The 144,179-nt window shown below is 39.3% G+C and overlaps 4 protein-coding genes across 23 annotated transcripts; 1 reads left to right on the top strand and 3 right to left on the bottom strand.

Annotated features, from left to right (window-relative positions):
• The first annotated feature begins 2,778 nt into the window (after positions 1-2,778).
• aldh18a1 (aldehyde dehydrogenase 18 family, member A1) lies at positions 2,779-14,811 on the top strand. The gene is made up of 18 exons (XM_056772079.1): positions 2,779-2,899; positions 3,399-3,513; positions 4,926-5,074; positions 5,452-5,601; positions 6,319-6,423; positions 6,503-6,661; positions 6,976-7,066; positions 7,258-7,382; positions 7,475-7,619; positions 8,440-8,513; positions 9,735-9,834; positions 9,943-10,163; positions 10,264-10,401; positions 10,514-10,709; positions 11,656-11,777; positions 11,906-12,092; positions 13,514-13,609; positions 13,690-14,811. Exons 2-18 carry the CDS (start codon positions 3,423-3,425, stop codon positions 13,884-13,886), a joined length of 2,346 nt encoding a protein of 781 aa, XP_056628057.1. The 5' UTR covers positions 2,779-2,899; positions 3,399-3,422; the 3' UTR covers positions 13,887-14,811.
• A 1,991-nt stretch (positions 14,812-16,802) lies between these two features.
• Positions 16,803-18,440, bottom strand: crygmx (crystallin, gamma MX). The gene is made up of 3 exons (XM_056772011.1): positions 18,402-18,440; positions 17,694-17,951; positions 16,803-17,078 (listed from the first exon to the last, which is right to left on the bottom strand). Exons 1-3 carry the CDS (start codon positions 18,438-18,440, stop codon positions 16,803-16,805), a joined length of 573 nt encoding a protein of 190 aa, XP_056627989.1.
• A 512-nt stretch (positions 18,441-18,952) lies between these two features.
• crygmxl2 (crystallin, gamma MX, like 2) lies at positions 18,953-20,660 on the bottom strand. Its single transcript, XM_056771035.1, has 3 exons — positions 20,652-20,660; positions 19,695-19,937; positions 18,953-19,231 (listed from the first exon to the last, which is right to left on the bottom strand). Exons 1-3 carry the CDS (start codon positions 20,658-20,660, stop codon positions 18,953-18,955), a joined length of 531 nt encoding a protein of 176 aa, XP_056627013.1.
• A 41,615-nt stretch (positions 20,661-62,275) lies between these two features.
• On the bottom strand, positions 62,276-143,342 carry tcf7l2 (transcription factor 7 like 2). Of its 20 annotated transcripts, none has more exons than XM_056770748.1 (16): positions 142,468-143,341; positions 142,243-142,309; positions 141,961-142,085; positions 116,787-116,888; positions 112,009-112,068; positions 80,965-81,097; positions 78,948-79,050; positions 77,195-77,281; positions 72,005-72,145; positions 71,708-71,870; positions 70,960-71,067; positions 69,527-69,575; positions 68,877-68,927; positions 67,865-67,937; positions 66,781-66,841; positions 64,442-64,580 (listed from the first exon to the last, which is right to left on the bottom strand). In XM_056770748.1, exons 1-15 carry the CDS (start codon positions 142,654-142,656, stop codon positions 66,799-66,801), a joined length of 1,494 nt encoding a protein of 497 aa, XP_056626726.1. In that variant the 5' UTR covers positions 142,657-143,341; the 3' UTR covers positions 64,442-64,580; positions 66,781-66,798. The 20 variants fall into 20 exon arrangements, 18 of the variants coding, with proteins under 18 accessions (XP_056626716.1, XP_056626715.1, XP_056626717.1 ...); XM_056770750.1 differs by having other exon boundaries at positions 66,781-66,805; XR_008909364.1 differs by lacking the exon at positions 66,781-66,841 and adding an exon at positions 67,295-67,367 and having other exon boundaries at positions 64,444-64,580; positions 142,468-143,342.
• Between the last annotated feature and the right edge of the window lie 837 nt (positions 143,343-144,179).

Below are 144,179 nucleotides of genomic sequence, written 5' to 3'. Positions count from 1 at the left end.
AAAGATATGAGGCACATAGGCTATGCAGTGACATCACGTCTGTCCATTACCAGACACTTTGATTGAATAGAAAAAAACAGTTGAATTCAGTATAAAACGTCAATTTAGAGTAGTATTTTTAATTGGGATGTACCGTATTATGCAATTTACACAGGCTTAGACTACTTTTTGTAAAAACGCCTTGGAGCTTTTTAAACTATATTTCACCTGCATGCTAATGCACTTTTTTCTGTTTTCAATAGAACTGGTTTTTTGACATGACTGAGAAAACGTGCACAGAACTTTCACTTCCTCAACCGAACTGTACAGACTGATTCTAAGATGGTTTGTGAGCAAGAGAGCGATTATCTTGCAATTTACCGTAATGGGGAATGACGCAGATTCTGCCAGCACGTCCTTTTGGAATTCTATGAAGAGCACATCTTCCCTCGGATCATTTAATGTAGTTTAGATTGCAGTTATCCTGAGTGCTAAACTTAGTCCCATGGAGACATGACATCAAACATAAGATTGAAAGCACATATTAAGTTGAAACTTGCAGTTTCACATTATTGTTAGAAGCTAGTGAGAGATGTTTTGAAAATGCGCATAACAATAAAAGCTTTGAGGTTACTGGAAACACTTTGGAGCATGGGTCAATCCAAATGGAAGCTAGTTGCCCTTTTAAATTTAGAACACAAAAGCGACTTCTGTGATACCCAATGCATAATACATAACTTATTAAAGTGAGTTTCTTGAAATAAAAGGCATAGTCTGCATGACTTCCCAGGGCCCGGAAACAGTCTTAAATAGCATACTTTTTCAATTAAATCTTCACAAAGCTGTTTATATCCCTTGTATTTGGATTGAAAAAACAAAATCAAGTGTCCCATCTTGTGTCCATGTGTTTTTTCATTTGGCAATGGAAAAATAATTTGACTGAAATATCTGATCTGAAATTAGGAACTGACTTTTTTTGGTTTAAACCTTTTTCAAGTCACCTACATCCCAGCAAAGACTGAAACGTTTAAAGTTGAAGAAGGCCACACATATTGTAAACCTTTGTGTTACTCTCTCTGTGACCTTACCATAAATGCTCCCTCTTTTGATCTCAGTTATTTCAGCCCAAAGTGTGTGATATGTATCGTGGGAGCCTGGCCAGTAAATACTGGAGTTTCTCACCAAACGCTGTCAGCAACTGTAACCTACCGGGATTTAATTAAAATTGATTCTTCTAATGGTTATGTAATTGATTCCAAGGTAGACAAACTGTACTGAAATCAACGTTAAAAATGATGATTCCAGGCCAGCAGCTGGGCAATCATGGATGTCTGGCACAGATGTCAACCATCTGCTATCCAGTTGGACTTTATTTTCCCCCCAAAAAACATTTCCTGCTACACATATGGCAACATCACAGTCATGTGCCTAGCTATAGTATTAAAAATGCCATGAGGACATTGTATAAAACACCTACTTAAATGTATTGAATGTGTTGCAGAATAGTTGGGTGTTGAATGCTTTGGGGAGTTTGTTAATTGCCATTTTTAATAACACTGTACATGCTGTCCAAACTTGAATAAACAAATCAAAAACTATGTTGAGTAGGTACCCCAGAGCAACATTATTGAAATGTTTGTGGTCCATGCTGGTTGAGAATTCTGTCAAGGGGTGAAAATTTGTTTTATGATTCCAGTATGATGGATGGTAATTAATGTGGGTTTGGATATGATGTGGGTTTTGGGGTTGGCATGTTCAAGTGTTCAAGAAATCATACAGGCCTTTCGCAATGTAACTTTTAAATCCTTCTGCTGTGCCCCTGAAAAATAGGAAACAAAACTATTTTTCATTTTCATAGTAGCTACATTATCGTAGTTTCGTTTTTTGTTACTTCACATTTCTGCAAATTCATTTTCTCAACACATCTAGTCTAAATAAAGAATGCATTCGGCACAGATCATTGCAATTTGATTTGCAGACATAGGAGTTTATGATGGGATGAATCAGCTGTGTGAAAAAGATATGCTGCATTCAGAAGTCTCTATTGGCGCCTTCTGAAATAGCTTTGAAACCTATTTAATAAAACATTCATAAGCTGTTAAGTGCTAAATCACACCCCCATGATCTCATTCACCCCAAATCCATACATGCAGCATGCTTGCACTTTAAAAACATCATTATAAAAACATTGAAAACAATACAAAATTATTCGAAATCAAGCCTAGGGATAGTGTGTTCTCTCTACGCAGAAAAACATAAATTGTGAGGCGTTCCTCACTATCAGTGCCAAAAGCACTTTCCGACTTGTCTTGACTTTGCTGTAAGTTCAAAGCCATCATGTGAGAGTTTGTGGAATGTACCCTTAGAATTTCCTTGGAAGTTATAGAGCTAATAGAGCTCATATTACATTTCAGATGCAATATATATGTGATTTACCCACACCATGTACTGTTACCCCCATGAAGAAAAAACAACGAAAACCCCACATGTGTTATCCTTGCTTGAAAAGTGGTTTGATTTCAGCAGGGAAATGAGATGACTGACGCCAGAACTTGGTCACTACTTCACTAAAGCAGTAAGACAAGGCAACTATGCAACATATCACCATTACAAGTCCATTGTCATATGTCTGGGCCAAGAATGTAGGTGACATCACAATAAGATGACTGTTTCCCGATGTTTATACGTCCCCCCTCTAGTGGTTGAGATGCGTATGTACACCACGTATTGCTTCAGGCGTGAAATCCGTACTTCCTTTGCGAATGGCAAGCAAGCGTACGCTCGTTACGTAGTTACGTGGATGAACGTCAACATGGCTGAATCGATGAGAGCTGCCGCGAAGAGTTGATGTGGCACAACAGAGCGAAACATTGACAGTGAATTTGAGGTGGATTAGGGATATTTATTTAAACAGATTAAGGTATGTAAAATGAGACGCACATTATATACACTTATCGGCATTATACTTTGAATTTAAACGAGAAACGCCACGCTGGCCCATTTAATCATTCATCGTTGCATCAGCCAACGTGTTGTAAAGTTGCATCAAATCAAGAAAGTTAAGAAGGCTTGTTCTTTATTTAGCCTGTTGTCTATGATTTGGAATGTTTTTGATTCACTTGTTTGTCTATTGTTGTCTATTATCTCATTCAAACTGATAAAACTTCACAGTCTTGATCTCTTGTAGCTATTCTCTGGTACGTGTATATTGAAATGAATATGTGAGTTGGGTTTAGATAAAGTTTTTGTTTAAATTCACGTTTAAATAAATACGCGTGGCTTTGGTAAGTTATTGGGCATTTGTCGAACAATGATAACTAGTGTAAATGATGACTTTCATGCTTAACTTGCTTATGATTGAAACCAGCATCTGAATTGAGTTGCATTAATTAAACCAATTGTGTTTTCCTGATTTACAGTTCAGTAAAACAGACTAGGTCACCATGTATCTTCACAGACTGTTGAAATGCGCTCAGCTTTTGACAAGACCAAATGCTCTGCACATCACCAGAAGAGCTGCTTCACAAGGAAAGAGTAAGTGTTTATGTTTTGTGCATAGGTTGCCACATGAATCCAAGTTAGCAGATGACTGATTTCTAAAATTCAGGCCGTAATTGAGAAGGAATAAAATGAGTTATATTATTTTCCCATTCAAAAGATTAAAGTCACTCCTGATCAGTGTTGGGTGTAACTAGTTACTAAGTGATTAGTTACTGTAATTGAATTACTTTTCCCTTGAAAAAGTAAAGTAAGGGATTACTCATATGTTTTCTGTAATTTAATTACGGTTACTTTTGATGTAATTAAACTAAATACTTTGTGAAATATATGCGTGTGCAATAGTGTAATTGACATCAAAATTCAAAGTCTTACTTTAAAATCTGTGCTTTAATGTATAATTCTCACATTTGTAATACTTTGGTCAGTTAATAATATTATTTGAATGAATTCAATAAGCAGTTTCATGTCTATCCTTGAATCACAAGGTTGATGTAGGATATAGAAAGTAATTAGTAATGAGTAACTAAATACTTTTTGGACAGAGTAATTTGGACAGTAATCTAATGAGTAACTTACCCAACAATGCTCCTGATTTACTGCATGTTCATCTCTTTCATTCCATGTCTGAATGATTTGCTCCTTGCTTTGTGCTGTCAGTGTCTGGGTGTGTTGTCTGGCTTTTGCTGATGTGGCATCCTTAACTGTGTCATTTATCTGGTGGGGATTTGGTGTGTGCTGTACTTTGTGAGTGGCTTGTACCAGATTTCTGGCTCGATTGCTTTAAAGGGATAGCTCACCCAAAAAATGAAAATTCTTTCATCATTTATTCATCACGGAAGACTTCCAGAAAACTTTCTTCTGCAAAACACAAAATATATTTTAAAGAACGATGGTAACCAAACAACACTGGCCTCCGTTAACTTTCATTGTATGGGCGCTCTGACATTTCTCAAAATATCTTGTCTGTGTCCCTCAAAACAAAAAGTGTTGTATAGGTTTAAATAATGAAGGATGAATATACATTGACAGAATTTAAGCATGAACCAAGAATCTTGTCTCTGTGGAACTTTCGCAACACTGTGCAGTCATCTGTACACTCCACCCCAAAAATAAACAATTTCTGAAATTATTATTGTGATGTTTTGAGCTCGCTTTTTTCTCGTGTTGCTATGGCCTTAAAAGGCTAGTGTACTAATCTAAAATGTGGTGATGATGCACACTGTACATTTTTTTTTGCCAGTTTGTGTGTTTAACCTGTTCTGCACAACCCATTAGTGACTCAACTCCTAACTGCACTTTAACAAACTCATCATTCACTCTATCCATCATTCCCGGCATGGCTTGGCTCCTCATTAATTGCTTTCTCCCTGCAGATCTCTATTCCTCACCATCTCTAATACTCCATTCTATGCATCAGTGGAGTAATGTACCTTTCTTTTTTACAGTGCCCCTGGCAAGGGCTCACGGTAAGTCGTTTGCCCACCGGGGTGATCTGCGACTGGCTAAGAGAATTGTCGTCAAGCTTGGGAGTGCTGTCGTGACCCGTGATGAGTGCGGCCTTGCTTTGGGGAGGCTTGCTTCAATCGTAGAACAGGTAAAGATGAAGGTCATGAGGTGAGGCCTAGCATTGCACAGTTTGAATTCTTTCATGTGAATACCATAAATGTGCAGTTCATAAGGGGTTGGGCGGATACAAAAGCATAATTGAGATATTTTAAATGAAGTCTCCTCTTAAAATAGTCTGCGACAGTAAAATACTAAATTCTAAGACAATCCTGCAGGTCATTTAAATTAAAAAGTCTTGATGGCACTAAAAATATATTTTTAATTGTCTTGGAGATTGTGGCCATAAGGATATTACAATATTTGTATGACCCATTAAATGTTGATGTTCTATAACAGGTCTGTTTATGATGTGTAGTTGTTGCAACATTATTACCCCTTATTGATGGATTTTGGTTATTTTTTAAGGTGGCGATGCTTCAGTCTCAAGGTAGAGAGATGATGATCGTGACCAGTGGCGCTGTAGCGTTCGGAAAACAGAGACTGAGGCATGAAATTCTCCTCTCGCAAAGTGTCAGACAAGCTTTGCATTCAGGCCAGAATCAACTAAAAGACATGGTGAGAGTGCTTTTATTGAATGCATTAATTCATTTATTGCTTTGTATCAATGCTGAGGTCTATTTTTGGAAGGCATTACAAATTAAGTATTTTTCAACTTGATTAAAGAAATATGGAAAAAGAAAGATCTAGATTTTTGATCCTTGTCAAATCTATTCTGTTCAAAAACTAAAAAGACATTCATCAAAATTGTAATTATCTCTCTATGCACAAAATGTATTCACCCTGAAAAAGGTTGAAGACAAGTGCATTGATATATTCCTTGCTAAATCCTAACATGCAGAGTGCAGGAACCCCTTAAAAGTCCAGTGTATGAAATTAAGTGACATCTAGCGGTGAGGTTATGGATTGCAACCAACGGCTCACTACATTGCTTCCCCCTCCCTTTTGAAGCATTACGGTTGCTGACACCAAACAAAGATGTCGTCTTGTTTCGCTTCTTTGTCTGTTTAGAGCTACTCCAGAAAAAACACAGTAAATTCCATGTAAGGGGACCTGTGGTGTATGTAGATAGAAATAGCTCATTCTAAGGTAATAAAAACATAACGCTTCATTATGTAAGGTACACTATATGTACCTTACATAATGGTACATATGTAAGGTGAAGACATTTCCATAAATAGTTCCTGCAAAAATTACACACTGGACTTTTAAGATTACCATTGCAGAATGTATTGCATCATATTATGTCAACACTCACAAGTTTGTTTTTGTCAGGCACTTCCAGTTCTGGAGGCGAGAGCCTGCGCTGCTGCCGGTCAGAGCGGTCTTATGGCTCTGTATGAAGCTATGTTCACTCAGTACAGCACTTGCACAGCACAGGTACACAATGCACACTCATATTCAAAATGAACCTTGAAAGCATACTTACTTTATCTTATGGGTCGTGTTGGTGTTTCAGATCCTGGTGACAAACTTGGACTTCCATGACGACCAGAAGAGACGGAACCTAAACAGCACTCTCCATGAGCTCCTACGGATGAATATCGTGCCCATCATCAACACCAACGATGCTGTGGTGCCTCCCCCAGAACCCAACAGTGACCTTCAGGGGGTAAATGTGAGTACAAATGTGGGTAAAAATAACAGGAAACCGCAGTATTGTCACCTGACCTCTATCCTTACTGGAACCGCATGCTGTAAAGTGCTTTCAGAGATACATGCTGGGAACAATGCAGAGGCTTAATTTTTGTCTTCTGCACTGTTTCAACCTGAGGGGTTTTTCCGTTCCTGTTGAATATGGGGAATGAACGTGCGCTTTAGTTCGGTCGCTTACGTTCTTTGCTTTCGTTATCACACACTGGTTGGGGTTTCCAATTTTTTTTAGTGTAGAATAAAATCTATATCTCTGTATGTTATATTTCTATATTCTAGGTTATCAGTATCAAGGACAACGACAGCCTCGCGGCACGGCTTGCGGTGGAGATGAGAGCAGATCTTCTCATTGCTCTCTCTGATGTGGAGGGTGAGATTCCTCATTGACAGTTTTTACTTCTGGTCTTAAGTTTATGTTGTTCCTGTAGCTGGGAGTCATGGATTTCAAAACAAACTGATATCTTTGAAGCAGTGGATGCTTGAGATAAAAGTGTCTGCTAAATACATCAATGTCACCTAAAAAGAAGCTATTCAATAAATAAATTTTGTCACCCTCTGCAGGACTTTATGATAGCCCACCAGGGTCCGACGACGCCAAGCTCTTAGATACATTTTACCCCGGGGACCAGCATTCCATTACCTATGGCACAAAGTCAAGAGTCGGGATTGGAGGAATGGAAGCTAAAGTGCGATTGCAGAGAATATGTGCAGAATTGAGTAGATTACGTGATTGTTTGACTTTTTTTTCTTAACAAAGATATTCATCAATAACTCGTAGGTGAAAGCAGCTCTCTGGGCTCTTCAGGGCGGGACGTCCGTCGTCATTGCTAGCGGTACGAACCCCAAGGTCACAGGTCATGTGATCACTGACATTGTCGAGGGCAAGAAAGTTGGAACTTTCTTCTCAGAGGTCAAGCCAGCTGGTGAGTGTCTCCCATTTCAGTGATCGTTTGCTTTATAGCAGTTTTATTTGTCCTTGTGACCTTAATGACCTCAAACAGGGATGCCTCAGTGCTGGGTCCGTTGCTCCTTGCCATATAAATGACATCCCTAGGTCCAGAAATTCAGAAACATGGCTTTTCTGATCACTGCTATGCGGATGATACACAACTCCATTTGGCATTTCAGCCTGACGATCCAACTGATTCTTCACACATTTTAGCATGCCTGCATGACATTTCTCTCTGGATGAAGGATCACCTGCAGCTGAACCTTGCAAAACAGAACTGCTTGTAAACCCGGCCGACCCAAAGACTCATCACAACCTCTCCATCCAACTATGCTCATCAACCGTCAAACCTTCCAGAATGCCCAGAAACCTGGGTGTGGTAATCGATGATCAGCTAAACATCACGGATCATGTTGCCAGGACCACCCGGTCCTGTAGATTCATCCTTTGCCACATTAGGAAAATTAGATATTTCCTGTCCGAGCATGCTTGTACAACCAAACCTCAACAGATGATGCAGAATGCATCGGCAAGAGTAGTCTTCAATAAACCGAAGAGAGCACACGTCACTCCTCTCTTCTGTCAACACCTGACTGATTAGTTCTGACTTTAATTCTTTCCATCCTTAAAAGAAAAAAATATATATATACTCTGGTAGGCTATATGAGACCAGTTTGTTGTCCTTATGTTGTTCCAATTGCTTCTATTGTTTACCTCATTTGTAAGTCGTATCAAAAAAGGTGTCTGCTAAATGACTTAATGTAAATGTAAATTCCACGTCATTTCATCCCCAGGCCCCACAGTAGAGCAGCAGACAGAAATGGCCCGAGCGGCTGGCAGGGTTCTTTCTTCCCTGGAGCCGGAACAGGTTAGATATGAACTTCTAAAGCTGGAAGCATTCGTTTATTTTTCTGCTAGAAGTTTTCATGTGATTTTAATATATTAATTCTGGTGCAACATTTGTTATTGTGACAGACCTACAAGGTTTTGTAAATAGAAGATAATCACTTCATTTTATTTAACCATTTAGAAATTACTCCTTTTTGGTTTTAAAAATAAGGGTGTGTGGTTGAAGTTAGCAAAATGGAAGCTGTTACCAAACTGCTGAAATCTTTTGAAGTACTTTTTATTGTCTATGGACAGCATCCACAACATGCCATCTACTCTTTTATTAAAGGTGTGATGACCTGGGCTTTATTAATGTTTTATACTGTTGTATGAGGTCTACTTATGACGTTCGTGTGGTTTTTACATTCAAAAACATCAAAATCAATAAGTAATAGGCTTTTTCGACCCCAGTTTTGAGGCCGTCTCGACAAATGATCGGTTTGAATAGGAGTTCCGCCATGAAGGCTTGGAAGTAAACGTAACTTAGTTGGAGCCTTCTGTGAATTTGGTTTGAGATGTAATGTTAGGTTACGCTTTTGCCCTATTCGCACAGGATTAGTATTATATGGGGAACTTGTGTGATTTATAATTCACCTCCCCACATCTGTATTTTATGTGGCGCATTCGCAAGAGATAAATGAAGCCTGTGATTTTACTCAAATTTACGGACTTATTTCCTGGATGTGATGGCAAGGCTTTGCATATAGTTTGTATGTCCTATAGTTGTGTTTCATGATATCTGTACCTGTCAACATTCAAAGCAGCCTCCATTTTTTTGCATACACTGGATAAAACCTTGAAAAATTATATATGAGCCCTCCAAATCACAGACATTGCCGATTCGCAAGGGATCAAGATCACAGACAATCTCGTGCTAATAGTGCTCATGGCATATCGAGCTCTCTAACAAAGCAATAGTGACGCATAGTACAAAATTGTTGTACTCGCATAAGATTGCTGCGCCATTCCTATCGGATCCAATATTGATGGCAATATTTAATTTTAGTCTCTCCGCAAATCCATCGTCGACAATGCGTTGTTCACAAAGGAATCCACGGCAATGTTTTATCCACGTGAGCTGGAACCTTCATAAATAAACTTCAACCATGTTACTAATGTCGGAGTCCGAAGGAAGGTTATGCAGCGACTGTGTTCTTCCACAACCAGGCACTGACTCCAAAATAATTATATTTGCCCACAGAGGAGTGAGATCATCTGCATGTTTGCCGACCTCCTGACTGAGAGGAAAGAGGACATTTTAGCCGCCAACAAAAAGGACATGGAGATAGCGATCAACTCTGGTAACTTGTTTTGCAGTGAATACTATTTTTTTAATACATAAATTCATAATACATATAGCATAATACAGCCATCACAATTGTTTTGTCTCTCATCTGGTGAAATAACAGGACGCATGTCTCCAGCCATGATAAAGCGACTAAGTTTGTCCTCATCCAAGCTTAACAGTCTGTCCATCGGTCTGCGTCAGATCGCCGTATCCTCTCAGGATAGTGTGGGCAGGGTTCTGCGCAGGACCCGCGTGGCAAACAATCTGGAACTGGAGCAGATCACCGTGCCCATAGGAGTACTCCTGGTCATCTTTGAGTCCAGACCAGACTGCCTGCCTCAGGTTGACCATTTAAAACAAATATTAATCGAGACATTAAGTCCGTGCATGGATTGAAGTTGCTTTGGGGACAAGAATTGCTCAAATTGTTTTGCTTACACAGGTTTCCACTCTAGCCATCGCCAGTGGCAATGCTCTTTTGCTTAAAGGTGGCAAAGAGGCTGCCAACACAAATCACATCCTGCACGAGCTCGCCCAAGAGGCCCTGTCCATTCATGGAGTCAAAGATGCCATTCAGCTGGTAACTTTTAAACGCTTGTGTGTGCTGAAGTGGAAGTCACATGTCATTTTCTGTCTTCGCTTACCCTCTGTATTTATAGATCATGACACGGATATTTCCTTGTGTGTTGCAGGTGAGTACGCGTGAAGAAGTGGAAGATCTGTGTCGTCTGGAGAAGATGATCGATCTGATCATTCCCCGTGGCTCTTCTCAGCTGGTCAGAGATATTCAGCGTGCAGCTAAGGGCATCCCTGTTCTTGGTCACAGTGAGGGGATCTGCCATGTTTATGTGGACCATGAGGCCAGTATTGAGAAAGCCCTCAAAATCAGTAAGAGTGCATCCTAACGTTCACATATAATAGTGAGGTTTAAAGTTGGGCTATTTTAAATATTTGAAAGAATATGCATCCACGGAAAAGAAGAGACTATTGTGGTTTTGTGCCATTTTAGTCCAGTATCTGTTGAATTTCAACAAAATCAACAGCAACAGCAGAGTCATCCAACAGCAATGTTTTTTTCGATAGTGTATCGATAGTGAAACCTCTACTATCGATAATTTTTTTTAAATCGTGTCATATACATATGGCCAAAAGTAAGTGGAAGTGAGCATGCCGAAAAATATAACAACGCTTTCCAGCTTCCAGAGCTAATGTGTGAGTGTGCTTTGGTCTCAAAAATAAGTCATGGAGTAATGAGTTATATCAAATAAATGTTGTTTGTAACCATAAGGCTGTAAGTCACTTGGCTACTGCAGTGCATTAGACTACAAGTTTATTTAAGTCACAATGACATTTGTTGTGCTTTAACAGATATGACACCGGCGCATTTTCAGCACAGATGACCCGGGGGTTTAAACTACCGATGTTCATTGTTTTAACTGTAATGCACCACAACAGCCATGTGACTTACGAGACCCACCTTATTCCCCTGTGCTACCCACTTGAGGGGCGCAATCCACAGTTTGGGAACCTAAACCTCTGTTTTTAAGGTCCATACATAGCACATAATGGCCACTCTGCTTAGGTAAGGGATGTTTTTAGACTTATCCCCAGGTGGTGCACAGGATGTTGTATTTCTAGCTCTACTTTTTACATTTTCTATTTAAAGTATTGCAATATTTCGCAAATGTGTATCGTATCGAAGTACATAGCAATATATTGTATTGTGACCCATCTATCGTGATATGTATCGTATCGGGAGGCACTTGCCAATACACAGCCCTAATTCATATATAGCTGTCAGATGTTGTGAGTTTATTATTATCAATTTTTCCAGTTCGAGATTCCAAATGCGACTACCCTGCAGCCTGTAATGCAATGGAAACCCTTCTGGTGCATCGGGACATTCTCAGAACTCCGTTGTTTGATCAGATCATCGAAATGTTGAGAACAGAACAAGTGAGAGCTATATTTATATATACAGTGTACTCTTAATACTTTGACGCAACTTTTACATATATCTGTGCTCAGGCATCACTTTCCACCTGTTGTTCAAATTGATACTACTGATGTCTTCAATCATGTAGGTGAAGATCCACGCTGGTCCTAAGTTTGCGTCCTACCTGACCTTTAGCCCGTCAGAAGTTAAGTCTCTGCGCACAGAGTATGGGGATCTGGAGTGCTGTATTGAAGTGGTGGACAGTATGCAGGAGGCTGTGGATCACATCCATAAATATGGCAGCTCACACACTGATGTTATAGTCACAGAGAACGGCAAGTTTCAATGCACGGCTGCCCTGAAGCGTGATAATGCATTCCACATGCTGATGTTAATTATACATCTAATCAGTTTACACAAGATGTTGAAGTGGTTATTTTAGGAGCTCTGTTATAAACTTAAAGCATTTTAAATGCTACACTGCCATCTGGTGGCAAGATTGTTTTTGCATCTAAACACTGTATCAGCATTTACTCACCCTCAGGTTGTTTCAAACCTGTATACATTTCTGTGTTTCAATTAACACAGTGTAAGATATTTGGAAGAATTTTCAGTTCTGGGACATCATCCACTACCGTAGTAGGAAAAAGAGCTGTTGTCTTCCATTTAATTCTTCCTACTATGGTAGTCAATGATTTCGTGGAGCAGAAAATTACTATCTTTAAAATATCTTTAAAATATCTTTCTTTGTGTTCATTGAAAGAATGAAATTTATACAGGTTTGCAACAAGGGTGAGTAAATGATGACAGAATTTTTTAACATTAATAGGGATGCAAGGAATTTCAAATAATTAATATTTTATACAATGTTATTAAATAATATAATAACATTTATATCTTGATTTCCTTGGCAGTTAAAGGAACAGTTCATTTTCATAATCATTTTTTATGATAATTTACTCACCCCCATGTCATCCAAGATGTTTATGTATTTGTTTTAGTCGATAGGAAATTAAGATTTTTGATGAAAACATTCCAGGATTTTTCTGAACATAGTGGACTTCAATGGACTTCAAACGGTTGAAGGTCAAAATTACAGTTTCAGTGCAGCTTCAGAGGGCTTTAAAAGATTCCAGACGATGAATAAGGGTCTTATCTAGGGAATAATCGTTCATTTTCAAAGAAGAAATAAAATGTATATGCTTTATAAACACAAAAGCTCGCCTTGTTCTGTTCTGCTATGCATAATTACGGTGAAAATGTAAAACTGTAATTTTTACCGTTTGGAGTCCATTGAAGTCAACTTTATGGAGAAAAATCCTGGAATGTTTTCACTTCATTTCTTTTTGACTAAAGAAACAATTACATAAACATCTTGGATGACATGGGGGTGAGTAAATTATCATTCAAATGTATCTCCTTTTATAAATTCAGATACTTTTTTAAAGAAAGAAAACTTAATACATTTAACCTATCTGTGTGGGTGACACACTTTGTTCATAAAACGCCTAACACACCATAAACTCATTGTATTTTTCAAACTGCAAAGAAAGAAAAAAATGCTGATTTGAAATAATTTAAGAAACTTATTTCTCACTTATAATGGAAGTAATATTGCCTAATAATGCACTTAGATTTTTTTTACTTTTGTCAAAGTCATTCATCCTAAACTTGTGGAGCTATATTATGTACAGTATAATATGATTTTAATATAGATTAAGTAATCCGGGAAATCATCTTTGTCTTATCTCTGTAGAGGACACAGCAGAGCTGTTTTTGCAACAGTTGGACAGCGCCTGTGTGTTCTGGAACGCAAGCACACGATTTGCGGATGGATATCGCTTTGGTCTTGGTAAAGTGCCTTTTATGTTACTTTCTTTAATGTTTAAATGCCTTCTTCCAATACCATATTAAGCCTGTGGTGCTTTGCAGGTGCGGAGGTTGGCATCAGCACGGCCCGTATTCACGCCCGTGGACCTGTGGGATTAGAGGGGCTCCTCACTACCAAGTGGGTCTTACGGGGAGACGGCCACACGGCTGCGGACTTCTCCGAGCAGGGCAGCATGAAGTTCCTTCACGAGAACATCCCGGTCGCACAGCTACTTCCCGGCCGCAGAACCACCAGCTAGAAACGTTTAGTAAAAGCATAAACAGGCAAATACCTTACAACTCCTTGTCGTTTCCATCAAATTTTCTTAAAAACAACATCTCTCCCACTTCAGGAAGTGTGTTTGGAATGAGCCAGACAGAAAACAATTCAGTGAACGCATACTTATCAGAGTTTTCAGTGTTTGCATCACACAGTCTTTCTCAAGGGCAACTATGAAGGGCCATGCCAAATGACAGTGATGATGAGACATTTATTTAGAGATTCATTCAACGTGTGTTGGAATCAGACAGTTTAATGGACAGTTGCATTTTTCCATACATCGCATTTGTTTTCATTTTCAAATTTTGCATTTATAATGTTCTTGGCTTCTTTTGCGCATTGATCATGTGTACTGTAGAAATGTACCTGTCATCTGTGTAAAATTGATCCTGGGGTGGACGGCCTTCGTCCTGAATCGCTGCTCTGGGCCTTGTTGGCTTTATGTAAATGTGCTTTAATGCTCTACAAAATAGATACAATTGTGGTGCAAATACTCTGTGATGTTCACAAATTTTCTTTGTTGAATAAACTTTTTTTTGTATTTTTAAAAAAAGATTTTTGTACATTAAGAAGCATAAGGACATCACTTGAAATGTTAATGATGTTAGGAGAAAGATTAGGTCAGCCTATCCGAATGCAGGAAAAATAAGGAAGGCAACAAGACATTATGAACTTGATTATGATTTTTTTGTGCATGACAGTGTAAGAAACATCAAGAGGTTTTTCAGTAGGGAGTAAGTCTCGACAAGTACTAAGTGGGACATGGAAAACAATACTACAGAGGATTAATTATGTTGTTATTAAGAATGAAGAGGAGGCGACTGAAGACTGAAGCTTGTCACTGCCTTTTGACTCGTGAATCTTTTTTAATCTCCAGAAATGCGCTGTTTACACTCAATGAGACTTCATTACAAAAACAAAAGATCTAGAGATAAAGAGAAATAGAGACTTATTGATGTGTTCTTGTGCTCCGATGTGTGTTCGGGATGAAAGAAGTACTTTCAGTAAAAAAATTTACTGACCAAAATGGAGAAAGATATACTAAAGCTAAATTGCAACTAAAATCATGATTATTGGAGTTAACAGAGTAAGAAATGTTCTCTCTCTAATGTTGTTCCAAACCTTCATGCCGTGTTTTTATGTGAGACACAAATGAAAAGAAATCCTAAAGATATAATGGTTGCATATCACTATAGAAGGATAATGGGAAAATGAACTTTCAAGCTTCAAAAGGAGCCAGCCAGAAGCCCATTTATTTTAATTGTAAAAACCAATATGCTTACAAATTGTACATTTTGTTCCTAACAGATGAAAGTCATAATTGCTTGAAATTATGTAGTTTAGGAAAAAATAACTAGTTATAATATAACAACATGTAACAAACTTTGTTGCATTGAACCTTCCCATGTTTAATTTAGTAATGCTTCGACTTTATATTATGAATTTTCATTTTGGGGTCATCTACTTTGCTCTCTAGCCATCTGTAGTATATGAATTTCTTCAAATACACACAACTATCCTAAGTTGAAAACGTCAAATTTAATTTGGTTCTTGCGAGTCTCCTGATGAAATCAAGTTTTTGCTGTGCCTTCATAATATGTTTTAGTTTTGAACTTATTATTTTGAAATAATTTACATTTTCTCTCACACGCCTATTGTTTCATATGGATTACTTATTAATGAATGTACAGTATGTGCTTTTTTTTGGAGCTTAGACTTGTTTTATCTGGACATAATGTGTACGTTCAGCCCAAGAAAGGTGTCAGATACATCTTGCATGAGAGTAAGTCAATTATGAGAAGATTTCTATCCGAGCTATATCTTTGTAGTTTGTCAAGGTTTTTGTATTATGTTCAGGAGAAATTACATCTGTTATAAAATGTTTGATTTGATATTTGAGTCAATTGGGTATATGGATGAGATATCTTGTAAAGGCTCACTTTGAAGGCTTTGGGCACTGGAATATGAAAATGAAAAAAGAACCGGTTTCAAGACGGTCTCATGGCCATTGGACTTTCACAGCGAGTCAGTACAGCTTTAATTGAACATTACTCGGGGGCCAAAATTCATATTTCTTGTTTTTCCTTGATCTTTCGAGAGTCAAACGCGTTCCCTAGAGATTCTTTTTTCAAATCAATAATTAATGGTCAATGTTATTTATTCATTTGTATCTTTGCCTATTACAGGCTTCTAATTAACAATTTCAATAATTGATATTTATCTCTAAAAGGCCTCTGTATCCACGCCTTATGAAATATACATGAACTGAGATATGGACTTGGTTTTGTGTTCTGAGAGTGCTGCCTGCTCGGGGCTAAGACCAGGCCACTTTGACTTTTCCTTCTTTGAGTCTGCACTACGCTTGGATGTGGTGCTAATACGGGCCTTTTTTATGGGCCCAAAGCGCCCGGTTCACACCATGTGATCATTTAAAGACTTCTGCTCTCCCGTCCATGGATTCCCCTTTTTTTTTTGTTCTTTAATAACTCGGTTCAAAAAACAAGTCTGTTTCTTTAATAATGTTCTTTTGTCTCTTGGCGCAAGATGACATCAAGCAAAACTTGGCAGATATAATGTAACTGGACCTATTACACAAAATAAGAAACTGCATAGTTAAACTACCTAGTGTTGGTTTGCATTCAGAGTGCACAAAAGACATTTGATTTCAATCAAATTTATTTCAGTTGTTGTTGGGAAGGGAGCTGTTCAAACACACGCCTTACTCAACAATGTTGAAGGTGACAAATATCCCTCTAATGCAAAGCTAAATATCACAAACACATTTAACAGATTCACAGACCCTATCACCCTGAGGTGAATGTAGGTCATACATAATCGTGGAAATAGACAGGGTGCTATAGACACATTAGGAAAGGGATTGCCATATTTGGGATCTTCATTTGAGGTCAGTGACACGTCGCAGGGAGCCGATGCCAGGGCTTGGACTGCCCCACTCGACGTGCCTCCTGTATTCTCCGGGGCGCAGGAAGAACTGCCGGCCAGTGTAATTGGGGTGCTCGTGGAGCATCCAGTAGCCTTCCATCACATTGGCTGAGGAGATGTTTCCATTGTGGAATCTCTTACGTAGATCTGGGCAGTCTTCATTAAACTCCATCGTCTGACCACCGAAATCAGAGCGCTCGAAGACCTTCATCCTATAGTTTCCATTGTACTGGGTACGACACAATCAGAAATACAGAAAATCTTTACATATTGCTAAAACTTCAGCTGTTGCAGTGCAAATAATATTTATACATTTTTAAAAATTTTAATATTTTATAAAATATTAATATTTTTTATCTGAACAGCCCTTTACAGGAACGATGGCTGCGCGAGTTTGTTTGGCCAATAGATACCCGTTCATTATTTCAGTTAAAACTTCACTATTTTGCTATGATTTTGGATAGTTCACCACATTTTTTTAATTATTTTATCATTTGCTCAGCACAGACCTGTATAACTTTCTTTCTTTAAAACAAAAGAAGATATTTTAAAGAACATTGGGAACCATACAACATTGGCCTCCATTGACTTCCATAATATTTACAGAGAACCACAATGACATTTCTCAAAATATCTTCTTTTGTGTACTACAAATCATAAGTCAATACATAAACGTAGTATAAAGCTATTTACAGGTTTTAAACGACACGAGGGTGAATAAACGTTGACAGAATTTATTTTTGGATGAACTCTCTTTAAATTGTTCATGATACAATACTGTCCATAACCCTATGATACCTTATCGTAATGCGCACTCTTTGAATGGACAGATTTGGAGACTCACTGGAGGAACCATGCGGCAGGAACGGATGCAGTCGTTGAATCCAGCCCAGCGGTGGAAATCAGGATATTCGCCTTTGGACAGCATGTACTGGTATCCCGCGTAGTTGGGCTTCTCGTAGGCCACCCAGCAGCCGCTCTCTACACGGATGGAGTTGCAGCGAGAAAAGTAGGACTGCATGTCTGCACAGTCTCCAGTGCACTCATACTGACGGCCCTGGAAGTTCTTGTCTTCAAAATAGGTAATCTGTGCGGATGGTTTTAATTATTGGATTACAGTCGGTAGTTTTAACATTTATGCATTTGGCAGAATGTATAAACGCTAAGTGCATTTAAGCACAAGTTTTGGGTTTCTTTAAACAAGTCTCAGAAAATATCTGACTATTAATATCCACAGCTGTTCAAGGGTATTTAGAAAGGTTAATTTGTTCTGTTGAATGTTACTGTTTTAAGAATGAATGTTGGTATTGTAGCAATGCAACTAACACAAAACCCAGATTTTATCCCAACACACAGTACAAAATGAACTCAGTATATCTGAAAACAATTTTTGATCAATTATTCAAATCCTTAAAAATATTTCCCTTATGGCTTTGCTACTACAAACTCTCTTCAATATTCTCTCTCTAGTGTTAATTATTTAAAAGATAATTGTAGTTAGGTAATATGGCCTTTTATCCTTACTCAGTCTCCACCACATATGTTATCTTACCTTGGCCATTGTGTCTGTTTTCTGAGTGGACACAACCATTTCTGTGGCCAGGACCTCTTTATAGACCCGGCATGGATCAGGGCTTTGTGTGTGATTTACCAAACTGTCTTGTCAGCACAAGGTGCTCTATAGAGTTCACATAACTGTAGATCTGGCAGCATGTGTTCTCCTTTGTCAGCTCTCTCACCAAAGGCACCAGACAGCATCACTGCACTTTTTAGTACGGGACAAAAAAGTTGCAAACTGTGCTTTGTTAGTGTCAGGGCTTTACGTGTATATGCTGTGCACTTGCATTTGGCAAATTAATTTATAAAATGAATATATTTTAAGTTGCTGAGATGTGCGTGAATTTATATCAAGTTTTTATGTTTTGGAATGAGACAAAAATGAATTCTTTACTCAGATTTGCATTTGACTTTGTATTGGGCTGTGGATCAGAGGAAACAACTGGCAGAATGTTATAAACATACAATTTTTAAATGAAATAAAGAAATTAATACTGCTTTAAACAGTTTTAAAGTCTTTATTGGGTATTAAAAAAGAGACTCTGTTTACATGAAACTGCTTCTCATCCTTCTGAATGAACCGATCATGGGATTCATGCAACCCCAGTCACCGCAGGCTCTGTACTCGCCGGGTCGCAGGAAATACTGACGGCCTCTGTAGTTGGGGTGCTCATAAAAGATCCAATAACCCTCCATAATGTTACAAGAGTAGATGCCGTGGTTGCCAAAGCGGTCGTAGACGTTGGGGCAGTCGTCGGGGAACTCCATCATATGTCCGTACATTTCAGGTCTGTTGTAGATTCTCATGCGGTAACCTCCTCTGTACTGTTTTTTGGGGAGAAAAAGCAACAGTATAAGAGATTTTGAGAAATAGTCGTGGCATAATTCAGAGGACTTAAAGGGCACCAGAGCAACCAGTTGTCAGAACATTAGGAAGGCAAAACCGAAGCTCTGCCTTCTTGATGTTTCTGCTGACACTAAATCCTTTGAACATGACTTCTTGCTGTAAATGTGCAACTTTCAAAGATTTCAAGTAGATGTTTAGTCATTTTTTCGAACCAGCTCTAGCGACAGTGTAATGATTCCTCCATTGCCAAAAAACAGAGATGAATGGAATGATGATGAGCATCGGAGCGTGTCTTGCTCCATTTCAAATAACCAAATCTCCAGGTGGACCTGTGAACCTGTTTTTTTCCTGCATATATAAATTACTTCAAAGGCCTCATTGATTGACGTTTGCTTTTTTTAAGACTGTGTGGAATAGAACCCATCAGTTTGATTGACTTACAGGGGGGAACATCTGACAAGATCTGATACAATTGTTGAAGCCCATCCAGTTGTGGAAGTGAGGATACTCCCCACGGCCCAGGACGTACTGATAACCCATGTAGTTGGGCTTCTCATAGCCCACCCAGTGACCTCCCATGACCCGGATGGAGTTGCAGCAGTTAAAGTGCCTGAAGGTGTCAAAGCAGTCTTCGGAGCACTCATAAGAGCGTCCCTGGAAGTTGTAGCCTTCGTAAAAGATGATCTGTAAGAATAAGAAAGAATTAGACACAATCAGCTGTCCATGATAATGCATAAAATAAAATTTACATAACATAAAATATACATGTTTTTAATGTTATTTTACACCCGAAATGTAAATTTGCAGTCTATTTTTCTGTAAATTGACTTTTTATCTCATTTAAAAAATCTGTGAACATTTTGTAAGAAAAAAATGGCATATAATGAAATTCTAACAGTTAAAAAAAAATATATATATATATATATATTTACAGATTTTTAACAGATTTTTGAAATATGGTAAAAACCGTCAAATTACATTTAAAGTGCAGTTTCGAAATTTACATTTTTCTATAGTTTTTTTACACTGTACGTTTTTCTTGGTTAGCTAAGGAAAAGTAAGAAATATTAAAAGCTGAATCTTGGACAAAGCGATGGTTCCAAGGAAGGTTTCCTTAGCTTCCGTAGTCTTGTTTAGTCTAATATTAGCACAGTTCTGAATTCAATGAACCAAAAAATTTGTAAATCTTTATTCACAGCCTGTTTATTATGCCAGCTGATGGGCATGTGGATGCACATTATTCACCCGGACACTTTAAATTTAGTTCACTCCAGACACACGTATCTTATGTCCAGCATACACGTATGTATATTTGAAATGGCAAACAACCTCTATGTTTTACAAACAGCAATTTTATACGGCTCGCTTAGCTCCGGTGTGACAGCGAGTCGTTCTTACCTTCCCCATGGTTGCAGTTCAGGAAGTCCTGGCCGTTCTGCCGTACTTCCATAGAGGTCCCGGTCGACCTTTTATACTCATTTGCAAATGTATAGGCACTGCTGGCAGAGTCACGTCACAGAGACTGGAGTTTACCTATGAAAACGTCACCTATTATTCACTTCTCTAAAGACAACTAATGCTACTCTCTCATTGTTGCAGAATTCTAGAGTTTACCCTTACAAACTCACCTCATCTCATGAGCCTTACAAGCCCACCGTCAACAAAAGGATCAGGCGGCATTATAACAGGCATTTTTGTGTACTGTATATGTAAAACGGCACGTAAACAATTTGAACAAAAATGCATAAGTGTTGTTTGATTCAATCTCAAAGAATCGTGAGTTTTCCGTTTGCACATGTTTGGTTTTAAACATATGTATAAATCCTAACTTCATAGCTTCAGCTTAATTTAATCATACCTTCATAACTTCATCACAGGACTTTTAAAAATCCCTATATGTCAAAAATTGTTCTCTAGCTTTGTTTTTTGATGTCATCTTCAATCATGCTTTGACTTGGAGACACAACTATCACATGCTGTTTAGATTAAGGTGCTCCAAACCGTTTGAATTGTTTGTTTTTTAATCGCCGGAATCAGGACATTTGGGTGTGATTTCATCACAGTATACAATCTACTACATCTGGTCTCTCTTTTCCCTGCCATGTGCATTTTTTAGGCACGCCTTAGTGAATCTGACAATATTCCATGTTCTGGAAGGTGTTGACATTACCTTCCACAATATGTTCCTGCCTTTTCACTTCCATAACCTGAAGACCGGCACGGATGCAAGGCCTTTATAAAACTGCGTTGAGATGGCTCATGTGTGTTTGCGTTTCTGCGTGATGGTTGTTTCAACTCTAGGACAGTACACTGTAAGCAAACCCTCAGCTGACAGCCCATAGGCCAAAGAGGGCTGCCCCTGTGTTTGTATTCCTTTCAAAGCTGAGCTGAGCTCTCTGCATCTCTCTTTCATCGAGATGAGGAGCAGCATTCTTTTTTGTGTATTGTTTTGTGCTCTGCGCTCTTTTTTTACTCTGGAGAAAGACAGCGTTTGTATAACAATAGCAACACTGTTCTTTGATGACCGCCCTGATATTGTATTAAAACACAACTCAGCTCTCCGAGTGGCAAAAGTTGAAGATACGGCTTTGTTTAATGTAAACTGCAAAAAATGACTTTTTTACTTAGTCTTTTTTTCTTGTTTTCCAGTAAAAATGTCTACAAATTTTTGAATCAAATTGCATTTTCTTGATGAGCAAAATGACCTAAGAAAATAAGTCTTATTTTAAGTAAAAAAACATGAAATTTCAGTGAATTTGTGCTTAAAACAAGCAAAAATATATGCCAATGGGGTAAGAAAAAGAATCTTGAATTGAGTCCTTAATTCAAGATTATTTTTCTTACCTGATTGGCAGATATTTTTGCTTGTTTTAAGCACAAATTCACTGAAATTTCATTTTTTTTTACTAAAAATAAGACTTATTTTAAGTCAATTTACTTAACATTCTTAAATCAAGATGCATTTTCTTGATAAGACATTTTTACTGGAAAACAAGAAAAAAGTCTAATTAAGAAAGTCGTTTTTGCAGTGTAGCCTATCTGTTAATGGCTTGAGCTGATGGTCACAAGCGATTAGGCAGAAGTCTTACAGTATGCATTTATATTTATATATACTGTAAATAATTGTTTCTGCATTATTGTTACCGTATGGTGAGAAATCTTACTTTACCCTCCGCCTTTTACTTTTTTATATCCTGGCTTAGTTGGCGATTACTGTACATGTACTCCGCGCTACAGGAATGGTTCTCGCACATCACAGGCTTGCAAATAGTAATCTTGAAAGCACTACAAGACATTTCCTCCCCACACGGGGCGGAATACTTCAAATAAGCCCAAGCTTTCTCTCTTGGTTCCCCCTGGAGAACAAAAAGCCAACACTTAAGATCTTTTGCTTCCTCTATGGTTGAGAGAGAGGGAGAAATGGACGAGTTGCTTTGGACACGTGCGGAGAGCAACAGCATAGACTGTTTTACATAAGACCTGTTTAATTTTGAGGTGATAAGGATGCAAAATATATCAGTATGTCTTATTTACGTCTGTATGATTTGGAAGCAATTTCCATGGATTTTACATGATCGTCGCTGTCCTTCCTACACCTAGGATGTCCAAATAAGCTGTTTTTTTAGGAAATGGAAAAATCACTGTACTTTTTAAATCATTAAATACTGCGTTGCCAAAGTTTTTAATACTTTTTATAGATATTTGCAAAACCCAGTGACAAACATAAAGGGTGACTAATATAATGATTTATAGCAAAAAATACAAATACTGAAATAAGGAGATAAAAGGATTCAGAAGGACAGAAGCGATATGAAATGGATTACAATAGGCAGTCTCAGAACATTTAGAAAACCACCCTATGCTTACATTCTATTTTAAATACTGTTCACTATAGATCAAGGACAAAAGCTTCGGCCCGCTGAATGACAGCTGCCGCCGAGCACCGGATCTCTCCAATTAGCCTTGGGTTTGTACGAACAAGCCTTAATCTGCTGTCGAAGTCAGGATGATGTAGCCTGGCGAGCCAAAGCGAAGGCGAAGACGAGGACCCCTTTAGCTGGGAGATCATCCTCCTGTTGTTTCATGAAGCTGTAGGCGGCCCGTGTCTGTCCCTGCCAGCGCACGAGCTGCGCTATCGGCATCGCCAGACGGTGCCTGCGCTTGCTGCCAGCTCTGAGCGCTTGCCAGGCATGCGTCTGATGTGCTCCATCTTTTTCTTTGGAGGACAATTAAAAGAGAAAATAGTGGTGGAATATACACTGAAGCATGGTCGGATTGGGGATGGTTCTGAAGCCATTCAAATAAAACATGCAGTTATTATTTCTTTAAAGTTTGTTTGTGTGGGGTTTTTCTTTAACCTTCACTATTCTCACTATTCTCTCTCGGGCGTTTTCTAAAACATTTTTTGTAGAGAAGAGGCTTTCAGTGTTTACAGGCCCAGAGACCCCCAAATAACTTGCATGATATAATGTTTAACAGTTAGAAACAGATATTTACAAAAACAGATATTTAGAAATGTTTTGACAATAGAGGAAATTTCATACGTCTTGAAATTTGGCAGTTTTTAAAGGTCCAGAGTATTAAATGTAGCGGCATCTAGTGGTGAGGTTGCAAATTGCAACCAACGGCTCACTCCACTCGTCCCTTTTGATGCAGTACGGTGGCTGACACAGGACTAAAATGTTGTTATGTTTTTGCTTCTTTGCCGAAGGAGAAAACGTTTACGTTTGGCGACTGTAGAAACATGTAAGGGGACCCGCAGTGTATGTAGATAGAAACGAAATGACACAGAGCACCTTTAAGTATTTTTATTTTCATTTTATATTTTATCACAATGTTTTTACTTTGCAAATGTTCTAAACTACATTATATAGCATATACAGTATTATACCCTTTTCTAAACTAAAATTCATTCATACTGTCAATTTGTTTACCTGATACTTTCTAATTAAAAATCTATTATTTTCTTATCTACCCAAGTATTTTTGCTCAAACATTTTACTTGAGTAAAAGTAAGAAAGTATTTGATTTTAACATAAATATGTATTAAAGCTAAAAACACATACAAATGTATTTATAAGAATGTAGTGTAAAAGGTAAAAAGTATGATTTTTGCTTTATAATGTGGTAAAGTAAAAACACTGATTAAGTACAGATATGTTTTTTTTGGAGTAGAGTCAAAAGTAATGTCCACCTCTGAAAATAACTGATGATTGATCAGTTTTTTTTGTGGAAGTAAATTTTTTTAGATTTCTTTTCACATTTTTTTAGCTTAATTCAGGTAGCCCTTGTTTTTTAGATTTTTATCACAGGTTTCAAAACTTGTAAACAAAATTCACGCTTTGACATCCAAACCCAAACATGAGTATGCATTATCTCTTCCACATTTTAAGTTTCTTTCAGGTAAGCCAGAGAGGTTCGTTCATCTGATGTTATGTATCCCACACTGTCCCATAGCTCACACTTTAAAGAGAAGATTTCTTGATCCACCGTCCTTAAAAAACAAAAATACGTATTTTCTGACACATGACAAAACAGATCTTTTCATCTCCTCTTTTAGAAGGTAAAATCTCCTTTCAATGCCTCTCTGTGTTTAAGGCAGGGGCTGGGAACAACACACTCAACTTCAATAAAGCCCCTGAACGCATTGGGAAAAGGGCAGCGGAACTGCAGATCTACCCCAACCTTTCTACAGCCTTAAATATATAATCACATACGATGCCAGTTTTTGCTTCTTCAAATTTGCCATCAAACCAAATGTGTTCTGACAACAGTTAGTGACAAGGGTTCCAAAGGAAAAGAGGAAAGTCGGCTGCATCACCCTGTATCAATTATTGATTGTGCGGCTCGACCAGAGAGAGAAAGAGAGAGAGTCTTGTCATAATATGAAATATGTGATTTAAAAAAAAAAAGATAAAGGTCGTTCTCATTGTTGAGAAGACGTATGAGTTTGATTGACAGCCTGCAAATTCTCTTCGTTCACTCGTAAAGGAGATCAAAAGGCAGCTCTTCTCTTTGCCCAAGGCCACTTGCAATTTATTTAGAAGCACTGTGCTTGTGTCCCAGCAGGTATCAGAGCTAAGCCGAGCCACTCAGGATAATCACAACTTTAAGGTGTCTGTCCTGCAACACAACTGTGTGCTCCTGTGTGTGTGTCTGGTTTTATCAAAAATGTACACAAAAAAGTAAAACAAAGAAAAGTCATTTGTCAAATTAGCCAATTTGTAACATTCTCCATATTATCTTTGTACAAAAGGTTGGATTTCCTTGTCTCGATTGGAGTACACAAGAAGATAACTGGGATCACCAGGTTTTCCACAAAACAAATATTAACAAATTCTGAATATTGTTTTCCTTAATTCAGCTTTTAACTTGTAACGCAGTAATTATAAACGGAACCGTTTTCTTGTCTCATGGTCTTAGACTTTTGGACCCCAGGTACATCCTTTACATGTACTTGTCTAGTTTTTCTGTGCATTTTGCATACCATTGTAATGGATGGATGGGTGCTAATGTTGGTTATTACAGACTGATATGTTTTTGAGTTTATAGGTGTAGCTCCACACAAATTCATAAAAATGCAATTGATGGTAGTGGAGGACGCCACACGGTAGTAATAAATAAGACTGTTTATTTCAAAGTGATGCAGCAGTTCTCATGAGCGGTTGAGGCTTTAAGAAAAACAGAAGCATTCATATGGGAGCACGTGAAGGCATGAGGAAATAAAAGAAACTAGACAGCAGTGTGAAATTTCTTTTGAGTGGTTTGAAATGAAGTGGCTTTTGAAATAAATTGTTTTGTTCACCTTCATACCAGTGCAGCGTATCTCTTAAAGGGAGTTTGAAAGCCGTACATACCGCATTAATAATACACAGGAGGATGCTTAATGGTGCGCCTGACTCGTCCTCATATCGATAATGATGAAACTGTACTGATGAAACTGTTTACCCCTTTTCAACGCTCAAACGCGCTGCAATTTTCAACATAGCTGTATCCTGTAAATGCCTTCAGTCTTGTTAAATTAAAGTGGAATGTTAGGTTAAAATAAAAGCAATAAAAGTAATGTAGAATATATTTCAAAACAACAACAAATAATGAGAAAGTCTGAAAAGGTTGGAAGCATATGTAATGTGGTAATATACTTAACTAAGTATTATGTATGTACACGTACATAATTTTTTCTTTTTTAGTTATGAGGAATATCGTAAAAGGCAATATATGTAGGCAATATATGTAACAAAACATATTGGGAAATAAAGCCACGTAAAGTTAATTGATAATGCAAATGAAATAATAAGTTACAGATTAATTGGTGGAGTATTGTTTTATTTTTGTTGTAATGGTTGCATAAACTCATTAGGATGTCAGCTTAACAACTCAAAATGAGAAATTAAATTTTGATCAAATATTTCAAACGGTGCAAACAGTGTGGGACTCTTTTATTTTTCAATAGTTTAATATTGTTTCCTTAAATACCACTAGAGTGCAGTAGAGCTTTAAATGTGCAACCATCCATTCTCCTCAAGCCTTTCTCTCTCTCTCATTTGTAAAATAATTCCTGGAGGAAGTGTTCAGACAGATATGTATTTACTGGCCTGTGTCATCTCAGTGCTCTAAATCCTATCAGCTGCAGCAGGTGCTGTGCTAGGCTCAGACGGAGACTCGGGTCATTATAAACAGCTGCTGACACGGAGCACAGGCCACACACACAAAAATAAACACACTCTCTCTTATACAAACAAAGGGATGTGTGTGCACATGCACATATGTAAAAGCTTTTTGTTTTGGTGTCGCAACATTCTAGCATGTTGTACAGTATGTGGGGATGTTTGCATGTTTTTTGTGTTTGCAAGTACATTAGTAAATACGTAGTGCATGCAAAAAGATAATACTCTATTTGAGAAAAAAGATCTCAACCGCAGAAAAAATTTGATTTAAAAATAAAAGCCATATTCAAAATAAACCAATTTAGCACTTAGAGAAAACTGAGCAGTACTGTATGTATTGTATACACTGCAACTTGTTATTTAAAAAAAGTTTGTGCAACGATACACAATTCAAACAAAAATGGTTAAATTACAATGAGCGAAAAATAAATCAATGTTTATGTATTCCTTTTATTCATTGTTTTATTAATTATTATCATTATAATTGATTCTATAATTCAGCTTTTCTTTTAAAATCTCAACTTACCCAGTCTGAACAAACAGAAATCCGATATTTCTAGAAGAACATTAGATCACATAACAAAAATCACACATAATTTTGCTACCTGTTCAATTGTCCAACTTGAAATTGGAGTTGCGATGAATTGCTTTGTTTCGCACTGCACATTTTGGAAAATGTTAAAGCTCATTCCAAAACATTACAAACTGTACAACATACTGTAAAAGAATTCAAATTTGTGCAGTAAAATACCATTCAAAACCGTTTTGGATGTAATTGGCTTGGCTATTCTCTTTAAATCTTGCTTATAAAGACTTATTTGATGTCACCAATGTTATGGAATCCCATCACATCCTTTCGCTCAGATCCCAGTCATACTAATAAATGCATATGTTTGAATTTGATTCAGAGTTGAATATCCTGCAGATCATTTGAAAAGACCGACACCAGTCTGGGTCACAACTACCTGTGTATCTTAAGGCCGTTTCTCAGCAGGTACAATGTGTAGATGGTTTGAACATTCGCGAGACCCCCGAATATTCAAGAGTGACTTAAAGCAGCATCCCTTGAAACGCCTGCAGGTCCTCGGAGGAGATCACCAAATTAATAAAGGCAGGGAAATAATCCCAATTCCCACCATCAAAACCCCGCTTCTTATTCTTCTGCCTTTTAACTTTTGTTTTTCTCTTATTCTTGCTCTTTCTCTATTCCCTCCCATCAGACTGTTGTTTTCTTAGTATGTTTTTCTCTCGTTCCTCTCTTTCTGTCGCTGAGCACTGCAGCCACTTTCAAAGGCTCGGCTGTCACGCGCAGGCTTTGAGAGCTAGTTTAATTTTTAACGTACATGTTGTCAGGGTGCCGTCAGACGTGATTGACAGGTTCGTCCCAGAGCAGCCCTGCTTGGCAGGCTGGTGTCTTTTGTCAGAGACAGCGTGGAGAAGCTACAAAGAAAGCAGAAGAGCAGGAAAAAACAGACATAAATAAAACACAACCCCCCACTTACATTTTTCAATAGAGATTCAATTAAATGAAACTTAACGCCGAGCTTTTGCATAGAGGAAAATGGACTTGATATTTTCTTTTGTTCTAAAATTGAGATCCAGTTCAGAGCAACGGCGCTCGACGCAGAGAACGTAGGTGGTGAGAGCAAAGATACGAGGTTTTTGTGATTTTATTGAAATATGAATAACCAAAAGGAAGGAAACTCTCGCAATATATTGCTTATACCTGAAAGTAAAGGGACACATTGTGATATTGCTTGTATGGGAAGGGAGTGAGGTTGCAATGGCTGCTATGTGATGTTCTCCATGCGTCACATTCAAGATATCGCTGTGCTGGCATTATTTGATTCTAGATTGAATAGCAACCATAGTATCACTTAAGGTAACTTTGAACCTCAACCAGCCCAGAACAAATACAAGCAGCGATACCAAACCCATACCGAATATCATTCCCTTACATAAGCAGTTGTGCGCATTGCCCTAGATGATCTTTCCAAGCAAACTGAAAGATGCAGTGTATTTACAGATACATTTCTCTTTCGTGTATCTCCCAGTCCGGCGAGATGAAGACGTGAGGCTTCTCTAGTGTAAACACTGAGCAGGACACTCTTTGGAGTGTCAGAGTTTTGACAGGACTGCCGCGAGCCAGTTCATCTCTGTGCATGTATCCACACTAGTTACAACTGTTTGAGAATGAAAAGAGCAGGGCATGAAGTTCCCAACTGCACTCAGAACAGCAGAGCACAGATCTTGGACATCTCGCACATGGGATTAGCATCATTTAACATTTCGTTTTAATAAGAACTAGTGGCGATGCAACACAGATTCCATCTCCTTTACAGCTTCATTTTGGAGGAGTTTTGGAGTTAAAATGTAAAACCATTAGTTTGGAATAATTTAGTTTAAATTGTTCCTGAAACGTAAAATGTGGTCAACACACACAGTGTATTTGATATCACTGTAGTGTAACAACGATTCCAAACAGGGTTATTTATGTTTTGTGGGTACTTGAAAGAGTTCGATTTCGCTTTGCTAAACCTTTGCTTTCCTTATGATCATGACTCCTGACATATTCAATAACCAACCCCTGCACCTCTTTGGAAAACATTTGGTAGATGTTATTTTTAATGCATGTATTCTTCAAGGGGGCCTCGTGCCAGTTTTGGGGAGCCACACATGATCCCTAGCACCCTGTTTCTGGGTAGGTGTACATTTTTTTCTTCTGCCAGCATCTTTTAAATAAAAACACATCTCGCATTTGATAACGGCTTGACATTTGACAGTATGTTCAGACCAATCAAATGAAGCAGACTTTTTTTTCCCGGAGCCGTCTAGCAAAGCAGCAACGGGGAAAAATACTCCTGTCACTCCTCAGAAGCTTATCAAAGAAGCCTTAGCAGAGCGATCAACATCTGATAGGGCAGCCGCCGCCCCTTTTTTATTTATTTATTTTATTTATTTATTTTTGTAAACCAGCCTGTTGAGATATCACAGCTAACATCAGAGCTCAGCCGTGATGGGATGAAGTGCCCCTCTTTCCTCGCGTTTGGCTGTCTTTGTCTCCGAGATAGAGGAAAGCAATTGCAACTTTCTGTCACTCATCGCAGAGCCCCAGTGTTGGGTAAACCGGAGCTAACCGTTCCTGGTCATCACCGTACAACCTGTTTTATTAAAGTACAGCAAGGATCAGATTATGCATGTAAGTTCCTCCAGTGGGGTTACTCTTAAAAGAAGCAACAAAGCCTCCGGTCTCCATGGTTACATAATTTATAGCACCCAAATTCAAACAAAATTTAACACATTGCTATTCATCTAAGGCCACGTGCATTTGAACGCAGTTAACTCCAAAGTGATAAATTAATAACACCACACTAGAGGATTATGTGAATGAGCGTGTTTAATGATTCTGTTTGACAACAAAAGGAAAGTATCTAAATCCCAGAGAGTTACCAGCATTTCTTTTCTTTCGCTACACTATAAGCCTACATGAACTGTATGTACAGCTTTTAGATGATATGATACTCTTTTAAAATGGACAGTTCAAGTCGTAAATGTTGATTGGTCAATATAGCATTCCAGCTGAACTAAAATACAAGATATACTAAGAGTTTTGATATACTATCTTCTTGTGAATATGATATCACATAACTAGAATAGCTTTACTTTTCACTTGTATGTAATGGTTATAATGAGGGTATGATGCATTATAATTCTTTATTATGTGTGATGTAATACATTAAATGTTCTTGTAAAGAATTATAACCAGATTAAAAATGCAAAGTGTAACAATCAATTGATTAGTGTAACAATGTATTACCTGTAGTTACAATTATCCATAAAATATTACCATGCATTATAAGGTGCATTACAAGGCAAATGAATACATTAAAACTACTTTTATAATCTATTATACATATATGCTTTGAATAAGTGTTAGCAAATGAACTATTTTTATTAAGGTTTAAAATGTTATTGTTATCATGTATTATACAGCAATGTTTTTCTTAAATAAATAGAATAGAATAGAATTGCTAAGAAATAAAAATATTTTTAGATTTTATATCTTAACAAAAATTGACCATTAATTAAAATAGATTTTAAATGACATAAAATAGTCAAATAAAGACCCTCGAAAATTTGTATGACATTTGAATTGAAATTTGTTTTTTTTCTAGAGATTGTATAGGCAATTGTGACTCCATAATAGTCCATAAATCACCACGAAGTGGATGTTTGTGTTTCATGAGCAAAGGTAAATAAATGTAATATTTAATGTGGTAACAGTTATATTCAATAATCAGCAGCAAAACTTGTATCATTAATATGTCATTTGTATTTTATCAACTGTCCCTTCTCTCTTCATAAAAACAGACTTAGTGTATGTTGAAAAAACACCCGGACCTCCTCTTATTACAGATCCTCAGACATAAGGCAGGTGTCGAGTGTTTTGAGAAATTACCTGAATGTGTGTGTTTGTGAAAGACAGGTTTAAACTCGTGCGCACTGCAGAAGATAAACAAACCTTCACATTTCAAACGAAAGATTTTTTCATCACCACTGTTCTGACTTATCATGAAAGGCAGTTTTCAGTGTCAGTTCCATAACAGACAGCCTATCTCCATATGTACTTAAATACTGCAGAGCAGCAGAACGGACGCCTCTTTGAGGAACGACGTGAGCCGTTTCTTCCTTTCTCTTTCTGCTTTTTTTCTCTGGGTGATTTGACCTCTTCTTTGCACCAGGTGTGGGTTTCCTTGATCCTTCTTCCTCTGTTTGCGGTTCCCCCACCCTCGGCACCCCCGGTATGAATGATTCACTTGGAGAACAAGCGGTTTGTCTCCCCAAGAGTGTGAGATGCGGTAAAAAACCCATGCAGCCGAGCCAAAGCTCCACTCTGATCTCGCCATGTTGTGTAACTCTTTAGAAACCCAGTGTTCCTATCTCTTACCCTGTCTTTTTTTCTAACTGTAACACTTGGTATTGACTGTTTATGCTTTTTAATGTTTGTGGAGAGGGCCCGGGGCTTGCGATTGGGGGAACCGTTCTTCTTGACACACTTAACGCCCCCATAGTGAACTCTAGCTCCCAGCGTTCCTGGAAGTACAGAGACCCCATCATCAACTGGGAGTGGGTATGAAAGCCAGCACCCGCCGTGCCGCTCAAGAGAGATCACCCAACGCATGATTAAGACGCTCAAAAGGCGTTCTTTCACAAAATATTTACACAACAACCCCCCTCCCCATCAAAGCTGCAAAGACTCTTTCTGTTGTGCTTTCTTTGGGGAAGTTTGAGGGCACTGGAGATAGAACGCGAACAGGAGAGAGATCTAGAGAGTTTGAGGGAGAGAGCACGCACAACATCGCAGAGGGCACACTTCTGTCGTATTAAGCAAGGACCGACTCAGCCTCGTTCTTTTCGTCTGTCCAACTCTTTTACGCTCTCTACGGTTCCCATGAGTATGACTGCATGAACATATTCTTGGATCGAAGCTGCCAATAAATGTATGCGGGCCAGGGTCGCCACGGTGCTATCTTAGAAAACTATTCCAGCTGGAGAGTTTACAAATATTGTATTTTAATAGACTAGTCAACATTTATTAGTTGAAGCTGACATAAAGGAATGACTGTGTATGTTGTCTCGAAATGTGAGAAATAGTGAATATGTGAAGTAGTTACCTTCTAGTCTGTGTGTCAAAAGCTGTTTTACTCAAATTTAAAGAACTTTTTCATCCATCTGGAATCGGGATAGTGAAAAGTGGGTCTTATGTACCAAAAAAAAACTGACATAACTTGGAGCCAGTTAAAAAAATTTATTAAAAAATTGTTAACAACATACACTTAAATAGTAAACCATGCCCTGAAAGGTAAGAAATATGAATTAATTATAATTTATTGTTGCTTTTGAGCAATTTCTACCTGATGTGAACAAATAACATCAAATGATTCAGTGATACTAAACAATAGTTTACACTAAAATAAAACCTTTTTGTGACTTCATTTTTAAGATTAGTCAAACTTTAGGGTAACTAATATCACAGCCTTTGTCTGACATCACTGCATTATTAAAAAACTCTTTTTTAATAAAACATGTATGAGCATCTTTTCTCATTGGCTTTCTTTGTATGTGATACGTGAGTTGTTTCTTCACAATGAAAGTCTTTTTTACGTGCTTTAATATCTACCCAAGATATTACCCCAAAATAAAAATAAAATCATAAATTATTCACCCTCATGTCATTCCAAACCTGTATGACACTCTTTCTTCTGGGAAGCACAAAAGAAGATATTTTAAATGGTAACCAAACAACAGTGGACCTCATTTACTTCTGTTAAATGCAAGACCACAGAAACATTTCTCAGAATATCTTCTTTTTTTTTGTGCGACTTAAAGTGGAATTAATCATGTTTCTCTTGTTTCTCTTGTGTTATCCTTTAAATGTCACATTTTGGATATTAAATTACAAAGCAGACAGGCTTTTTCTGCTATCTTCTCAACTAGTTGAGGAACAGACATATTCTACTTTAGAGGTGACTTCTATATATTACTTTTTTACTCTTTTTTTTATTTCACTACATTTCAGCCGTGTGTCCTCACATGGTCCCAAATGGCAAGTTATTTAAGACTGTTGCATAATTGGGTACCACTGGCATCCAAGCCCACCCCCTCCCCTTTTCCAAAAGACAAAGATGTCATAATGTGCTAATGAGAGAAGATGGCTAAGACCTCCTACCTTTCTATCCCCCGCCTCTTTGAGCTCATGGCCGCAGGTTGTCTCCAGGCGGGCAAGGCCTGCTCGTCAAAGCGACCGGCTCTCGCACCATATTGATCGCAGACTCGATGAAAGGTCAGCGGACCCCCGCTTCCGCTCATCACCATAGCTGCTGAGTTTCTGTGCTTGCCTCCCCGCAGACCGAGACCACCATAGTTGTCCCTCTTCCACCTCGATCCCACCCCTCCCACAACTAACCGGCACCTGGGGGAAAGGAAGAGCTCGCAAATGAGCTAATCTTAACATACAATGAGCACTTCTTGACTGTCGGACAAATGTCAGGGTGACTTGTACAGGATTTAAAAAAATAAATAAATAAGAAATGATTTAATTGCACTGGTTAATTAGGTCCCTGAGGCATGAGAGCTAATTGCATGCCACATAGCTGGCGAGCCTAGAAAGCCGAACAAAAGACACGGCGTTCAAACAAATAGGCGAGCCTACCAGAGATACACACACGTATGAGTTTTTTCCTCCCGCTTTCGCAAGCTTCCCCTCTCCTCGTGTAACTCCGTGACCTGCCAAATGGTTTTGGTGTCTTGATGTACAATGAAATGAGAAATACATTCGCTCACAGAAATCTGCCACATTCCACAAAGCATCTGTCGGCACCACCCGCATTCATTAAGTTTGTATCAATTAGCTGTTATGACTTAGCAAACCTCTATGTGTGCTTTCCACTTTGAAAATCTTCCTAAAGTGACTGTGTCCCTCAGTGTACCCTCGTGTCGTCCAACTTTAGCTTGGCGGAGTGTCTAATTAGACAGAAAAAAATGAAAGAAAGAAAAACAAAACTCTATGTATTCATCATCCTCTCAGCGACACTTTCTTTTCTTTTTGTTGCGTTTCCCACTGAAGTGAGAAGTCGAGAGATTGTGTGTTTTGTCAAGGTTGTTTGAAAGGCGGGGAACAATAAGGAATGGGGAAAATGAGGCTGTGGAGCCGTCACACTTCACTGTTGTACCGCTCGTTCCTACTGTTTCCACAATTATCTGGTACTCTGATACTCTTTTTCAGGCAACTCTTGTTTTTAGATCTTAATTGAATCACGCGTTCTCCCTGTCTTCTGCTTCCTCTCAAAATTTGGAGCTCAGAAGCTCGTCTGGGTGTTATTGTATGAGGCGCAAGTGAAACTGTGTATCTCCGAGTGCATGCTTAATATTTATCCAGGTATGAGACGTTTGTGCCTGGCTGTGGGTGTGAGTATGTATTTTGTCCTGGTGCTGGAGGAAGTTTTTAAACTCTGAGAATGAATGCATGTGGAAAACATCACGACACACAACTCTGGATGCTCTGGCTGCTATTATAACAGTTCTGCTCATAAATCAATTAGCAATGTCTTTTACAGTTTCTTTGGGAGTCGTAAACCTTTTTTTTTTGTTTTTTTATGTTATGTTTATGGTACACAGGGTGCTCATTTTTTACTGAGCTTAATATGTGTTTTCAGAATGTTAAGAGGACTGTGCAATGGTAAGAACAAGAAAGGTAGCCTATAATGTTTCGAAAATAATAACGTTGGCCTTTCAGAAAAGTTTAAAGTTTTGAAAATCAAGTTGTGTTATCAATACAAAATAAATACAAATAGAAAAATTTCAATGTTACAGTATAATATGATGCATTGTAAACAATGTTTTCATAAGTATAGTTAGAAATATGAATACAAATAATTCTAAATATTATAAAACAATGTTATGAGACTAATATTTAATATTCTGAGATTATATTGTTCACATATACAGAAAAAATTAAGGAACCATTTCAAAACTAATTTCAGTATTTCAGAATTTACTGTGTTTAGATAAAATTGAAAATTTTGTTTCATTCTGTGAACTTATGATAGTAGGAATAAAAATTCCTATGGAAAATCAATGGGGGCTTATTTTAAAGTGAACTACTTTAACCATTGTATTCCCAGCAAACATGTTGTATACTATTTTAGGGGTTAAACACAGCCCTCCAGTCCATAGCCCCATATCATACCATTAACATTCAGAAACATCTCTGACCTCGGATGGGGTCTTGTCACATTCTGATTGGTTGCTATACAACAGTGTATTTGTTAATGCTAACTGCAACATTATCATCCTCTTGACTTTGCCCCTGACCCACAATTCTTTGCTCTTTAGGGATTACTTACACATTAGCACAGGCAGAGAAAATAATGCCTTTGGGTCAAAGGTCACGCACAGGAGAAGAATGAATGCATCATAAAACAGACTAACAAATGACTTGAATGAAAAGCTTCAAGCATTTTGGGAGATAGTAGGCGGTTAAAAGAAATTAGTTTTAGACATTGGAGTGTTATAATTAAATGCTGTATCAGCCAACGAATATGCATGCTGCTGAAGTCTTGCAATTTTTTCCCAACACATTTACTTCTGAATCATTATCTATAATTTGTGTGTGCTGCGTTTAGACTCCAAAGGCCAATATGATGCGACTTGGAATTTGTGATGTGTCTTCACAGACTAAATACTCTTTAGAGACCCGCCTGTCCCAGCCCCCCATGACTGGACCCTATCGATCTTTTTGTTATTGACATGACACCTGCAGAGGGGGGCTTTCGCTATTGATAACCGATGGTATTTCTGCCTCAGATCAAAAGCCAACTGCCAGCTTTCATCTTTGTAAACAGTATTGATTTGCATAATAACCTCAGAAATGAGTACTAGGATTAGGCAAGGACAAATGCATTTCAGCATGCATTATGATGTGTACCGCAAGAAGCTAATTAACGTAAAAATGTGTGAGCGCATTGTGATCGGCTGCACGGTGCAACACATCTAAAGTGACTTTCTTTGAAAAAAAACATGGTTTTAATAAAGTTGAAACAAAAAAACATGATTTGGCCTACTGTGGTAAAATCATGGTCAGAACGAAATTACCACGTTAAAACATGGTTAGTATAGTAAAACCATTTTTCTAATAATAATAAATGAACCAAAAAAACATGGTTCCTACACTATTACCACAAAAAAATTGATGGTTAATTTCAGAGCCGGCCCTCACTATAAGCTAACTAAACGGCTGCTTATGGCCGAGCCGGCACTAGGGGGCCTCCAAGAGCACATGAACACAATCACAAGTAATTACAATTAACACATGACATGCTGTAAGTGACTTGTAGGTTGTGGTTAAAATAAAATAAAAATGCAAATAGGTAAATGTATTGAACAATAAATTCCACAACCTTTGAATGGTCTGTGCACAAAATTTTAAAGGGACAGATCCCCTAAAATTGGAAGTAATGAAATGATCAAATGTTTTGACAATCACAAAACACTTGTAATGCAAGGTGTATGTGTTTTTGTTTTTATGACATTCCTACATCCCAAGCATCTACAACTAATAGATTTGTGTGGGTTGGGTTTAAAGAGTGCCCCCAAATAAAATTCTGCTTAGGGCCCCGTAACGGCTTGGGCTGGCCTTGGTTGTTTTTTTTAAAGGGATTTCATGCAAAATCACAGCCAAATTATAAATCCCTATTTTATTTGTTTAAGTTTATTAGTTTTCTAGGTAGCCTACTTGCTCAATTACTGATTTATATTTATCTGTAACCCAAAGAAGTTCTGAAATAGGCTAGAAAAATGTTACACATAATAAATAAATACAAGCATAAAAAAGCGCCGATGTGCCACTTTTTCCTCAAAGATGCAAATTAACACGAGCGTCACATTTATTAATTCATGAGCTGCCCGAACGCTGGCGCTTTCACCTGTTCGCAGCGTCCGCTGAAAGAGACGTCAGGGGAGCGGATGAGGAGAGGGATGATGCGGCAGACGCAAGCGTATCTTTCCCTCTCACCGCTGTTCATCTAAGTACACTAAGCTGCCTTAAAACCACTGAATTATGCATGTGTCTCTGTCACTTCTTTCTTAGGCACAGCCGCTGTCATTAGGGGTGACGCGCATTATTTGGCTATGAGCTCTTCCCAGCGGACAACATGTTCAAACTGGGAAGCCGAGTTCATAGGAAAGTAATTGCTTATTATGGTTTTATGCATGACAGCCTTTGTGGGGTAGATGCGCATTAGCAAATATCTAATTAAAGTTTATTTGAAATTGATTTTTAGAATATATTTTAAATGATTAGCTTGTTAATTCGTGATGAGAAGTACTGTTTTTAATAAAATAATTGAACATTTATTAAGGTTAATTTATGTGCTCAGTGGTAGCGCATTGCGTTAGCTGTGTAAAAGGTTGTGGGTTCAATTCCCCGTCAACACACACTGTTACGATGTATAATTTGAAAGCTCTGTAACTCACTTTGGATAAAAGTGTCTGTTAAAAAGGTAAATGTAATGCAAAATTATGTATCAGATGGCTAACGTAATGCACTTATAATAGGCGGCAAGATATTTGAGCTTTTACATGGCAGGACAAGATTACAGTATATGAAAGCAGATCTGAAGTTCTAATATAGTTTGTGCAATTCTACAGTTTTTTTTAAGATCTGAGTCTTGACTTGGAGTTAACTAAGCCTTTCTACGTTCACCGACCATCCTGACACACCCTTTGTCCACCTACCGAAGGCCCTTACAACATCATTGATTTAGTATTTGCACTACAGCATCGTTGAGCTTTTCAGATCAGAGCCAAGCCCGGTCTCTTCACTCCAGGTGAAATACTGTGCTCTGCACCCGAGCCATGACATGAAACATTACAACCGAGTAATGTTTTGACTGGTGTAATATGCAGCTACAGTCTTCAGAAAAGGTTGACCGTGGATAGACAGAACACAGAGACAGGAATAGAGAGAAAACTATGAGTCTGCTTCTCCCCTTTTAAACCGTGTGTAGCTTACAGCGGTAGAAGAGAGATAGTTCTCCCAGACTTATCCTGAAAAAAGAATCTCACATATTCCTGAGCGAAGAACCCATCCAGCGCACTTGCGGTTATTTACGAAGTGCTGACATCGGGGCCTGAAAGAATTAGTATTCTGTTAGGTAAATGTTTTCCTCTGGGTTGCTTCCCGGCCACAGTTTGCAGATGTTTGTGCGATACGTAGAGAGAAAGCGTGTTCCCACTGCAGAGTGAATGAAAAAGCATGTCAAAAAAGTTCTTCTCGGCCGAGTTCTGACAGTGATCTATGACTTTTTACTGCCTACTCACTGCCTTACCATCCCTAACTTCAGGGATGTGTTTTGGCTGCCAGAGACCACTGGCAGCTCTGTAACGCTGGCTCTGTAAACCCAAAGCAGATTTTTTTCCTCTTACACATTTATTCTTTTGCTTGTAAGTATTGGACGCACCTGGCTGAAGTCCAACAGCAGATGTGTTGGCAGCGCCGCAGCCAAGTAGCAGATTTCACACCATACGGGCCTGTAGAGACCAAACCCTAAAATCTAGGGTGACAAAGGTTGTGATGTTTGGATTTGTTTATCCAACTAAAGATGTGAAGGTGTGCCCTTGCTCTGGCTTAGCTAATGTAATCTTTTAGCATTTCTCTCTGGAGAGAAGATTTATATGTGCGGAATGGAATGGTGCATAGTTTTATGAACTGACAATGTTTTGTTATTTTGTGGCCAAATTGTGTATAAATCAGATGTCCTTTTAAAAAGCTGTGAAATTAAGTCAAGCTAATAAATTTTTTCAATTAAAAATCTTTTGTTGAAAATCTTGTAACTGCTGTATATGATATATGTATCAAATAAAGCACAATAAGTACCACAGTGGTAAAGTGGTATTTAAAGGGATAGTTCACCCAAAAAAACTAAACTCCCTTTATTCATTTTTAGTCGCCATTCATTCACCCTCAGGTCATTCGAAACTGTATGACTTTCTTATTGTGTTCCACACAAAAAAAATATTTGAGAAATGTCAAAGTTGTTTTGTGTCCATACAATGGAAGTAAATGCGGGCCAATATTTCTTAGAAATATCATCTTTTGAGTCATTCAGCTTAAAATGACACGACGGTGAGTAAATGATGAAAGAATTTTTACTTTTGCGTGAGCTATCTCTTTAATGGCACCCCTCATCACATTTTTTAATTTAATTTGTATTCCACCTTATAAACTGACAAATTGACAAAAACTGAATTATGCATATGTCCACAACATCTTACTGATACATTCGTATATATATATACAGAGATATGAAATGACCCAGACCTGTTGATAAGCGCAAATGTCTGTTCCTGTTGGCTGGTGGTGCAACTAGACTGCATTCCAATCATTAAAACAGGTGTCAATTTGAACTGTGGAGGAGAAAACATCCTTATCAGCACGCAGGACAAAGCTCTTCCAGGACGAATGGCCCGCCGCTGGCCAGATGGAGAGATTTTATCAGAGCAACAGATTGCCACAGTCAGGGATGGAAAACGATCTGTTTAAATGCCAGTTAAAGTGAACACAGTCTGCGCTGAAGAGGGTTGGTTTAAAATTACTCTAAGTCTTTGTTTGTACATACAGGAATTGCTTGTAAACATGTGAATTTCAAAGAGTAGCAGTTTAATAAACAGGTGTGGGAATATAGTGGACAAAAAGACCATTATCGATTATTATTTATTCCAAAAGTAATAAAACAACATTTGTTGATTATAATATTTAGAATTAAGATATTTTAAATATAAAGGGTTAATTCAGAGCATTAACAAATCAACCCTCAAAAATGTTTGCAAACAGTTTTCCAAATTCTCTCCATCTTCTATTGTTCATAAAACAGATGATTCTGCACAAACTCACATCATTGATTATCAAATCAAGCAGAATTTCCTTAAGGTCACAAAGACTTTTTTACACTTCAGCCTATGGATAAGATATATATGTAACCCTGGATAACAAAACCAGTCTTATGAGTCAATTTTTCGAAATCGATATTTTTACATCATTTGAAAGCTGAATAATTAAGCTTTCTATTTATGTATGAGTGTTAGGATATGATTATATCTGGTGGAGGTATACTTGTTTAAATTTCTGGAATCTGAGGGTGCAAAGGAATCAAAATATTGAGAAAATTGCCTTTGAAGTTGGTAATAAGAGCCCCTGTTACTGGTCATCCACTCACAAAAATAAAGTTTTGATAAATTCCAAAAAAGTAAATTTACAAAATATCTTCATGGAACATGATCTTTACTTAATAACTTAATGATTTTGGGCATAATAGAAAAATCTATAATTTTGACCCTTACAATGTATTTTTGGCTTTTACTACAAATGTTCCCTTGCTACTTAAGACCGGTTTTGTGATCAATGTTCACATTTAGACTTTTACATAAAAACGATTTCACATAAAACTTAAGTACAAAATAATGCTGCTTTAAATAAAAAGTCATGCTAATCTGAGTTCACGTTGAGATCATTCATTCATCAGATGGATGGGACATTAAAGTGGCCGGAATTTGCGAAAGTTTTTGCTTCCGTATTCTATTTCAGAGTGAAAAGGAAATTCAAAAGACAAAATCAGTGGGCGTGCCACGCGTTTTTCACTGCGAAATTGATTTTGAAATGAACAGTTGAAGGGGAAGAGTTAATGGATGCTCCGGCCAAGCCGTCTAGCTTGCGTCATTTGAGATGGATAGCCATTTCAGGGCAAAAGTGCATTTTTCTGATTTTAACTGAAGATTATGTTGGTAGGTGAATTTAAAAAAGAAAAGAAAATGACCCACATTGATAAGCTATTAACTTTAAATGCTGCAATATCTCACGAAAAATTAAGAATACTCATTTTTAATTTCAGTGGGACTTTAAGTCTAGTAACTCACAAGATGGTGCTTTTCTTTTATAGCGACAAGTCAACTTATGCTGTTTAATGGATCTGATTTTTTTTTGATGTTGGGAACGTTTGGATTGCTGGAACAGGCCAAGTTTGTCCGTTTTGAGTATCACTTCATTGATACAGATGCATTGTTGATGGTTTATAGATCTGACTCCAGCCTACCATCCGCCTGTTTCTGCAATTGGAAGCGGCGTTTAGTGTTTAATCTCCCATTCGGTTTACACATTCACTTCCACACATCTCCTCTTGTGTCTTTTCTTCCTTTTCCTGTGTGTTTTACTTGTTTTTTTCTGTGTTGTCTCATTCTTTCTCAACCCCCATACATTCAGACGCATGTTCCCAGAGTAGCTGTAGGTGTGTGAGTGCCAGAGGCATGAAAAGCAAGAGGATTTTTTTGCTCTCACAAAGAATGGGCTTCATTTGCTGTATTGCGTCGAGGGACAGTGTCTCTGTGCACATACTCAATGAGGACGCGACCATACTTATGTAAAACTGCGTCTGATGCTCACACATCCTTATCAGAGGGATTCATTATTTTTGTGAGGCCAATGTTGACGTGATGGACAGAGAGCGCGAGATGGACAGGGGGCGGGAGAGAGAGGAAGTGTTACACCTGTCAAGGGCAATCAACATAGACCACAATAGACTGCTATAAAGAAAGAATACTGGACAGCACACACCCACACGGACACTCACATGTGCACACAAATCCAAGAAACAAACACAAGCCACAAATGCGAAGCACTGGCAATAACAGATGCTGGCAGGGAATTGGGCGGGAAAGGAACACTTTCATTTTTTTCTGCGTTTCTTTTGGCTTTCATGGTGCGGATGGTAAGAGGAAAAGACGGGCCTGCCTATCTCACGGCACGCTCAGTCGTAGTATCTGTTGCTTGCTTTGCCTTCTGTTGGTTTATCATCAAATGTAAACGGAAGCGTTTATGCCAAACTAGATTAGAGAAATGAGACATGGAAAGACAGCGTTAATATGTTTGTCAGTAATCAGATGTTTGTATTGGTTTGAGGAGCTATACTTGTGTTTGTAAAAGTGAGCATTTGTTTTGATAATGCAAAGACAATCGATAGATGTATAACTGAGAGATTTTGCTTTCATTTTCCTCTCTCTGTATACAAGCTATATGCCAACTATTTTAAATGCTGTTTGTATGCAGTTTGCAATCCTCTCTCAGACAAGACTGGTGAATTTAGAGAGCATCAAACAGCTCCCTTTTTTCAGCAGGTGTGTTCTATCTTTTGGCCACCTGGTGGCGGTAAAGTACAAGACAAACGCGCTTTACTCTATATCGTAACTGTTACTGTGCTTTACAGCAACTGATGGACAAGACGACGTTCTGAAACATCACAAGGAAATCATGCGAGGCGAAATTGATTTCAAAGATAAATTTATAAATGCATGTTTAGTTTTAAAATACAGAAATCAGAAGAAGGGAAGTTTTTTTTTGTCTTTTTTCATTTTTAAAAAAATATTTGCTATATGAATTAATGCAGCATAAGGTGATAAGCGAGTGCAGATGAAACAGAGATCACCATGCTTTCCAACTTGACCAAAAAATGACCTCTCCAAAAATAAGAATAAAAACATGCACGAAAATTTTTCAGTTTTTACCAATTGCCTCTGAATTTGAATCAATATTTTTTATACATTTATGCCTTTGCCTGTTTTTTTTTCAAAATGCATCCTAGAAACATTTAAAAATATATTGTGTTTATTTTTATTGTTTATTTTTTTATTGCTCATGCTTCAGCTGTGATAGGCATTTTTCATCAAAGTGTAAAGTTCATCTAGTGTTATACACATACATTTAATGAAGATCCAACAATGTTTTTAATCCATTCTACTGTCTAAAAATCAAACAGTTGTGGATTCGAGAAGACAAATAATGTTTTACTGTATCTATCAGTTTGTTTATTTAATCATATTTTGTAAAGAGAATAGAAGATTGTGAAAAGGTTTTATCAAAGTAATGAAAAAGCAAGTTATACAGTCTACTTTTTTTAGCATACATTTAAAACAAATCGTCATTTACATGATCTTCCCGTTGTGTCTACAACATCTTATACAGTAATTTCATCTGTTTTGTCATTATATATTAAGTATTTCCTGAGCTCCTGGCTGTCCACTGTCACCATGGAGACTGTGAGGCTCTTTAGCTCATATAAGGGAGATTAGATGGGGTCTGGGTTTACCTGCCCGCAGATAACAGAAAAACACATGCATTTGATAAAAAAGTGAGCTGTTTGTTTTTGTGTTTGTATGTCACACAGTTTGTGTGTGTGTGTGGTGTATGTTGTCACAAAGTCAAATGCATGTGATGTGATGTGATGAGGTGAGCTTGTCTTCATTCAATCCCAGTTTTGTGTGCTCACCAGGAGATGTGTCTCACACACGCACGTCTTGCACCATCAGCCCCTGTTTCTGCAAAGCTGCCATTCTAATCATTTAAACACCACAATCAAAGCAAATAGGATGTTTCACATGGAGACAAGAAAGCTGGAGAAAAACGGATGATCAGTGTTTGTGAGGTGAAGGGAATGTGATGGAACTGAAGGCGGACTTTGATTTTGATATTTTCTCCAGTTAGCGGTGACTCTTGGTTCAACCATTCCTGCAAATAACACAAAGAAAAAACAGCTACTGTTGCATAAACAAAAGTTTATTTGACATTTTAGAAAAAGAAAAAAGAGAGGGCACAAAAACTGCATAGTTTCATCCAGTCTATAGTGCTTTAATATTTTACAGTTTTCAATAAAAAAAGCATGGTGTTTTATGTAATAATCCATCTAAATTAATGGTGTTGCCAAACCTGTAATTTTGAAAATAATATCCTACAATATGTCATCCCTCTGGCTCTGGTAAAACATAATGAAATGAACTAAATAAATTATAAGTGCCTAATATATGTGCCACATGCATCTTGCATTATAACTCTTCTGAGACAGCCACGAGACAGCTTTGTGAGAGGAACAAACATAGTTGTTTATATAAAAATGCTATAAATATTCACATAAAATCTGACATCTATAGCTCAGTGCCCTGTGTCAACCATGAAACAAATGATATTTTCAAACGATCTTTTAATACTTTACGGAAAATTCAAGATTTGTATACATAATATATTATACAAAGAAGTGACATGTAAATGAAATGGAAGATTAGCAGTTAAAATAAACTTGGAATATGTTTTGATCGGACAAAACAAATAGGACCAATTGTATTATGCTTTTGGGTGTCATTTTATAGTTTAAAACTTCAGTCTGCCTAGACGTCTCATAATAGTGACCAAGACAATCTCTTAAAAATCCACCTTTTGTTCCACAAAAAAAAGAATTGGAAAAAGATGCATTCGAGTAAACATTTTTCCCCACAGAAGTTTCACTTTTTGTTGAACTTTTTCTTTGATTTGTGTATTTTAGGGCAGTGATTCTCAACCGGGGGGGGGGGGGGGCGCTCCCCTAGGGGGGCACAGAGGTACTGTTCTGTCTGAAGCTGCGCGCTTGAGCGTCCATGCAAACTTGTAGGTCATGCGCAGAGTAATTTTAGCCTTCACAATAGCTTAATATCTACAAAGTAGGCTTGGATGTCCTCTCAGGAAGCAGCAGCAATTACCTCTACATCATCTTAAGAAACAGGTAGATCATATAAGTTAAGTATGTTTATAGATATATTATGTTTTTAAAAATTCCCCAAACACAGAGGATGCCTTCCTGACGAACCCATTGAAGCCTCGGAAGCCTGCTTCTATGTCACGATTAAAGTGTAAGAAATGTCTTATTGTGCAATTAAACTGTGATGAAATATTGGGATTATAACACCTAGTCCTACTAAACGAATCTGTCTTCCAAACTGTAATTTCATAATAGGAGCAAGTCTCTCTCTCTCTCTGCCGATGAGTTCAGAGTGCATGTGAAGGGATTGGCGTGTAAATAACGTGCCGTTTCATATATTTCTGAACATGGATGGATGTTTAAAGCGAAGGTGTAAAGCATTATTTTTTCACAGTGCTTGTATTAAAAACTGAGAAAAAACTCTCGCTCGTGTTAAAATCAATGAAACACGGACCAATCTCGTGATCTGGCAGATCCATCCTTTTTTTGGACAATTTTGTGATGGTTTTATGCAAAAAGCTAATAATGGTATTTCTATGGAAGTCATTCATTTCTCTGATGGTTTCTTTTGGGTTTCTTTAGTTTTTATCAGGAGGGTCCTTACATTTATAATCTGATGTCTTGATCAATCTGTCATATACAGGTATTTTCTGCTTCTTTATATATAGAATCTATATCTAAAATATTTTACACGTTATCTTATCTATCTTCAATGTAGCTGCAGTTTGGGGGGCCAGTTCTCTAAACGGGTTTACAGGGGGGCACGACCATGAAAAGGTTGAGAACCACTGTTTTAGGGAATTCAAAAAGATATGAAATACTATAAGATTTCCACAATCGCATATTGAGGTGAAAATAAAAACAAAATACAATAGCATCTTAGAATATGATAGAAGGTAAAAAATAGCACATGGAAATCTGCAGTTGCCGTTTAATAATTCTGTTGGGTAAACGTAAGATTTGAAGACTTTTGTGAAGCTGAATTGTTTAATCGTACACTCTCTGCCCGATCCTGTTGAGGTTAGCTAATAGAAGCATTTGATGTGAGCGACACTCGTATTGAAGTAGCATCACTTGTGTTGAAAGAATTCGTGTGAACGTTGGTATCGCACCATGTGTGAGAGAAACTACTTAAAACAATAAATAGCGAGCTGCATTCTCAGACAAAGCTAGCTCTAAACTGATCTCTTTAATGTCAAACACCTAGGTTTTTATTTAACGTCGCCATCCACCAACTGCTTTATTGACTACAAAAAAGGCAGCTGTTTGGAAGAATAAACTGTTTTCAGCCTGAACGGTGCAAACAAGCTACGTCTCTCCCAAGTGTACTCCGATATCAGACACTTCTGTGAATAAATGATTTGTGTAATGAGTGTATTTACTTACAATGCTTGGCACCTTAAAGTTTTACTTTTTACGGTAAACCTTCAGTAGAAAAAGTCTGAGGTACCCCACTAACCACACCTAGAAAGTTCTCAACTTTACGGCCTCATTGTACATGTGATTTGCCAGAAAGGCTGTGTTTAGCATCTCAGTGGTGTGTCTCTGGTCCTGACGTGTTTTAGAGAAGACATCACTGCGATCAGACTGCAGATTTCCACAGTTCACTGTTCTAAAACTGGAATCAAGAAAAAAAACTTTCTTGACGCTCCCTTAGTACCATGCTGTACCTTCGGTCAGCCCGCTGGCTTTCTAAGTTGGTGTTTTCAAAGAATTGGCAGGGGAAAGTATATCAAAAAAATGGTTGAAATTGTTAGTTTCGTTGACATATTTATTTCAAGTATTTCCTCCCCTGGATAAAATAGCTCTTTTAAAATAATCCATCAGGTTGCATGTAGAATGAATATATACTCAGCTAAATATAGTGGGGGTTGAGTCTGTGTAATGTATACAAACACATTAAGAGATTATGATGGAAGTTTACAGAATCATTAATAAACTGTTTTTTTGTTCTTCAGTAATATTTTGCCTTTATTTTTATATGCATGCAATAGTACATCTGTGTGTGCTTCATCATATTTAGTCCATGTAGCCTCAGAAATATGTGATTCAGATCAGAGAAATCACTGACAGGAGAATGTTCCTGTAAGAGGCGGTCAGTCAAAGTCCTGTTTGTTTGCCTAAATGTAACTAGTAATTATGGCTCTGAATTGTACAGAGCTTTAGCCTAAATTCTGCACCATCTCTCAACCATTCATTTCATGTCCATGATTATGTTGTCACTGCTGGGCATCAAAATGGCAGCGCCATGCCAAGGGTAAATCTGCACAGCCTATACTGCAGAAGTTTGTACACCGTTGACCAGACGGGAAAGATGGTGCCAAACTTAATTGATCGAGTCGGCTGTTTGTCATATTGCACAATATCACTTCAGACAACCAAACAGTAGGACATCCTTTTGGTCTTTCGAAACCTCATTTGATTCCCTCTCTTCACCACCCTGCTGAAAAACAACAACAAAAAAACCTGCCCAAAATCCAATCGAAAATGAAATGCTTATATTGGGAATTGTATTTGAGTTAACGGATATAATGGTCTGTTACGTGATGGATTCTATTGGTGGGATATTATCTGGCAGATGGGAACCAATAGAACACCATTAAATCCTGTTGTAATATTTCACAAAACACACATCAAAAGGGAATTTTAAAATGGTAAGCTAATGGTTCATAATGATATTTTATGGGAAACCATTAGAATATCTGTGATGGTTTCTAACGTTTTCTGGGAATAAAAAAGCGTTATTCAAAATGAACAATTTTGTTGGACAGCATGGCCCGGTTTAACAGATAAGGCTCAACCCTAGTTCCAGACTAAAATGAATGTGTGACGTGCCATAACTAAATATAACTTGCTCAGAAATGTCTTAAGATATATCAGCGCCATGGTTTTGTTTCGAGATGCAGTAATGTTTTCTTGCGAGGTATTTTTAATAAAACCGACATAAATATCTCGATTCAACTAAAGCACAGTCCTGTCCTAAACTAAACTGTGTCTATGAAACCACGCCAATTCCAGGCCATACAAATATTTTGACATAAACTCTCTATTTCATTGCAAACGGCCATGTATCTATGCTTTCTCTTAACAATTTATGCGGTGTATTTCGTTTCTGATTTTCGTTTAGCACTCATTTATGTTCTGCAGAATACTAACAACCAAACTCAAGCGGTAAAAAGTTCTGTGTTTCTCTGAGCCCTACTGATGACCTCATCAAGAAATCGCCCATTCCTGGAGTGTCTTCCCTTCAATCGTCAGCCAAGTCGCCAAGGTAGAGAAACGCGCGAGCACAGATCTCCAAATTGAACGTGTCTCTTATGTGCGAACCCAGCACGGACCCGTACTTTCTTCCCTTTGCCTTTCATCCGCTCTCACACTTCTCAAATTCTTTCTTTCGCTCTGCCTCGCTGGATGGTTGAAAGTTGTCCTGCCTTTTATTTTCAGCAGTATTAATTTGGTGGAGTTTGCCGGCTCGGCAGTGGCGCGCTCTTCTCACTTGACGTTTTGCTGAAGTTTGTATGCCACTTGCGTTTGCCGTCTCCCTCGCTAATGATAGCGGCGCGGGCTCTCAGGGGAACGCGGGCCGCCTCGCGCAGCTCCCGTGCTGGATATTTTGGGAGGCAGGAGGGAGCCTGTGAGGCACATCATCGCCTGCTCAACCTCTTTCCCTTTTCTCTTTCTCTGCCTCTCTTGCTCTGCTCTCCCTCTCTTTTTTGTTGTTGTTGTATGTCTGTGCACGCGTACATTCTCGGGCGTGCGTTTTTTTCTACATATTTTTGATGAGAGGAGAAAAAAGTGAAGCGTGTTTGGATTTTTTTTTTATTAACTTATTCATTGTATAAGAAATCAAGAGATTTTTCTTCTCTTCTTGCTTAAGCCAAATGAATGTTTAAAGAGGCAATTTACAGGGCCCTGATAGGATCCACATTGCGCATCACATAAACACAAGGAATAAAAGGAAATTCCAATCTAGACAGTAGCAGGACTGAACTGAGATATCTCAGCGGGACGTCCAGATAAATTATACAACAATCTGTGTTCTTCCTTGTTTAATTGAATGCTGTTTTCAAGGCCATTGCTAGGTTCAACATCACAGAAAATGGCATTCCCATAGAGCTAAGCTCATATTAACGGACGAGAAAAGAAACAGAAGAGGTAAATAAAACTGAACATGATATAAACAGACAAAGCATCAAGAGTGTAGGTACACAATGTGCAATAGCTTAAAATAAACATGGATTTGTATTTAGCATTAATGCTATGTTTTTGTCTGGATTTATTGTAAGGAACAATAGCAGTTAGCACATTTTTACTGCAAAAACCATCACGATAGTGACCAACATTGTTTTGTTTATTACATTATAAACAAGTTACCAACATGAAATAAATAGCTGACCACCGAATGTCTTGACTGACGGCAAGTATTCCTAAAAAATATAAAAATTATATTTTGCAGCGCAATGTTCTTAATAATCAACATATTGTTGCAAAGCACCTGAAGCGAAACAATCTCATGACAAAATCGTAACTGTTTACGATGTGGCAAATTTTTTGCTAATCCTTATAAATGTGGACGATCTCATTCGTACATGTTAGTATGATTTACTTTCGCACCGTCTGGAGCTTTTTTTGTAGAAATGTTACTTTTTTGTACGATTTACGTACAAATTCATACGAATAAGCCATCTTGTAAAACAGTTACAAAACACCTAGTGAAACAAACAGACAATAAATATAGTAATAATAATACATAGATAAAGGGGAAAGTGGTGATACTTAGAATAAAAGATGAAATAGCTGTTCATTCATCACTCCTTTCTTTCAACACATATTTTTATTATTGTTAGTCAATGTATTTTAGTCTTTACGTTTTTTAAATATGAATTCTGTTCGTGTCATTGTGAAAGCCAAAATCTCATTTCACTTTAATCCAACCTAATGCTTCAATACAATGTTTCTTTATTTTCTTTTGCTAAAATTCATGTTTTGTTGAGTCTTTTTTTCATGATCAGACAAAAGCTGATGTCAGGTCTAACAAAAATCAACACCAGTGATAAACATCGTAGATCACCCAATCTCCATTCTCTCATTCTGCTGTTCTCCTCCAACTGAAGTCGTCCTGTTTCCTTTCCCAACATGCTCTCTGACACTCCGTCTCTCAATCGCTCCTTCCTCTTGTGTACATCTCCTTTCAGTGTCATTGTGTCAGGTACTGACAGAAAGACTCACCCACCCTGAATCTCCTCATGTCTGCTCACAGTTCCTCACAGTTCATCGCCCTCACGCTGTCACACCAGTCCCTCCAAAACCCCCGTCACCCCACCGCCGCAATTCACCAGAGCTGATCATACCTCACCCAATCAACAGGCCACGGCTTCTGATCTAACCTGTTCCCCCGAGCCTGTTTTCACCTGACGGGAAGACGTTGACCTTTGACCCCCAGCAGAAGGGAGCTCAATTGCTCTTTTTTTGTGCTGTGGAGGTAAAGAAAGACAGAAGTTCACAGAGGTGTGACATGGATTGCAGAGTGATGACATCCTTGTTGTCCCTCTGTGTTGCCTTGGCTTCTTATGGTTAAATGGTGCTGCTTGGTTCACACTGACAGATGCTAGGTTTGCTGTTTGCTCTTGAAGAAGGTGAAAAGGCATAACAACAATAAACAATGGTGGGGAGACTGGGGCTAGTTGTCACACTTGTTTACTCCAGTCAGATTCGGTTTAGGTTCTATGTTTGTAAATGCAGTTATCACAGAAAGACATCATTAGCCTAATTTTCAAGCATTAGCATTAACCTAAAAATAAAACACACTTTATTGAATAGACCTTTTGTGACAACGTGCCCCATTAGTCAAGCAGGTTTTAGGTGTAGGTTATATAGTTGTTACAATTACCTAAAATGTATTTTTTTTTTAAATTAACACAAAATTGCTTATTGCTTTAGCCATCTTTTAGATACATCAGATGTGAGGAAATATTTGTTGCAGGAAAGACTGAATATGGATATTAATATTTTCTCATGTTAAACAGAACAGGTCAAGGAACAGCAGAGTATAATTTCTTATACCTAAAATGTGCTTGTTTACCAGTAAGCTCTCACGTGAACGTATTTCCACACACACGTGATGTCACTGATGTGTTTGTGTTGAGATGTTTGATGCCTGCAGCAGATACTGAGAACACAGGTGGATGGTACGCAAGGGAAATCCTCTGCCATGAGGTTGAATTTATATAGAACGTTGGTGAAACCTGATAAACGTACATTCCAATAACATATATGTTGCAGTTGTTTGTAGACTCATGGATCTACAACATGCCGATTTACCCTAAGGTTCCAAACTAACCTTTCATCTTAACTGTCTCTTTCTTTAATCTGATACCACTCCAAATTTAACTGCCTTGTTGACTTTTCGATTGAAAGTATCACATGTTTCTCTGCTGTACAATGCCTTGAGAATGGGATTGGAAAGGGCTTGTACATTTTATTCTATAGATGTTGCACTGTATACATGGTCATATAGGTGTATGTGTCTCTTTATAAACATCTTTACATCTGCCAAGGTTTTTTCTGCCATTAAGATTAATGTCACTATGGCAGTTTAATCCTCTTCCATCATCCCTGTGCATGTGTTAGAAGTATGTTAGACAGGCCATTGCTGTGCATGTAGATTCTCAGCAGGGTGTCCGGCGGGACCATTAGGTTGGTGGTTCAAGCGTGCAACCTCTCTTTGCACAGCACAAATCCTGTTTAAGATCTTATACATGCATGTTATTTAAACAGGGGTTAAGAACACAAAGTGATAATGTAAATTGAGGTAAAAACTACATCCTGATATACATATTTTATTAAAATACTTAAATTAAGGCAAAGAATTTATTGATATGTCTGTGCAACTTATTGGATACAATAATGCACACGGTGTGTAAACAGTTTTTTTATTATGCAGTTTAACATGGAACCATACATTCATAAGATATGAATGACAAAAATAAAGAATGACAAAAGCCAACCAATGTTTTATTTTTAAGTAAATACTTCAAAGGTAATAACAAAAATTCAAGAGACTTTATTTACATTAAAACATTTAAGTTACCTTTATGGATGAAAGTGAACTACTTTTCTTAAAGGAACAGTTCCAACAGAAATAGAAATTCTTTCATCATTTACTCACCCTTATGTCGTTTAAAACCTGTATATGACTCGTTCTTCTAAGAAAAAAGAGATGATATTTTGAGAAACGTCTCAGATGTGTCCATATAATGGAGATAGTGTTGTTTGGTTACCAGCGTTCTTCAAAATGTTGTTTTTTATTTAGTAAAATGTCATACAGGGTTGAAAAGACATGAGGATGAGTACATTTTTGGGTAAACAATCCCTTTAAGAAATTGAAATTATACATATTTTATATATTCATCTCATTCTTTCTGTTGTATTCCAAAACAGCTTCCATTCACTACACACACACACACACCTACACACATACACGTGCAGACAAACATGCACAGACACAAGCACATCAGGTTTGATGGATGAGGAAATAGATGGCAAATTGCTGTGTCCACTCTGATGGATGACATCATTTGGCCCAATGTGCTGATCATGAATGCCTAAAACTTGAGTCTCCCTTTTTCCTTCTCGCTTTGTTTACCATTGATTTCCTCGGCTTGTTATGCCTGCTTTCCCTTTGAATCTAATTCGTGCAGAAGACCACACGTGGAGGCCCTGTACCCATCAGCCACCATCCATCTCTATCTGAGGAGCGCTGGCCATGATAAATAAACATTCCCCTTGATACACACCTGTCATTTTCCCAAAATATTCTTCATTCCTTACGTACGATACAATATCCACAGTTCTGTTCATTTCTCTGGGCTGAGAGGAGCATCTTTTCTTTCATTCCGTTACTTCAGCTTGTGTTTAATATGACAGCAACATGCATTTCCTTTAGTGTGAGTGTCTTATGAGAGTTGATTCTTGCTGTGAATCGTGGTGGTCATCCGTTCAGAGTCTCATATTCATATGGATTGCCAGCTGATGCGGACAGCAGCTGATTGATGGAGAACGTGCTGTCGCTGTGGCCGGGTTTATGAGCCAAGCTGCATTTGAATATTGAGGGTGTGTTGGTGTCACCCTTCTCATATTGTGATTTATCTGACAATGCATTATTTTCAAAACCTGTCATACAAAAGATAACCAAGGCCTCCCTTGTGTATGAAATTATGGAGAAGAATACCTATGAAGAATAGCTATAGACATTCACCTGGACCTCACAGAGGTCCCAAATAGTTTTATCCCATCTGAACAGAAGTCAAATAATGTCACTACATGTAAAATGCTTAGTTTAGTTTAAAAGCATCTTTTCACTTTTATTTATACAGTGCTTTTCTCAAAGAAGATTTGCAAATAAACATTTCAGTGCAATGTTTTAAATTGAATATGTCCTTGTTGAGCAGCTCCTTTTGAAATTTCAGGAAATGCCTATTGTCAGTTAACACCCAGATAGCAAACTAAAGATGACTGTGGCAAGGAAAAAGATGTTAGTAAATGTTGGGTGAAATAAAGTTTGTTAAGGTGTGCCAGTTCTGTTTCATATATACAGCGTGAACGTTCCAGTCAAAGTTGTATTCAGTAAGTCAAATTAAATTGGTAATGTAACACTGATTGAAACATGTGACCCTGGACCACCAGTCAAAAGGATAATTTTTTTTAAATTGAGATTTATACATCATCTGAAAGTTGAAAACGTATTGTTTCCGTTGATGTATGGTGTGTTAGGATAGGACAACATTTGGCCGAGATACAACTATTCGGAATCTGAAATCTGACATAATACAAAATTTTGGAAATCAAGAAAACTTTGACTCATACAATGTATTGTTGGCTATTGCTACAAATATACCCATGCTGCTTATGACTGGTTTTGTGGTATTAGGGTCACTTATTAATTTGAGATAACAAACTGTAAAAATAATGTCTCTTAAGTATCTACAAGATCTAGTTGAGCCGCTGCATTCACAGTAAAAGTAAGAAAATATACTGTATGTGTCTGAAGCCAAAGGTGGATGTGGCATACAGTCATAAACTCCAAATGACCAGTATTTGATATATATTTGATAAATATTTGAAAATATTGTTTTACTTTGGTTGCTGCAGCAATCTATGAACAAAGAAAAGAGATACACTATAAGGTGTATGTTTAAACTGCATTCGTACTTTAACATTCTTCTATGTAACATTTCCGTCACTTTTAAATGTAATTTTCAGCATAAATTTCTGTTGTTGTTTTGTGTATTTATTTAACACAAGTGCTCTTTCTATTTTCTGCCAAACCATAACAGTGATGGTTGAGCAGAGTTGCATAAGGATTACTAAATGTTGCCTCACAGTGTTGGTGACAATTGCTCTACTGAGTTTGGAAGAGTTTATGTGCATGGGGTAAGAACTAGCTGTTAGTCATTAAAAGAGTAAAACCCTTAGCAATAAAATTGTGCGATACACATGGGGAAAATTGGCTGGAAGAGTACCGTATCTCATGAACTGTAAGGTTATTGGTCAAAAATCTGTTAGGCCTATGTCTTTAGTCTAGCAGTAGTTTTGTACAGGTAAGTCAAAACACAGTTTCAATACAGTGTTTAAATTAGAAAATGTTTAACCCTCTAAACTTAAATTCATAATCATATTTTATAACAGTTGTTTATTATTTTACATACCTTCAATTTTATAATTTTTCATCTGAAGGTTGACACTTGATTTGCCCATCTTAAAATTGGACAATTTCACTCTTGCTGTCATCACCACAAGGGAGGAAAAACGGGGGTGTGGGGTTGGCCTGGGGGGCCCATTAAACTCTCTAAGTGGTCAATAATGCCCATTCCTCTTCACCCTCAGTACATGATTGACAGATGTAAAATAAAGCAACATGACTCCAGGGAATAGGTTATTGACTCATGTTCCTGCAAAGAAGCTTTTCAGCAGCTAAATTAAATTTCAAAAGCCCTCTTCAGTTTCACAATGCTTCCATGTTATTATGGTAAAGAGTGTGCCGTTATTAACCCCTAAGGTGCCTTGCCTTCACTATCATCTCCTGTTGTCGTCAAGCTAAACCGGATTCTTTGCGTACGAACTTTGCCATCCGTAACCGAACACGTCTTTATCCTTTTTTGTCTGATTAGCCCGCTGAAGAGTTGTTTTGAACCGCGGAAGTCTGCGCGCTAACTCAAAGTCACCTGTGTTCCTGCATTTCCCGTTTATTCAGACCGGATCTGAAACCCTAATTCTCTCAGTCAGGGGGCCCGGTATAAACAGACATCCTTGGCTTTAATTTTGGGATCTAACAATTCCTCATTAGCTGGTTCTTGATCTTCCTAGAGTGGCTGTACCGTGTTTCTTCCCTCCCTTGATTCATTGTGGTGACAAAAGTCCTCCTACACATTGCAGCGGGGTGTGATCACTTTCAGAGAGCGACACAGGAGCCGTCAGCAGTAATCTGTGTGCTCTGCCTCTCTCTGTCTGATTCCACACTCACCGCGCCGTGAACATTCTAATTGTCTCGCAGCATCTGTCGCCGCTGCGCTGCATGAAAGTAACGTGGCGCCAAAAAGTCACCAATTTAAAAGTTCTCCAAAAGTGAAAATATATAAATAAGAGAGAAGTGATAACAATAAAATACACATATGTAAATTCTCTTTGAAACGCGTAAAAACTTGATGTTTGTTTGATGTTTAAACTCAGATATATTCAAAGGCAAAATCCTTATTTTCTATTTTTATTAGCGTAGTGCAGTATGAGCTTTTGAGTCTAAATGTCTAGAATAAACAAACCAACACAACACATTATTTGTGTAAACTGTAATTTAAACATTTTCACTGATGTGTCATCAAATCTGGGATCTGTTTTAGAGGCCATAATAATGTTGGATCAGCTGGGGCTGTCAAAATATCAGATTTGTGCTACATGATTATCACGGTCAAAAGGATAACCCTAATACTAAAACAGTATTATTATGAAAGCCAGACTCATCATTCATATTTTTCCTTTTCTAAAATGAATCAAACTCGAAATACGAGTGTAAGGAAGAAGAGAGAGACGTCTAGAGGCAATTTTATTGCTCAGAGGTAGCTTTTCAACAGTTGTTTTATTTGTTTCAAATAAAAAATAGTCAAATTCATCAAGATTATGGAGTTGAAATGTAGATACAGGCAATGGATTCGGGTCAATGCAATGGTGCAGAATGTAATGAGAAATGTTTGAGTTCATATAAGATATTTGTGAGATTTCAGGATCTTTTTCACAGGTGAAATATCTGAGAAACTGTGATCTCAACTGTGATGTAATCATTTTGGCTTCACCTATGTCTGTGTATTCCAGAAACTGACGCTGAATTATGTATCATATTATTATTTAAATAGGAATCAATAACAATAAATATCAAGCTTATTGTCAATCTCGGCAAGAGCCTCTTGGTTTAGCCAATGTTTGGGTGTCAGCAGACTGTTTGAAAAAATCATTTCGTGTGGTACTTTGGTAGTTCTCTAATGGGGTAGAAATGATAGACTTTACCTTTAAATGACACATTTTACCTAAATGCTTTTGAAATGCTAATTTAACCTAGCATCAAGAATAACCCTCCTGCTATATTTATCTTGAGCTGTTTACATACCAGAAGTTCTAAGCATCTTCTATATAAAAGTTTATTTCCAAAAATAGACAATAAAAAACAAGATATTTGAATATTTTTATGTTATCATGTTAGATTGTGTTACTTAGCCCTATTTTGTTTAGTCTTTATAAAAATAACCCAACTGCAGTTTGATTTATATTAAATGGAGTCTTGTCCTTCAAAATAAGAAGCTGGACACAACTACCACATCAAAGCTCCTGGGTAAGCAAATATTTAATTGTAAAAGGGAATGCGATCAACTCAGGAGTTGTAAAATACACTCAAGCCCTCAGTTTTCCCCCCTCAAAAAACTTTTCTGCCTGTCTTTCTGCATGCCCTGAAAAAGTCAAACTAGTTGTAAAATCCCTCTTCTTGCCCCCAGGACAGAAATCACCCAGCCACATGCCTGGTGGGCTTGCTCTAAGCTGAGCAGGTTTGAAATGCATGATTGCCATTCTCCAAACTCTCACAATTCATTCGTTTCATTTTTTTGTTGACACGCAGATAAATGAGTAAGACATCAAAGCGAGGCGGTCGTACTCTCTCTCGACCCAGAGCTCCGGTACCCCCTACGCTCAATCTTCTTTAATTTTGCAGATAAAATCAAAGAGGCTCATTTTCGCCTCTTCATTTGAAGCAAGCCACTGGACCGCAGTGCTAAGAGGAAAATCAATCCGGACTACATGAGAGATCAAACTCAATATGTACGTTTACGATTCCAATGACAGCATCCTCATTACGCCAAACAAACCCATCAGCGGATGATTCACGAGGGACGCGTTTGGATGTGTCGAACGGTGTTTTCAACCTGTCCGAGAGATCTTTTCAAGTGATTTGCAGATGTTTTAGGACGTGATGGCTTTGAGCTGCGGTGAGGGGGGATACATTTGCGCATTTGCAACATTGTGAGGTAACATCCCGGTGTTTCAAAACGAAAGGTAATATTTTACGTCAGTTGCAGCGTTTGCATAATTCAAAATATTTTCACAATCTTGCGTTGGGACATTGGGCTTCATCCATGTTTAGATTCCATTCTACCAAATAAAAAGTTTGTGAGACTTACCTCAGCGTGACATCAGTGGTCCTGTTTTGCACAAGAATCAAAAACACTATTCCTACGGTGCAAAAAAGAAGCTGTTTAGCATTTATATATATATTTTATTACTTTATTTTTTTAAAGGCACCCCTTTTAAAAATCCTGACCAAGCAGCGGAAGCCAAGAATGTCACTCTACTACAACACCAGTTTAATGAGGCTCTGTTGCAAACTTTCAGCTCAACATAATATGAATTATTTGTCATCGCTCTCTCTTTGTGTGTATATCTACGTGTGTGTCTATGTGTGTGTGTCTTCGGAAAGCTTGAGTAAATCAGGATGAAGGAAGGCCTTGACGGAGATATGTGGCATTAGCCCGAGGGCTCGTAGCACAGTGAGGGTGGTTAGCTCACAACATACTGCCATCATTAGGACTGTAGCTGGGCCACTGCAGTCACACACACTCACGGCCCTTTCAAAACCTCCCGGCATATCAAGCAGCACATGCCACCTCCTATACGCCTGTTTTCCTTTCCCCTAACTATCAAAGTATCAGTTTATTCCTTCGATGCCGCATCTTACGTCGCCTTACTAGCGTGGCACTTAAAGAGACAGTACACCCAATAATGAAAATGCTTGTGTTTATCGAACCTCACGTCATCCCTGTATCGCTTTGTTGCGGGGAGCACAAAAGATATTTTGAGAAATGTCTCAGTGGTTTTGTGTCCGTACAACGGAAGTCAATGGGGGCAAATCATGTTTGGTTATCAACGTTCTTAAAAATATCTTCTTTTGTGTTCCCTGCTGAATAAAGAGTCTGTTTGGAATGACATGAAGGTGAGTATTGATAAAGATTTCCGGTTGAACGTTCTCTGTGAAAAATTTTGCAGATTTTAGTGTGATGTTTGCAAGGTGTTGTGGGACACATTGCATCATCATTGAAAGCACGTCTTTTAAAGGACAAGTTCACCCCAAAAAGAAAACCGTTATAATTGATTCACCCCCTTGTCCTATAAACCCATTTGATTTCTGTTCTTTATTAGATCAATTAAGCTATTTGTATCAGAACTTTTAGATAAACACGAATGGTGACCATCAATCACGATACTTTTTACACTAAGTTTTTTCTTTAATTGACTTTCATTATACTTAAAATTTAGTCTGCTTCTGAATGTCTTCAAAAGACCTGGAAAAAATGTGATTGGCTAAATGATGACAGAATTTTCATTTTTTCAACTATCCCTTTAAGATGCACAGATAGTTACTCGGGTGTCGGCGCGTACTTGTTTTTTTTGTAATAACTGCCTGAGGTGACGTGAAAGAATCAAGTTCAAAACTCACTTTATAACTTCGCATATTTCCCTTGTTGTGATGCGATTTGATTGTAAAGTATGACGCATAATCCTTGCAACAGTGCAGGCACCATCACAAGCCCCTCAGCTCAGAATTACCATTCTGCTGTCAGTCCATTTCTCATCCGTTCCTCCACCCAAAAGCCGTCCTGTCATCCGGCAGATTCGGGCCACAAGCAACACTCATCTCATTACCAAAGTACACAGTGCCTCTGTGGGATTGTGGCCCTGTCTCTGCCTCTTCTCTCAAACACACATATACACACTCAACTTTTTTTCCCGAGCTTTAAAAGTATTGAGTCTCCCAGGAAGTACTGACAGCTTCAGGCGAAAACCGGATGAAGTGACAGTAGGAAGCCACTCATTATGATCACCTCTTCCTATTTCTCTCTTTTTCCTCTTTTTCATTTCCTCCTTTTTTTCTCGGTCTCGCGCTTGATCTGCTTCCCCCTTGACCAGGTCATGATTTATTAAGCAACACCTCCTTGTCAAATCTGCCACAGATGAGTGCAGCAGTCCACTCCAGAACATCATTGCCATTTCACATGCCACAAAATATACACTCCTCTGTGTTTCTTTTACTGTGCATTGTCTGTTAAGTCTGAAAACCAGCCATCTGAACTGATGGAGGGTTGAGGAAGAGTTGTCTGCTTGCTTTTGTTTTATCCAACTCAAAGTGCATGGCATCAAGTTGCAATGCAGGTTTACTTCAGGACCAAGGTCATATATCTTGTTTATATTGGGTGATCTCACATTTTTCCACATCTCCATTATGCAGATTTTTGTTTAAAACCTAAACCTCTCACTCTTAACCCTAGTGTGCTGTAAAGTCATTGACATCTGTTCAGAAAGAGTACAGAATTAAGTGGTGCTAAAAACAAATTACATTTATAAATATTATAAATAAATAAAAAGATTTGTTTTTATATCAAAATTATATCTTTATTTACACGTTTCCTTCGTCTTTCAGACAACATTTCTTTGCATGCTGTACGAAAGAGTAAACTCATCGGCTTGACATTTTCTTCAATAGATCACAATAGATCATTCACAGAGAAAGGAGGAAAAAAATACTATGTCCGATTTAGAAAACAAGGAACACAAAGAGTTCGTATGAAATACGAGGAAATGTCTGAAAGGTTATAATGGAATCGAAAGGTGAATTGATGGTCCTTCCAAGGTCAAGAATTTGGCGAATTAACCCACTATGTTTTGTGTACTGGAGCACAATTACTTATGTTAGGCAGCTCGGTAAATACACCTACCTTGAGTGCATCGTATCGAAAAACCCACCCCTCCTACCATATAAAGTATTTATCAGCCTCGAACAGGCAGACTAGTTTTTATGTCAGACAGTCTGGGTGAAGAGAACAATATTTACAAGTGTTGCCAGATAACATAAATAAAAAGTAAAACTTAAAAAAGTATGACAAAAAAATTGATATGACAAGAATTCATCTTTTTGATAAATGTCACTTGTTAGTTTCATAACAGAAATGTATATAAACATATACTGTATGTACTGCGTTATACATAACTGACATTATCATTCCTATTGCATTTCGTTTTGGAGATCAATAGATGTGTGTGGTTTCGTGGCTTTACCAAATACTGGCATCCAGAACTAGACAACAGCATTTTTTTGAACTGCAATCCTACAGCATATAAAATATGAATACCAAAACATGAATAATTCGGAGTGCTGTTTTTTTTCCCGTCTATTCTTTCTTAAAAACAAGGCGCCCAAAGAACTGAACGATTAGGAAAGTGTAACCTCATATTTTCCCCTTGGTTCAAAAGGCCAGAACAACACTTAGTTTGCATTTTATAAAAAAAAAAAGTGAATTCCATCCAGAAAAGTACTTTTTTTATATCTCAGTACTGTGTGCTTGAAGAATTATTAGAAATCTGTGCAACAGGGATACATATTTGAAAGTTTACTTTCTACTACATGCGAACAATATCTTTAAATGCAATAAAATCTTTTGATGTAAATCAACAGAAGTAAATGTATGTTTGAACTGCATTTTGCACCCATTAACAATGTTCAATGTTTCTCCCTTAGCATGGTTATATGTGCACAAAGACGATTCAAGTTGATCGGTTGACCTTTAGGAACAATACTGAACGATTGCCGATATTCTTGAGGCAAAACTCTTAATAGGCTTTGAACAATGTTGTTGAAGAGTGGTATGAATTGACTAAGAAAGTTTGTTTATGTCTATTCATATGGAAGGGACCATTCAGAATGTCCTCAACAGGAAACAATGCTTTATATATGATAGAAAGCCTTTAAATATATAATGACATAATGTACTTTTTTATATATTTATAATTATGTATAAGCTACATTCTTTTTAACAGACATGTTAACTGCAGTTACATCAGAAAAGTCAATGTATATTTAAACGGCCAGCCAGGTCTGGCTGTTTTGTTCATATATCAGTCAACCAGAACTTGTTCTGTTTTATAATATATGTATTACAACTGTAAAACAACTGAACCATGTGTTACGTCATTTTGATTTACTGAATTATAGAAAATACAGTATATGTACAAGAACACAGGGAAACATGAATTCATACAGAGAAAAAAGGTGCTACATGATGCCAAAGATAACACATTTTGGGCTAAATGGTTCCATAAATAACGTTTAAAAGCCAGAGAATTGGTTCTTTTAAGGAAATGTTCTTTAGGGAACCAAAAGTAATTCCTCGATTACATTACTGAGAAGAACCTTATGTAGCACCTTTTTTAAAGCGTGAACCAAATTGTTGAAAAGATTACTATGAGGAATATAAGAATATAACATCTGAACAATACAAGATCATCCATATTCAAATCAAGCACTTGTGATCACTTTAAAATCCAGAAAAGTCAAACTAGCTTTAGAATACTTTACGTACTTTAGTGAACGATGTGTGATGGGAGATTTATGTTACCCGACAAACTTAGTCGATTTGACAAGGTTTCATTATCATCAATCAATATTACTTGTGTCATTAACTACTCAAAAGACATAACATCATTTATTTAGATTACAGCCTTTGAGACACGCAGCACGTGCACTAGATATATATGTGGGAGGCATCCAAAAACAAATATATAAAAACAAACCTCACATTATGCGAGTTAAAATTCAGCCTGCTGGCAAAGCGATGCTGGTGTATCCCAGCAGAAAAAAACAGAGATGGCAAGCTCACATACTAACTCGTTTTTATTAATACAGAACTGCATGCTACAGAGACTGTACAGCATTAACATTTATTCATTACAAAACATGGTTTTTGGGAACCATTTCAAATAATGGAAAACAAAACAGAAAATAAAAAAACGAAACAAAAATGTCAAACAAAAACAAACGAAAATAAAAAGATAAGAGCATAAAATATAACAGGAACATCACAGCCGTTAAGGAAACATTCAAACTATTCATCATTAGCATCTTAATAAACCAGAGAAGAAATCGACGGGTTACAGTTGCGTCATGTCAACTACAATGGCACCGAATGAATGATTCTCTTGCAGCTTTTTTACAGCTTCTTGCAACATCAACATGCCTATTTTTTCTATCTACCTATATGTAGTTGTGTACTTAAAAGTGGCAGTTTGTGTTTTTTTGTATTATTTCATCGTTTTTTATGAACCTCCTAATATACATAATTTGGCCCTCGAGGGTTTATACAGTATGACGTCCGTCTTTTATTAAGTTTAAATTTATTATTTGACAATCTGCTACCAAACACATTTGTTATAGCAACATTTATACTACATACATAGCAATCTATGTAACGTCACAGCAAATTATGGTTGAAAACAAAAAGAAAAACAAACATTGACAACAGAAGAACCTACAGCGTTATAAGAGGTGGAGAGGAAATTATCACAAATTTTGGCACAGGAAATCTGTACACGATTCTACAGTCCGGCAGAGATGAGACTGTACAATAGAAAAGAAGGGCTTCAGACAAAACTGTACTACTGAAGACATGGAACCCACTGTGCCCGTTTCAAGTTTCCTTTTCACCTATTGTAAAATGGCTTATAGATATGTTTCTAGAAATTAAGTTGTGCATACGTCTGTTCGTCTGTTTTGTTTTTTAGTTTTTAGTTTTTTTTACATTTTTTTCTGAGAATCTACACTGTAGTTTAGGTGGAATCCTGGTTTTCAAGAAAATAAAAGAAATTCATGTAATCAAAACAATAAAACATTTTAACTTCAAAACCTCCTTGTAAAAATGGATCATTTATATATATATTTATATAAGTTGCTTACGTTAAGAAAAAGAATATTTATACAATGTATTAAGAAAAAGAAAACGTTTCAAAAAGGGACAACATACAAGTACGACAAGCAATCTCTAAAGCAATAAATACTACTGGTCCTAGCGTTGTGACAGTTTGTATTGAATATGCCAAACCCTGCCCACCCGACCCCAAAACATCCCTCCAATTGAGTCCGCCCACCCCAACCCTGGTAAACAACGACAAGAAAAAAAAGATCAAACAGACAACGCAATGGAACAATGCATATTAACACAATATCCCCCCATATTTCTGTACATTTAAACAAGAACAAGTAACATCACAATAAAAGTTGTTCCTCAGTCGGAGAGTGTCTCCGCGGTCCTCGTTCCCTCTGAGTTTTGGACTGCTGTAAAATGATTGGTTCACAAGCTCGTATTTAATACAAATAATGAAGAAGAACCAACTCTTCGAGAAAAGGGCTCACTGATTCCTCACCTACTTTGTATATCTGTCTTTAAACATGTCTATGTAAAACTACATAACAGTTATGTATTTTTCTGTCGTACAGTTGAAAAAGGCAAAAAGAACGAAAAATCCGTAAAAAAATTTGGCAGATTCACAAAGCTATACTCTACAACTTAGTGTATTTCATCATCAATATTTAATCATAATAATTTCATTGTTTTAGATAATGACGGGTCAAATATTGACCAATGAACTTCAATAAAGAACTAACTAATTTTCAAAGCCATTTCGCACGGTAAAACAGAATCGACACGCAACGAAAAAGACAAGACAAAGACAGACAAACAGAGAAAGCCGGGTTAAAAAAACAAAGCTAGTCTATTGACTTGGTTACGAGCGAAAGGGGTTGTGACGACGAGCTGGGTAGCAGAGAGTGGGAATGACACACCGATGAAGGCCTAGAAGAGGCGGAGCCTGTGGGTCGAGACGACGACACATCTGAGGGATCCAAAGAGCCGTTGTGTGCCGGCCCGGATGTTTTGCCCACCCCAGAGTTGTCCAACAGAGATAATTGGTGTCGGTGTTGAGAGGACGAGATCAGGGGAGGCGGTTTCATAGTCAGTGATAGAGGTTGCATTTGTTCAGTTTGTGGCTTGGACTCTTTTAAGGACAGGGGTGGAGTGATCATGGAGGGAGAGGATGGGGGAGACTCTAGTAAGCTTCCATCCGAAGAGGGAGGACTGGCACAGCTTCCTTCACCTTGAATGTAGCGAATGCACTTCTTTTTTCTCCTGAAAAAGGAAAAGAAACACTCGTTTAATCTCTCGGACTCTCAGACCTTGGTTTGCACAAACAGAGCTGCAACGTCCACTTAAATGCACATAACCATTTTGGGAAATGCTTTGATATTAAGAGCACAAAAATGGACGCTGGAGCTGTAAGAGAATGCAAATCGGACAGGTTCAGAGCTGTCACCTTCGCACACGACGTCACATAATCACACATGCACAGGACAGTACGTTGGGAGGCATGAAGGAAAAGAGGAACATGAAATGACAGACAGAGGAAGAACCAAAATGAGAGGAAAGGGTGACAAGGAAGACCACCACTGGTAGGAAGTGTATCTAACCCCTACGGACACATTAAAAGAGGTGAGGCCTACGTCTCTCTTTGTTTCTCTTCAGCGGAACAACAGAACTCCAAACAAAGAACTCCACCCCGGTTTTCGCAAACCGCGAGGGGATCTATCCGGTTTAGACATCAGCTTGAATTATTACACTCCTCTTTCTGCCTTCTTTTTCCTGTCTTTTTCTTTGCGTTCCTCCAGGGGAAGTTCAGATGGTGGGGTACGAGGTTACAGAACAAGCGCTACTCTCAGCTTGCCCCTAAGACATGTGTGTGAATGCTCTGCACAGAGGTCGAGGTGCCATGTTTGCATTTCTGCTCGGGTCAGGACCCTCCCTCGTCTGCTACGCCTACGGCCAGCCATTCCAGCCAGCCACGACGGCAAAATCTCACCAGCGCCAAAGCCGGCACGCCGTGAGGTAGGGGTAGAGAGAGGGAGCGAGAGGAAAAGCAATAGGGTGAGAGAACAAGAGAGAAGGAGAGAGAGAGGAAAACCTCAGTGTACCTTACCCCTACCTGACCTGACCAACCCCCCCACACAAACACCCCCTTTTCCAAAAACTCTTGTTATCCTGCCTAAAGGGTAAGTTCAGTGATGCAGCCGAAGCTCGAACAACAAAATGCTGAGAACGAAATAAAGGGATTTTAATCAAAGACAGGGGGAGCTAGAGAGTTGCGAGAGATTAACTTATCCGGTAACTTCTTTGCGATTTTATAAGAAAAGTGAACCCAGGTAAGGATTGTTTCTTAAGTTATACCCCTGCCTGGTCTTATGTGTGTTTTGGTTTCAAACGAAAGTGCGGGTGAAAGAGACATTGAGCGACAGTCAAGAAAGCAGATACAGACTATGATGAAAGGAAAATGACCAGATTCGAAAATAAAAAGGGGCGATTTTAGGGCATAAATCACACACTTTTCACTCTGTGCGTTGGGAAACTATAGAAACTCATAAATACATTTCAGTCTCAAATCTGATGAATCGAGATGGCTAGGAGACATGTTGGCTTGATATATTCCTCAGTTTTCTGATACAAAACTACGAAACGTTCTGTCTGCGTTCAAAAATGGACTGAGGAACACATACGCTGTGCCAACTGGTTTGACTGCCCGTCAAACAGCGGCAAATAAGCTAATATCCATTTTTTAAGAGCCATATCGATTCTAAGTATCTCCCCGTGTTCCTTATTGATTCATAGGCCTCGGAGGGAATTTCACCAGACGCATCGTTCAGGAAACGGAGCTGAGTGGGGTCTTTTAACCTCCCAGCTCCCTAAATCAAGGTGCAATTACCAGCATTTCTCTCAGCAGCGAATGCGAAGCGGTGCTGACAACTGGCAAAATTGCAAAACCTTGCCAACTGGAACTACACGGTTACAGCCAGCAACCAAAACAAACACTAGTCAATGGTAAAAAAAAATGCCTTTCCTGCTCTCAAGCTTACTTAAAAAAAAAAAATGGGACAAAAATCAAATATACAGGAGTTGAAAAAAATGGAATAAAATGTCGTCATATTAACAGCATTCTCAAATACAAATGTTAAGGGCCTAAAATTTTCTCGATTCACCCACCACAGGTTGACAAATTTTTAGCAACCACTATGCATGACGCACTCACATAAAATGTTCCTTTTTTATAGTAGGCAGGAATATAATAAGGGTGTGAATTTCAGAAAACCAAATGGGTTTCTAAACTAGGATAATGAAATAAGAGGAACAGGGTAGATATAGTGGGAAAAGTAGAAATAGATCAGGTGTAAATGAACAGTGTCACGACAGAACAGCACGACGTCTAATGTCCATGAGGAAGGAAGGGTGAACACAAGCATGACACAGAAAAGGGTATTACTTAGCAGAAACAAATACCTACCATCAACATATTCCCAATTCAAAGACTGCTTGTATTAGAACAGAAAGACAAGAGGTTGGGACTGAATAGGGTTATAAGAGAGAGGTGGAGAAGGAAGGAGAAGGGGAAGAAAAAAGAGAGGGCGGATGAGATGGCGTCACCCCAGCCTGGCTCTCAACAAAACAAGTGGCTACATCACACAATTCTTACAGAAGGAGCTAGAAAAACAGTACAAAAAGCAGGAAAAAGATTTGTTCCTTGGGCAGAAAAATTGTCATACACTTAAAGCATGCAATTTACTTTAAAAGTGTATGTTTTACATCAATAACCGCAACATCTCAATAAATAATTTGTCATTTTCTGCCCCAGGATTTCTGCAACAAGGTGCTTTTTAAGTCAGAAAGCAACAGATACAAGTCGTTCGGAAAGTTTTGTAAACATACAAACTGAAACAAGAGAGAAGCACTGATTTTTTATTTTATTTTAAATTCATCGTCGGTTTCACGCTCCCCCAAGAGCGGGGCTGCGAATATACCTGCAGGGTTTGCACCATAAACCCAGCTGGTCAAGCCCGAACAAGGCACGACACTTCTTAGGGGTATTTGCATCTGTTATCCACATAAAAACACAACAAAGACAAAAAAGCATGTAATTGGACACAAAAAGGCATGGAGCTAGAGCAAAGGATTCAGCTGTGGACATTGGTACCGTGCCTCCCCAAAACTTACCATGACCAGCCCATCTCAACCCTACAGGCCACACCCCTCCCCGTGACAAAGACTCCGCCTTTAACTGTCTTAAAAGGAGCACTATAAAAACTCCTCGTAGGAATGTTAGTACCCACGACTGCATTGACTGCAGATGTTGGCATCCGCCCAGTTTTTGGGGGGGGAGATTTTTTCGTGCACGCAAACACTCACACAATAACACTGTTAAAGAAAAACCCAATCCCCTAGATTTGCAGAAGCGGCTGATTGGCAGAGAAAGGCATTGTGTGGAGAGGTTGCAAGGTTGAGAGAGCCAGAAAAAAAGGAAGTAGGTACCAACGAAAGAGTTCCCCAGCTGTCACCCGCTCTAGCACACCTGCCGGCACACAGATACACACCTGCATGGCCCACACCAGTTATTCTGCTGGTCGAGCCCGAAGCGTGCGCGACACTTCTTTGGGGCGCTCAGATCTGATGCGACGAAGAGGGAAGAGGAAGCCAGCGTGAATTTAGAAAAGAGAGCGAAAAGAAAGATCAATCCAATGAACCTGATGAGCTCTAAAAAGTCATCCTACGATTAAACTAATATGGCAATCGTTTGTGCAGTATGCTTTTACAATAAGGACTGCCTTATCTGACCATATTTTGTTAGTGAAACAAACATTAGAAATTAAAACCAAACTGCAAGCGAATGTATATTCGTAAAAGAAAGTAAATGATAAAAATGCATGCCTTTATCAACCAAGGCTCATGATGAATAAATGCAAAGGAAATTGGGATGATGCAGATATGGCTACATTATCTGCTGTTCTAAAGGTAGGTTAAGGTAGCAGTATCTGGGAGGAGAGCTACAGCAAGGAGGCGGAGCATTAGTCTAAGCCAGGGAAATATAGAGAAAGCTGCTTTATCAACAAGCATGGCCCACATTCCTCCACCTCTTACAAGCATAAAGAAATGCCCACCGGTGGGCAGGTGTATGAGGTGGGTGAAAGTAAGCCACAAACTAAAAAGACCAAGCAGTGAAGAGACAGGGCGAGGCCCACTCTCATGCTGGGGGCGGGCAGGTACAGGGGCAGTAGATTAAGGAGGTTTACCCTGATACCAAAATCTCTGGTTAATCTTAATATAAAGATGTAATTCCTTAAAAAAATACTGCAGATGCATGCTTGGTGTGTCAATGATATTTTTACACAATAAAGAATGACTCTTAATAACAGAAGCATCTTTAAAAGAAATGACGAAAAATGGAGAAAAGGAGCAAAATGAAGCAATTTATTCTTGAACAGAATTACGTATAAAGCAAGGTACCATTAAATATATGATATACTGCACAAACACATAAATACATAAAGAATCAAAAAAAGGGGAAAAAGCAAGTTAGTAATTTAAGACTCAAAATAACATTAGCACCTGTAATCGGTGGAAGTGAAAGGCAAGGGTTTGGAAAATATTCTCTGTGTTCTGGAAAAAAAAGAACAAGATACAAAAGCCTTCAAAAGGGGTTCCCGTGATGGAGAGAAACGGTAAAAACATCTACATTCGTCCTGGACAATATCTCACAGTATATAATCATAAGACAGAAGAACGTGAATGAAGTGAATGAAATCAATGTCATCAGCAAACCTCCTTAATTTCCAAAAAAAAAAGGTTTTCTTACATTGTTATTTTCAAACACATAAAAAGCATGCAGCAAGCACAGCCCAAAGTTACGGCCACTTGGCGGATGAATAAAGACAGCAGTCAGTCACAAGGGTGATTAACTCACGCTCTCAAACACACATATCACAGTACCATAAATGCTGGAGGGGGGCTGGGTAGCTGGTGGGAGGGGGGTCATGCATATTCAATGTTATTAATGCTCAACATGGGGCAAGGGGAGGGCAGGGGGATAACAAGCAGTCTGTCGTGTAAATATTGCATTGGGTAGCATAGCTATATACAAAATGAGGCAGGCACAAAAAAAGAGATGAGAAAAAGGCTGGACTTTCATCTTTGAGATGTCACATGTGTGACAGATGATGGGTCTGCTCTAATATGAGATATAATTGCAGCTCACTTACCAGTGCCCTCTCCTGCCTGCTTTTCCCTTTTTCTCTTCTTCTTTTTCCCCTGATGACATGCCAGAAAGAGAGAAACAGACAGGAACCTTAGTTATTATATTGCAGAAAAGACCGCTACACGAAATGAACAAAAACACTCAATGTTCACTGATTTATTTATTCGTGCCGGAGCCCGAAGGTTCGATCTGCCACCGCAGGACACCGCAGAACTTTCTCCATTTTTCTATTTCGCTCCTTTGGTTTATTCTGCCGTTTCTCTATTATCTTTCATTGTGAAACGATTGGAGGCTCTTGAGGTTTCTTTGAGTGGGTTTGTTTACTGGAGGGGAAGAGCGAGGGAACTCGCATTGTCCTTCTTGATAATGGTGCGTTCTTACGGCTACTTCTGAGTGTGTTGAGTTGGAGGTCAAAACGTTGAGGGCTTTCCTTTCTGTGGATGAAATAAGTCTTCGCCCTCGTTTCTCTGCCAGTGGTCAGGCTGCAAGTAAAGTTGACAGGCTGGGCGGCGGAGCGGTTTGTCAGACATGAGGGGCGAACGGTCTGCCTGGGTGAAACGGTAAACGGAGCGCTCGTTCCCCATTTCTGGCGAAGGAGAGAGATGTCCTCTTTCATCAAAGCTGCGAGGCGTTTAGGCCCCGTGGTTATTTAATTACTCTGATCTGAGCTCGCCTTTCTCTTTTTAGGTGAACCAGTGGAATACTAATGAAAGGAAAATCGCACGGCAGGCGAGAAACAGAACAGATCTGCCCGCGCTGTAGAAAAGCTGCATTTGTAGATGATCTACGTTATGCAACCCTGCATGATTTTAAAAGGTTTGGGGGCACTGGTTAGCTGGAAGACCAATTGGCCAACAAGCTAAACCACCAAGATTTTTTAAAAGACCAACGTGTAACTTTTGGGAGGGTCTATGGACAGAAATGCAATATAATGTACATAACTATGTCTTCAGAGGTGTATAAAGAGTTTTTATTACCTTAGAATGAGCTATTTCTATCTACATACGCAGCCGGTCCACTTACATGGAATTCACCATGTTGTTTCGACAGTAGCCCTAAATGCACAAACTCCTCTACAGAGCGCTTTTCGTAAATATGTTATCTCCATTCGACGAAGAAGCGAAAACGTGATGACATCTTAGTTCCGTGTCAGCCACCATAGAGCTTCGAAACAGAGGGGGGTGGGGTGGTGTGAGCCGTTGGTTGCAATTTGCAACCTCACCATAGATGGCACTAAATTTCATAAACTGGAACTTTAAGGTAGTCTGAAGCCATCTCAGATCCGTCACAGCCACACAAACTTAAACTTTATCCGACGGATGCCGGTTGTGGTTCCATTGACTTGTAAAATCAAGATTTTTACGTGGCATGAAACCGCTGTGTAACCCCTGTGGAGGGAATCAAAAATGGTTACTTGTTGAAAACTTAAAAACTTACATAGTTGTCTCGTGCCGACCAGCCGGGGTAGAGCTGCATGTGAAGCTGTCGTTCTTTCCTGGCGAGCTCGTAATATTTGGCCTGCTCCTCTCTGGAAAGAGCGTGCCACTGCGCACACACAAACACATGCATCAAAACGCCAGCCGTCACAGAGGAACAAGCCACTGATATTTTAGGCCCAAGTACATTTCCAGGAGCGGTCAAACCGACATGTTTAAGTTTCCCTCCCTGATGTCTCCTGGTGCTCTTTTTACTACAGAAACATTGTGCAAGATTACAATTATACAGAAATAGAAAACTAAACAAGCTGTAAGTTTCTCCACCACTGACAACTCTGCAATCTGTGGTCTCAGAAGTCGAGACGGGCTACTGATGCTCTGCATAATCCCGTGGCCTTTAAGTGCGTGTGTGCATTTATACTTGTGTGTCCTATCCAAACCTATCCAAAGTATCTGATATGATCAACACGTATAGTAATATCATATTTAGCTATAAAAACCATCACATATGAGAATCCTCCTCGCAACATTAAACGTTTGTGTGTGTTCAGGTTTGGCTATATTTGTAACTTTTCTACATTTTTGAACACGTTCTCCCGCAAGGCATCTGAAGTGGTCATTACTATTTGACAGGCCCATAAATCAAACAAATCAGACATGTGTTGCTCTAAATATAACCTCCACATGAACCTGTTGATTCTGTTAAGACATAATGCTGGGATATAGTTAGAGCCAGTGTGTAAACTCACCCTTCGGCCCAAGATCTGATTTATAGCTGCGCTCTCTTTCAGTGTGCATTCTGCCACGACTTTAGCTCTCATCTCCTTCATGTACAACATAAACGCGTTTAGAGGTTTCTTTATGTGGGGCTGTTTCTTCTTCTCTTCCTCCTTTTTCGCATCTTGATGTTTCCTAACAGGAAAAGAAAGTTGATGTTTATTACACACGATATAGAGTGTCCCTAAACTTGATCCGTCCATTAACAAACAAATCGACCAATCAGAAGGAATCCTAAAATGTGTGTCGAAAAGTACAAAGCGACTTACGAGCTGTTGAGGGATCCGATGTCACTGTGAGAGGACTCCTGCTTTACGTTGGGTGCGACGATGGCGGGGTGAGGGATCCCTGTGGTGTGCAAACTGTGGTGGGGTGGCACCATGTGTGGAGGAAACCTGGAGGAGAAAAGACTGTGTAAATCGTCAGAATGGACACAGGTGAAATGGAGGATGGAAATACACATTGACATAGCAAAACACTAACTTTGATTAAAGCTTAAAACTTAATATACTGCATCACAGCGGCTATGTATATAAAACAACAGTAAGCGTACACTTTTTTTATTATAAGAGAAATAGGAAGTGACTGTAACCAAGAAATGACAAATCCAAGAATAGCATCTAGAGGGTTATAGAGGGTTAAAGACAACATAGAATGTAAAAAAAACATTCACAATTTTAGACATCTGGTGACTAAATATTCATTAGGATTATTTTCTTTATAAATTTGACTTTTTGCCGAATGAAATGCAATAATATGATTCTTACACTTTAAACTCGCATGTATTAAGAAAGTAAATAATGCTTATTTACATTTTGTTGTCTTTTACACATCAAGTTGCCTGTAACAACATCCTTTCTGATTCAGAACAGCAAATTTGATCAGGGTGGTCATTCCCTAAAGGGGCATTTTGCCCAATAATATAAAATTCTGTCATCATTTATTTACCCTCGAATTGTTCCTAATCTGTATAAATGTCTTTGTTCTGATGAACACAAAGAAAGATATTTCAAAAAAGAAAGTAACTTAATTTTTGTTTTTGGCCACCATTAACTATACCATAGCAGAAACATGTCAATGATAGTCCAAAGTGCCCCAGAACTGTTTACTTTCATACATTCTTCATAATATACTCTCTTGTGTTCAACAGAACAAAGAAATGTATAAAGCAAATTTCCTAGTCAATAGTGGCCAAAAACGGTTTTTGTAATTAGCATTCTTCAAAATATATTTCTCTGTCTTCATCAGAACAAAGATTTGGGACAATTTGAGGTTGAGTAAATGAAGAGACGATTTTCATGATGATTTTTAGGGTGGTCATTTTCTTCTCATTTACTTGCCATTAAATTTTCCTTTGCCTGTGAGGATTCCTAAACCATCCCCTGCCTGACTAAAGAAATACAGCATCATCCCCTGACTTAGTGTAAAGATTTACCTGAAAGCGAAATAAATTCCTAAGAGCACACATGAATATTTCTGTGCCTGTGTGTTGTGAGTCTCAGCCGTATGTGGCGGTACACAATTGTAAAAGAATGGAGAATGATGAAAAAAGAAAAGGAATAATTCTTTTTTCAAACAGCTCATTATCCGCATGAGTGTGGCTGTATGGCTCGGAGCCAGAATATAATGATGAGCGTAAACTCACAAGGAACAACTAGTTTCTCTTGGAGGCCCTCTCTGGGGACTGCATCCCCCCCCCGATCTCTCTTCTCTCTCTTCCCTTCATCACTGACACATTTGTGTTTGTGCCATGTCATCCGGGCCGCCCGCCCGCTTCCACCGTGGGGGGATCAGCGTTGCGGTTGCATCGGCGTAATCATTAGCCCCCACCTCTCTGTCCTTGCATACTTGTTAAAATTTCTCTGTTCCGACATCCGTTTTCTCCTTCTTACTGTCCCACTGGTGCCGCCCCTCCCACCCGTGCTGCTGTTGCCATGGCGAGGCCCAGGTTATGGTTTAAACATGACGGCCGTTTCTTTGAAGCGCAGGGAATCATCGCTCATCAGCACGCAGCAGATCCTGCCACCAATTTAGCCCCGCCGAGGAACGAGCGAGCGATAGGTGTGCCGAGAAGGGCCCCTGTAGGGTCCAATGTCTCAATCTTCCGTGCCAGCTGAGTGTCAGTGAGCGGCATTTAATTGCCAATCAGAGCGATGGTCTCGGAGCCTGTTTAATGTATAATGACCCCGCTGGTGTGCTCTATGTCTTTCGGAAAAAAAAGAAGGGATGGGAGCGGAGGTACGTTTGGAGAAACATATCAAAGGGCAGGCACGGGCAGGGGCAGGGCCTTGCATTTCCTCCCCCTGTCATCTGGGACGGGTGCTACACCTGTACGGCTCCAACCCCATTATCACAATAATGTAGCTCATTTGCTGGATCCAAGTCGGCCCTGCTAGTGCTCTGAATGTATTTTTAAGAAGCTGAGGTGCTACCTGGGTGAAAAGTAGATCTCTACATGACTCCTGTGTTCTTACTGCATAATAAACGCTGGCAGTGAGTGCCAACAGAATTTCCCTTCCACCAAAACTTTGACTGTGAATGGTGAACCGCTTCTACAATTGTGTTTCAATTGACTTGAGAGCTAAACATTGATGTATCTTTATTATGTTATCTGCCCGCTAAAAAAGGAGTTATAGTTTACGGGTCTAACCTATTTTTTATTATAAGACTGTCAAACGATTAATCACATATTATCGCATCCAAAATATCTCTGTGTACTGTGCATATACATTTTTTATTTATAAAAACATACACATTCGCGCACATATTAAAGAAAAATAAAAAATGAATCGATATTTTTTTGTATATAAATACATTTAAATAAATATTCGTAATAATGAATATTATAAATAGTTAATATTTCCTTAATATGTTTAGATGTGCGTTTAAGAAAACATATTATGTGAACACAAACTTTTATTCTGGATGCAATTAATCGTTTGATAGCCCTACAAATTTAACACCACGTCTATCTGTAAAAACCCACCTAAAGTATTTTTTTGTGATTCACTAAGTGGTTCTAAAGAACATTTTGAGAAAATATAACCATCAGATCTTTATTACTGACAAATAATAGACATTCCCAGAGATAGAAATGAATGTTAAGGACAGTGAATATTTATATTTTTTATGCAAACGTTGTCAATAAAATAATTAATTTCAGTAATTAAAATAATAATTTTAGTATCATAAATAAAAATGTAAGTACTGAAATCTATCTTTTTTGGCGAGACTCCCGGATTTCACAGACTGCATCACATTTGATCATTTAAGATTATTTTATCCAGCCATTAGTCAACTTTAAATACGGCAAACCAAAGAAAAAAATAATTATGGTCGAATCGATTAATTTGCTGTTATATTTTTCAATAATAACGTGTACAATACAATATACATCGAAACTGTGTATTTTCTGTTTTTGCTGCCTCAAATGTCATCTGTTGTGGAAACATATTGAATGCTATTAGCGATGGGGCCTCTGAGCCCAACACAAACAACAGAGAGTAACATATGGATATGTCTAATCCTAAGAATCACCATCAACTGACTAAGCAAAATAGGTCTACGCAGGACATTAAACCTCTTCCTCTTTTTTTTTTTTTAGAGAAAAGGCATAAACACAATTAATGAAACCTTTTCCCGTTGCTCATTATTTGTTGCGGGAGGCCGTTGACAGCGTAGGGTACGGCCAGTGGTTTTGACACAAACATGCTAAAGCACCTTCCCTCCGCCGAGACGCAAGACCACCACTTATTAATCTATGCTAATTAAATTACGGATTATCAGAAAGCATTAGCTCTTCCCCAGCACATCACCAATCCCCCTAGCCCCCATTCAGAAGATTCAATTAGCCTGCACTGGAAATAGGATGATCACAATATAAAGGCCTCATTAGAGTACAATCAGCTGTCACTTAAGTGAAGGTCCAGTGCCGGAGCATGGGGGGGGCTGCAGACCTGCACGGGTGCCTGACAGCAGAGCAGGCAGAATGTGCTTATTTCAGGCCTTGGCGGGGGACAAACGACTTTTATATGAAGTCAAGACCACAGAACGCACACACAGTAAAGGCTGTTAGTGTCAAATGTGTGAAGAATTGGTTTTAAAGCCACTTGGTAATAAAAATGGACCAACATGAGTTAGAAAAACAGACCCTGTGGTCATACGCGGAGCGGCTGTAAATATACTCCGATCTTTATCGCAAAGAAAAACATTGTGCTAAAGAACTGCTATGTTTGGCAAAGTACATAAAAAATGTGTAAAAATGACACAGGTGGGGCAGAACTAATTTATGTGAATACCTCTTATTAAACGGATTTATGTAAAATTATCAAACATGTGCATTGCAAAATTATACATTCAATGCTAATTAAGTATTTATGCAGAATGCTTGGTTCTTATTTACGAAAAATGAACAGAACAAAATTCTGAGCATATTGCTTGTAAAACAAGTCTTATGTAAAATTGAATGTAAAGAATGTTTATAGCTGAATCCTTTAACAAGTACATTGCACTGATTTACCTACTGCTGGTTTTTCATTAATGGGCTTTAATATTTTAGTGTGTTAAAAGTCTAAATCTGTTATCCAGCTTTCTCCCATAAACAAGCTCAAACCAGGCCAGAGTCTCTCCATCTTTTAGTGCTCCCTGGCTCGAATTTATCCATCAACGTCATCTGTTTGTAGCTCACCAGGCCTCCAGAGCTGCTTTTCCAATCACTGTGCAATTAAACAAGAGTTTGTCCTTGTCTGGAGAAACATGATGGGCTTGAGCAGGTCTCCATTTCTCAAAACCATAAACCAGACCTGTGCTTCTCTGGCTAGCCACATCATCTTTACATTCATTATCATTGTGAGGTTCGGAAAGTAACATGATTTAGGACAGAGGGCGGAGCCAAGTCAATTTAGAAGAAGGTGACCACCCAATTCGAAGCTACTGTTGCGTCTCTTTTTTTTCTAATGAGGTAAAACCAAAGGTATGCAAAGAGATTTGTCATCCACAGTATACACCCACTTCTCACATAATAGACGATAAATGGTCCCCAGGGAGCAATCGTGGTGACCGATAAAACAAACATGCACAATTATCCCCCCTATACAGTGCTCCCCTGGGTATGTTTGACACTTGAATCGGACCCCAGTGGGCCGCAAAACCCACTCGCTCAGTGTCCAACGACAGTCTCCCGAATCCGTTCTGCTTAATAGAGATTTTTTTCTTCTGCAAATGTTACACTAGCTACAACCCAGCTAAGACGACATTTACAGTCCTCTGCATTCAGCAGGGGTAAATGTTCTTCAGGGGCCTCATTAAAAAATGATAACAATAATTAATATTTTAATATGCGGCGGATCGCAGGGGACTGTCTTTTTGAACAATGAGGCGAGAGCAGTCTTTTCTTAAGGGAGAAGTTTAGACACGCGATTGCATTCTCAGCAAGTTTGCCGTCCCAGGGCTCAACTCACCTTGACATGGACGCATTGACAGTGAGGGCAGTCGGGTAGGGGTGTCTGAAACCTCCCGTCGTGTTTGGGTAAACCAGTTGACCTTGCCTAGGAAAAGAAGAAAGGAAGGGAAGGTAAAAGAAAGGATGAAAAAGCGCTCTCCACGCAGGCGGCTTTATTCTCATTTGATCAGAACAAAAATCTGGGGGATTGCAGAGCGCGGATCAAAGCCAAGCAAACTCCGAACAATTTGAATGCCACAAATCTGATAGGAATGGCTAATTAAATTTCATAACCCTGCGCTTGGTGTCGACGGAGGCCCCTATCCCTGAGCTGAAACTAGGTGTTTTGTTGTGCTAATTAAAGACGAAGCACCGGCCCCTTTAATGGAGCCATCACGCTAATTGAGGTCTACACATCCAAAGACAAACAATAATGAATGTAAATTTATACCAAAATAAAGTGCGGAGAATCAAAGGGCTGTGGCTGTGCTTGGGGCCTCTCTCTCGGTATTTAGATCGCGGTGAGAAAACATTAAATTAACAGAGCTTAATTTGTAGCCTTTTGTCATATTAACAAGTGGTGACAAGAGTTACCAGGGGAGAGCCCCCGTGTGGAATTGTGGGTAAAATACTGGCAATCACAGTTCATTAATCTAATTGGACAATACAGAGACATGCAAAATAGCATTTGCCACAAAGAGGCAATTTAGAGTTTAGGGGATGAAGAAAGCCGGGAGTGCATTGCTGTGGGACCCAGCGGTGCGTTTTCAGAATGTTTAAAACTGTAAAGGGGTTAAGAGTCAGCTTCTGTGCTATACTGTGTCCGAGCATTAAAATGCAGCATAGCATAGTGGACTGAGACCAGGTAAATATAAAATGCATGAAGACATGCCGTCATATATTTAAACAAAGCTTAATGCACAGAAAATATTATTCTGAATATTATTTTTTTTTGGAAAAAGTTGGGTCCACAAGTATGAGAAGTAATCTCTGGGTTTTCCTTGCATTCATTGAAGCGTCACTATACTTGAATTATGTTGGAAAACATTAATCATGCTCTGAATAAACTTGTAGTGTCTAGGACAGCGTTTTTATTTAAAGGGGTCATACGACACGGCCAAATCAAATATTATCCTTTTTTTAGATGCAATCCATTGTGTATACATTTAAGGTTTAAAAATAAATCCTCTTTGCCCCGCCTCTCTGAAACGTGCGGATTATTTACAAAGCTCATCGCTCTGAAAAGCGAGGTGTGCTATGATTGGCCAGTTAACCAGTGCGTAGTGATTGGTCGAATACTGTAAGCGTGTGACGGAAATGTAACGCCTCTCAGCATATTTGGAACATCCGGTTCCAAAGCAATTGTACTGACAGGTACGCCCACCTTACTTGTATATATATTAGGGCGGTCTTAGTCAAATTGTTCCACAAACTAACGTAGATTTGTGGGGGTGTGGTTACACGAGGAGTTTCAGGCAGGTGTGGGTGAGCATTCACTTTTAGATAGAATGCATCTTTTGTTCCGACACTTTAATTTTTGGAATTTAACACGTCTAATACATGCATGGGCACCTTATAGACACAGAAAAACACGTATTTGCGCAAAATGACCCCTTTGAAATAAAAGTACTAAAACTATTGCATTGCATCAAAATTATCATAGTCTCAGACCACCTGACCACACTGTATATCAAAAAGTGTATATCAAACTGTAAAATCACAAGAATCCAAGTCACACAGACAACAGAGAAGGAAAAAAAATATTTGCTTACTGTGGTACTAACCATCCTAGCGGATGGGGTATCTGGCCTACACTGCCAGGCGACAGGGGATAATATTGAGATATATCTGAAGGATGTGGGGCCCTTGGAATACCTGCAAGAAAATAAGAGAACGGTGAGAAAATGTTTCTGCTGTTGTCCTAACACAGAAAATACCTGACGAAGTTTAAGTGTTAAATGTATCCTTTGCGAGTTTCACAAATGAACAAAGTCAACATCAGAGGGAGGATGTTGAGCTCGCATGCGCACTCCTAAATCACACGTTCTGATCAAAGCTTGTGGAGGCAGCCGCGATGTTGTATGGCACGCGGGGGAGAGCGGGAAAATACAGAGCCCTGTCACATTTGTCTATCGAATCACAGGATTAGCAATGGGCGATAATTGAGGTTCACAAGTCAACAACGTGAACGCCACTGCACGTGTTAAAAAAAACTGACATAATAATGGAAGGTTTCTTTTTGGAAGTGCAGAACAGTCACAACATTGACTTTAGGGTGCAACAGCCAATTATCTTTGTTATCAACATTAGTCTACAAGAAAAAATAAAACTGCTTTTTGTGTACAAATGAGCCATGACAAGTGACAGGATATTTGTGTATAGTGTGGCGCTGTGCTGTGTAGCTCCACCCACCGCGAAATATCATTGGTCGAAACATTCAGCAACACATAACTGTACATTTGACAGTAATTATGTTCAGACTTCCATTCGTTGTACTGTATATTCATTCTTATCCAGTTGCATTTACCAATACATTTTTAAATCAAAAGTTGTATTTTTTAACATTTGTTAATGCACCATGAACTAACATAATAATAATAATAATATAATTGATATTAACTAACATTAAGAAATAATACATTCTGAAAAAAACATATTTCTTATTATTAGTTTACGTTAGTTAAAGCATTTACTAATGTTAGCAACTACAACCTCATTGTAAAGTGTTGAAAGCGAGTGCAAATATTCCGCTCAATACTGCTGGCAGATTGCAGAACGCTTCTCCGCCACAGCACATTGGCACCACACACGGTGATCTTAATACGATTTCATTAATTAAACTCTAAACTCAATTAAGCGATCCCATTAAGCAGCACATTACCCAGCTTCTGAGTCCTTAAATAGGCCCTTAGTGCTAAAGTTTCTTATGAGAGTCAAAATTCAACATTCGATTTGTCAACGGCTTTGAAGAGCAGCTGCGTGGCTGTGTAGAGCTGCTCAGGAGAAAAACGCTGATTCAAAACATAAACCAAAATGAAATCAAACGAGACGATAATTGCTTTTGCATTGCTTTTGGATCTCACAGCTTAAAGCTGTAATTCAAACTTTTTTGGTTAAAAATACAAAATCAGTGGTTGAGCTGTCAAGGTATGATTTGCTAGATGTACAGTTGATATCGCTCGATTTTAACCTGAATAAAAAAGCATGTGAAGTAACCTGTAAAAGTAAGATTTTTGCAGCTTTAAAGTGATGAAAAATATGTCATCATTCACTCACCCTCTTGTCATTTCAAACCTGTATCACTTTCTTCACGCAGAGCGCAAAATAAGATATTTTGAAGAATATTGGGAACAAAACCATTCACTTCTATTGTATGGACACAAAACCAATGCAAGTCAATTGCTGCCGGTTAACAACATTCTTCAAACTATCTTCTTTTTTGTTCTGCCGAAAACAGTAAAAAAGGTTTAAAATAACATGAGGGTGATTAAATGATATAAGATGAAGTTTCTCCCCCAGGAATCTCTACCAGAAGTCGAGTGTCTCAAGATTAACGGACCCAGGTCAACAACAGACAAAAACGGGAAGACCTCAACCTTGGTCAAGTGGTGAGTTAAGTGTGAAACAAAGATGCATCCTGCCAGGAAGCTTTGGTGCAGGAGTTTCTTTTCCTTTTCGATGAATGAGGAATGGTGAGCTGCTTGTTAACCAGGCCTGATGTTTAGCATTCGATTTCAACCTGCCTGTTTTGAAATTCATGAATGTGAAAGACGGCGTGCATGCATTTACCTGTTTTGGGGTCCACGTCTCCTTGTAGATGTGGAGGGGGGTTCCCGGGTGTGAAGTGCTCATTGCTGTATGTAATCAGAGGTGTGAGAGGATGCACATGGTGAGGGTGCTGTACCACGGGGACCTTATTAGACTGAAAGAGAGAGAGGGAAAGGGATGAAGAGAGAGAAAAAACAAGGCGTTAATATAGGTTTGGGTTAAGGCGACTTAACGACGCCTTAATTTCAACTACCCATCCATCACAATTGTACAAAATATCCCAATACAATATTATCAAGACCATCAGAAACCACAAGGCCAATTTGGAATATTGTGGTTTGTAATTAAAACCAACTCGAGAGATGTGCAATGCCACAGGATATTGATTAAAACCATCACTAGATACACATAAGGACGCAGTGTAGGGGACATTACGGTTCCTCAACCCAAAGCTCTGCCCGAAGCATTGCTTTCTCAATTAACAGGAACCACAAATTAAACAAAATGACAGTCAATCCAAACACACAGCCAATGCCCACAATGCTTCGCTTCTTCAAGTCCTCACCCTCCTCTTTCACCCACATCTCACGCTCCCAACCCTTCCTCCCTCTGCTCTTCCTTCGGGGTCTGGTTTTGGAAAAGGGTTTGCATTATAAAAGATAACAGAGGAGGGGGGAAGAAAATCCATTTCTGCATTTTGGTCAAATTGGTTTTAGCTATGTAATCTGCTCTTTGTGCTCTAAAGTGGCACAGGCCTTATTTTCAATTATCCAAGATTACAGCTGAGCAGAGGGGTGCTGATGCATAGCCTGGCATTTAGTGTATTCCCAGTACACGCGACCTAACCAGATTACTGCCGTGCTGTAGATTTGACATGGCTTGCCACGCATGGAACAGGATTTGCTTCTATTTTTTTTAATCCGCAGGATTCCCGAGCCCGTAGACGCCGCGTAAATCGTGAGCGAGCTGACTGGACTGACAGGAAGACTGTCGTAAATGACACCCGAAGTTCTTGGATGCATTTGGGTTGACCCTACTCTGAGGACCGCATGTCTGATTGACAGCTGTTCATCTCCTGCACAGAGTTAGAAGGGTATACAATGGCCACTGCCTTAAATTAGAACATCCCAACACAAATCCAGCCTTTAACTCAGGGTGTTGTGAAAAACAATGGTGAGCGTCACTACAGGCTTTATAAAAGCGAAGCGAGCCAAACTATATGAGCTTCTAGTTACACTAAGGTTGACTAAAAGGTCTCTGTATATGAGGTTGGAGTGTCCACCCTAGGAGGGTGAGAGCGAGACCACATTCAGTACTAGGGGCGTTCTATCTGCCATCTTCCCAATGAATGATTAATGAACTGAACAGAGCTGCTTGGGGAAAGAAAGGGGCTCTGGGGACTTTTTCGGGCCCCTGAGAGCAGAACACACTGCAGAAAAAGAAAAATTGAAGTGTGAGGCCACAAAGGAAAAAAACAAAAGAGAAGAGAGAAAACTTATAAAAATGCATTTCGAAAAAAAAGTTTGCCATCAACAGAGGGCAACGATGACAGCTGCCAAACACAGCTGACGAGTTGTTGCTATTACCGGAACGGTGTGCCCCCCCCAAAAGCAACCCCCCGCACCACAAGCTACCCCCATAACCTCGCTCTCAGTAATGATGTGAAAGAATGTTGTCAATTCTCTCTGCGCTGAAAGGCTTTAGTAGCCATTTAAATGAGTTCTTTTGTCCAGGGCCCCTCCATTGAGAGACAGCTCCAAATGGCTGTCCGCTGTGGCCGCATGCACCCAGAGACAAGCCAAGTGATTTACATTACACCAACAGACCTCCATTCACAGCATTGCAAATAATAGGCAGTCATCACGTTTATCTGGACTTCTTGAAGCCCAGGACGGTCCCGCAGTACAGATTTTACGGTTTTGCCCACATGGTACCTGAATGCATCAATAAGAAACCAAAATGGATTTAAAGAGATACTTTAAAAATGCTTTTTTACTTCTCTCCTAAATAAATAAATGCAAGTTGACTTTCAGGCCGGATCTACTCTTACTGGAAATCTGCAAGCTCTTGGGTATAAGATGCCTTGTGTATGATCCCTGCCTTTTTTCGGAGTGTATGCACACACGCACGCAGTAGGACAAAAATAACATGATACAATGGTTAATCACCTCTATCACCGTACAAAAACACATTCTTTAAACCATTTCCCTTCTAAGTGTCATTCAAGTCCATTAAGTCTCCAATCTATGAAAAGCTTCACAATAAATCAGGCTCCATTGACCTCGCTGCTATTGTACGGTGGCTTTAACCTCTTCCTCCAGACACTGCTAATTGTCTTCAGCAACCCAGAGGAGTGAGGAGGACCACCTACGTGCACCCGCCCGGCCACGGATAACCCCATACTGCCGGCCGTTAACAATCGCAGAATAAACGTTCTTTAAAAAAGTACTTCTAAACAATTCGTTGAGACTGGAGGCTGACACACGGAGGTCCAGCGGGACGTACAATAAACGACACAGGGAACATAAAGAAAATATGTGGGCGTCCTTTTTTTCTTATTATCCGCAAATAAAGAGGGCTACTTCCTGTTCAGACATTCAGCAATGCCTCCCACCGCAACAACCACATTCACTGGATGTAGAAGATGACTTAAGAACTAATCCACAAATCTGGGAGGAAATTGTCATCAAATGATCAGATAAAGACTTGCAAAAAATGTTTACAAGTAGGCCTATATGGTAAAGTGGAAATTTAAAATACAATTCCGTCAATTTGTACACTGAGTGAGTCTATGGTCATGCAACTCCATTCTGTCGCCTGTCTAACCATTGAGATTGACAGTTTGCGCTTGGGGTCATGACCCCTAGTGGTGGTCTAACAAAAGCCTGGACTGTTTTAATGGAGAGACCCTGCAGGGGTCTGTTTGTCTTAGGAGAGCGTGTCACAATCACTTGGATGCAGCGTCTCTCAAATCCTGTCTATCATTCTCCCGCTCTCTCTTACACACACCTGCACACACATTTACATGTATATACCATCTGCATAGGGACACACCATAGACTCAATAGTTTTTGTACAAAGACTGGCTATTATGAATTATTATTGTAATCCCAAAGATAAGTAAAAACAAAACAAAATAAACACTATCACTTAAGTAAAATACTGATGTTTATTTTTAAAAATAAATAAATGATAAATGATAATGAAAAATGAAAAGTAAATCTTACAACTTAATAGCAAATGGCTTAACATGTTTTTTCAGTGAAACGGAGGAAGAGAGAGGGGGAGTAATACGCAAGGCTGGACGAGGCCCCACAGCAGCAGGAAAAAGCTGTTGGTGCTGCACTTCCGCTTGGTGGCACCTTGCAGAGCAATTTAAAGACAAAATGTGAAGGTGGCGACCTTGTGGCCCCCCGAGTGCCCAAACGCTTCTCTCTGCTTTACGAGATGATATGATGAGTTGTCACTGGAGCTTGTGGGCTCTAATGAGCTGTAGTGGGGCTGGAGTGGGGGGGTGACATCCCCGTGATGGATAGAGGGGCTCTCAGGCCTGCGAAATTCCAGAGCAAGCAGAAAAAGCTGCCAGGGACTTGAACTCAAAAAGCGTACGTGCCAATGGCTTGCATCCAAGCGCAGTGGACACAATGCAGAAAACATCCACACGTTTGTGTCTACATATTTATGCATCGGAATGTTCAAATGAGCAAGAAAGACGTGAAGCCGAAGACACGCAGCCGACAGTCGGTGTGTGCCGTTTGTAAACGAAAGCTTGAAACGAGACGGAGAAACTTCAAAGAAAGTGAAACTGTAATGATGTCACCATCTCTAAAACAACCCTCACACACACAAAATAGACTGATTCTACACAACTTATCTGTTCTTAAATAAGAAGAATACAAAGTCAATATCACATAAAAATAAATATGTTGAATTCTATAATATATATATATATATATATATAAGGAAAATATAATATAATAAATCAATTCAAAAGATAATGCATATTTTAGATAGTATTTATTGTTTCATAAATGCATTGTTCTAAATCTGACCCCTCATTTTCATGACTTAAAAATGATGGTAATTTTAAGTGCAATTTCAAGCAAAATTTTAAAAGATTACATATTTGAGAACTGAGCATAACTCCACAAAGTAAACTGACTATAGAATTTTCCTGATGTTAAGTTTTAATACTTGGTTTAGGCCTGTAAATATCAATAGTAAAACTCTTTGATATCTTCAGGTTTAGGGAACCCTGTAAACAACAAACTTTAATAGCAAATTATTGCATGAATAAAATATAAAAAATGTATCATTGAAGTCACAGGCTGGAATTTACCACTTACACCTCTTATGGTAAATTCATGTAGCACATATATTATGACTTCCCTCTCAAACCCTCATCAAAGAATCATCATACGCTCACTGCTTTGAAACTCTTCTACAAACCTTCACATGGTACGTCCATAACTGTACCTCTTATGAGACACGTACGCAACAATACACTCGAGTCACTTTGAAACAGATAAAATAACAGCACGCCTTTGCCATTTATCAATCCACAAAACACTACCAATGAGTCAAACGAATAAAGGCAAAACGGCATTGAAAAGGAAATAAAGACGCAGAAGTGTGTATCTGCGTTATGAGCACTCACCCAGGCATTAAGACTGAATTGCCAAGCGCCAACCTGCTGTAAGAAAGACAGCCCAGAGGCCAGAGAGCCAGCCTTCCCTCCACCTTCCTCCAGCCCCATTGACAGGCCTTCTCTCGGGTACATGAGCACCGTCGCGGCCCTCCCGTGATCTGCCTCCACCTCTCACTCCAGCCAACGGATAAGAGTTTTTTTTCCTTTCTTCTCTCTCTCCTGGTTCTTTTTCAATCTTTGCTTCTTTCCCAAAACTGCTATTGTGTTTGACTGAGAGCATGTGTGTGTCCACCAGAGGGTCGCGCACACAGAAGTTCACGCGCTGGCCATTGTTCCTGAGGTGTTTTTTTAAAGAAGCAGGTCTTAGAACGTCCGGATAGGCCGGTCCTCCGCGGATGGATAATCGCGCATTTCTATGAATCTGTCAGGTTTTCCGGCTTACTCCTCCATGGCTAGCCGACTCAAAGGGTTGCGGTTTTAAAAAGATGAAGAGAAATCTTGATAGTTATCAGAGCTGCGAAGACATCTACCCACAAGCAAAAATAACTAGGAAAAAAGCCTTATTACCAAGTTCTCATTGCATGTGAATGTGTCTGTCCATGTTTGTGTGTGTAGGTGTGTGTGTGTGTGGGGGTTCTGCAGTGCCTGCAGGATGCCCAAAGACGAACTAGCAGCTTGAAAAGCTTTGGCTACAACAAGGTAAAGCGAGAAATGCAAGTGAAGGAGACAGAGAGAGAGAGAGATCGAGAGAGACAAAAAAGAACAAGAGACAACAACATCCACAAAGGGAGGGCAAGATCTGCAATGTGGCAAGCAGTCACTTAACTGTGTGATTCTGACAGTCCCCTCTCTAAGCGCACCGTCCGGGGAAGAGAGGTGTTTGTTTGACACGGGCGTCACATCAATGTGGGGGCTTTGTTTCTATTGTTTTATTCTGTTCTTTTGTACATCAAAATTTGTTGATCTTATTTTTTTCTGTAATTTCTTTCAGAATTTGATATTGTCTTGAAATCATTGCTCTAAATAAGAACTGATGGTTTCCTGCATACGATGAAGCGAGAACATGAAAGGAGGAAATGGAAGAATTAAACTTCCCAACTTGAGAGAAAATTTGGGGAGTTTAAAAATGTTGTTTTTAATTTAACACGAATATTACAAATATAAATGCATCAAAAAGCAACTATATTTGTATTATTTAAAATTGATTTCTTTGCTGCTTTTTACTTTATATATAACACATTTTTTATCATAATTCAAAGCTGTTATTTTTGTATTCGTTATGTAGATTTTAGATTTGAACAAACATTTCCCACAAAACGTAATTTTATGAAACTGACAAACTGGAAATCACACATTCCATCCCACTATCCTCGCCGTGTTTCGGCTGCCGTCCTTCGGCCCTAAATGCCAAAACAAACCCTGGGAATTTTCTTTACAAGACTCGCACAAAAGCCAGCCTGACAAGTAAAAGAGCCCCAGCAACGTGGCAGCTAATTGCCTTCCCTCCTTCTATTCAGCCGGGCCGCCACACTCCCACGACCCCCCTCTCACGCACGTGCAATTTCTTAAGTAAACCGGCAGTTCAGCCGCTGCTGACCGACAGCCCGCAATCACCCGCTACAATGACTCAGACACAAGAGATCAACAACCATATTGTCGAACAAAAAATTACAGTCTTTCTTACGGCCTTTAAATAAGAGGAAAAACAAGAATGGAGGGAAAAAAATCCTGTACAAGAGGTCAATGAAGGGAAATTGAAACCTATCAATTTTTTTTGTTAAATAAAAGGGATGCTATTTAAAGAGTAACAAATATTTTTACTGATTCAACAGAACAAATTATTATTTAAAAAAAACGGCTGCAAATTTTTCAATTAAATTTCATGCCACCACAGAATTGAAAAATTCCATTAACTTAAATGGAAAGTTTTGTAACACTTTATTTATAATGTAATTTAAAAATATATATATTTGACGTATATTTCCTATTCTTAAGGAATAATAAAAAAGAAATGAGGCAGGATGAGATTTTAATTTTGAATAATATGTGTCTATTTACATTACATTCATTATAGACATAATGCTTCTTAAAAATGTTGAGATATAATTATATAAATAAATTCAATATATTTAATATTTTGTTATTGTTTTATCTTATCATTTATTTATTGTCAATTTCTTAAAATATTATCATCATCCGATCACTGTTAAATCATTATTTAAATGTTCTAAAATATTAAAGTTTCTTCAAATATTTATTATTATCAAATATCATTTTAAAATTTTAAAACCATACAGAATTCTTTGCTTTACAAAACCCTAAAAAAAGACTGTCAGGCAAAACAATCAAACTCAATACCCTTTCATTATCAAATCTTGTCAACCTGTCAGTTAACAACTTAAGTGATATAAATTGCTAAATGTCAGGCACATACACACAAACAAAAAATCCAAAGTAGCTGCCAACAAAAATAAACAAGCCTCGACAGATACAAATCAAAATAAGTAGAATAATACAACATGAAATGTGAAATCTTACCATTTAAATAGGCTCTATATGGAAAAAGGTCCTGATGCTGCTCTGTTCCTGGTTAAAACAAGCATGCTGGCACTCGCCGTAGTGCTTTGACTACAAGAAGATGCACATCACTGTGTCGTCCACTAATCCACTGGAGGGCAGCACCACATCTGCTGCAGCCCTCCAGCCCTGATTGCCTGAACCGATAACACGAAATACCCAAAGACTCCGGGCACGCTCTTTCCCCAACCCACGGATGTTGGGAACCGACGCTGGCCACCCTCAGCAAGGTCCTAGGAGTCTCCTCACCGCTCAAACCCGGACTGGCTGCTCTCCTTTTGCCATTCAACAAATTACACCCGATTAGTTATTTTCATACTCTGCAGGAAAGAAAAAGAGTCCCTCTCTCTCTGTCTCTCTCTCTCCTTTTCCGCTCATCTTCATATCCTCTTTATTAAGTTCTTTTGAGTGCATCTCTATTCTTTGATAAGTTGAAGGAACAACAAAAAGAGAGTGAGAAAAGAGCGAGAGGCATTTCGGTCCCTTCTTCGCTTTCCGCGGCTTGGCAAACATAAAGGTACTCGAGGGTCTGTAAGAGTTGCCCTAACTTGGCTAAACTCAAGCAGCAGGGTGTCTCTCATCGTGTCAGTAATCCCCATTGCCACGCTCCATTCACAGCGTCGGCGAAAATAAAACAAAAATAAAAAAGGAGGCAAAGAGCGAGTAATCCGATCCGAACGGGGAGAGCCGCGGTTAGCTGCGGCCACCACGCCACCCAACCCCGAGCTTCTAACCGTAGAGCCCCGCGAAAAATTCTGGTGCAGAGAAACAAGCGACGACAGACGGATAAAAGCGGAGGGGAAATTTAAAGGACAGCTCTGACATTTATAAATTAAAGAGGTGCCTGGCAGGACACCGAGCTTTGCAAGAGGTTTCAATATCTTCAAGTCACTAAAAAAGTGCCAAATTCAAAAAGCAAATGCTAAAAATTCCAAACTAATGCCAATGACTGCTTAACAAAAGCACATAAAACAAGCCAAGATGATTTTCTGGAAGTCAAGCAATAGCAAAAATTAAGCACTGCCAACTGATGGCTTGAAGTGAGGAAGCTCACTCTTAAAGCCATGATCCGACCATACACCAAACCACCGCTGTGAGCCTTTAAACCATAGCAGGAAAAAATCACTATTGATCTTCAAATGGCGATAATTGAAAAGATCAAAAAGATTAAACAAAATCAAGAATGTGCTGACTTACCATCTTAGTTCCTTCTTCCGTTGCTACTTTTCGTTGAAAAAAAGGAAAAAGGAAAAATATTGCTCAAAGATACAGCATCGGAGGTGTCAAATTTGTGTGGCACCCTCTTGATCGTATTACTTCCACAGTCTTGGCTTCCAATGCGTCTGAACTTTTTTCCTTTTCTCTTTTATTTTGTTTGTGGTACCTAGCCCCCTTTTTCCGCTTAAGACATAAAACGCTTTCAGCTCTGTAAACCAGCACAAATTATCTTGCCACCTTGCGCAGCTCTGATGCTTTGGCCGCTAACTTTGGAAAGCCCTTTACCACTGCATCAAAATTAGCATTGTCAAAGCAGTTAATGAATATTAATATTGTATTTGTCATTGGAGCTGGCCCGTTGCTGAACTCCAAGTCATCCATCAGGGACGAGATTAAGCACACAATTATTTCTGACTGACAGGGACCAAATCTGTGAGATTTTCCCCCCAACAATTTAAAGAAAAAGGCACAATATCATCTTAAGGTGCCTCCAAGGGACAAGAGACCCGATTAATATGCTTTTAATGAAGAAAGATGTGCAGAAACAGCCAAAAAAAGATTTATCATTTGTATTTTTTTCGTGAATAACGGGGAGGAAGCAATTGAACATTTTAAAGAAACAACTTGAGTAACAGAGCTGTCCAATTTGTGATGTATATGCCTTCCTCTTTTTCCTTTTTAAGGATGTTCAAAAAATGTATTTCCTCCAAGAAATTCTAATACATTTAGCAAAGAGCAGGCAATACAAACAACTAGGATATTCAATTCACAACTTAAATTTGAGGTCATCATTATTATTATAATTGAACAGCATGTTCCAGCGCTTTCCGTTGTGCAAGCTTTGGATCGGCAGAGCCGGTTCCTCAGACCACACAGACAGCTTAGAAACCCTTCATTTATCACAGTTAAATCACAGCACCACATTCAGATGAGAAACTGCTAAATACACATTTGCCAGTAAAATAGCCAAAATCAAACACCAAGGAAGCAACAAATATTTTAGACATTAATTTTAGCAAGAGAAAAATGCAAAAAAATATAACTTGCAAAATGTTTAAAATTATAATCATAAAAGATCAGCCTTACCTTAAAGTAAATTAGACAAGTAACATTCCATTTAATGCAGATAAATTCTTATAGTATAATCCCATCAGAAATGTCCTTGAATTTAAAGCCAAACGTAAATCTTAAATGCACAATATTCTTGTAAAACCAGACTTTAACATTACAACCTGTGATATAAAACAAATCTTAAGATTTTTCTTTTTTCTACTCTTCACCAGCTTTTCTGACCATTTAAAACAACACATTTTATTCATAAAATACAATGAAACACAGAAGTGTTGATAGGGAGCGTATAATGACGGATGCTTGCAAATAAATGCTATGGGCTGGCGATTCAGTGTGGGTTCGGGTCAAGCTGTGGGCTCACGATGGTGCGGCCGGGGAGCACTGACCATCCGTCAGCCTCCTAATACCATTAGCAACCCTTAGATGAACATTTTAAATTGGGCTTTTGTTCTGGGTTGCTACTCCGACCCTTCCAGCCAAGGGTGGTCCAAACACAACCGTCTCTCCACCAAAAAAAGAAAAGCCGCTTAAGAACCATTTCAATGTTATTTTTTTGCCGTTTTCGTTTGAAGTTCGAATGCGTCTGCTGTTGTTATCTGCGCGTTATTTTTTATGTTATTTATTTGATCTTTTAGACATTTAACATATGTCTGGTTATTTATGAATATCAATAACTGAAAATTTTAGACTGCAATATATTTACATTTGCATTTATATTAGAGAGTATATTCAATTTCAGACACTGCCATTTTAAAAACGAATGCAATGTAATATTTGAAGTATAAAATATATTCATAGTTAATATAATAAAAAGCATATAATGTTTTATCACATATACCATATTTTAAATTAACCAATTCCTGGCAGAAAAATTAAAGAAACTTATTTAATCAAAGGAACTGAATCAAACAATACAGAAAAAGCAATAGTCCATAAATGAAACTCTTTTTTCCTATTGTTTTCTTGTACCAAATTAATTCATTAAATAGGTTCAAATCATTAAATCATAATTCAAAAATAAAACCCAAAATTATTCCTCCCAAAAATGAATAAATAAAACATTCAAGATCACAAACACATTTATAACGGCTCAGCACAATATCCACACCGGTCCACAAAATCCAACATCAAGATACATTAAGGCAGTGTGCAGAGATTAAAAAATGCAGCACTTGAAAATGCGGTGTTTGCATGAATCAATGTCAAGTAGAAGAACGGGCAGAGATGAAAAGATGCCGTGTCTTTATGCGCATCTAGAGAGCGGCAGAAGAAGGTGTATGTGTGTGTATGAGCGAGGAAGAGCAGCGGCGAGATGCAGAGAGGGAGCCGCTGTGAGCCCGAGTGTGTCGACCCAGCACGATCACATCAGCGCCGGTATCAAATTAACTCTCAGACTTTGAAACTTATTGATCTGCTATTAAGACACTGGTGAACTTGATGAAGCGAGTGCTGTAGGTGACGCGGTGGCTTCAAAGTCTCGCGCAAGCCACATAAAACAACCTGCTTTGATCAAAGCCAGAGAGGCAGCTTCAGAGGAACCCCCAGTTCCACTAGTAGCCGATCCGCTTATACGGACCCCCGGTCCAGTGTCTCCTCAACCCCCGGCTTCACCAGAACAACCACCACTACATATCCTAGCCTGCCGAACAAAAGCAGAAGAGCTTTTCTAAACCCACGGCGGCGTCTCGGAGACGCACAAGCCGTGGGTGAACGTACACATCACAGTTAGATGAACTTAGATCTGACTGCATTTCATTTTCACGGCATTCATATTAAATTACAAAAAGCACTTTTGTCTCCTGTTCAATATATTTAAATGTGCAAAACACAATTTTGAGTGAGGGAAGAGTATTAACAATGTTAAACAAATGCCCTGGTTCCAGCATCATTGTGTCATAAAATATTCACCCTTTGGCAAATCTTCACATCTAACTTGCGCTCCGAAGATCATCCACGTCTCCTTTCGTGCCACTGGGTGGAGATAGCAGTTAATATTACGATTTCACTTGTTAACGATTATCCAAGGCTGACATGAAAATAACGTAGGGAAAAGATCTTTTAAATCTTATTTTGTGGACAAAAAACATAACAATTTAAATTTTACTCTAGGCAGTAGAATTGTTTTTCTCTTCTTATAATTTTTCTTTCTTTGTTTTCTTCTTTCCTTATCACTGCAATATTGACGTCTTACTAAATGGATTTCAATGAGCTCCTTTATAAACATGAACACTAAAGATAAAAAGGCTTTGTACAGGTTTGTACTCAAGTTCTCCTCTGGCCCTGAGGGTTTGCCTAAAATAAATATTAAATATTAACAACCAAATTAATCACGGGAAGGACAGTGTTTCTATTCTGGCTCCAAATCTTAAGAGGAACGTGCCTTAGCTTGAAGTGCCAGCATTAAGCTGTGCCTGTGATTAAAAGCCTAAACACATAACAAATAGGAGATATTTAAACATTTGTTGTGTGTTTCTCGTTCCATCTCCTTACTAATTTATTTAGTTAAGAGAGAAATCAAAGAGGGGGAGTTAAGCACTTCAACAGAAGATGACATTAGGTTTACACACGGCCGTGGAACATGACAGCTTGCACGAAACAGAATAAGTATTCTGACAATTGGTTTGATGATTCTTGTATTTAAACAAAAACCTTTTTTGTGTCAATAATAAATATGTGCATATTTTTTCCTATAAAAGCAGGCAGGTAAAATTGAATATATTTTTGGATAATTTAATATTACATAATTAAAATTAAATTATGTATTTGTTTCATAAATTTGCGTTTCAATTTTACGTATTTAATTGTACGCTGATATTTTTATTTAAATCTGTTGTTTTGTTGCAGTGAACCAATGTCATATCGCCCCCTTACTGCAAATCTCCAAAAAATAAGTAAATAAAAAAATAATTCGGTATTCAGAAAAGAAATGCCTACGGCGCACATATCATTTTTAACCCACTTGCAATATCTAACTAAAAGTTATCACTTCCATTGTGACAAAAAGAAAAAATACATAGGGGTGATGATGATGGGGGGAAGGAAAAGCAGCAGACGAAGGAGAAAGAGAGAAGAAAAAAAGGAAAAAAGAGCCCTGTGCCACAAGCATATATAAGAGAACTTTCACCAATTAGTGAGGAGAAACAGGAGAGGGAGCTGCCGCGGAGATGGTGCTCAAAGAGCCAGGCCTTGCGGCGAAGCTGTCATGTCGGCAGGATTGATCAACAGGCCTGCTATTTCTAATGGCATGTTGTCATGAGGCTGCAGCCATGGGGAGCCACCTGCCTCTCTCCTTGTAGACAGCAAAATATGTGTGTGTGTGAGAGAGAGAAATGGTGTATATGTGAGAGTGTGCTGCAAAAAAGAAGAGGGGGTAAGGGTGTTTGTGTCTGTTGTGGGAGTGGGTGTGTGGGGGGATTCCGACACCATACTTTTACTTCAACTAACAATTTGAGAAAAAACTCTATACCTACTTGCTGTTACTCTTTCGACACCCTCCCCACCCATCGGCTGTTGACGTGACAGGTGCACTTCTGCTCTTTTCTTTTCACCCCGGCCTCCAAAACAAAGCCCTAGCAACGGAAATACGCGAACACAAAGCCCTAGCTATGGCAATGTGCGCAATTTTACGCTAAGCAAAACGGACAGGGATTAAAAGCAAATGTTAGGAAAACGTATAGAAATTTTTGTACGGTTGCTTTCTTTATTAATATTTACGATCATACTAAAGGAAACGAAAAAGTGCGGAAAATAGCTAGCTAATACCTAAATCAATTTCTTACGAATAAACATAAGAAAAGCTTGTCGTAATGCTTTAGGTAAAATTTGCGAGGATGTTTCATGCACCCCTGAAAACAAACAAGTGGCTGTCCTTCATTTCGACTCTCCGCGGGCACAGAAGCGCTGCCTTGCTAACGATGAAAAGTCAAATAAAAGTTACAGAACTTTCGAGTTCAAGGTAGTGCTAGCTATTTCGAGTGTATGTCACGTACAGGTAACCTTTTTATCGGGTCCGCCTCTGGTCTCATCAGTCGATGAAATTCTCCGCCTGCGGCGGTGGCTTAGCCGAGGGACACCGACCAATAGAAAAATATTTCATTGTGTTAGCATTTCAAATGCCGAGTGGAGCGCGGGGGGTGAGGAGGGCCAGGAGAAGCACTAACCGATCATTGCCAGTGGAATTAATTGGCTATTCCAAGAATAATGTCGCTTACTGTGGGTCCTTGGAGGGGCGAACGCTACGATTTTTTTTTGTTCGGTGTCTTCAAAAAAGGACCGCTTGGGGGTACTGGCCGCATTAGGGTTTTAGCTCATTCCCCTAAAGGGCGGGAATAAAATAATCAGAGCCACTGAACCGAACTCGGCTAATCCGCGCCCTAATTAAAAACACAGAACCCCATTACATCTAGCCACATTGTCAATCGACGAATAACATTTTTTTAAACGCAAAAACGACATTGAATAATTACAGAAAACTATTTTCGTAATTTCTTACATATCAAATTCTAGTAATAAAACTGCTGGAAGCGTGCAGGTAAAAGTAACGAACAATGGATTTCATTCGGCTTTTGGCCAGCGTTCGATAAATGGCTAAAGATGGTGCGACCGTGGTGGCGCTTCAATCCCTTTATTCAAGGGGATTTGAATTTAAGCTCTTTTTTCACATCAGCCAAGCATATGCATTGACCCTAACTGATATCGGTGCATCTCGCAGACATATCTTTATCTAACCTTTTAAAGCTCTGCGCCTTTTCAAACTCAAAACAGCATTAAGAATAAGTATTGTCTGAAGCAGAGCGTATCCCTGGGAGACAATGCCTTCGAATTGTTGGGCCTGGTTTGGGGCAGGAGCCATCGGGATACGCAGCTGCTTATGCCCACCAGTAGAGTACGGGGAGATAAACAAACCACAAATAAAACCGCAAAAGAACACTGTGAAAAAGAATAGCCATCCCAAATGTTCTATATCTTTCCACATTGAGCACACTGGGCTTCCGCGGGTGTCGATTTCATCTCATTCGAAGATGTATAGGCGAAGGCACCAAGCCTCCATTATACGGTTTTCCTTTGCTCATTGTGAATTCCGTCAACGAAGTCAATCTTATTAACTTCCGCGCTGGTTCACACATGACATTTTCTTCAATTTCTCGCCAACATCAAAAACATCAATTAGCAGCTCGAAAATAGGAAGGAACGAATGACAGACTACGATAACACGGACGTATTTGAAGCTAAGAGTAAATCTATTCTCCGGCTTCTGAATGTGTTCATTACAATTTTCAAAGAAGACCTCCAAATAGCAAAGAAATTAAATTTATCTCTTAAAAATGTCCAGATTTTTTTTCTAATCCTGCGTCTGTTTCCCGCCCCCAGTGGGCGACACAAAAGCGTAATGGTGTTGCATTTTTCGGTCTCATTATGAAATCACAATGCACAATGTATGGCTCACACATCAACTCTACTGACAAAATATACATTAAAAAGATATGCAATATATTATACACAAATTCAAAAATGTCTCTCTTCATTTATATATATATATATTTATTTTTATATATCTTTCTCATACCTATCGATCAGTTTCCTGTTATTCACTCAAAATTCTAAGAAATAAGATATCATGCATTAATAAATTGAGCTTTCCATCCTCTTACTTTCTCCCGGTAAATAAAAAGCATGTAACTCAATAAACTTCTGATGGCAACCTTTAAGTAAAAGGTTATTTTTGCTGAACCATTTGCTCCAAACGTCGTAACGCTGCTTCCCCACGCTTAAGTTACATCTCCACGGGAGTGAACACAAGCAACTTCAGTGGCCCTGGAGAAACACTCATGTGAAGAGAGAAGCGGGATCACGTTCCTCCGGCCCATTGATTTCTGATCTTTTGACATTATTTAGCTGCTTCCTATTTTCTCGGCTGTCTGTTTTTTTCACGTTGTGAAAGACAGCGTTGTCCAAACAAGCGACGTTTGGGATATCTACTATCTGTCAAAGGAGTGGGCTCTTCCCGGCATTGAACAGTGGAGAGCACTAAACAGTACCGAGAATGCTGAGATGAAAATATCACTCTTTATAATGGGGCCTAATCAGATTTCGGATGCCATTTGCCTTCTAGCGAACTATAGATGCGTGTCGCGGAGCTGGAGCGGTGTAACCTATACACGTCCCGTGCCCCTTGCGCTCCCTTGAACCTCTAGGCAGAGCAATAGGAAGGTTACGTTTATCAAATGACTGCTCACCGAAGAGGACGGATTAGAGTCCAACAAAACCGGCAAGAAAACCCAAAGTCCTTAATGAATGTCCTAAATTTACCAAAGTCATACATCGATCAAATATCAGTTTCATTGTGTACTCAAACATTTCTTATCAAATTCTTACAAGATCAAATGATCTCAGCTATGCTACCCACATTAAGTGCATAGCTCCATTCTTATGTCAACAATTGTCTCATTTCAATCTATTTAAAGACATTTAAAACATATCTCAGAACTCCATAGTGTACCATGCTATGAAAGAGCACTCTCTGAACAATAATATTTTACCCTGGGCTTCCCTTATTAAGCCACACGACAATCAACACTCACCCTCAAAAACCCCTTAGATTGAATTGCTAGGCTGTATGGAAATCCATCAGATAGCTTTGTTTTTCATCCTATAATTATAATAATGATTCTTACTCCATTGACAAGAACTGGACCTCTGTGCTGAGCACGAACGCATTCACAAAATCAAACCTTACATTAAAAATCTTCAAATGTCATTAACCCATTAAATAATTAATTTGAATAATAAGCACTGGAGAAACGTCTGTATTTGGTCATACCACAGGTCCAGTCTTTAGAAATTATTAGCTTACATCTAAATAATCAAAACGATGACAGTAATGTACTCTATTCTGAGACTAATGGATTTTCAATGAGGTAAAAAAGCTAAAATGATTTCACCAAGGGTCGACGAAATGTCTTTCTCTTAAGTCTGTTTATGTGAGGAAATTCAGGGACGTGACCCTTGGTCAAAATAAGCTAAAACTCAGCAAAGGACAAAAGTGCATTTTGCATTCTATAAATAAGTCAACTTTACTACAACATAACATAAAAATCCAACACCACAGAAATAATGCCATTGACACGTTCATGAGCCAAAGCAAAGAAAGCATTTTTTGGTAAAAGCAGGATGACCTCGACAGGGGTGTGTCAGAAATTGGTATTAGCGCACTCATCCGATCTCTCGTGAGCTAAACATTTACCCACAGTACAAGCGATGCATTTTAAACAACATCCTGTCCGTACATCCTACATTCATTTAGTCATTGATTAGTAATTTACTCATCCCTTGGCTAATTTAACCTTACAAAAACAGCAATCCTTCCTTAGACCACTACTTTCCTAATAACTCAATTTTTAGTTAATTTCAACACAGACGTGTCACTTTAGAGCTACACTTTGCATCTACCTTTCCAATTACTTTTAGAGTTTGGGATTTACAAATTTGCTTTCATGTCCTATGTTGGCAGATAAGTCTGTGCTCCTGGCCATGAAAGCAGCTTTTTAATGAGCTATACTGAGGTTAATTGGTTCGCTAAGATCCCCAAGTCATGTGTCTCAATATGAAATTATGCTATTTCCTGGAGTTTCTCTGACTTATTTAATTAAAAACACTTCAGCCCAATTTTCATTTCCCACAGTATACGGTACACTTGGATTGGGAACTCTTGCAATAGGACCTTATTCCCTGTTCCCTGAAATAATTCTGTACAACAAAAATAACCGCAACAATTAAAGCTCTACACTGCCACTATTTAACAGCTGTATAGACACTGGAATGAATGAGTTTTAAATCTATTCATTCTACAATGAGCAACTCTAAACCTCCTCCCAGAGGGCAGCAGTTCATACTGTGTATGCAAAACATGGGATGAATCACAGAAAATCGTACGGTCTTGTTTTATAGTCGACTGTTCATAGATAGTTTGGTTCTCAAATGCACAGACAGATTCCCAAACCAGACTGTGATGCTGTACCTAATTAAGCTCTCAAAGACTGCCTGATAGTTGTAATAGTAGTAGTATTATTAAATAAATATTACTTTTAAAATTATAAATATGCAACAATTGAATTATTATTATTATTATTAGTAATAATAACTATAAATATTATGGTTATTATAATTGATATTATCATTATTATTAATTGACTGACGAAGGCAAATCTCCGAAATTTTTTTACTCGTATCTCATTAAACATTTAAATAATAATTTAAGAGTGCAGATCTTTTTGCCTTTTTTGTTATTATTAATAACAATATTAGCAATAATAGTTTAGTTATTATTAATATTATTACAAATATTATTATTATGATCATTATTACTGTTATTCATTTTAATAATACTAAGCTGAGGAATACAAACAATCATTTTTCTTTCAAACCAAAACCCATTAAATTCTAGTTACGCCACAGTAATATTCACTTATTACCGGAGACATAAGGTGAATCTGCCCGTATAAGAGTCCCTGTAATTAACATTAGGGTGAAAGTGTTAAGGTGCCACTCGCTGATACGGTTCAATTCTCCTGACAGTGTAATTACGGGGCTGCTCAATAGCCGGCCATTTCACTAAAAACTAATTCAATCCATCTTCATTTCCTCAGCTCCGCCCCTCTTATTGATGGATAGTCATCATTAGACGGTGACAAAACACTGAGTTGAGCGTGCAGAAGGAAATGCGATCATTCCTGAGCTACTGGAGGATGCGATCACGCACACACGCAGTCACCTGTCTAGCTCATATATTACGGCAGGAACTTGGACTGGTAGGTGGAACAGAGCAGGAGTTATGGGTCACCGACTGGAGCAACCTGGGAGAGGTCGTACACACACAGACAGACGCAAATACCGCTGTGAACTCGGTCATAAACACACACTGCTTGTCTAACAGCGACTCCCCTCACACCAGACCCTAACCTTCTCCTACAGATCCTTTTATAGCTTCGTAGACCATTTAAAACCTCTCATATAGACACACACACACACAAAGCAGTTGCTTTTAAGTAGTAACCACAAACCACTGATTAACAGAGTTGTCTACTTCACTATATTTTAAGTCTTATGGCTATATTCTGACCCAGTCAGCCTATATATCTTAATTATGTGTTCTGTTTTTTCCCTCCACAGGGAGGGCGACGGCCTTAGCGCTGCTGTACGGGGCCTCTTTAAATGAGAGCCTGCAAACTCATGGTTTGCGTTCGCTGACAGCATCGGAGATTACACACCTTGTTTTATAATAAGCTTTAAGAAATCTTCTTTAAAAAGCACTAACGTGCAATTTCAAGCGACGGAATCTTGCAAAAACAATAATCAATCTCATACAAGTTTCCTAAAAACTGTATTTTAGCATAAAACCCGACACACTCGAGCTTAAAGAGAAAGTTTACCGACCCGTGCAATCAACGACCGGCCCCAATTATCTCAATTGCACAGAAGTGAATGTGCATTTCTAAGGCAGATGGAGTTATTGTTCACACGTAAATCTGGGAAATCTTGATAACAGACGGCGGACGCTCGGCGGTGACGTGTTGCCGGCGGGGTGCGGCGGTCGGGCGGCACAGGCGATCGAACAGCTAAAGGAACACGGTGGTCTCACAGTGATTATCTCACTCTCCTCTCCTCTGGCACCCGGTTTCGGGGTCAGCGGTGCTACTGAAACACGGCTGGCCTTGCCATTTCAATGATTGAATTTGGTCTGGATCTCTCAATCAATTGTGTGCAGTGACCCTCGAGAGCCCCCTGTGAGAACGACCCGCCGCACCTCACCAATGGCCTGAAGGAGAATGTCTGTAGGCAGTAAACACACAAACACATTCACGAATACAAATACGCACACGTAAAACCCACCATTGAGTGCACTCGCTATACAGCCAGTGGCTCGTAAAGACATTTGAGAAAAATGAATTGTGCCCGCTAACAGCACACAGTTTAAGTAAAGAATTACGCAAGACGTTTCTTAGTGCTGGACTGCGGAAGATGCAAATAGCTATTGGGATCGGTCATGTTTTATTGCATTATTTGGACTGTCCAAAATCACTACACCATTTTCATCACCAGAGACACTGGAATCAACATTTAAATAAAGTTTCATTAACCATCTGATTAAGTCGTGCAGTAGTGCTATGTTAACTGTGTCATGCAAGTATTGTTGAGCTTTGTAAACAAGAAAATCTATAAAAAGCTTAATTTACATAAAAAGTATGTGTTTATACTAGGGCTGTCACGATATCAGGTTTTTACTGCACGGTTATCGTGCCCAAACAAATTTGCGGCTACAATACTATCGGAATATTTATTGAATATTTTAAAAAAAATATTACAATTGTAATACAAGTGTGTGGAGGCGAGAGAGAGACATAACCCCTGTAACTCTTTGTAGCAACATTTTGAATGGATGCTTAATAGTTTACTATATCACAATATGTTTACAATTAATACAATATAGATCATCTTTGTGTTTAATATCACAATTATTGCCAATATTGCTATATTGTGACACCCCTTTGTTCCCAATATAAATAATGACAATTTAAACACACCTGGTTAAACCAGAGTGAATAACTTATCTCTGCCTCTTTCTCACACACACAAACACACATATCCTATACAAACTGAACTTGGAGACAATATGAGACAGTATTTGGAGACAGTATTTCAACACTTACATAAGTCAGTAAAAATTAAAAAATAAAGCTAAAATAAAACTTCGGTCCTCATTTTCTCACCCTCTTTTAATTTCAAACCTGTATGACTTTCCTTTTTCGGCAGAACACAAAATAAGATATTTTGAAAAATGTTGTTAACTGGACTATTCATTTTCATTGGTTTGAGTCCATGCAATAGGAGTGAATTGGGTCCAGAGCTGTTCGGTTACCAACATTCTTCAAAATATCTCTTTTGTGTTCTGCAGAAGCAAGAAAGTCATTAAGAAAAAATGAAAGAGGGTGAAATGACAAGAGGGTGAGTATATGATGACAGAATTATCATTTTTGGGTGAATTATCACTTTAAACATTGGTTAACCAGGTTCACCCAGGTGTAATTCCACCCGTTTCATACACCATATGCTTGTGTAATAGTGAACGTGGATTATTCTTAGACCCACAAGCTCTTGTTTTGTCCAGGGAGAAGCATCTCACTCATGGCTAAACATACATGCGCATGGCAAGATGGCGGAACGCTGTGGCAAATGCAGCGTGCCGGCCTCCAGACCCTGCAGTTTGTTTAGTAACACTTCAGTTTATGACGCCCGAAGGGTGCAATTAAGTCCAATTACAGTCTGTGGTTTTTATTAAGAGCTACAAGCTGGCCAGGCTGCGGGGCCAGTGAGCAGCACACACACACACACACACACACACACACACACCAGAAGACGGGTTCAGCACTACTAAATCAAACCAATTCAGTCACATTAAAAGGAATAAATTACGACTCGCTCTGTAAGTACAATAAAAGTAATGAAAGAAGATTGCTACATATTGATCAATAACCAGATAAATTGCCAGATGTGAAAAATAAATGGTATGAAGGATTTATATTTAAATAATATAATTGCGATGTTGTACCTTGTAAAACTTTATCAAAATTAACATTACTATTATACATCACAAAAACGTTATACTTTTTGTTAGCGTGGATTTTTAAATACAAATCTAGGCTGACTTTTTTTGCCTTCATTTGAGAAACATTAGGGCAACAAACAATACACAATTGAGTAAAATATTACAAAATATTATGTCTTATTTAACAAATTTAACATTAAAAATGATATAAAACAAAACATGTTTACATCTCACCACATCCGAGATGACTCCCATGCCTAAAATAACAACTTCGTTTTCACTTAATATTTAAAGTAATTATTGAGATTTTATTGAGACACCATTACTCCCGGTCAATCTTATTTGACAGCCCCTCTTGATATCTTGGCACTTTAAAACTGACCAAAGTTCAAAGGGTCACATGACCTCACACACCCTGCCAATGTCGCTGGGCTAAGCCTGAGATCCACATACAAAGGGATGGTATGAAAGAAAGGAAAGAGTATGGAAACTCGAGGTCACTGCACACGGGGCTTTACTTGTGCGATTTGGGATAAGTACTATGAACACTCCCTCCGGCGAGATACCGCAGGGCACAAGACCCTTTCGGTGCTGAATACGTTAATCTGATCAATATCTACACCAAGATCTCTATGAAAGAAAGTTAAAACCCAATTCAACTTTAGCGATAAAGAGAATAAAATATACTGAAAGAAACACCCAAAATATCAGTGCGTGGCCCAGCCTTTTGATAAAAATGGCAGGGCAGATGTCACAAAGCATTCTGGGGCTTTGGTCACATGACCTCGCTCTGGGGATACTTGGGCGCATGACAAGTGCGCTACAGCTGTGACGGAACAAACAACAAGCGCATCTTTCTGCATTCATCAACGCATCAAAAACCATCCTCGTATCAATCTGTCGTTCACAGGGAGCGGTGAGAGAGCGAGGCATTTTCCTCTTTGTGTTCCTGTTATTGGGCTGTTAGCTGATCGCTATCATCCTTCTCTTCTGTGCGCTGCGCTTGGACACGTTTCAAAAAGACGGGCGTCTTTTTTTCCTTTCTGTAAGGAAACCATCTCCTTAATGGCTTTCAAAACAGGAAGCACAACAATAAAAGTGAAAACTGAGAATGCTCGCTGCAGACATCTTTTCCCTTTTGCAGCGCAACGGCGGGCATCAAGCTCTCGCATATACACACACACGTGCATCCACAAACAGACGCACGCGGTGACACTGACACACTGACCTTCAGACATTCTTTTCTAATTCCTATCCAATGGAATTCTCAAATGAAACGGGATTGTATTAAAAAATAAAATCAGATTTTCATATAGCAGTTAAATTCTTTAGATGTTGAAAGGAAGGAACAAAAATGTCACGTATGAGGAACAGAAATTGCCCAGACTATTGTTTTCCACCAGAGATCCAAACATTCAAGCACAAAAAAGTACAAAAACATTACAAATGTAGGCTTCCAAAGACACATTTGACATCATTTTTGGTTAATGTACAATGAAAATGTTCCATTTCTCTCTTTTTTTTGAGCTACAAAATACCAGTCACTATCTAGGACCCATTCTGCACCATTTCTCTTCATTCTTTTTACTTTTTTAGATGACTTATCCCTTGATGAAGTCATCTTGGATTAAATTCTCCAAAACAGATCTTAATAAATAGTTCACCCCAAAATTTAAAAAAATATTTGATCAATTACTCACCATCGCATCATTTTAGACATGCAAGACTGTTTTTCTGCAGAACACAAAAGAAGATATCTTGAAAAAAGATTGATTACCAAACACCATTGGACCCCATTGACTTCCACTGTATGGACGCAAAACAACTTTCTTTTTTCAGTAGAACACAAAAAGTAATATGAGAAGGTCGTACAGGTTTTGAATGACATAAGGGTGAATATTTTTGGGTGAACTACACCTTTATGAGAGATTGGACACCTATGTGTAAGACACAATCTTTACCTCATTTGTAATTTCATTGCAACATAAAATCATCATCTAACCTTCCTGGCTTTTCACACATCCACATTACAGAAAACTCCTGCCCCAAACCTCTAAGAAACTGGGATCCCATCCGGGACATTCAACATGCCACAAGAAGCTCTTTCAGTTCACAAGCACCAAAAGCTTAGAGAGACAGCTACACGCACTTCCTCACAGTGGGATAAAACAAATAATAACAGCGCAACTAGGCTTCACCAAAGCGCTTCTTCTTTTTTCTCTTCACCCTCAAAAGTATTTGTGTTGTCTCTAGGTACCAACAACCTTTGTATCAGTTCAGTCTAAAAAGAGAATCTGCATCACCAACCCAACCCACCCCCCTTCCCGTCCAAATTGATTTCCCCACGTCAAGGCCTTTCCCCGCACGGACCGTCCGTAACGGTGTCATCTTTACCGTCAGCCCTCTTTTAACTGGCTTTTTACTCTAGTGACGGAACATACAAACGATGAAGGCGGAGGGGAAGAAAGAAACACAAAAACTGATACACGGGCTCCAAAGTTTCGTCTATTGATTTTTTTTTGATGCGCGGCCGAAAAAAAGAGAAGGAGTTCAAAGCGGAGGAGATCTTTTTTTGATCACCGCTAGAATAGCTGTGTTGGTAGTCGTCATGGAAGCAGCGGTGCTAGATGGAAAGTGCCCGCGCGGATTCCTTTGTTCTGGCCGAAGCCCCGTGGCAAGCCCCCTGACCTGGTGCGGTCAGCGTGGTCTTTAGCAAGGCGCAACATTAACGCATGCTGAGGGGTAATCATTTAGAAATTCAGAGCTGTCCATTCAGATGGCGCCCTGCCGCACACAAAGAGAATACGTTTGGCTACTGTACTGTGGTTAACTGCAGACAACTGCTTACAGTCATGTATTGAGCTATCCAGCTACTGAGGGGAGGAAGGTTGGGAATTTGAGATAAGTACAGACGCAGTTCTAATTCAAAACTGGCTTGCTGGTAGTTCACCCAAAAATGAAAAATCTTTGATTATTTACTCACCCTCATGTCAATTCAAACCTGTATGACTCTATTTCTTCTGCAGAATACAAAAGAATAATGGTAATGAAACAACATTGGCCCCCATTGACTTCCATTGTATGGACACAAAACCACTGAGACATTTCTCAAAATAGCTTCTTGTGTTGTTGGCATGAGGGGGAATAAATAATGACAGAATTTCTATTTTGGAGTGAATTGTCCCTTTAAGCGATGGTGCAAAGACAACAACATGTTCATAAAAAATATATGTATTTGTGTAGATCATGTGACTAATATTCAGATAGAGCATAGGGATCCTTATTGGTCTACAGCACTGTAGAACATAAAGTATAGTTCGTACTACAAACTACTCGTACTACTGTTCCCTACAAAGCAAGGATTTTTTTCCACTCTAATCGAGGCTGGGACTGTCAATGCAATGTAGGACTATCAGTGCTTTTTCTACCGGATCTTGGCTTGGCCCAGACCCTCTGTGATATGCAGCTGTGTCCACTGGGGGCTACAATTAGACCATCAAACCCATTCCAGCCGGGAATCGGCACACATCTCCAGAGCCTCTCCTCCAAAGAGACGGCCAACTTGTAAAACTAGGGGAGGTAGCCTTTGATGTGTCGTACATGCAAGAAGTCTCTCTTTTCCCTCCTATTAATGGTGAGGAGATAAAACAATTAAAGGAGAAGGTGGACAGACAACGTGGTTATACATCTGTACATCCAGGACTAGAATATGAATATTGAAAGTTCTCCGGCGCAATAGCTACAAGAGGAATTATGATAATATATAAACTAAATATGAACTAGGATTAAAGAAAAGCTGGTTCACTGGCTTGTTTTTATAGGGCGAGACACAGATAAATAAAATAACACCACAGCCATAAGGAAATTTAATGTATATTTTCTAATCTTCGGCATCACAATATTTGTTCATGAGCCCTAAGACGTGTGGCTATTTCATGTCAAGAAACATAAGGTGGTAATTCCACTTCCTGGACCAGCGCCGTACTACCGTGAGCTTATTTTGGCTCCATTTTCAAATTTCATCATTCACCCGGGAGCTCTGGCTACAGTAAGTAAACCTGAAACTGGTTTGGATATATGAAGACAAGAGTCTCATACAGCTGGTTTGGATGAGAGGGGGTCCGCAAACGTTATAGTAGCCATGTGGTATTGGTTTGCTTCTTTCTGGACACAAACCATACCGTGGCTGACAGAAAACATGTACTTCGATGCTCGAATACAAACTGTTTACTGTGTACTCGGCAAGATGTCCAATATGGTTTACGACAATTACATAAAATGCCACAAGATTTATACAGGGTCCCTAAAGCTTGTTCTGATTACGGGAGAGATTATTTCTCGGGTTAATGTATTCGGTCATTAATAAAATAGTATGCAGGACTATAGCCAAATAAGGGTCATGGTGAGAGAATGACCTTTTCAATAGCGTGAACACTACTGAGTGTAGATAAGTGACTTGTCACTGGTTAGTGAGGGTGAATAGCTAATATATAACTTCTATATATAAATCAGTCCAACTTTTAAACATAAAGACCCTTAAATCACTTTGTTGTGCTACATTAAGTTGTCTTTTAATGCAAGAACATGTCTTATGTAAATTGCCCTCCTTAGAGACATATCCTTCTGGGGTCAGGTGACCCAGACACCAGACTAATTATAAAGGTTGTCCTATTAGTCATCAAGTCGCCCACTTAATAGAGTAAAACTACATAGTTTTGTACATCCCTAGTGCATGAAAACCCACTCAGAGGGAATTTATCTGTCTGTCTGACGCTATGATGAAGGAATTCTGCTGCAAGCGCTCATAAAACAGCCACGACGGCACGTCAACACAAGGTGGAGACAGCGCAAGAAAAGTTCCAATTCAGCTTTCCATTCACAAAGGGGAAATAAAAAGGGTCTGTAGGCTTTTCCAACAGGTGCTGGCGGAAAAAAAACCCAGCATAGAAAGACACACGAGAAGCAGCCTCTGTATCTTACGGATTGCAGTGAAATCCAGGATTTTCCTTGTTGCCATCAAGGGTATAAGGAGAAAGAAAAAAATCATTTGTGTGAGGAAAAATGTCTTGTTATGTAGGAACGGAGCATGTCGCAGATAAGAGCGGGCCGGTGTTCAAAGGGACACAGGCCAGTGAAGCGCACGCTCCCTTTCTCCACATCGCCGCGCTGTCCTTAATGAGCCACCCAATAAAGCTTCGGATCCATGTCTCCTGTCCGCAGACGGCACGCCTGTCTCACTTCAATCATGATCCACTATTTTATTCAAATCTGCACACTTGGGCCTACAACACAGGTCTCAGAAAGATGTTCTCCACACCAATAAACCAATAAAAGCATGTTATATATTTAGCTAGGGCGTCTGTTTAGTAATTTATACATCACTTTCGAAAATTATTTTCATACACTGAAAGTTTTGCATGGCTATCAGTGGAAATTTTCTCGCATATCTGTGCCCTTGTAGTGTAGTTACGTTGTCTTCCACCAGGGGCTAACCGGCCTAACCTTAAACTCTTGTTTTTACATCAACCCCTTTTAATCACAGTAAAAAATGGGAATGTGGACAGGCTGGATTCAAACCTGTATCACCCACTAAGCACCAAAGTTCAACATGTCAGGACACGTGTGCACAAACCAATAAACCAGAGCTTTCCAATGTAAAAAAATGATAAAGTTTAAGTAGCGTTCCAAACTTGCTGCTCATAAAAATACTGAATATAAAACTTCCTCTCATTTCTGTATTATTTTTCCGTTTAGTCTTGTATCTTGTGGTAAAAACACTGACAGAATGTCCCAGTCAGCTGCCTGTCATAAATTCAACCTAAATACTACACATCTACACGGTAGACATTCCACTCATATCTGAAAGTACACTAAATAAATGATAAAGGGGAGCATGCAACAGCATGCTAGAACAAGACCCTTTTAACTCACTGAATCATTTAACCAAAAACATGCAGAAGTGAAAAGATGTAATAAAACAAAGATATTTGCGAGAGAAAAACAATCTTCTGATCTTTCTCGTTTTAAAGCCATAATGGAGACAGAAAACTTGGCTCTCGTTGCACTTACTGTGCAGAAACAGAAAAAAAGCAAAGAAACAAATAAACAGCAAAAAGATGTCTGCGAATAAAAAAACTGAGAGGAGCAAAATCAAATACATTGAAATCTCGCTAAGGCACATCTGAAAACAATCTGCAGCCAGAGAAAGGAAGGACAATGCAAAAACTGCTCAAAATAAACTGACGGCTTTCCAAAAAATCCCTGTTGCTTTGTCATCGAGGCCTATAAAAGTAAATGCGATTCAGACTGGCTTAAGTGCTCCCTGGAAGGAGGTTTCAGGGGCCAATACACACACACCTAAAGAGGGAAGGTGTTAAACTTTAACTGTCACTGCATATTCAGCCACAACAATAAATCGTTCTTTGGAAATGTCAGTTTCACCCCTCCCCACTTTTTTTCTTTTACATTCGCTCCCACTTTGACACAGCGCACAGCACGCACGCACACACAACTTGCGCGGCCGGTGCTCTCCTGAATCTCACCGCATAATGTGGCCCAAACTGTCTGGCCATAAGGCAGTCAGAGATCGTGTCTGAAGGACGGGAGGATTTCGTCCAACCTAAACAACGGATTAGCAAAGGAACGTGCTCCAGTGCACACTGTGATTTCAACGGGCCTCCACCGCCGCTACCTTCGCGCGACTGGCGTCCAAGTTCCACACGGAGGAATTCCCAAACACGAGTTCACACAACCGCAAATTTGACGAAACGGACTATTCGTTTTCACTTCAATTAAATTACCGTGTGAATATATCTGGCCTTTATGACGGAGCCTGGTGAGCGAAAGGCTTGCTAAAACAACCAGCCCGCATCCAAAACAAGCTCAGCATTCTACGGGCCACCCGAGGGACGGGGTTTAAATCACTTCAACTTCCTCTGTACAGTTCACCTAAAACTTTCTGGAAACAAAACAAGCATGCGCAAATGAAAAACGAAGAGATAATTTCTTAAAGCAACAGTGAATAGTGGATGGAATGGAGACCAGAAAGTTTGAACAGTATAGACATCTTCTTGTTTTAATGGGAATGCTCATTTTTTCAATTAGCACTTTTTATATTATCCATCTTAACATGTTAACTAAAAATAATGCATGTAGAGAAATGTATAATGTTATTGTAGTAAAAGTGTAATGAAGATGTTTTTTTGGCAGACAAAATAGTGGGATTTGTAACCAATTCAATTCTATTGGACACGTGGTTGGAGGGGAGGGGTAAAAAGTAAACAAGCACTTGATGACATCACCCAAAAAAAAAATGTTGATCCAGGGCAAGTAGCACCATTCTGATGAAAGATTACCAAAACAAACACAACGTGCCCAGAATCATTCACAATAAGACAGCAACATGTTGACTTTTAACTGCTGCCTTCTTTCTTATCTCTCCACTACCCTCTTCCTCTCGCTCTCTCTCATCCTAAACTACTTTCCAAGCTACTCTATAACAGTCCTGTGAAAGGAGGTCACATATCAACTTACCAAGAGTCCCTCTCTGACCATATGACCCCTTTAGCAGCCCACAAGGCCCCATGTCATTCCATCTCTCTCTCGCTTACTGTCCCCCTCATTCAGTTCTTCTAAACCACCGTCTAAAAGCCACCCCCTCCCCGTCTGCCCATATCCCGACACTAATTGGTAAATCTGCTGAACCATAGCACACCCAACAATAAGACACCTGGAGTTCTGTCAAAACACGTTTCCCTGTGAAATAGCCTGAAGTACTAATACAGTACGAGTCCCGGCTAACTCCGTCTCACTCAGTACCATGCACAAAGACGTGTGTGTAGAAAGGTCTACCAAAAAAAATACTCCTAAATGGAAGTATTAATGGTACTTAGAAATGATAATGCTGTACTAGAAGCTCACAGGATGTCCTTGTGGAAGTTTTGGCCCCCATAAAATACTAAACATTCTTCGATTCTTGAACCCTCCTTCCTGCTCTCTCTCGGAGTGCTAACATAATGCAGTTTTTTTTTGAAAACATGTGCCGCTAAGCTAACCTAGCCTTACCTAACCTGACATAACTGAAAATATGGAACCTGCAAATCTGCCTGCCAGTCAGCTGAAACTTCACACACAAACAGAAGCAGAAAAGCCTACACAAAGGCATTATGGATAGACACTGGCAAGTATTTTATACTCGAACAACTTTGCATCTGTACATCTTTCTTATTCGCATATACTGTATAATGCAGAGATAAACTGCTGAAGGAACTCTTCAGGAACCTTGCCGAACAAGTTTAGCCAGAAATTCTTACGAAAATACAGTTCTGCCCCTACAATTAGTGTTAGATGATAACACAAAGATTTATGGTTTAGTGATTTATATAAACCGATGTGCAATTGAATTGATAATTCATAGAGGTGTCAAGATACTAAACCTCGTTCTGTCAGAGTCCCACAAGATTTGCATACTGTCACCAAGCTTGTATAATCGACAAGAATTAGTAGAATTGCACATTTTAGGTCTAAACTGATTTATCTCTGATTGATTTATTTGTAATTTATAAATAATATGTATATATTTCATAAGTATGTTTAACAAGCCACACACATATATATCAAACACAAACAATGTTTTTTTTAATCGATAAATCGCAACAACACCAAATTGATATTTTTGCAAGAAAGCTTCATTTTGGGACAACGGTTAATAGTTACACCAGTGCTGTTGAGATATTTCTGACTTTGAGGCACTGACAAATTGAGTGTTCTTCCACAAAAGGCTTGTCCCTGTCACAGCTTCCACCATGGATCTAAACCTGGGGTGATAAGCTACACAACCTCACTCCCTACTGATCCTTGCGCCACCAATGAGTTTTGGCAAACCGAGGCTACCCCTTATGCCCCCCTTTCGAATTCCACACACAGTTTGTGTCCGTCGAGGAGAGCTGAGGTGCAATTGAGACACTGAGCGTCAGTGGCCCCATGTTGCGTCACTCCGCGCCACACCAAGCTGAAGAGCGGAGCCAGACGAGCACTGCGTTTACGTTCCCTCTCTCTCAGCCTCGTGTCAACGGACAAGGGGACAATTACAACAGCTAGACGGCCTTCCTCATCCAAACATTCTTAACCCCAACCCACGCAAACCGAGTCGCGCGTATATTTTACACACACGAGTGCGGGAGCGCACACAAAAACACAAACCACTCCACCTCCTAACTTCTCGCTGGCATACGTTCAAGCCCAGATGCTACAAATGAAAAGCATCCTCTTCACGCCAGCTGCTTCAGAGAAAAGGAAAAGAAATCGGAGCGAAATAATCGCCACCATTCCGGAAGATGCAGAAAACTAATTATCAAGGCTGAAACGGGGCCTTCGAGCAGACAAAGATGATGCTCGAGAGGCATTTCGGGCTGCCAGGAACTCAGAATTTTACACCGCTGGAGTGGCGGTGATGCTTTCTTGCGACGTACTGTATCATAACACAAATCCAGCTACTGACAAAAAGCATAACGTCTAAGGCCAGCAACAGTTTACAATTATAGCTCAAACTAAAGGCAGAAGAGACAGGCGTGCATGTGGTTGTGTACAGATGCAAAGCAGATCTAACCTCACTTTACTTAAAAAATCATTACAAGAACACAGCAGCAACCAAACAAAATCAAAAACAGCAGAAGATTGCACTGTTATCAAAAACAAAATCGCTTCTGATACACTCTCATTGTAATGATTTTGATATACACTTTTCATAGATTTAGTTTTTTGTCTGTTGGAAAATCCAAATTTAGCTGATAGGGGTCTTCTGGACAGTTTGTATGACCAGCCAATGATCATCTTGAAACCAACTTTCTGAAAGACAGCGACCAGCTTGCAATGGATTTTCCAGCAAATGATCAATTCATTCATTTAAATACTTAATAAGCCAGCTTCAAAAAACTTGGAGTTTTCTCACCAAATGTAATTGGTGAAGACTCAGATCTGTCTGTCCGGGGAATTCCCAGCAGTAGGGCCCCTGAAAGGCAAAGACGGACGTCCCGTGTCACAAAATGAGAACATTACACACTCATCACTTAACCAGGGCATGAAGAATATGAAGGCATGACTTTTGAAACCAAAAAAATGTGTAGCTATGTCTCAACCCTCTGTCACATATTTATTGAATCTGCTTCCTCTATGTTTACTGTGTCATGCCGCTGCCAGGTACAAGCCCAAACAGGTCTTGCATACAACATACACAAAAACACAAGAGTTTGCTGTCGATTTAAGGTTGTGATATTGTTAGCATGTTGAAAGTGTGTGCATATGAACTGACTGTGAGGGATTTTTACTTTATTCTTACTTGACCGTGTTGTCTTGTGAGAGGAAGTAAAAAATGTGACTTCGTAGGGTTTAAGCTGTCTTCTGTAAAAGTGATGTTAATGCTAACTGGAACACACACAGACAGGACAGAAGTGGGCTGAACTCTCAAGGTTACATAACAACACATTAAGGCCAATGGGGTGGTGACCTTGACACCAGGTCCCTCGTAAAGCTTTAATTTGGGCGAATAAGTGTATTCCAGGAACGGCTTTGGTGGCTGTTAATGGACTACACATGGCCACACATTGAGGCCAAAGGTCTCTTGACCAGGTTACATACAGATGCAACAAAATTTGTAGCTTTCATTAAGTTATAAGATTTACATTACTATGCTGCATAGTACAGCACCAAAAACACAGGAAAGTAAAGAAGGTCCAAGAGAACGAATGAGCAGAAGTAAGCTTGAAAAAGAAATGGTTTGTAGAAAGAGAGGAAAGAGTAAGAGAAAAAGTTGGTTCCATGTCTTGTGCCTGTGACACTGGGGTTCTCACTAACGGTGTGGGGGCTGGGGTTTCCCAGCATGCCTCTGGTCCTCCCAGCCATTGTCAAGCCCGTCCAGGTGCACAACCATTCACCAAGAAAAAAAGGCCAGCAAATTACCCAGCAAAACTACAGGCCCCGTGCTAGCTTGAGACAACTAAGCGTGCCTCCCCTGCACAGCTGGGGTCTGGGAAAATTAACTGCATACTGTATGTGTGCTTTGTTCATTTTTCCCACTTTTTTTAAATGTTGATTTCAATACTTATGCTTGGGAGCAACAGATACTTGGAAGTTCCGCTTAAAGGCATTTCCTTTGTTGAGAAACCAATGACTAAATTTTGCTTAAGCATACGTTGGATTGGTTGTTACTTCAATCCGCGTTACACATTCCATCACTTCCTAAATACTAATTACCACACAGGAATGCTTCAGGACATCAATTCCTCAATCCTCCACCCCTTCTACTCCTCATCTTTTTTCTGCGTTCTCGCTTTTCCCGCGTTTTCCTACTGCTGGTTCCTCGCATACACATACGCAACTGCTGTGGGGCCTTGTGGGGAAATAGTTAACACTCCAGCCGCCCCCTGCTGCCTATGAAAGCCCAGAAAACAATGGAGACATTGTCCAGCCTCAACAAGACTCTGAGCGAGAGGACAATGTGTGTGTGTGTTTTAGACAGCGTGTAGTGTGCCTGTACGCGGATATGTATGTGTAAACGTATCCTTATGCTTCAGCATCGATCATTTAGAAAACAACATAACAACATTCACAACTCTACCGTGGCTTCCCAAACAGTTCACGAAATATGATTCAACTGAATCTGAAAAAAAAAAACCAACAATTCACACACGTAGTACCAAAATGATCCCACTGGCTTACTTCGGTTACTGTGGATTCCAAACCCACACAGTTTAGTCCTTAGGTCCAAAATATGCCATAAAAACAAAAGAAGTTTCTATTGGTCGCTGCAAATCAAACTGGATCTTGGCCAGAATGAAGTAAAGTGAATCAGACCTTACACCGTGCGTTAAATCTAGTAAATGCTTAACATCATGAAACAGTACATACGGCCACAGTACCGTGACGTCCGGAACCTCCGCGAACAGCTGTGCATACATGCACAGAAAGAGAACGGACACCCATTCCGTAACGATTCGCCAATTTGTCACAGATGTGAATAAAACTCATTCTCTTGCTAACAAATAGTTACATGGACATTAGCTTTAGGAAACTTGCACTACCATCCTTATGCTCTTCAGTCCCAATACGAGCCAATTGTGCACATTGTCATCTCGAATGCAAACTATAAAAACAAATACTTTAAAAATCACATTAGTTTTTAATGGAAATGGCAGTGTGACAGACGGCTTATAGTGGTCTTGGGTGATGTGCTCTTTATGAGTTGTGAACAGGTAATAAATGCATGCTCACTGTGTGAGGCTAAAAGGCTTTGGAAAGCCTGCAGGGCTCTTGAGTACTTCAAACATCCTGGCACTGCCTTCTATGGGCGTGGAGTGAAACGAGAGGGTCACTTCCTATGTTCTATAAATAGAGCAGTTTGGAGCAGCACCTCTACGACCACATGCGTCCGTCTACAGGAAGCCCACGGGTACACGTGTTACGTTTCTATTGTTGTGTTAAATGTTAAGAACTGTATTTACCAACACCGGAGACTAACGAAATTGTCCTGTTTAAACAGCTTACGAGAATGATTTGAATACTGTTTGAATTAATGAATGAGCCAAGCCCTCTCTCTGTTCTTACGATAGCCATGTTTAACACCTGTTGCCATGGTGACGGTAAATAACCAAAAGGGTGACTCCAATACCATAAAAAACAGTAATAATTCTTGCCATTGTTTACAGTCAAAGTGTGAGTTTATGAAATCTGAATCGTCAACTTTGAATCGTGTTAACGGGGCAGAGAATTTGGGATTAAAAATAAAATCATTTTCTAGACACTTCGCTTTAAAAAACAACAGAGTGTGACTGACACCTGTTTTATAACCTCCTGTGTGAACGCAGCCTACAGACATCCTTATTTCACAGTCCATCCATTTATGTTTGACTTTCTTGCTGTCTCTCACTTCATCTACTTCACTGCCAATCTGCCCTTTATGGTATCACCTCCGCTTTCCCGCTATCCACCTGTGAGTTTGTACCTCCCTATCATATGTGATTGCTGGGTCACTTGAACTTCGGCTTACGTCCCTTATCTCACGCCCATCTGTGCTTTCTTATCAGTCTGCGGCAGACAGGCGTCTTCAGAACCACGGGTCAAGTTGGGCAGGTGTTCGTCTAATTTGACAGAGAAGAGAAACTACTTGTTTATGGTAACAATTTATTGATAAGGCCTTCACGTACGGCCGACTTGAGGGAGCAAAAATACAGCTCAGGGCATTCCACAGTTATCCATTTCTGTCAATACCAACTGTCTCCAGACAGATTCACCGGCGGCATGATGCAAACCAAGGAAACATCAAATCAAACACACGTCAGCAGAAGAGAAAAAGGGTTTGAATGAGTGAGATGAAGTATGAAGGAAAAAAGGCCATATAGGCATCATGATTAATTTTGAATAAAAGCAAATCTTGATAAAACCAAGCGCAGACTGAACAAATTAAACAATAAATAACCATAATTGATGAATAACTAATCATCACTTTATTTTAAGATAAAATATGTATAATTGGCCTAAGACTAAACATGTTATATACAGCTAAATCAGTGACATTAGGTCTTGAGGTTGCTTTATAAGGCAATAGAGAGAAATGTTGTGTGCTGATAAGCATTTACAGCCCCATGAGTCAGAGGTATAAAACTCAAGTGCAGTATTTACCTGAGCCTGTTCTTAACCTCCTACACATTTAATGATTTTGAGAAGGAGGACGATAATTTTCTTGCCTTCTAAAATAACACCAGGTTAACTAAACCCAACATCAAGTGCAAAAATACTACCTGAACAATGTAAGCATCTCATTAAAGTGCTGCAATAGCCAATTTGTGCCTGGCGTAAATTACGGAAAATGATGTCAATTCTAGGACTATAGTCCTATGTAGAAAGCCTCAAAAATTAAATGTGAACCAAAAGTCACACTGGCTGATTCTACGTAGTAACATCAAAGGTACCTGGAAATGTTCCACATTCTACCACATCTAAAACAGCAGGCGGAACTAGCATAATTAGCACAAAATGTCTAATATTAAAACAGATATAAAAAATTTATAACAAATTCTACAAATGACTTTCCTAAACTTGACCCTGAAGGCATTCTGTTGATTCCAGTAACTATGGAAACTCAATAAAAGCCCAAACCCCTGTGCCACAATGGACAGACTAAAATAAAAAAATGGTATATTGTCCTAGGCGGTAAAATCAATAACACAATGTTGTAGCATGGAAACATTATTCAATCCAGCCATGCAACTAACCTTGAAGCCCTCACCATTGCTTACCATCATTTAAAAATAATTGAGAGGTAAATACATTGAAATATCACACTTGCAGATCCAGTGAATAAGAAATGTCTCTCAACTTCATTCACTTCCAACAATGCAGTCACCCTCTTCCACTTTAAATTGCAGTAGAAAGCAGGAAAGTATATGAGATGCAAATAAGAATCAAAATCTCTCAGCTGTTCGGACTAAAATCTCACCATTACGTTTCAAAAACAAACAGCTATAAACATATCTGAATATTTTATTCCAACAAAAACTGCTCTACTATTTCCTATAGTCACTAGGTGCTTACACATCCGATCAGCAGCCACGGCTTTGGAGAGAAGTGTTAGAACACCAAAAAATGCAGAACACAGGAAGTTGTTTTGTTTTCACTGAATACGCTATAAAACAAAGAGCTTTGTAAATGCAATGACTCTAGGGTTCTACTTACAACGATGTGTGCTGGAGATGGTGACCTGGCATCTTTAAGTGCTTGTCTACTCTGAAGACTTCCTGCTTGAACATCTAGCAGTGGCCATTTCATCTGTAGGTACTGAATGGCAGAAAGGAAAAAATGGAGAAAAACAAAAGAAAAACATGTTAACAATGCAGAAACAAAGGGAGATACAACATAAGAGCCTGAGTATCTAAAACATGACAGTGTGACATAGAAAGCAAAAGCAGACAAAAATAAATTATGCCAAAAAGATCCAGAGTCGAATGATGCATGATGTGGAACTTCTTGAAACCTAAAACAAGTGAAGTTCGGGTTTAAATTTATTTAAGTGTGTTATGTTTGTTTTTCTCTTTTTAACAGCTCAAATGCATCAATGTGAATACATTCATTTCACTTTCTGTATTACTGGGCCTTAGCGTTTTAGGAATTCCAGGTGGCATTTTTCCCAGTACACATAATAAGGGTGTGGCTTTGAGTCAGCACGGCGACTGTCCCTGTGAATGATTGACCAGGACTTCACCTGAACCAAAACACCCTTTTGTGAACTCGGTCATAGGGATCCATATACCTTAAAGCAGGGGTCTTCAACTACTTTTCTTTGAGGGCCAGATTCCAAAAGTATAAGTAGGACGTGGGCCAGTTTTTTACCATATCATAATTCCTTCGGTTTTTTGTATTTCTGTTATTTATTGCATTTTGTTCCTTTAATACTGTTTTTGTTGCCATCACGTACATGTTATATATTAAAACATGCACACAAACATTGCATCCAGTATATACCTTTTCATGATATTTAATTAAAAGGTATATTGTCATTTTAACTGTATTTTATATTCCATACTACGTTAGTTTACCAAAAAATTAATTTGCTATCAATTCACTCACCCCCGGTCTTCCAGTACTTCCAAGATGCGGGTGGTATTGGTTTTTTCAAGAAGATATTTATGAAGATATTGAATTAATGAAAGTCAAATAAATAAAAAAATGAAACGCTTTTCAGCAAAAAAGGAATGCCTGCCACTTGACGTTAAAATGGCGTCTTATAAAGCGAATCAATCGGTCTGTGCAAGAAACTAAACGCTATTTTCGAATCTTCGGGTGAATGCCAATTGCATGGCTCCATTGAAGTGCACGTTTTGGAGGGAGATGAACAGCTGCTTTTGTAAAAACTGCTGTTTAAATCATACATAATGAATGCAGTAATAAAAACAACATAGTTTTTTTCCTTTTCTGAGACAACAGTTCAATAGGTGTAAGTACTCTTACTGCAGTTACATTCAAGGGCACAAGACGCGTTTTGGAACGTGACCTATCGAGTGCGCAAACCGACTGCCTAATATAACATTGCAAACAACATTAAGTTTCTTGGACAGAACGATCAAATCGCTTTATAAGACGTCAATCGTTAAGAGCCGCGGGAATTACTTTAGTATTGAATGTAGCAGGGTTTTGGACATTCAAAGGCGTGGCGTCTTAAGACCTGCATTTCTTAAAGCACACCATTCTTAAAGTCTCTCCAATTATTTGAAATGTTGGCCGCCAGTTGACTAGCCAGTTGAAAGCCGACGGCAAAAAATAATCAACGGTAAAATCGGTAAAATTAACTTTCAGTCGCTAATAATAAGGTTGCATTTTGAACATTCGATTGTAATGTGCATGGACCCAAAATGCTTTCACAACCCTGATAGCACACAACATGTGTGAGACGTCTATTTAATGTCTGCAAAAGGTTTTTTTATTGTTTGCTCATTTGCAATACGTCTTTTTGCATGAAATGTCAGTTTGACTTCAACCCATATAAACATTAAGTATGTTATGTAACCTGCAATTTAGTTTCAAACAGAGATGACGATTCAGAGGCTAAACATCCTACAGGAAGTCGCCATGTCATCTCTCTTTCCTCTTCATTCTTATTTCCAGCTCTGAACCCGAACATGGATGGAGCCCTGCTGATGGACAGTCCCAGAGGTCACATGCCTGTTATCAAACCCGTGGACTGCGGGATCTGCTTAGCAGACGCCTCCTTTACATCTTTTCTCTGTGCCTGAATGACCTCTTCCTCTCACATACAGATCACATGCTGGGGCCATTACAAACCTGCTGTTACTGTCCCAACACTGCTTTACCTAACACACAGCTAATGAACTTGACCTCTGAACTTTTAACCTGCTTCCAGGGAGGCTCGAATAAAACTGATTGTGTGAGTGTGACCTGGTTTTAGAAGTCTGGTCTAAGACTTCCAGGGCTATCAGAAGCATTTGTGTCACATCAGGAAAAGTGTGAGGACACTTTACACTTGAAGCGTGGCTTTCACATCAGCTGCATTACACAGGGTCAGAGGTTAACTCTGGCCTTGATCGCTGTTATTATGGCAAACCTGATTTTTAAAAGAACGAGCTTTGGAAATCGCTGCTCTGTTGACTCAACAAGTGAATTCAAATAACCATTCAAACCATCTATACTGAAGAATAGGGTGAATTCAGTAAATTTGCATGAGGGCTTGGCCGATGTCATAACAATAAAGGAAGTAATTTAAGGTGATCGAGAGAGAGAGTGAGAGAGAGAGAGAGAGAGAGAGAGAGAGAGAGAGAGAGAAAGCAAGACAGCAAGAAAGACAAAGTAAGAAACCAAGAATCAAGGAAAGAAGGAAAGAAAGAATATAGAGTAGTGAAGAAAATATAACCTTGGGGCAATGCTGGATGCAATCTTGGGCACATAACATGAAAAATAAATTCAGAATACACTTCACATAAAGAATAGTAAACTTTTCAAGACTTAATGCATGCCGAGCAATTCTTCATCAGATCCCAAAAGGAAACTTCTGACAAGTCATTCAGCCTTGCTCAGATTCAAGCCAAAAAACTACCACAAATCAAAATCAAAATCATTCAATCCCCCAACAATGATTTCAGCTCCAACTCTCTGTCCAATCATACTGCTTCACAACTATCTCTTCCTACATCCAGGGCTGGAATATGTTCAACCTTGTTGGGCTTCCTTTGAGATTTTATACTTCCTATGAGGACATCCTAAGTACTACTTTCCGAAATGACAGAAAAGCACGGCAAATTTTCACTTTTACTTTTAATGCGAACAAATCTTTTTGTTGGCCCATCACATCTGAATAGGACACCGAAAAATACTGTTGGCAGGTGTATTCAATGTGCTCAAGAAACTCTAAGACGTGTTACTTCAAGCATTTCGTATGTTTAAGGTTTGGAAAATGTGTGTAATCTTCCAAAATAACCAAGTCCTACTTGGACGAGTGTGTGCTTGTGGGAAACGGTTTATGCGTTGACAGTAGCGGGCTGAGGGCCAATTGACGTCCTGTGCTCTGGCGCTGTAGCGTTTTGTTCTGAGGTGAAAGGTGACACCTTGGCCAGTGTGGGTGCTGAGTGCTGCGTGCACATACTCTGACAGGCGTATACACTTCAGATTGCTATTGCAAATGTTCCTTTGGCCTAATCCCTCCAGCAGGTTTTGCAAGCATGCCAAGGAAAGCTAAGCTTAGACCTGTGCCAAAACCCCCAGCAGCCTTTCCTCGCAGCCCAACCCCCCTCGTCCAACTGATGGACGCGTCACTCGGGATTGAAAAGGCCATGACCTCTGACCTCCCCCTGCCTCTGCTCCTCCTTCTAAAAACTCTCCAGCTAGGAGGCCCCCTCAACGTAACTCAAGTGCTATTCTGATGTGACAAATTACTCCGGAGCACCCTCGGTACCCTCCCCCAATTGGCCTAAGACGTATCCAGAACGCACACTGTGTCCAGGGCCTCAACAGCAGGGGCTCCTCTTTCCCCCCAACCCTCCGACCCAGCCTCGGCTTCTCTGCCTGGCCTCGGCATAGCTACAATAGGAATGAATGACTCAATTGTTTCTGATGAAGTGAAAGACAAGAGAGTTCTCTAAATCCTCCCAGAGGGATGAACTCTTCCTCTGTCCCTCTATTGCCTGGAGTCTTCCGAACTCCAGACAAGCAGAAACAGAGAAAAACGAGAGCAGAAAACAAGACAGACCACAAGGTGCTTAATTATGTTTTCTGGTAAAATGTTTTAACCTGAACTGGATCAGAATTTTTCATCTTGACCTTCGGCATGAAAGAAACGTAATGCTTAATGGAAAGAACATCTTGCACATGGAAAAGCTAGAAGTTGCCATATCACTTCATTACACCTGCGGCCGAAGTCATGTGCGGCAGTCAACGTCACTGTGTTATAAAAGCATTCGTAAGTAAATCGGAGCAAACAAAGCTGAGCAAGATAACCAAATTAAAGCCAAGTGACTTGTTAATGTGGTTCCTGGATTAGGAGCAGAGGGTTATCCTCAATCAGACAAATCACAGACTTTATTGCCAAATGGGCTAGGAATTCGTATTCCCAATAGCCTAGGCATGGGATGAGCCATCAGGAAGCATTCCAGGCATGTAAACAATGCACACTGGGGAATTTAAAGAGAGAGCAAAAAGGATATGGTGGAATGAGAGTTTTTGTGTCTAAGCATCTCCACATACACCGATACAAACATGTGACATGTTACCCTAGCCATCATCTTTACGTTTAAAGAAATGAGACGCTTAAGAAAATAATTTCTAATGATTCATAATAAAATGTATAAAAGACTCGGCCTGGGAGGTGATGCACTTTCTCTGGTTTGTTGAACACCGGCGACCTGAGTTTCAGTCCGATTCAAATCGCACCCACCAACTGTTATCATTTCTGTCAATAAAACTGGCAAATAGGCCAAATGAAAATGAAATCTGCGAAACATTCTGTGAACAAGGTTTTCCCAAGTGCTTGTTCCTGGGTTCAAATGGAGAACCACACACCTAGTTTGTATTAGACTTGCAAAAATAACACTCCCATAGAACAAGCAACAAAAAAGCCCTTTGTTTTGTTCACAGGTGCTGAGGTACAGGCATGCGCGGATACATGCAGACCCATGCTTAATACACTCGCTCTCTCAAGAGGAGACATTTTTGGGGAAAGGACATAATAATGATCCAGACAGACTCTTTGAAATTCACTGATCCAAAGAGAAGGGATCTGCCCATCTGTGAGACTCGTATCTCTGGAGAGGTAGAGAGAGAGAGAGAAAGAGATAAAGCACATGTTTGGGTGTGTATGTGTGTGTGCGCATCTTTGTGTGTTTGCTAGAAACATTCAAATAGCCTTCATTTCGGATGGATGGAGGCATGCTGGAGGTGGAGGCAAAGGGTGGAGGGTGTTGGAGGAGGAGTAGCTCAACAGTAGATGAAACTGAAAGTTAGTCTACACGAAGGCTCTTCACACTTGCTCAGTTCTTCTAATACACATTTTATGAGTAAATAAAGGAAAAAAGAGAAAAGAACACCCCACCAGCTAGATAGCCCGAGGCGTTGTGCAACCAGGAAAATAAAGCTGGAATGTGGGAAGGCCTGGGGTTTGTGTGCCCTGGGGCGGGAGAGGGTCCGCGGGGCCCGTATTTACTCCAAAGCTGGAACCGCTGGGGGGTTCTCATCGCTCTGACAGCAGAGCCAGAGACCCTCACAGCCTGATCTCCTCCATCCACTCACCCATCACCCATCACCCTGGCCTTTCTTCACTCCCCTTCTCATAAACTTCCACTGACGCTCTGCTCTCAGGATGCTTCTAAAAATGATTTTCAGCAGTTTTTGAAACCCAAAACATCCGTGGACGCGTTCTAGCTACACAAGCTCAATTTTATGCATTGTGTCAGTGCAGTTCATAATAAAGCAAACCTTTCCAAATTAAAAAACTTCACACCAGGCTCGTTCTCAATCTAATCTAATCCAGCATGAATGCCAAATACCTCAAACACAGTAGTACGAGACGTGTGCGGTCGCGCATACGCACTGTTTGCGTAGCAGGTGTTGGCTCATGCATTCGCCGTACAGCAGCTGATTCACCTGAAACATTGAGACCGTGTTAGGCATAACTTCAGCGTGCGTGTATTACTCAGAAGGCCATAAAGATCGTCTGCCAAGCCTCAAGGCCCTACTAGTTCTTTAGAATGAGCCAATCGCCTTACAGTAAAACAAACAAACTGTCTCTCATGGCAACAGTTGGGGACAGAGTTCCTCTGTCAAAGTCCATCAAGGCTGACATAGCATTTGGTATAACCAAATTTGATCTTAAAGGGAAGTTTACCAAAAAATGATCTTTAAGCACAACTTTTTAAGCATTTTGAAGAATTTGGTAACCAAACAACACTGGACTTCATTGACTCTCCTTGTAACGACACAAAACCACTTGAATATCTTTCAGAAGTAATAAAAAGGTTATGAACAACATGAGGGTGGATAAATGATGACTGAATGTTTATTTTTGAGTGGGCTATCCCTTTAAAGATGACGTTTTACGTGGCTGCCTACCGGTTTGTCTCTGCACTTTGGTTGAGCTTAAAATAAGCAGCATACTTTCAACAAAGCTAAGAGAGGAGTTCAGAAATGTCTAAAATTATTGCTATGCCTCTGCATATACAATTTCTTCACATCGTTTTCTTTCTGTCTCTCTTCTAAGTGATTATGGCCCCATACGAGCGCTCTATAAATAGCCCCGCAGGCTTTTCGTGGCTGGTGTCTCCTCCAGCAGGGCCCATAATGAGACATACAGGCAGCTAAGACCTAGCAACACACCCACCAGATCCGTACCCTTTCACAGCCTCCAGTCTTTCTACACTTAGTGGGGTCTCGTTCCAACCTCGTGGAATCTCATACACTGACCTACTTACCAGCTGTGTGATTTTCAGGCCGGGCGCAGGGCTTAATGCTAGGTGTGACTGTTCATAGGCCTGCAACGTTAACATTGGGTTGGCATGGAGTTTGGACTTTGAAACAGACACATAAACACTGACGCACACACACAGCCGTGGCCTTCTTTACTGTACGGTTGGGGGTCATCTCGGGCTACCGTGAGGGGGTAATTACCACACTGGTGCACACTCTCGAGTTCAAAATCAAGACCTCCCGAAGCAACAACAACCTTCAAACAGGTTTCAACACACACAGAAATAGACCCTGAAGCACTACAAACTCCATATTCATAGGAGTGGGTCCCTAAGTGTATCTGCACAAACCTCGGTCTTGAAATTCAGAATGGTTGCAGGACAAGATTTTATATTTATAACACAAATTCTATCCTAACCGTAATAATCAGGTCATAAGGAAGATCTAAAATGTCCATTATTGAAATATAAAGGACAATATGACTCTATTGTTGTAAATGCCATTCCTCAGTTTTCATAGCAATGATTTTTGCTACTGATGAAGATATTGCTCTACACCTACCTATCTATTTAGTGTAACGCCTGACATTACATAACATACTCAGATAGTTTCTTACAAAACAAAACATGGTTATTAAAGTAAAAGTACAGTAACCATGTCCATGAGCTCACTAGTACCTTCAGGCACAAAGTCTTTCCTTTGCTCTCAAATAAATAAATAACGGGCTGGTTAATAACACTCATTAAAATGGAGGAGGAAAAGATGACAAAAAGACCCAGGGAAGGTCACGCGGTGGGCGCTATGGGTAAAGCATCCTGGGAGACGACGCAAGGCCTCTCTTCTCCCTCTCTGCACCCCACGAAGAGCACCCTTCACCTCCAAATAAACTGTAGTAACGACCCGGCTCTCCGTACCCCCCTTACACGCACACATAACCCCTTCTCCACCTCTCTGTTAATTACTGCAGACATCCTTCCACAAACGCCAGCAACAGACACTATCACACACAGCAATTACTGATGAATCTTTAATGCGCTCTTTAACCAACTATCCGTGGCCATGTGTTTCTCTCGAGCAAACTCCAGACCTGCGTTCTTGAACCCTAAACAAGGGGGCATTTAAAAATAGTTTGCGCTCTATTTAACTTTCATAACTTTTGCATGCACGATGCAGTCAGGGTAAAAATGAAATAAAAGTCGAAACAAGACAGACATATGTTCCATCACAAATGCTAAGAGGCCTGTTCATAGGAAACAAATGATAACATGTGTAGATGCATCTGTGTGGTGAAAAAAAACACCTGCCAAAAGTAAAACCTTTAAAATCAGTCAAAGCTGGTCTGCAGCCTGGTCTGGTTTACAGATTCTGGGCGGCAAGCTAAACCAGCTTGGCCTGTCTAGAAAAGCAGCTTATTTGAATGTGTCAAACATTCGATATAAAAATAGACTTATTGAACATTAATGATTCATTTAATTTAAAAAAAGTGACACAAACCTACCCTAAACAAATATTTAATCCGCTAACCGACTCTGACAACCCCATGTGCACGTGTAGCCAGACAATCTATTTGTTTACTTGACGCAACTCGCCGCAACACAAAATTAAAGATGCTTTCCAATGCGTCGTACATGCTCTGCTGCATGTTCATCGCTGCAGAATTTTAAGGTGGGTTTTGTTTGTTGCCGATATTATCGATCAAGGTTAACATGCACAGAAAAGAAACAGCATTGGCTACAAACTGTGTGTTTTTGTCAGCTGAGGGAAGCAGCGTAGAAAAAAGCCCTCAGCCAAGCCATCAAGTTGAACATTGAACTTCACAGTAGTAGCTGCCTTTCTATGCCTCTTCTTTTGATGTTACCTCCAAAGCAAGAGATCAAAGGCTTGGAGTGTGGCGTGGGGAAGTCCCAGGCTCTTAGCCTGGCAGCCCGTGATATATGCAAAAGTCAATGCCAAAAAGAGAGAGAGAGGGTGGGAATGTAAGCTACAGACAGCAGGCTTGTATGGAATGTGGCTAAATAGCACGCTTTTCCTTTAATGAACGCTGAGGTGATGCAATCGCTCCTTTCTGGATGTTTTACAGTGAAGTGTTGAAAACAATGAGGGCGTGCCAAAAAAAAAGGCTAAAGCTTACGATAGCAGTGACGCAAATATTTACGATATCCTGCAGACAGACCCACTCCGGTACTTCCAACACACCCACCTCCCCACATTGTGACACAGTCACATAAATATACAGTAAGCCGTTTTGGAAAAAGGATGGATGGAGGATGAAACATGTACTTTACACATGGCTTGGACAAAAAAAGGCAAAAATGCTACATACACATATAGATTTATGAGGGTCAGCTAGAAAAAATAAATAATTTAAACAACAAATAATTGCTTGATCAGTTCGCAAACACAGACGTGCACACATACAGGTCCACACGTGCACACAGATACACACGTATGCACACCCTTTCCCCAAGGCTATAGGATTAAGAGGTCTGTCTAGCTGACAGTGAGCCCTTCCTTCCCACGTAAGCTGTCAATTCCCTCTCTCGCGCTCGGCCCCTCTGCCCTGCTCTGCCAGCCGGGGAGGACACACCTGAACTTGACATCGATCTGCCTAAGCTTTTCCCAACACCACACAGACACAATCTAGCGTTCTCACAGACAACGAGAACAACACATATCGCAAACACGCACCTGAACGTAATGAGGTAATGCAGAGACAGAAATAGAGGGGAAAATGTTCAAGTAGGGCATGAAAAGGAGCAGTGATTCATGTGTGATTCACAAAAAAATCTTTCTGTTGAAAGGCTCACCTCAATGATTTGCTTAAACCGACTTGCAAAGCATTTGTAAATGATTTGATTTACAAGGAGCACTTGACACAATTAACCAGGGGTTAGAGAAAGACAAATAAGTAATTATTTGAAAGCATTGTGGTATTTAAACTTATGATTCTTCACAAATTGACAGCTTGAGTAATGAATCTTTTATGAACTAAATAAAAGATTCATATGATTCTCTAACATGATTCGTAAACAAATCATGACACCGCACATAGAGGAAGATTACTCAGCAACAAATTTGTTCTGAACTTTGAAATCTCTCTCCCCTCACTCATCACGTCACACATCATTTTTACTACTCTGCATTCCAGACCTTTTGACTCATTTCCCTTCATCCGCGTTTCGAAACGGCATACATGAATCTTACCTCAAACACACACAAAGAACACACGAACAGAACACATACACACTGTTACCGGTGCTAGCTTGCACATGTGCATGTGGGTGTATGTGTGGCCCCTGGTCAGGAAGGCATTGCCAGTGCCTCTGCTCCAACACCAGATTCTTTAAAAGTCATGGCCTTGAGAGGGTGGAGAAAAAAAACATGTGGATAATAGGCCTGTTGTTAATGGAATGAAGGAGAAATTGAACAAGTTAAAGAAAGTGGGAATGAGAGGGGAGGAATATTACAAGCAGATCCCATTTCAGGTCATTCAGGGGCGACTTCTGTACTCTTCCATCTGTGTTATTGTTAATTTACAGTCGGAAATCTTTGGACTTTTATTTGGATCTATTTTTCAGCATCTAATTCAACAAACATTATGGTAATAATATATAGTCATTTCATATATTTTAATATATAGTTATTATTTTAAATTTGTATATTTGAACGGTTTTCTTGAAAAATCAAACCAAAACTGATACTGTTAACAATCACAAAACATTAGCAGTTGGTAATAAACTTCAATTGGAATTAAATACATTTAATGATCAGTCGCTTCTGAGCACAACAGCACCAATGCCCACATCTAACAGGCATTGGGATGTGCAGACACGTACATCTAGATTTGCGCTGCGATAAAAATACGCAGCAAGCCGCCAGCAGGGCCTGCGCCGCTAAAGCCGGGCTTCAATTTGAGCTGCAGTGATGGACGGCTAATGAGAGCAAAAAATCCATTCCGTATAACAACAAAATACCACTGACACTGCCGATCGCGGGTTCGCCTCATTCCCGAGATGAGACGTAAAGAAGAAGAGAGCCGAGGAAGACAGCAACAGAATAAGAACGAGGGAGCACCGGCGAGAGAGAGAAAATTCACAATGATGACACGTAAGTGCAAAGAGCGATTAAGGATTTACTTTCAAAAGGACCTCCATTGATCTTTTTTGATAGACCTGCAATAAATCAAACCAGATTGACTCACATGAGAACGAAGCCTAATCCGTTAGTCAGATCCAGAAGAACTCAAACCAAACCAGCTGTTAATTTAGGCTTTACAAGATAAAGCAGCCAAAGCCAACCTGATGTACCCTAGGGCAGAGGCTTACATCATCTCTGTAAAGCAATCAACTTATTGCCAGTTTGGAGAGGTAATCAGGCTGCATGCTAGGAGAAGCGAGAGGAGAGAAAATGGCAGGGGAGGAGAAAGGAAGAAAAGGTCTAAAAGGCAAAAATAAAGAGCCTGTAGCAAAGCGAGAATGAAAGGGGTACAGCAAACAGATCAAGGGTTGTTACATGCTCAGCTATGCTACAGATATGGCAAAATGCACAAAATATGAGAGGAGGCAGCGCATGCTCTATTTTTTACTTGGGACCCTGTAATTTGTCTGTATGTTTGGATCTATGCCCATGGTCAGTGCCACCTCGGTCATGTCCGGTAACCACACAGAGCCAGCGAGCCATAGCCAGCCATGCTAATTAAAACGGTTATTTTTGTTTTTGCAAGTATTTTTCTTCACCAAACTTCATTCTTTTGTTGGGGAAGCGCCATCCAGTCTTCGCTGGTTACTTTCTTAATGTCTTTTTTCAGGCTCACATCCTGTTTGTGTATAAGTATAGATCATAGAGACAGACATAGAGATATACCAAGATATAGAAAGGAAAACGGGGGAGGGGATTAGGTGTTTTTGTTGAGACGCCAACATATTTCGGCAGTGACCGGTCTGCATCACTCAAACACACCCAGACACGCATACACTCATTAGGTACCGTGTTTGTACCTTTAATGTTGTGTTTACTATGCACAACAAGATCAAGTCTGAAATCCAATTCCAGGCCTGACCAGGGCCTTTCAATGTGCTTCTGAGAGTGCCTTGAAAAAAGCCAGGCTTGTAGTCTCTGGAAAGTGTCCAAGGGAAACGCAAGACTCTAAACAAAAACCTAGGAGAAATCAGAGTGAACGCAGGAGCCCGCATCCTCACCTCCCTCCGACACACCTCCTGCACACAGGGATCACTCAGACTTTGGGTGTCTGCTCTGCCCGACTAAATTGAAGTTAAAGAGCCAGGCTGAATGGGAGGTTTGACACACACATGCACATCTATGTTAAGAGCAAGGCACTTCTGCAGCACTCTGTTGCACATACTTTAGTGCCGCACCGAGGTGCACGGCCACCCTCCTCTTAAGCGGGTGTAGCACTTCAGCCGCGTGCCATCCGTCACCCTCCTCCCTGTTCCAGCACGGGGTCACACGTTTAATTACACAGAAACAGTAATCCCATCAGACAGATGGCAAACAGGCAAGACTTTATGGCCAATTGAATCATTACTGATGTTATTTGCTAAATTACAGCAAAACACAACAACACCGCCGAGCGGGATTTGCCCGAGAAGCTTTCGAAGGCAGATGCGCCCTCCCATCGAGCATCAGTGACGGAGATCAAGAAGGCGTGAAGACTGCAAAAGCCAGGTGTGTTTTAAATGAATAATATTCTAATCAGTGGGAGAAAACACAGACCCTTATTATCCATTACAGAAAAACTGAAAAGAGGCCTCTACCGGACATTTCCAACCAACTTGGTTTGGTAAACCACAAAACAAGCGCAATTGAGAAGTGAGTGTGTTCTTTTCTTAAAAGAGGGAGCGTGTTTGGTTTATGGGCTTTACTCGGCACCGCCGTTTGTCTTTGGGGAACATCCCAAGAATCCACTCTTTCCTGAAAACTAAACACGAAGCTCTGGCCCACAACCTTGCTGCCAGAGCCTATTCATCTTCTTGCTCTCTCCCTAACTTCTTTTGCTCTGCCCTTGGCTTCTGTCAACAATTAGCGGTCACCTCGTCCAGAGTCCCTGACCACAGCACCCCGAGCGTTAAACTATGCAATCTCCCAATCAGCTCCTCAACATAAATTATAGCTTGTGACATTGCTTAGGAAAGAGAGGTACCTCGATGCCAACGCACAAACAATTCCCATAAAATACTTTTTTGATGGAAGGGAATAGGGATACAAAACTTGAAGCAGTCGGACTAGAGGCTGCGTGAGCCTTATGCCACTCCCTATAATAAAGTCAATAAAAATATTTGGAGCCTGTATTCTTTGGCTTGCATCAGGGCCTGATTGGTCACCTGTTGCGTTGCTTGGTGTTAATGCATCTCTGATTGGTGCATGTTCTGGCTTGGCCCCAGGGTGTCATGTTGCATGCTGGGTAGCTAGACTTCATGCCGCAGTTGGGAGCAGCTTCTCAGCCCTAGAGTGGCGCAGTAAATCTACATTGAACCATTGGGGGACGAGCCACACCATAACACTACACTAACATTTTCCATTTTATAAAACACAACGAGGCGAAGGCAGAATTACGTCTTTGTGCTCCCGGACTTTAATTATTGTTTCTTAGATACCATAAGGCAGAGGGCATTGGGTCACCGCTTAAGACAACAAGACTGCTACCAAATCCAATTATTTAAAGCCCAGCTCAAATTAGTCCATATAGAATAGCTGTTTAAAATACTTGTCCCCTACTTGGCCCTGATAAGACTGGCAGTTTCCCAACAAACCGGAGCAGTTGTGTCTGGAGGCATGTCCATTGCTGAAAAGCTATCCAGAAAGAGCACACAGAAAACTTCCATGCTTTTTTGTTCATGATCCTTTCCTGACTATTGGTCAATAGACCACTGCCTGCAGTTGTTCTTTCGTAAAGACGTGCGAGATACTGAGATGGAACGAAACAGACCCTGGGGCCTCTGTAAAACAGCAAAACAGTTCTGCAAGGGGTTGCCAAGATATAATTTGCAAAATGTTCCAACCAGCATGCTTAAAGAAAGGGTTCCCGGGACATTCAGAGCTGGATTTTTTTACAAAGTCTAGAAGGTGGAAATTACTAGCATATACATTAGCCTATGAAAATTAGGGGGCTTTAGGAAACAGCAGTCACGTTTGCACTTCTGTGGGGTTCTTCTGTAGCAGGAAACAAAATCGCTGTCAACATAAAAATTTGCACACACTTAAGTAGTATCAGCAAGATCTGACCACAAAAAAGAAACATGAGTGTCCTGCTCAAGTGTGCGGTCACACTCCGGGACCCTGGTCCCAAAGGCGAGTGTGTTGACTGTACAAGTGTGTAAGGCTGAGGGCCATACAGCAGCTGTGAGAAAGACACAAGACCAGCTGCTTCCTCCGTGGCTCTGATTTCCTGACCTCGCAGCCCGAGAGGCACAGTCAGGTGACCAGATCTAAAACCTGCTTCACCTCATGCACACGCTCCTTAACCACCGAAGCGCAAGCTCCCAGAGTAAAAAGGCATTGCACACCTTTTTACTTTCAACCCTGCACAGCGTTTTTGATGTGGAGGCAATCGTTAAATCTGTGGCCAGGCACTGTAAACCGATGCCATTTTCCTCATAGCACTCTGTGACCACCATGTTTGCATACCACAAATCTTGCGTAACTGTCAAAGTGGTTTCTCACCAATGAGTCTAGATTAGCTGTGTTTGGAACAGCAGATATTCATCCCTTTTAATCAATAGATACACCACCGGTCAATAGCTTTCAAAAATGTCCTCAATTTATCATTATTTCCTTTCACATCTTAGAATTACAGTAAACTCATCAAGACTATGTGTCTATGATATTGTGACAAAAAGAATGTTTACCTGTTAAACAGCATAAATTTGCTAAAATGCAAGATATACAACATAACATTTTCATGATTTTTAAACAATAGGAGGCTCTTATTATTTACTTCTCCCTAGTATTAAGTGATTTATTTCAATAACACATTTTTAAATACATTTTTCTGTTTTGTAATGACTGAAACCAAATGTTGTCACTTTTATATTTACGTCTCCAAAACTTAATTTATACATAGTTTCGAAAATCATGAGAGACGTTTTAGTCAAATAGTGCTAAACTTTTGACCCGCAGTGTTGATCCAGAGTGTGGGAGCCAAGCGGATTGACATGTCTCAAGAGAGAAACAACAGATTTCAGTGTTTACCCAATAGAAAAAGAAAGAACAGTCCACAGACCGAGTGACTTTCTCTTTACAATCCTCAAGTGGAAGTCAACACTGCTGTTTAAAGGGTTGGTCAATACCGTTGTGCCCTTCAGAAGGATAATTAGATGGGCGGTAATGGGCACGCGGAGGTGATGCTGGTCTCCGGCGAGGTGCCCGTTATTGTGGCCTCAGCCTTGCGTGCCTTGGGTAAATAGTAGCCTGTGTGCAGTAATTGTAATTTAATTGTAAACCGAGGAGAGTTCATGAAGAATGTCAGATACAAACTAGGTCAGTGAGGGCCCTGCTTCAGCTTGACTAGTCTACGTTCTGACCCTGAACCTGAGAAACCCACACAGTTGACGTCTGTGGCAATGATGTATTTAGTTTTTGCGATAGTCTTGACTGAAGGAGGTGTGTTGGGCCACGTTCTGCGAGCGAGCCTAGGGAGCATAGCCTTCTTCCCGGCTCATTTGAAAAGCAATCCTGCCCTTCTGCTCCCAGTGCATCTTTTTGTCATTTGAGAGCTCATGCCCCATTTGTATTATCCACTGAAATGACAGGAGGAAAAAGACGAGGGGGGGTTGATGGGAAACGGGAGGGGTTCGTACAACACAACCACAAGACTCTCAAGACAAACACACACACATACACAAATCCACGCGCACTCTCCTTGACTAATGTGCCACAACACTCGTACATCACACACAAATTGGCCAAATGAATTAACCATGGCCCCTGGTTAGCGTTTCGAGCTTTAAATGGATTTTCCCTCTCCTGGTCTGCCCAATAATTGCATTTATCCATCTTGTTGAAGCACAGTTTACACACTTGCTAACATCATGACAATCCAGGCTACATTTTCTGCTCCAATGGCAGGAGAGGAGGAGATTTGTCATTGGATCATAACAGGTAATTCAAACAACAATTAGCTCCATGACTCCCCCGTATGTCAATGTCTGCCTCCCCCGCAGGCAGGTTTGACGGGACAAGGGGACCTTCCATCTCTCCCTAGAGCTTCTTGTCTTAGTCTCTCTATCAACCTGCTTACTGAGATGAATTGGGCTCAGCTGCTCAACTTTTTACCCACGCCGCTAGGCTTTAGAGCAAGCAACATCCCGAGTAAATGGGGCCTGCAAATATGCCGACTGACTCTGCAATTTCTTTAAGCCCTTGCACAGACACACTCGCGCACAAAGAGACCGACACAGCACTTGTGTTAAAGGTTCCTGCAGGGGTCATCTCTGCTCTCACGAGTGTTTGAACAGTAGTGCATTAGAGACTACAGGGCCCACAGGACAATTGGGCTATGTAAACACTGCAGGACTTCCTTCCCTGCAGACCTTGGGCTAAGATGGTCCACTACTTAAACAAATTTGAATTCCTGAACATGCTTAGCGCTAAACATCTGCTCTCCTTGCTATCAAACACCCTGAACCGTAGAGATACCACGCATGAAACATTATGAGCGACATGACCATCATTCAACGCAACAAGACGACTTTTGTTGCATTCTAAGCTTACGTGGAGCTTAAACGGTTAAACCCTGGAGCGTTTTTCCTCAGTTACCAGAAATCGACCAATTTGACGCCACCTGCCAAAGCACGCAATTTATCTTTATTGATATTTGAAAAATGTAAAGCACGACGGTTCATAAAGATACAAGGGCCGTAAATCAGCAGATAACAAAAAACCAACCATTCTAAAGGGCATCCAGACGAACGTCACGTCGCCACAGTCACTTGACTATTCTATACCGGCAGCGCTTAAACTGTTTGCTGGCCAAAGAAAACCGCTCCGGGTCAGGATTAAACTCTGTTTCCTTATAAATCACTCCTACTCATCACTAAATCTTTCCGTTCACCAGATAGCCAGCAGCGAGAGATCACTATTCACTGTGACTGGCGAGAAGTCATCGTCTCTATTTAACTCGGACGGCTGCTGAATTACACATCCTCTGTGTCCGTGTTTAGATCTTAGCGCCGTGAAAGAGCATTCGTTGCAATCGAACACCACATCTGCCACCTCTGGCTACCACTGATCAGACCCACAGAGCCCTGGGGGCATTTGGCCAAAGATACACCTCCATTCAATTATACCTCTCTCTCACAATGCAATTGACAATTCGCTCAGCGAGGGAAGTCAATTCTCTCTGTTTGGAAATCGACTGCACTGAGCGTTCACACTGTCCTCTAATGAGATGTTGCCTGCGACCGTTAATCCAGACTGATCCTTTAGGAAGGAAACATCCAAAAAAACACAACAACATTTATTACAGTATATGTTAGAAAGAGTTCATATCTGAACACTGAAGATGACTTAAAATTCTCAGAAATAATACATTTCAAATTTTCACTTTGCCTCAGATGTTTGGCCAAAATTCCTTAGGAGAAAGAAATACATAGATGCCAATCAGTGTATGGTAAAAAAATGGAGGTAGATATGATCATGTAAAATGAGATGAGATTCATTTAGATCATATTCACATATCTGACTTTAAACCACAGTCTGAGACACTCTTCTTAAACTATGCATTAAGGCATAAGTAAAAAACAGAGAAATATCTAAGAAAGTCTTAAGTAACAGCCTACATCTGATCCATTAAATCTCACTGCAGTCTAGCAGAAATCACTATGATCTCATTTGATTTTATGTTTTCTGATGCCACTTTTTATTTCTCCCTGTACGCATCAACAGGACAAAACCGGTACACCATGTGACAAGCACAATGCTAATCAGCTGAAATGTTATCTATATTGTCTGACAGCCGTTCAGTTGAATATGGCCAATGCAATAACCGACGCAACCCGGAAAACACAAGACTCAAAAAATGCCATGTCACACCCATTATAAAGGGCAGAGGAGGGTTATCTGCAGAAACAGAAAGGCCTTAAATACATGGCAGACAAGGGTTTAAAGTTCAAAAGCACCTATCTATTCTCTTCAAACGTATACAAATATCACCCTGTTGTACTTCTTATCTTAATATAAACCCTGATTTATATTTCCCTTAACCCTGGTAGAAATAAAATCTCTTTCACCTTTCGTCAGGTTCTAAATGCAGCCCATTTGCTAGAAATAAGCATGAAATAACTCATTAATGAACACGCACACATACACTGTAGGCCCTAGCTGTTCACAGCTTATCCCATAGCAATTAAAAGTTTAATTAGAAGATTAAAAATACATGGATAGAGTTTTATCACCTATTACTTTCTCAATTATGCGCTTTAGCCATTCAAAATGCTCCCGACGTATCTACAGGAATTAGTGCAGATTATCGAAGTAAACAGGATTTTACCTTCTACAAAAGAACATAGCAGAATCTCAGTTTGCAATCGGAAACCCAAAGACCAACTTGTCGGCGTGAGACCAAATTAGCTCACGCTCGTATCAAAGTGAAACATTTCACAGAACGGACTAATAAATACATAAGCAGAATAAACTGGACGGGCCTAATCTTTTTTTTAGAAGTGTCTTTAAAGTAATGACAAATGCAACACGTCCTACTTTTGTGTTAAAAAATAGATGCTGATTTGTTTCACTGAAATGCATCATAGACTTCCTGTTCGGAAAAAAAGGTTATTGTCAGACTGTTTAATGAGAGCAGCTAAAATATGCATTAGTCAAAATATTTATTCTGTACTACAGGTCCCCTGACACAGTGGTAAGATGTTCTAAAGTCTGATTATGATGTACACACCAAAAATAATCATGACTGCATGCTCGTGAGCACAAGATATCCACACACACACACACTTTCAATGGAAACTCAAGCACTACTATCATTAAGCATACAAGAGTTGATGGCAGCTCTAGAAAGCGTATGTGTGTGTGCACTTTGGCCCAACCCGAGCACGTTCCAATCCAAACAAAATCCCAGTGCAACCAAATTCCGCCAGCGTCACTCAAGTCTCTCCGCTGGAGAATTTCCAGGCGACATTTTGATGACGAGGCGGGAATCAAGAAGCACTGATAACTTACCAACTTTGGCTGATTTATTAAATTAAAAAGAGAGTAAAGCCACACACATGGTCTGTCAATCACGTATGACTATAAACTTGTCACCTCCTCTTTGTGTTTTCCAAAGCCCTGCTGTGTTTTTTCTTTAACTCTTTCTTTTTCCTTCATAGATAAATGTGAGGCCTGGGGACTCTATTGTTTGGACATCTAACCGGGAACTGTCGCCAGTCTCATTGCCCCCATATTAGCAGCAATTATGCGCTCTATTCAGACCGTCTTTGTGCGTCTCCCCCACTCTTCCACGGCGGGCAAATCAGGCCCGCTTTTTCCCGCTTTTCCTAATCCCCTGCACCGATACATCACGCTCCTCTACAAGAAGCAAAGGAAAATTCCTTTAGAGAGGCTGATATGCCATTTTGTAGATCTCATTTCCCTTAATTTAACAATGTTTACAACATTTGCTGCATTTATAAATAATATATGTAGATGTTTAATGCATTTATAAACAATATATTGTATATGTTTACATACTTATTGATTTATAATAAAGGATGTTATGTGAAATAATTGATTATAAAAATATAAAAAATATAGTAAGCTTTTGAATTTAAAGAAAAAAATTAAATTATTTATAAAATTGAATAACATGCACAAAATATATAAGGTGCAACATTTTTCATGTTCATTAAGTCATTTGTATGTATATAGAAACTGAAAATTATTGTAATAAAAAAATCATGTTAGTCACCACCAGACCAATTTATGGATTTGTCAATGCACTTCTTAAAATCAATCATTATTAAAGATTAACGCATTAAATGGTTTACGACACCAAAAATACCATCACGCCCCCCACCGAAGAATCTCCCCGTCATATATAAATTTTCAAATAACTCTCATACTGCTGCACTGGCCTGTATGATGCATGTGCACAGAGAGAGAGAGAGAAAGAGAGAGAGAGAAAGAGAGAGAGAGTAATTCCATTTCCATGTCTCAGGAAACCCTCACCATGCAGGCCAAAAGCAGGCCTATATTTAACAGATGACAAAAGTTGCATTCCAGATGTACAGTGCGATCTTTGTGTTGATCTTTGTGTATGGAAATAAATGGTGAAGAGGAGCGAGAGGTGAGGGGTGGGGTCAACAACACACAGCTGCTGAGCCAATGCAGCACACAACAGTATTTATCCGAGTTCCCTTATTTATCAGGGGTAGGAAAGCACTGGCTTTAAAACAAACATCTTGAAAACTTATCAGGAGAAAAACAGAAATATACTGTAAATAATGACTGGCAAATAACAAAATTGAAAACTTTGAATATAAAAAATCAGGGATGTGCCGATATGTACATTTTTGTCGATAACTGATAATCTTTTAAAATTTGGAAGCCAAAAAAACGATCTATTGGCCGATATACCGTATCTTAATATTTATATAATATTCTCTAAGACTGAAAGGAAAGTCAAAAAAAGGATACCTGCTTTTATTTGAAAACATTCACTGCAAAAAACAAGGCAAACGTTAGTTCTCCTTTTCCCATGAAAATCATGTACCAAGCCTACTTTACACTAGATAAAGATTCTTGAACCATCAAACTTTTCTGTCATAATTTTTATTTAATAAACAAATTACAGGTGTTCTTCCAGAGCAAGCAAGACAAATGTTCTTAATTGCCACATGTCTAACAAGTCTCCAGACAGAAAGCATTCAGACAGCAGTCTGATTCCAACAACATGCTTTTGTTCCTATTATTTACACGTTCATAAAGTATCTACATCAATAATGTTTTGCTAATAGCAGTAAGTGAATAATCAGGACAGAACGACAGGACTGTACTTTAACTGTGAGCAGCATGCAGCTGAAGAGGTTTAATCAGAAAAAAATATTTATGAATTATCGGCTATAATTTATCGGCCTAAATTTTATTAACGGTTGATCATTTATAATGCATCCCTATTAAAAAATATATACTTTTCATCATATTGAATTTGGCATATTGATTTAATAAAAATATATTGCAAAACATTGGCTATACATAACACTTGCTTTAAAACCCAGCGTCACACGTCTGAAGCGAGACATAGGAAAAAATAAAACATGCCATGTCACATGCACAGCCAGCCAGCCAAAATCATCAACGGCAGACAATTGAGTACAAAAAAACAACATCTCGGTAAATATTTACAACACAAATCTTTTCCATTCATTTACCAAGCACTAACAAAACCTTACTGTACTGTTTCTTTTACTCCCCCGGACCCCCTCCCACCCCCACATCTGCGATTCATTGACTTTACAATTTACCACATGTCGAGATGGGAGAGGTCGGGACTCTATCTGAATCACGACACAAATATGCGAGTGATTTATTGTTTTAAAAACCATGGGCCGATTTAGTGCAACTGCACTCTTCCTGAGCATTACTTCTATTGGCAGACCATGAACAATTACAGTTTGGACTAATTAAGCCCAGAAAATGTGCTGCGCGCCACTAATGTCTCACAGGCCCCGCTTTCAGTTTAATGGTGCCAAACTTTGCTCCCCAACTTAACTCTCACAAATCCAAAACAGATTGCACTTTTTTTATGGATGTTTATCAAGCCCCTGCAAAACAGAGTCGGTTTCGTGGTATTTTTTTTGCATTGGAAGGGGGAGAGGGAGGAAAAAGAAGAGGAGGAGAAAAGAGTGATAGAGGGACAAAAAGAGTCTTGCCTCCATTATTCTTTGTAAGCAAATGTGATTTGCAAAACAAAAGGATGGCAACCTTTTAAATAAACTGGGAGTCTATTTTGCGGTGAGCGGCACACAAGCCGAGCACGTAGCTCTGCGAGCCCCCCGCGGATAGCAATTAGGGGCCATTAACATGTAAAGCCAATTTGATAAGGTATGAATCTATCCCCGTAAATCCGTATTAAACTATCTTTTCCACCTCACACGACAGGCTATTCAACACGGAAGCGGCACACGCATAATCCATACGATAAACCTTTGTTATCGACGTCTTAAAAGATTCAGCCATGGTTTATTAAAATACACCCAAGACTACACAAGGGACAAATTCCCCTCTAACATAAATCCACAAATCAATTTAATAAATTCTAAATTAAATGTAATATTAGAAATATAAATAAATAAATAAACGATATTTTAGGGCCTCCACCTAACCACAACGTATTTTAAGAATCATCTCGTTTCGGACAGCAGAGAGCACGTTGGGTGTTGCGAGATATCTTTTTTTACATTTTGTCCCTTTTTAAACTACGCATAATTATATGTTGAAACCTGAACCCCCTGCCAAAAGTCTGCAGGCCTCAAGAATTATGGGGCTAGGGGTGGCGTCAAATATCTTAACATTCATAAGTCAGAGAGGCAGTAAATAAACCCAGCGGATTTACGGGCACAAAGCCCCCTGCCAGGACACAACCGCCCCAGACCTCTGCTATACCTCTACCCAGACCCGTTGGGGTGTGATTTCAGCCAACAGCCACCAGGTTAACCCAGCACCTTTCTAACCACAACATACACACAGAGCGTACCCGCAGCTGTACGTCTGCCACGCAAACCCTACTCTCGATAAAAGAGGGATGAGTGGTTATTGTCTGTGGTATGTCAAAAAGAGGGAGGGGAAAAAAGGCAACCGCAGTTTAGATGAAACTTCATGTCAAATTGCTAAACGCTTCAAAATCATCATAAGGCTTTTCGGATTGAGGTAGTTGGAATAACAAACTCCTCATTATTGAAGCTCTCAGAGGTCAGACAATTAAAGACGTTCCCACTTTCAGTCTCTCTCTCTCACACACGCATCAGAGCTGTGGGAAAATCATTTCATCACTATTGCAAGAGTGGGTCATAGAGGAAATTAGCAGCCACGGTGTTATGCAAATAAAATAATAATCTTCTTAAAAATTGTCACATTTCTGATATCAGTCTTGACTTCAACATCAGCACCACACACACTTAGTCTACATCATTCCCAAGTAGAAAATGTATCCCGATCACAAAGCACTGATGTATATCAGCGCCTATCAGCGCCTATTTATATCACATATAAATTCATCCAAATGCTTAAAATTAAATCAACTGAAATACTTTGTCTGCATGCTTGTTGAGTAAAATTGAGTTAAAAGGATGGAGCCAAGATGCACATTAAAGCTGAACAGCAAAATGGTTAGAAATCTCAAAATCACATCGTCGGCAGCTAACCTCAACAAGCCCCATACATTTGTTAAACGCAGAGACAGCTGATCGATGGTCAGGTGAATTATTTATTCTAAGTAATGCGTTTATGAATACAACGGCTTTCAACTTCAAAGCGGCGTGGGTCGGACGCCCAGGCAGCTCGTAGGTAGCAGACCTCAATGCAAAGAAACGAAGGGGTGAGGGGGTACGGCGCAATGTCAAAGACTGAGATCTGTAGGCCTGGTTACAGTAAAAGATCAAACATTACACCATACAGCTATAAAGCAATTCACTATTTCTATCAATATAATATTTAGGTTGGAGGGCAGGAACAGACCTGGACTGACTCACACATTGGGAATAGAAGAGGATATATCAAACAATGACCCTACATTCACGGGAGCTCACTAAATATTTTCTCAGAAGCCAAATGAATAAGCAAGCGGTTTAGTCAGGTTTTCGTCTCAGCAGGTAGAGGAACTATTAGACTATGAGCTCTGGTAATAGCATCCCAAGGAACACAAAAACCTCCTTCACAACAGCTGCCTTACTATAAAGAAAACACACTATTGTTAAAAAATATTGGTCAAATTCCTTTCCAATTAATACATATTTGCTTTTTAAAGGTGAACAATTATGAGTGTATGCGCATGGCTTTAACAAAATCAGATCTACAGCAGTTCTGAGAGACAAGAGAAAGCCAGCCTCAGAAAATGCTAGATAGAGAACATCATTATCAGTAAGTGAAAAACAGATTCAGCAAGAAGGAATCTTTAGGGTAGCACGCAACGGCCACACCACGGCAAACATTCAGTGATCTCTTTATGAGAATGTCTAACATGAAAGAATTCCTTTTCCTAAAACACCTGACATGGATCCTAAATTTAGAGCATTATTTTATTCACAGCATTCACTTAATTTCGGGTTGGACGGCATGTCATTGAAATGCATCACATATTTATGTTTCATTTAAACCTTGAGATGATAATTCAATTTAAAAAAAAAGTCCCACCATAAAAATTGTCTTTTCCTATTTGTGCACATCTCTCAGGATTGATATATAAAAAATATGAATTATGCTTAAAACAATACATCAACACGAATTATTTTTGGTAAAAGTGCTGGACAACTTGTTAACATGCAAAACGGATAAACGGTATTAAAAATGTATTTAAACTGAAATATCAGGCATATATACATTACACGTGACTAAACCTATTGTATCCTATTAACTAAAAGCCCATCATGCCACCACAAATAATGTCAACCCGAATTTAAAATTAATTACATATGATCTGCATGTACAGTAAATATTTACTCGCTTACAAAAATATTTAAAACACCTGACACTGCTGCAGGATATTTTACTACACACATGTCAAGGACGGTATGAGCAATACTTTGATTTCATTCTGACAAATTGATAGACTGACCTTCTCTAATTATCATAAACATTTCCCATGATGCTCAGCATTTATTTGTACGACATTCCTTATTTCACAAAATGTCTTGTTAAGGTTCGATAAATTATCACCTGTCATTTTTTTGTGCATTCTGATACACTGTAACGCTTAAACAACTGAAGCGTTATTTTTTTACCGCAAAACAATATTAATAATAATATACAGATATTAACAATAAATTATACATACGTTCGGGTCGGGTCGAGATTCCGGAACATACTGTAAACAAAATATCTAATCTAAAGCAAACAAGCTAACCTACTTTGTATGCTAGCATACTCTTTATTTAAAGAACACTTTAGAAATACAGAGTCGAAAGGACACGGCCGCTGGGAATGAAATTAAAATAACAAAACGAAATTATAACAATAAATCAGAAGTTCATACAGCAGGGTGTGTTTTTGGACGACGTGAAAGCACGTCAAGACAACTATGCAGGCAGCTCGCGCTGGTCCGACTCGCGCGCACTCAGAGCTCGTATAGGGCAACAGTGTGTACGCGCGAGTGGCATGTTACTGTACAGTATGAGTGAACTGTGGCAGAAGTTCACAAGCCAGCACCGAAACAATCCCTAAACATAAAAGCCGTGCCGTGGCTAAGAACATGTGGTTGTAGAAACACGTAAAAAACACTTACTGTGCGCGCGGTCGGGGAGAGCGATCCGTTCGGGAGGTACGGGCTCGTGAGGTCGGGAATCATTATAAATGGATAGCCCGGGTACGGTGGGCTCTTGAACAGCCCTCCATCTTGCCTTTTCGCAGCTAACATGGCGGGGGGAAAAGAGGAAAACTTTTATAAGTTACACTCCAAGAACTTTGTGTGTACGCATAGAAGCAAGTGGAGCTAAGGAAGTATGTTGTTGTCGTCCAGTGCAAAAAGTGTAAAAGACAAGACGATTTAGAGAAAACAAGAACTCACCATCCTCTAAACTTTCTCTTGTTTTGTCTCTGAAACTTTCAGATCTAGGCGGAGGCCGTCTTTCCGCCTTGAAATGCAACGAAACACAGGGATTGCATTGAATAATCACAGTGGGTAAATCGTCAGCTCTTTAGCAGCGCGTTTTCATAGCACATTTTCCGCATTTAACAAACAAAAGTGCGTGTAAACTAACGCACGTTCGCTTCGCAGTTATTTGTCACTTACCTCGGAATCCGAAGAGCTGTTTTGATTCGTTTCCGACTCGTTTACGAGAGAAGACTTGACATCTGCTAAATCCCTTTCTGCAGAGGAGTTCTCCGAAATTTTTTCCTCCTGCTCGCCTTCGTCTTTGAAGGGAATCATTTCATCGTTCGCACCCAGATCGTCCCCTCCACCGCCGTTCAGCTGCGGCATTTTTCCCGAGGAGCGCTAATTTTGCGGGGGGCCAAAAACACCAAAAGTTTGTAAACCCTTGATCTTGGTGCGATCCCCGAATCCGGAGTTTAAGTTTAGGGACTTGCACTTGCGTTTGGCTGGATGAGTGCTCAAAACTCAAAAAGAAGAGGGCAATCTTGGCAGAAACAGAAGCCGGAGACGGAGCTGAGGCGCTCGGATTGAGGGAGTTGAAGTTGGTCGGAGTGGTTTTCAGTTCAAAGGCGGCGCTGATTGACAGATAGAGAGGGATGGAAATAGAGAGAGTCTGGATTCGGGATTATTGACAGGGAGAAACACGCGAGAAAAAAACTAATGAGATTCAAACAGGGAGGGACTTGAAGTGACGTTTTCATAAATAGAGAGGGGCAGGAAAAAGTATTGGAGGTGGAAAAGGGCTTGAGAGAGAGAGAGAGAGAGAGAGAGAGAGAGAGAGAGGGGAAAGGAAAAGAGCTTTTGGTGAAGAGAGCAGGACAGTTAAAGCGAGTCGCCCTTGTTTGCTTTTGTACAGGAATGAATGGAAAAATAAGCGGAAGACACTTGTGAAAATCCCCGGCAGTTTACGTGTATCCGTGCGGTGAAACAGCACACAGCAAGCATCATATGCGCTTCCTTATTTTCTCCTGTTTCAATGGTGTGCGAAAATAATCTCACTCACTTGCTGCAAACATGCTGACCAAATGAACTAAAACTAGAAAAAAACTCTACATTTAACCTGTTCACTTCATTATATAATTTTACATATTTTATATTTATTTATATTAAAATTAAGTTTGTGTAAATTGTTTGTATACATACATTAAATATATAACTTGTTTATTTTACATGTATTTATATGAATACATTTATATTGTTTAACTTATTTTTTTATAAAATAAACAGTATATATATATTTTTTTTTATATACTATTATTAAGCCTTGAATATAATATATCATAATATATTATATTCAAGACTTCATAGCCTATTAGAAATGGTGTTGAGACAGACTGAGCGCGCGCAGACGGGTTAATTGAGGCCGGGTTACCTGTATTCATTATGAATAAAGACGCAGCGGGAGGGGTTGAGGGGTTATTCTTTCTCTGTCTTTACTGCAAAAATGCGAGCACAAACTTTTTGGCTCTTGTTTGTGTGCAAATGCATTCTGTCTGGTTGATTCTTACTTTCAAAGAAAACAAATATGAATATAAAAAGAAAATGGCATATAAAATGGCATCCAGCATTTTTTATTGATTACGGTTTGCTTACGTGATGCATTTTAAACATTTATTATTTGACTATTTATTTATTTAAAAAAAACATTTGTTTAAACTATTCTCATCAGAAAGTATCACACAGTATGTCAACGAAATCTTCATTCTTATTCTCTTACCTTTATTTCATAAATGCTAACCGAGATTTGTGATTTAGCCTTTGTGATAAAAAACTTAAATATTGATACAATGCATAATAATATACACAAAGCGCACAGATATATAATTCTATACTTGATTAACAATGCAATA

This window comes from Triplophysa dalaica, chromosome 17 (assembly GCF_015846415.1).
Source record: "Triplophysa dalaica isolate WHDGS20190420 chromosome 17, ASM1584641v1, whole genome shotgun sequence".
Lineage (NCBI taxonomy): Eukaryota > Metazoa > Chordata > Actinopteri > Cypriniformes > Nemacheilidae > Triplophysa > Triplophysa dalaica.
This window is presented reverse-complemented; position numbering and strand designations above follow the sequence as displayed.

What these genes read in the sequence shown, in the direction of transcription:
- crygmxl2 (XM_056771035.1), bottom strand. An exon ending in CTTGTCAGATGTTCCCCCCT is followed by an intron (nt 19,232 to 19,694) that starts GTAAGTCAATCA and finishes CCCAAAAAACAG; the next exon opens with TACAGAGGAGGTTACCGCAT.
- crygmx (XM_056772011.1), bottom strand. Translation starts at nt 18,440, where the DNA reads ATGGTTGTGTCCACTCAGAAAACAGACACAATGGCCAAG. An exon ending in AAACAGACACAATGGCCAAG is followed by an intron (nt 17,952 to 18,401) that starts GTAAGATAACAT and finishes ATCCAATAATTA; the next exon opens with AAACCATCCGCACAGATTAC. An exon ending in CCTGCCGCATGGTTCCTCCA is followed by an intron (nt 17,079 to 17,693) that starts GTGAGTCTCCAA and finishes TGTCGTACCCAG; the next exon opens with TACAATGGAAACTATAGGAT.
- aldh18a1 (XM_056772079.1), top strand. Translation starts at nt 3,423, where the DNA reads ATGTATCTTCACAGACTGTTGAAATGCGCTCAGCTTTTGACAAGACCA. An exon ending in AGAATCAACTAAAAGACATG is followed by an intron (nt 5,602 to 6,318) that starts GTGAGAGTGCTT and finishes TGTTTTTGTCAG; the next exon opens with GCACTTCCAGTTCTGGAGGC. An exon ending in TGGATATCGCTTTGGTCTTG is followed by an intron (nt 13,610 to 13,689) that starts GTAAAGTGCCTT and finishes GGTGCTTTGCAG; the next exon opens with GTGCGGAGGTTGGCATCAGC.
- tcf7l2 (XM_056770738.1), bottom strand. Translation starts at nt 142,656, where the DNA reads ATGCCGCAGCTGAACGGCGGTGGAGGGGACGATCTGGGTGCGAACGAT. An exon ending in CATCTCCAGCACACATCGTT is followed by an intron (nt 112,069 to 116,786) that starts GTAAGTAGAACC and finishes TTTGCCTTTCAG; the next exon opens with GGGCCCTACTGCTGGGAATT. An exon ending in GGTCGGCACGAGACAACTAT is followed by an intron (nt 69,576 to 70,959) that starts GTAAGTTTTTAA and finishes GCATGTCATCAG; the next exon opens with GGGAAAAAGAAGAAGAGAAA.